The sequence below is a fragment of the Somniosus microcephalus genome, chromosome 29 (genome assembly GCF_052327205.1).
Source record: "Somniosus microcephalus isolate GS21.2 chromosome 29, FLI_Smic_1.0, whole genome shotgun sequence".
NCBI lineage: Eukaryota > Metazoa > Chordata > Chondrichthyes > Squaliformes > Somniosidae > Somniosus > Somniosus microcephalus.
The window spans coordinates 28,028,500-28,172,678 of record NC_141015.1 but is presented as its reverse complement, the minus strand read 5'-3'; the positions used below and the strand labels follow the sequence as shown (position 1 = coordinate 28,172,678).

Below are 144,179 nucleotides of genomic sequence, written 5' to 3'. Positions count from 1 at the left end.
CCAAATTCCCCAGATCCTCGGGCCTCTGCCCTCAGGTGCAGGGATCATTCCAAATGCCCGTTTGCTGCCTCAGAGCTGGCCTAAATGAATTTCTAGGTCTACATCCCGAAAGAACCTATCAGGGAAATACCACAAACCAAAAGAGCTGAGGTGTCCTGGCAAAAGTGAGCCTACCAAAGTTCAGACATTCGGATTTGCTTGGTTCACAATTCCCATCCCGTTTATCCCCCCCAAAAAAATCACAAGAATTGCCAATGTTTCAGTCCACAGTGACTGAAGTCAGTGGCTTGAATCCGACCATACACATTCGCCCCCTCAAATCTCTGAGAGCGTGCACTTTGGGGTAGTATTCATCTTTACATGCCTCCTTTGTGCTGTCACATCTGTTATAATTACGTTATAATGCCGCCTTTATTGGAATCAGCTGGACTAACCGCTCACTCAACCACAAACAAAAAAAAGTGATCATCTGTCTCTTTGACTGTGCACTACATGCTGAGCATACAGTCAATGCTGTTTAATAACATATAAAGCACACTCTGTTCTGGAGGACAGAGGTTGGAGTAAGTAACACAAGACAGACACAAAGAACCCTGTAATTATCTTTTTAAATTTCAAGGTTTGTTGTGTTTATATTTGATCTTATAATAAAATGAGTAAGATGGATAGTGGCATCAATGCAATGGATTCCCCAACTACAATATGTAACTAGTAAAAGTTCTGAAATCCCTGTGCTGAAACTACCCAATACCAGTTTTCAGAAGCTATGATTTTTAACTTTATCGAACATAATTCTTTGTGGGGAAGAGCATAACTAGAGGCCATCAATATAAGATCGTCACCAAGAAATCCAATAGGGAATTCAGAAGAAACTTCTTACCCAAAGAGTGGTGAGAATGTGGAACTCGCTGCCACAGGGAGTGGTTGAAGCTAAAAAGTATAGATGCATTTAAGGGGAGGCTAGGCAAGCATATGAGGGGGAAGGGAATAGAGGGTTGTGCTGATAGATTTTAATGAGGAAAGACAGGAGGAGGCTCGAGTGGAGCATAAACGCCGGCATGGACTGGTTGAACCGAATGGCCTGTTTCTGTGCCGTATATCCTATGTAATCCTATGTAAACATACAAGTAGGACTTAAAATGGTGGACACGATGACATGGAAGTTCAGTGCTTATATTTGACTTATTCCAATTATCACATTTTCCAATTCTTTTGATCCTGCAGAAACAACCAATTCTAACACACACAGTTCTATTAGATCACCACTAACATCTACAGTCTTCTAGTCCATATCTTCATCTCGCTTACTGGTGAGTCTAGTAATGTTTTTTTCTAAATAATGGGCATCAAATGGATTTGAACAGGATTATATTATTTGCTTATTTAGTCCAGATCAAGCAGTTTCACAAAAATCAATTCCTTTGTTTGACAGGCATGCTGTATACAGTAACTCCTAACTCAATCTGGCTCCAGGAAACCTGCGGCAAGGTCAGCACTACACTTGAAGGCTTTCATTTTTTTTTTTTTTTTAAAAACAGTAGACTGTTCACGCTAGAGTTATGCTGTAAATGAGTCAGATAAAAATACAAGGTTCGCTAGCCACCAGCTGATCCCTGCCAATGTTGTGGCATAATGACAAATTGACTTCAATGAGCAGAGTGTTTACAAGATCACAAGATAATTACAGATGAGGACGACCATTCAACCTATCTCAATTCATCCAATCAGAAAGACTTAAAGTCCCCCCCATTTCAACATCGAATTGTTTCTTGAATGATTTCAGGGTTTTCACCTATACTAGTCTATTTGGAAACACATTCCTCATGTTGAACGCTCTGTTCAGAAGAACATACGAATTAGGAGCAGGAGTTGGCCACTCGGCCCCTCGAGCCTGCTCCGCCATTCAATAAGATCATGGCCGATCTGATTACTCCACATTCCCGCCTACCCCAGATAACCTTTCACCCCCTTGCTTACCAAGAATCTATCTACCTCTGCCTTAAAAATATTCAAAGACTCTGCTTCCACCGCCCTCTGAGGAAGAGAGTTCCAAAGACTCACGACCCTCTGTGAGAAAAAATTTCTCCTCATCTCTGTCTTAAATGGGCGACCCCTTTATTTTTAAACAGTGACCCCTAGTTCTAGATTCTCCCACAAGAGGAAACATCCTCTCCGCATCCACCCTGTCAAGACCCCTCAGGATCTTATGTTTCAATCAAGTCACCTCTTACTCTTCTAAGAATCTCCTAGTATCAGCTTTAAATTTACCTTTTACCAGTTTCAACCCTTGTCTTAGTCCCACAATTTAATAAGAACATAAGAACATAAGAAACAGGAGCAGAAGTAGGCCAATTGGCCCCTCGAGCCTGCTCCGCCATTCAATAAGATCATGGCTGATCCAATCTTGGCCTCAACACCACTTTCCCGCTCTCTCCCCATAACCCTTGACTCCTTTGTAGTTCAAATGTCTGTCAATCTCCGTCTTGAATATATTCAATGACTCCGCCTCCACAGCTCTCTGGGGTAGAGAATTCCAAAGATTTACAACCCACTGAGAGAAGAAATTTCTCCTCATCTCCATCTTAAATGGACGACCCCTTGTTCTGAAACTATGCCCCCTAGTTCTAGATTCCCCCACGAGAGGAAACATCCTCTCAGCATCCACCCTGTCAATCCCCCTCAGAATCTTACATGTTTCAATAAGATCACCTTTCATTCTTCTAAACTCCAATGAGTATAGACCCAATCTGCTCAACCTTTCGTCATATGTCAACCCCTTCATCTCAGGAATCAACCTAGTGAACTTTCTCTGCACTGCCTCCAATGCAAGTATATCCTTCCTTAAATATGGAGACCAAAACTGTACGCAGACTCCAGGTGTGGTCTCACCAGCGCCCTGTAAAGTTGCATCAAAACTTCCCTACTTTTATACTCCATACCCCTTGCAATAAAGGCCAACATTCCATTAGCCTTCCTAATTACTTGCTGTACCTGCATGCTAACTTTTTGTGTTTCATGTACTCGGACCCCCCGATCCCTTTGTACCGCAGCATTTTGTAGTCTCACTCCGTTTAAATAATAATTTGCTTTTTCCATTCTTCCTTCCAAAGTGGATAATCTCACATTTTCCCACATTATACTCCATCTGCCAAATTTCTATATCCCTTTGCAGACTCTTTGGGCTGGATTTTCATTCAGGAGTCGGGTTGGAGGCGGGACTACAACTTTCGGGGTTGTAGTCCCGCCTCCATCGAGATGCGGCCAATCCACGTGATTTTAACTTGATTGACCTTGTTGAGCCTGCCCAGTGGGCTCAGCAGGCCAATTAAGGGCCACCTGGCAACAGGTGACGTCACAGACTGAAATTTCATCTGCCAAGAGGTTTTGACAGATGAAATATCAGCATTTCACAGCTGTTTGAAGCTGTCAAACACTGACAGTCTTACTTCTAACCTGAGTCCTTCTCCACAGACTCAGTTAGAAATCTCTCCTGCACAGAAAGCTGCAGGCTGTCACTTTTGACAGTTCGCAGCCATTCTGCTTTCTGTGCCGGTGAGATGAGGGACTCCCCGAACCTAAAGGAAGGAAGGCTGAAAAGGTAAGAAAAGGTCATTTACACTTCTTTAATCACTTTAGACACACCAAACCCACTTACCTTTGCACTCATGCACACATCACTCACCTGAACACCGACTTCTCAACCCCTCCAAGCCCTTCAACCCGACGGCCCGACTCCTCCAACTTGGCGTGGTTTGGAGCCATCGGGAATCCCACAGTTCAAGCTTAAAAATAGGGATTAGGCTAAAAGCTGCCTGTTAACTACCTGTTAACAGGCAGTTAATTGGCACTAATCCCTTCCCGCCTCGGATAGGCGGGTCCCAGTGCGGGGTGGGTACCCGCCTCCTTTGAAACTGGCATGGAGGCGGGTTGGGGGCAGGATGGTGTCGGGACCCCCGATTTGGGGAATTTAACCCCCCACACGCCTCCAATCCCAACTCCACGGCACACTGAAAATCGAGCCCATTGTGTCCTCCTCACAACTTGCTAACTTGCTAATCTAAAGTAATATTCTGGATTGAACTTTTCCATTTCCTTAACTATCTTAAATGCCTCTGTAAGATCACCTCACAGCTGCCTCCTTTCCAGGCTGAAAAGCCCAAGTTTCTCCAGTCGATCTTCATAACCGAGTCCTCCGACACTTGGGATCAACTTCATGGCTCTTCTCTGCATTGGCTCCAGCACTCGACTGTCTGTTTCTTGGTAACCAGAACTAGGCACAGAACCCAAGAAATAACAACAGAAAACGCTGGAAAATCTCAGCAGGCCAGGCAACATCCGTAGAGAGAAACAGAGTCAACGTTTCAGGTCGAAACTCTTCTTCAGAAGAAGAAGAGTTCTGAAGAAGGGTTGCGACCTGAAACGTTGACTCTGTTTCTCTCTCCACGGATGTTGCCTGGCCTGCTGAGTTTTTCCAGCGTTTTCTGTTGTTATTTCGGATTTCCAGCATCCACAGTATTTTGCTATCGCACAGAACCCAAGATGTGATCTGACCAGAGCACTACACAGTTTGATCATTGCTTCAACTATTTTGGCTACGTAGCTCAGCATCCTATTGGCCTCGTTGATTGCTACTTTGCATTGGTTGGACATGTTATACGTCGAGTATAATAAAACTCCTGAAGTGAAAATGTAGCCCCTTCTGCCTCTTTTGTGAGCCCGTCACCATTTTACATCTTTACCACTGCAGTGGTCCAATGAAAACAAAGCCTTTGGTCTGCTCTGGTGGTCATGTTGGGGTTGGTGCCAAAAAGTAAGCTGAATACAGAGTAAACTGGAGACAAAGCGCAGGGCAACCACCCAAACATTCATATTTTCCTTAAAGGAAAGGATCTCTTCCACCTAACTTGTAGTTGACATTAGCACAACTGGCCTTTTGATCCCTTGCAAAATACCAACAATTGTAGAACCCAACATAAAGTCCACGCTGCCCCCTTGCATAGCACAAATGCCAGCTTCCTCATGGAAGGCAATATTAGCATCCCAGCTAGAGCACGAGTAGAACTCCTGTTTTCTTCATTTCAAAATACACTGGTGCTGGCATAAGTCATGAGTGCTTCTATATCAAGGAGATAACATTGCACAATGTTCAAAAAACACTCCACACCCTTCAATAATGGCAATTTTAGTGGGAATACTCATTTGTTCACCTGTTTTCTTTCACATTAAATCTGATTATGGTGCGGTTACAAAAGCTGAAACTGAAATCCCATGGCCCAGATTCCCTGAACCATATTTGTAAATAGGACAATTTAGAACTTTGATACGTTAGGAGGGAGAGAGATATCTTTAATGGCATTGGGAACCTGGCATAATTTAGGTACAGTATACAACTTAAGAAATTTATACCGTATGGGTTGGTTTGTTCCTTTAGAAGAATTGAAACATAGATTGAGGTTAGGTAAAGATTATAGGGCAGATTTCCCTTTATGTCACAATGACAGTGGATCTTCAGCAGAGCAGACACCTGCCCACCCCTTGCCTGTGCCCCTGGCCCTGGGTGGGCACCAGACCGCGTGGGGGGTGGGGGGGAGGTGGAATTGCAGTGGCACTGTTGTGCCACAGTGTAGTGTGGTCACTGGTCTCATCTAAAGTTTTCTTTTAAAAGCTGAAACCTTTAAATTTTTACTCTGGAGAAGGCAATTGTGCTTTGGTCAAAGCAGGCATTTAGATTTAAACCTCCTCGTCCCATTGCAATACTGAATGCCAGAGATACACTGGCTTTTCTGGTGGCAACCATTAGAATCATAGAATCATTACAGCACGGAAGGCGGCCATTCGGCCCGTTGAGTCCATGCCGACTCTCAGCTAGTCCCACTCCCCGCCCTTTCCTCGTAGCCCTGCAAAATGTTTTCTTCCAGATACTTATCAACTCCTTTTTGAAAGATAAGATTGAGTCTGCCTCCACCACCCTTTCAGGCAGTGCATGCCAGATCCTAACCGCGCACTGCGTAAAAAAGTTTTTTCTTACGTCGCCTTTGGTTCTTTTGTCAGTCACCTTAAATCTGTGTCCCCTGGTTCTCGACAATTCTGCCAATGAGAACAGTTTCTCTCTATCTACTCTGTCCAGACCCCTCATGATTTTGAGCACCTCTGTCAAATCTCCTCTCAATCTTCTCTGCTCTGAGGAGAACAACCCCAGCTTCTCCAGTCTATCGATGTAACTGAAGTCCCTCATTCCTGGAATCATTCTCGTAAATCTTTTTTGCACCCTCTCCAAGGCCTTCATATCCTTCCTAAAGTGTGGTGCCCAGAATTGGACACAGTACTCCAGTTGGGGCCATGTATCATGGAAGATACATCACATGACAGCATCCCACCATTTGCCTCCTCGTATACTACATCCACCTACAATTTGGGCATCATTTTATATTTTTAACATTATTTCCAGCAGGAAATCCCAGAAGCAGCATCGGGTGGCAGGGAGCGGGTTCCGGTTTCTATTTTTCTCATCCACTCAAGTTATGCCAGCTGGTTTACCCGTGTGATTGCCCAGTAAATTCAGCCACTATATTTTTTAAAAACCTTGTTTGTCTTACGCTTTTATATCATGCCCTGGCTGCAAAATGGTGCATTGGGCACTTTGGATGAGAATTAGGGCTAAGACCTGCTCACCACTCTCTCAGTTATACAATTGACTTCACTTGGATGTAAGTTAAATTAACAAGGAGTTCTGCAATAACTTCAGAAATTTACCTCCCCCATTTGAAAGATCTCTACCATCATTCCCTTTAATTTATAGGTAATTTAATTTATCCATAATTACCAACCCTTTCTCCGATGTGCTCCTTACTTGCTTAAATAATTCCATATTAACTTCTTCTTTTTGTCTTGCTGGTGTTAGAGGTTTCCATCCAAATCCATACTCTCCTTGACCTATTCTAGCAGAAATTTTATATTTTTAACATTATTTCCAGCAGGAAATCCCAGAAGCAGCATCGGGTGGCAGGGAGCGGGTTCCATTTTCTATTTTTCTCATCCGATATAAAATTATCTAAATGCACATAGCATTCGCAACAAGGTGAATGAATTAATGGCACTAATAGAAGTAAATGGGCATGATGTAATTGCCATTACAGAGACACGGTTGCAGGGTAACCAAAGCTGGGAACTGAATGTTCCAGGGTACTCAACATTTAGGAAGGACAGACAAAAAGGAAAAGCATAGCGCTGTTAATAAGGGATGAGATCGGTCCGGTAGAGATAAAAGATCTTGGCTTGGCAGGTCGTGATGTAGAACTGGAATCAGTTTGGGTAGAGCTAAAAAAAACAGCAAAGAGCGGAAAACATTGGTGGGAGTTGTGTATAGGCCACCAAACAGTAGTGGTAATGTAGGGCACAGTATCAATCAAGAGATTAGAAGTGCATGTAACAAGGGCAATACGGTAATCATAGGGGACTTTAATCTACATATTGACTGGACAAATCAAATTACCACTAATGGTGTGGAGGATGAATTCTTGGAATGCATGCAAGATGGTTTCCTGGATCAGTATGTGGAGGAACCAACCAGGGAACAGGCTATTCTGGATCGGATATTGTGTAATGAGAAAGGGCTAATCAATAATCTTGTGGTAAAGGGGCCTTTAGGGACAAGTGACCATAATATGATTGAATTTTATATTAAGTTTGAGAGTGATGTAGTCCAATCTGAAACTAAGGTCTTCAATCTAAACAGAAGAAACTACAAGGGAATGAGGGACAAGTTGGCCATGGTAGATTGGGAGACTACACTAAAAGGTATGAAGGTGGACATACAATGGTTAACATTCAAGGAAATAATGCATAATTTGCAACAAGCATATATTCCTCTAGGGCATAAAAACCCAAAAGGAAAAGTGATCCAACCATGGCTAACAAAAGAAATTAAAGCTAGTATTAAGTCAAAGGAGGAAGCTTATAAAGTTGCCAGAAAAAGCAGTCAGCCTGAGGATTGGGATCTTTTTAGAAATCAGCAAAGGGGGACCAAGAAATTGATAAAGGGAAAATGGAATATGAGCACAAACTAGCGAAAAATATAAAAACAGATTGTAAAAGCTTCTATAGGTATATGAAAAGGAAAAGACTGGTGAAGGTAAATGTAGGTCCTTTACAGTCAGAGATGGGAGAATTTATAATGGGGAATGAGGAAATGGCAGAGAAATTAAATAAATACTTTGTTTCTGTCTTCACAGAGGAAGTCACAAAAAACCTCCCAGAAATATGAGAAAACCAAGGATGTGGCGAGAATGAGGAACTTAAAGAAATTATTATTAGTAGAAAAAAGCACTAGCAAAATTAATGGGACTAAAAGTCAATAAATCCCAAGGACCGGATGACCTACATCCTAGGGTTTTGAAAGAGGTGACGATTGGGATAGTGGACGCATTGGTTGTCATCTTCCAAAATTCTATAGATTTTGGAATGGTTCCTGCAGATTGGAGGATAGCAAATGTAACCCCGCTATTTAAGAAAGGAGGGAGAGAGAAAACGGGGAACTACAGACCTGTTAGCCTCACATCAGTAGTTGGGAAAATGCTGGAATCTATTATAAAGGATGCAATAACTGGGCACTTAGAAACTAATAGTAAGATTGGGCAGAGTCAACATGGATTTATGAAAGGGAAATCCTGTTTGACAAACCTATTGGAGTTCTTTGAGGATGTAACAAGTGGAGTAGGCAAAGGGGAACCGGTAGATGTGGTGTATTTGGATTTTCAGAAGGCCTTCGATAAGGTCCCAAACAAGAGGTTGTGAACAAAATTAGGGCACATGGAATTGGGGGTAATATACTAGCATGGATTAAGAATTGGTTAACAGACAGAAAACAAAGAGTAGGGATAAACGGGTCTTTTTCAGGATGGCAGGCTGTGACTAGTGGGGTACCACAAGGATCGGTGCTTGGGCCCCAGCTATTCACAACCTATATCAATGATTTGGATGAGGGGACTAAATGTAACATTTCCAAATTTGCTGATGACACAAAACTAGGTGGCAGTGTCAGTAGCAAAGAGGATGTGAAGAGGCTTCAAGGGGATCTCGACAGGCTCAGTGAGTGGGCGAGAACATGCCTGATGGAATATAATGTGGATAAATGTGAAGTTATCTACTTTGGTAGAAAAAACAGAAAGGTAGAGTATTTCCTAAATGGTGAAAGATTGGGGAATGCAGATGCTCAAAGGGACCTGGGTGTCCTTGTACATGAGTCACTGAAAGTGAATGTGCAGGTGCAGCAAGCCATTAGGAAGGCAAGTGGTATGCTGGCTTTCATTACAAGAGGATTTGAGTACAGGAGTAAAGAAGTCTTACTCCAATTACAGTATATAGGGCCTTGGTGAAACCACACCTGGAGTACCGTGTACAATTTTGGTCTCCTTACCTAAGGAAGGATATACTTGCCACAGAGGGAGTGCAACGAAGGTTCACGAGATTGATTCCTGGGATGGTGGGACTGTCGTATGAGAAGTGATTGAGTAAACTAGGCCTGTATTCTCTTGAATTCAGAAGAATGAGAGGGGATCTCATTGAAGCATACACAATTATAACAGGACTTGATAGGGTGGATGCTGGGAGAATGTTTCCCTTGGCTGGGGAGTCAGGGGCCACAGCCTCAGGGTAAAGGGTAGGCCATTCAGGATTGAGATGAGAAGAAATTTCTTCACACAGAGGGTGGTGAATCTTTGGAATTCTCCACCCCAGAGGGCTGTGGAGGCTCAGTCATTGGGTATATTCAAAACAGAAGTTGATAGATTTCTGACTAGTAAGGGCATCAAGGGATATGGCGATAGGGCCGGTGAATGGAGTTGACGCAGAAGATCAGCCATGATCTCACTGAATGGCGGAGCAGGCTCGAAGGGTCGAATGGCCTACTCCTGCTCCTATTTCTTATGTTCTTAAATTATACTCTTAAACTTATAGCTTGTCCTTTATATGTAGCTAAATTTTATATCGAGTTTCTACAAGCTTATAAAAGAGATAGAAGTGCCTTTTTCAAGGAGAAGAGACAAATCCTTCGGTCCAGAGCAATTAACATCAATTAGCCCATGTGGACACAAGCTGCAGCTGGCTATTAGCGAAATAACTGTGGCCTTAATTAAAGACTTCATTACATTTATTGCATGGGAGGACAGGTGAATGGGCTTTGAATTTCTAGCATCAGTGCTATTATTCATCAGGAGGAAATGCATTTATTATCAAATCAGATAAATGGTGCATTTGTGTTTTTTTTCTAATGTCAGATTTTCCAATCAGTCACCAAGTTGTAAACTAACAACTATGGTTGTATTTGTGTGTCAGCCATAATAAGGACTGAACTCTGTGTAATCAATGACATGAAACTATTTGTCCCTTACACACTCCCAAGAGGAGCATGCTTGGAGAACGATGGGTGATGTCTCAAAACAGCTGACACCCCCAATGGGGAGTCCATGTTCCACGTTTATATGGAGTGTGAGTGGCTGCAGCCCCTCTTCCATTATTTGAAGGGGCTGCTCCTCGATTTTTGGCTGCACTTCAGTCCCACGCTCCTGATCTTTGATCACCCGGTGCAGAGGGGAGCGGGCAGATCGGGGGACCTCCTCATGGGACTGCTCCTGGGCCTGGCCAAAGTGGCCATCAACTGGTCCAAGCAGCGGGTGGTCAAGGGGGTTGTTCGGCCCGACTGCCTGCCTCTCTTCCGCGGCCACGTTCGCGCCCGGTTGGCCCTGGAGATGGAGAGCGCGGTGTCCGCCGGCGCACTGGGGGCCTTCTGCGACCAGTGGGCACCGCGGGGTCTGGAGTGCATCATCACCCCTGGCAACCAAATTTTAATCTAATTTGTTACGTTTTATTTAATGTATTTTTGTTAAGTTACCGTTTATTTGTTTATTGATCGCACCAGAGTACACTCCCAATGGCCCATCTAAAATTGGCCAACTATGCCCATTGAAAATTCCCTGTTTACTGGTGGAGCAAACTGAAACATGCTTCTAATACAATGCATACCACCTAATAGACACCCAATTGATGTTAATATGCAGTTAAGGAAAATATTTGTTCAGACACTGATTCATGACCTTTTCATTCTAATAGGAAAACAGTTTATTTATAGGAACAATTTAGTAGAGGTTTGCACTTTACATAAAATTCATAGACTATTGATGTCATCATCCAGGGAAATGTCTAGGATAGGTTACCAAACCTGTGGCCATGTTAAGGTGTTGAAATTAGCAAACATTAATTTCACAAAGATTAGCAGGCTTGACATTAGGAAAAAACACAAATGCACCATTCACCTGATCTGGTCTTTCTCCTGCCCGTCAATTTTATATGTAACACAGATGAAATACTAGAATCACTAAGGCACCCTGGCATAATTGATGTATTAACTGAGATTCATCCATCTCCCTTACATTCTCAGTTGTCCAAGGCAGTTCTTTCGATGATACCATCATTACTCATTGCTTAAAGAAAAATGTTGAAGAGAAATAGAGAGAGACGTTTGGTACCCCATTTTAAATGTTTCATTTTTAAAAGAGGTTCTGACGCACATTGAGACCAGGTTGCGAGAGCTCTTTGGGTGGCATCTTATACCTTCCACCTGAATTGGGTTTTTCAATCTTTCTTCACCCTACAGTAAAAACCAGTGCTTCACCTCAGCAATATGTAGGTTATTTCTTGAACAGGATAATTGAGCTTTTTGGGTGTGGATTTCATTCTTGACAGCCTTCATATTGATAAGGGAGCACCTGTGGCATGTCAAGCAATTTTAAGTTCTAGATTTAAACTTATCCAGTTGAAGAATCCTGAATAAGGTTAATATGACCTCTGTAATAATCTTTAGAATGGGCTTTGAAGATGCGCCCTAATATTGGCACCTTGGATGTCATGAATATATTTTACAGAAATGCCCCATTATTTTTGAGTCAATTTGGTGGAACACTGATGATACTACATGACCTTTTAATAGTGATAAAAAGCCCTAATCTCTTCAGTAAAGTCCTTAAAGTTGACCCTAAGTTCCCCATCATAAAGATCCTCGGGCAATTGGTGGGTGCTGCTACAAGGATGTTTTAGGCTCCAGTGTCTATCTGCCCATTTGAAAATGAAGAACTGCTTGGTATTGAAGGTTTGGAAACTTGTTTGGGAATATAGGGCCCCTTGCCCTTCACTTTGACCGTACCCCATTCCCAGCAGATCAACCCTTGCGATTTACTACTTTTGTCACATTGGTCATTTGGCACAGTGGTATCTTGTGCAAAATGTGCACTGTCACTCAAATTCCCTGCAGCTGTGTGTGGCAGAGCATGACGTTTGGAATATCATAGTGTCATTTTCATTGTACAACATGTAACAATTTTATACATTTTTGTATGCCTGTTTTGATTTTTGTGGTAAAAATAATGGCCAGGCTAACAGCAGCACTCACTGTTATTAAAGAGTAAATCGGACAGCAACTCCTGGTAACCGTACGTGCACAGTTAAATGCGGAAATCAGGAAATTGCTGTCCAAGCTGCCCTGCCCCTCCAGAAGCTGCGCTCTAACAGTATCTCACTGAGACACTCGGCATTCAAATATATGCAACAGCGTGAAGTTGTGGTAACTACGTGATAGATACCCACTAAACATGCAAGAAAAAGTTAGGGCTTGTCCATTCAAGTGTAAGTGAATTTTTAACGGCGTGATAAGTCTTAATTACTGCCAAACAACCTCTCTGGCACTGAAAAATAACTTTTATAAGTGTGGTGCTTCATCCCTTCAGATTTTAATTATTATTGGAGATTTAAAAATTTTTTAATTTACTTTTTCTTTCTGTTTCTTTTATCTTTCTCTCTCTCTTAATCCTACCTTTCTTTCCCTCTCTATTACACTTTCTGTACCTGATTTGACATTGAATTAAATATTCTAACTGACACTTCCTGGTTCAGACTCTGCCTGGCTCAGTAAGGATTCTTCAATCTGATTGGTTAAGGAGCCACACCATTGCTTGCTCTGTTCACACTGGTCTTAGATTCCCTGTAGAGGACGCCAGGCAGTTTTGAATTGCTAATTACCGCAACTTCCAGTGCAAAAGCCCATAGTAAGTCTGTGGGCATGTATAAATGTAATGACCGGCAAGGGCCATTTGTTCACCACTGGCCGCAAAATCCAAGCCAATGTGTTTTTGTAGAGTAAATGAAAGTTTCAGTGAGTAACTTTGCACAGTCCATTGATAAACAAATATTCAACTTATTCACTGTGATGTGCTCTTAGGCTTTGGTCTTATTTATGACCTCATTGTATCCCCTTAATTCTTTACAGCCATTTGGTTATTTTACATTATGAGTATAATGCAACTCAAGTAAACATTTAGGTTTGGAAAATATTATGCAGAAAAATGTAATCCAATAAAGTCTTAACAAATTTAAATAAAGCAACGGAGGTTTAGAATTAGTACTATTGCATACTATACATCTTGCAAACAAAGTCAATGAGAATTGGAAATATGGTCAACAAGCTACACTAATTGCATACGCTGTATGCTGGCTGTGCTTTAGTTGCTGGCAAATTTATTGACACAGTAACTGCAAAATTTAAAATCATTAAGGTTTAATGATTTAGATACAAAAGCACTTTGCCCCTTAACTCATTTCCCCCTACATTAAATCAATTTTTGTACAAAAGCAACATAAATTAAGTAGTTATTTATAATACATTGCTACTGCTTTTCAATCATTCAAGGTGGTGATATCTATACTTACAGCCATGGGCTCTTTTCTTTTCTCTTTGGAGTGGGTGATATTGCTAATTTTAATGAATGATTAGGGAGGAAGGTAATGACTCAAATGATACATAAATTTTCACGATGGAGAACCCTATCTGGTTAGATTTTAACCGAAGGGAATAACCAGCAAAATGGGAATAAAAATACAATCAATATACTCTGCAGAGAGGGGAAATCATTTGCATATTTTGTTTGGCAATGAACTCTGCAAACGCTTTCAATCAAACTTCCCTTCACTCAAGAACTGAATTGTTAGATTTGAGCATTCAAGCAGCCAAATGCAGTGTTACCCTAACTGTTGTGTGTTTGTATGTTTTTGGTGTGGGTTGTGAGTGTGGCACCTTTGGTAAGGTTGACCTTTTGCAAAACCTTAGTAGCCAATTTTTAGCCCGTTGAAGAAAATTCAATTCATTCAGCAAAAAATGCCACTGAGGAAAGGTTCTGTGTGTCTAATTCTACAATTATAATACTCATTAGAAATTTATACGGAAATTCCAGGAAAGTAGATGTCAATCCAAGTAGCGAAAATTTGGTATGTGAGAAGTTGAAGTAATTTATTCAGTGAGTATTTTATTCATGACACTTGTGGAGAAATACAGTTTACCAACATAGTCAAAAAAAACTGATGGAAAGGAAATAGTGAAATGAGAGTGACAGAAACCCAGGTGGTAAGATGAACGAATGTCCATGTTAACATAAAAATAATGTATGTAAGAGTTACACTGCGTCTTTTATGACAAGGTAAGTATAAAACCAATACATTACAAGGGCCACGTGAAAAATCTATGGGTTTGCAAACATTCACACTTTGGAGACTAGGGCCGGAATTTTGCCGGTCCTCAGAGTGCGGGATTAGAGGCGGGACTGCTGTCAAAATGGCAAAGATTGACAGCGGGTCGGAAACCCTCTGTCAACCCACCTCCAATCAATCTTCCCAAGTGTCGGGTCCCCAATTTGCGCATGGACCCAACACCTAGCGGCGGGAAGAGGATTATAGCCACTTACCTGGCTGTTAACAGGTACTTGATACTTGTTAACAGGCTCTTTTTCAATTTTGCCGCTTCTGCCTCAGGTTCCCTGACGTCCGGACACCACGCCAGCTAAGTGTGGCGTGTTGTGAGCCTGCTGTAATGTTTCTGCATTGATGACGGCTGCAGAAGTGGTGTGAAGGATCCAATGGTGCACTGGTGAGTTTCAGAGGTAAGAAAATGTTGGGAAAATCATTTTTAATGCATTTACACTTTTCTGTAGGTAACAAGTTTTGAATTGGCTGTCTAGTCCCACCTCATTGGGAGAACCTCTCTCACCAGTGACAGATTGCTTCTGTAACCTCAGCTGCAGCTACCATCTGTTCTAGCCTAAGGAGGGGTGCAAGAGCTCACCTTTGTATAGTGATTGTCAGTGTTTGCAGCACCTCAATGCTGTCAAACACTGAGAAATGAGCTGTCAAAGAAAAATTGAGCCTGGTCCTTTAAGAAAACCGGCAGATGACGCATCATCAAATGACATCATCTGACCGGCTTCTTCTTAATTGGCTGGCAAGCCCACAGGGCGGGCTTAACAAGGCCAATCGACGTAAAATCACGTCCGTTGGCCGGATGCAGTTGGGGGCGGGACTGGAACCTGGAAACCAGCTGACCCGCTCCCAAGCCGCATCCATTTGCAAAATCGCGGCCTAAAACTTCAAGATACTGATAAAGAATGTGATAAATGGTCAAGTTCGAAAAATCCTTTTGATTCATTCTAACTTTCCTAATGACATCTTAAATCAATAAGTTATATCAAATTGTGACATGATGTATATTTCTATGGGCTGTAGACTTCACCGTTAATTAGATGGATTCCACAATGGATTAATTGCACAAATCTTGAGGGCTAAGATTTTATTTTGAAAAGTTGACTAAATTTAAGAACTTGCATGTTTCACTAGCAAAATCCCACAGTACTTTTATCGATTGACTTTCTCAGTTAAAGTTTTGTCTTTTATGTGTCTACCTTGTCTTGATTTTTTTAAACTGTGTTGGAAATTAGATGCAAAAAAAAAATCTTTGGTTGCTTCCTCGTGAGTGTCCTGTTTGTCCTATTACAAAGCATAATTTTGTTCGTCAGAAAATGGAGGTTTCTAAAGTTTGACATGTGGTACATCTACTTGGAAAATGTCCAAAGGAAGTGAAGGGCATTTAATATAATAAAACAATAATCTCAGACCTTCACTAACCTGTCATCATCAGAGCTCTATTCTAATAGTTGTCTCTAAGGCTGTTTTTCATTGTCAGCTTTTTTCTTCACTTCACAATTCAGTATTTGTGAATTATGATTCCTCTAACAGCAAAGACCTTGGGGACTTGCATGATATAACACTGGAAAGTCATGTGTGTTTTTCATAACTACAACACTCATCTGATCTCTTCTGTTTAATCTTCAGCTGTAAATTTGGATTTTGTCCTGAACTTGACATAGTTTCAAATAAAAATGCACAATGAAAACTGTTCAACTCTCCTTCCTTCTAGCAAAGAACAGCAATCATGCTCCAATTACAATCCCAACAACCAAAATATGGAAAGCTCCAAATCTGAAATGCGAATACAATTTGCGTTTTTGGAAGAGGTGGGGTAAGCTGTACTAAGAGGAATAATGTTCAATTTCCACAAAATTGATCCAAATCTGAGTTCAAACGGTGACATTCAAATTCACTCAATAAATGACAGACTTTAGATTGAAATGTGCATCTCAAGTTCATCACTTCTCGACATCTGGTTGGTAAATAAATTGATCTGAATCAGACCGCTAAAACAATCGAATTGGAATTGCTTCTTTCATTTTTATTTTGCTTGATCTGTGAGCGCAGGTATTGGAAGGGTAATTTGATGCTGTACCATGTATAGAGTAGTGGAAGCAGAGATGAGTGTAAATGCTAAAGCCATTAATTAAGTTCAAGTAACACATCCAAACTGAATTCTGTGTTCTGTTACAAAATGAGTTATTCAAGTCATCCCTGCTGAAATCTTAGATCACTGCCTTGTTTTTGAACTTACTCTGAATGCATTTGCTGAATACAAGCATCTGCTGACACTTCTATTCAACAAATTATGCTAGACACTCTACTATTGCCATACCTGTCCTTCTGGTTTCTGACCTTCCCTATTCCTGCTTTTGCCGTCGTCCCTCCCCCAAGCACCGCCCCCCCACTCCCACAAAAACAACAATACACACACAGACCACCCAGACTTTGTAATAAATAATGTATTTAATCATAGTATATGTATATAACAGAATATAATTTCGTCTTTCCTTGGAACATGTACTGCAACAGAAAGATAGAGCTTTAGCATGGATGTCATAGAGTCATAACAGCACAGAAGGAAGCCATTCGGCCCATCGAGTCCGTGCCGGCTCTCTGTAGAGCAATCCAGTCAGTCCCATTCCCCCACTCTATCCCCGTAGCCCTGCAAGTTTATTTCCCTCAAGTGCCTATCCAGTCTCCCCTTGAAAACACTGAAGGGGTGATTTTCATTCAGAAATTGGGAAGGAGGCAGGACTACAACTTTCAGGGTTGTAGTCCCGCCTCCATTGAGATGCGGCCAATCCACGCGATTTTAACTTGATTGACCTTGTTGAGCCTGCCCAGCAGGCTCAGCAGGCCATTTAAGGGCCACCCGGCAACAGGTGATGTCACAGACTGAAATTTCATCTGTCAAGACGTTTTGACAGATGAAATATCAGTGTTTCACAGCTGTTTGAAGCTGTCAAACACTGACAGTCTTACTTCTAACATGAGTCCTTCGTCACAGACTCAGTTAGAAATCTCACCGGCACAGAAAGCTGCAGGCTGTCACTTTTGACAGATTGCAGCCATTCTGCTTTCTGTGCCGGTTAGATGATAGACTCCCGAAACCTAGAGGAAGGAAGGCTGTAAAGGGAAGTACAGGTAATTTAAACTTCTTTACACACTTTACACACACCAAACACACTTACCTTTGCACTCATGCACCCATCACTCACCTGAACACTGACATCGCGACCCCTCCAAGTCCTTCAGCCCGACGGCCCGACTCCGCTAACTTGGCGTGGTTTGGAGCCGTCGGGAATCCCACACTTCAAGCTTTAAAATAGGGATTAGGCTAAAAAACTGCCTGTTAACTACCTGTTAACAGGCAGTTAATTGGCACTAATCCCTTCCCGCCTCGGGTAGGTGGGTCCCAGAGCGGGGCGGGTACCCGCCTTCTTTGAAACTTACATGGAGGCGGGTTGGGGGCGGGATAGTGTCGGGACCCCCGAATTCGGCTCCAATCCCGACTCCACGGGTCAATGAAAATCGACCCCTGAGTGTCTCCGCTTCCACCACTTCCGCCGACAGTGAGTTCCAGGTCCTCACCACTCGCTGTGTAAAAAAGGTTTTCCTCACATCGCCCCCTGTATCTCTTGCCCAAAACCTTAAATCTGTGTCCCCTAATCCTTGTACCATCAACTAGTGGGAACAGCCTTTCCCCGTCTAGCCTATCCAAACCCGTCATAATCTTGTACACCTCTATCAAATCACCCCACAACCTCCTTTGCTCTAATGAAAACAAATCCAGCTTCTCCCACCTGTCCTTGTAGCTAAGATCCCCCATCCCCGGAACCATTCTGGTAAATCTCCTCTGCACCCTCTCAAGGGCCTTTGTGCATTTTAAGAATCTTTGCCACAGAAAGGTATTCATCTTGACTGAGCATCTGATGAGAGTGTATTTAGCATATTGTTAACAAAATGATGACAGAAAACATGTCTTTAATTGGAGAGTCGATGTGATGTACATCATTTTGTGTTCAATGCTCAGTCTCAAGTCTGGGATGGGATGTTGATGGGCTGTGATCCACATACTGAGAAAAACCAAGGGCAACTTCCTAAATGCCAGTGAGATGAATTTAATGGGAAGTGCAACGTCTTTCAAAAATGTCACATGGAGCTGCTATAATATATTACTGCATGGTGTAAGTTTGATATATTTTTGTTCTTTAGATAGAGCACTGTAGCTACAATTTAATAGACAAGAAGTAGGAACAAGAGCAAAAAAAAAATTTAATACAGCATGATCAGCAAGGTTTCAACTATCACTAACCAACTGAAGTCTACCCTATATCTATAACTCATTTTGTTTTATAGGCCATTAGGATCTCCAGAGAAGGGCTGCATGGAGACTGCTGCTTTTTGTTGAAATTAAAATGTCAAAGAGAAAGAAATAGAACAAAACAGGGAATCTGCAATTAATTACAAGCCCATAAAAATTCAATAATCAGAAGCCTGTGCAGCTTCAGCGTCGGCACTATCTGATTCAGGCTAACAGGAACGGAATACATTAATCTTTTCAAATTAGTTTTTTAATCTAACTTGAATATACTGATAAGTCCCTTCACCATTTGTCCAATGTTCCTGTCTAACATGTTTAACACAAAGTGTTTAGAATCAGGGTATTCTCAGAGCTCAGCAACCTGACACTTCACTGTCGTTGGTGAGCAGAAGCGTTGTATTTTATGGAACTGAGGCACGTTTTTTTTTGCAAATCTGAAACTGGAAATTAAGACTTAAATTCATGAGAAGCATCAAATGAGTTCCAGCCCATCAACTGCGTTCTGCAGTTTGCTGCCAGGTAGTGACTATTCTATCCTGAAGAACTGCGCCATTTCATCCAATGAAAAAATCAAATGCCTGTTTCCACACTGAGAAAGATTGCCCCTCTTCACAAAGCTTTTGCAGATCAATCAAATTGTGGGTTTTTTTACATAAAAAATGTTCTCCGCCAAGTAAAGGAAAAGCCATTTGTGGGGCTTGTTAGGCTGTCATGATGTAGAAAATGACATATTTGCCGAGAATACTCTGAATACACATATTAAGCTTTAAATTAGATGCATGGACTTTTGAATTAGTATTCATGCATTCTCCAGTAAACTTTGCTAATCTGGAAATTTATAGTCTATGAACAAAAGAATTGCAGGAGCTTGAGGGAGTTGGCAGTTTTCTGCAAGAAGTCTAAAGTAATGCTGTGAGTTCCTTTCTGAGCATGGTTCAGTGTGTCTGCATATGCTGCAACTCCAACAGAGGAGCTTTTAAGAACACAGATTATTTTTTGGGATTGGCCGCGTACCAACTTGACACTGGTTAAAAAGTTCAAAAGTAGATTCCATTGGAACTTTATGAATATGTAAAGGTAACTTTAACAGTAGCACTACCAACAATCAGGCAATCCCAAAGCAAAAGTCAAACATGGACTAGGCTTTTATGTCAATAGTACTTTCCAAACTATGGCAAAATCAGGACTCTACCTCCCTGATTGCAAAATAGAAATAATTTCTCTGATCAAGAGATTAGGTTGTTAATTCTGCTTTCCGAGAACTACATGAAGTGCTTACATGAAGTTAATCATGAGTTATTCCAAACTGAAGATTTGTAAAGGAACTGGAGATAACTGATTTTATCCATTTAGCTCTCAAAGCACCCGGACATAATGAGACTTTTAAGATCTGAACTATGCAGGTGGTCTATAATCCAAATATGCAATCACAAATGTGTTTCTTAACTTTACTAGATGTGCAATTTTAAAGGGGGTTCAGAAACAGAGAGACCTGGGGGTGTATGTACAGGTGGCAGGACAAGTTGAGAAGGCTGTTAAAAAGGCATACGGGATCCTTGGCTTTATAAATAGAGGCCAAGGGCTGGATTTTGTCAATGGGGGAGCGTTGGGGGCGGAACTGCTGGCTGTCGGGTTTCAGTCTTGCCCCCAACGATGTCCGGCTAACCCACGCTATTTTCCCTTGATTGACCTTGTTAAGCCCGCCCAGCGGGATTAGCCGGCCAATTAAGGGAAAGGCGGTGACAGAGGACGTCAGCACACGACGTTTCATCTGACAATCTCTGTTCTAAGGTGAGCCCTTGTACTGAAGGCTCACCAAACCTCATTCCTCAGCAGAAATCAGATGGATGCTGCATCTGAGAATGCAGCAGCCATTCTGTCATCTCTGCCATTGAGATGAGGCACCTCCGGATCCCCAAGGGTTGAAGCCTGCAGGAAGAAGCAAAGGTGTGTAAACTTTTTCTAACACTTTACACTCACCTCTCATAATTATCTCTCCACACTTGCACCCATCACTCACTCCACAGTGGACTTTTCGATCCCTCTCACCCCCACAGACCCACTGCTCGCCTCGTTGACCCTGGCGAGGTTCGCGGCCGTCGGGAAGCCCGCACTTACAGGGGTAAAATGGGGATAAGCCTCTTAACTGCCTGTTAACTACCTGTTAATTGGCTGTAATCTCCTTCCCGCCTTGAGGAGATGGGTCCCTGTGCGAGGCGGGTTGGGAGCGGGTTCGTTACCCGTTCCCAGTTTCTGCCATTTTCCCGGCAGTCTCGCCTCCATACCCGCCTCCCCAGGGCTGGCAAAATTCCCCCCCTAGAGTACAAAAGCAAGGAAGTTATGCTAAACCTTTATAAAACACTGGTTAGGCCCCAGCTGGAATATTGTGTCCAATTCTGGGCACCACATTTTAGGAAGGATTTCAACGCCTTAGAGAAGGTGCAGAGGAGATTTACCAGAATGGTACCAGGGATGAAAGACTTCAGTTGCATGGCAGGAGTAGAGAAACTGGGGTTGTTCTCCTTAGAGCAGAAAGGTTAAGGGGAGATTTGATAGAGGCGTTCAAAATCATGATAGAGTAAATAAGGAGAAACTGTTTTCAGTGGCAGGAGGGTCAGTAGCCAGATTTAAGGTAATTGGTAAAAAAAAACAGTGAATTGTTATGACCTGGAATGCACTGCCTGAAAGGGTGATGGAAGCAGATTCAATAGTAACTTTCAAAAGGGAATTGAATAAATACTTGAAAAGGAAATATTTGCAGGTCTATGGGGAAAGAGCAAGAGAGTGGGACTAGTTGGATGGCTCTTTCAAAGAGCCGGCACAGGCATGATAGGCCGAAAGGCCTCCTTCTCTGCTATATCATTCTATGATTCAATGATTCTCAAGACTTATGCAGTCTGCCCAACCAAGTACTGGCGTGAAGATTCAACACACGTAAAATTACAGAGGAACAAGTGCTGAATAAATGTCAGACTGCATAGTTTTAATTTACAGGAGTGCGGCACACATTGTATCATTTTATTAATTTTTTTCCCCCCAAGAGGAAAATGGTTATAATCTTAAACTGTACTTCATGATCCTCACTGGCCACTTTCAGACCCCTGTCTAGCCATGGCTTAGTGGTAGCACTCTCGCCTCTGAGACAGAGGGTTGTGGGTTCAGCAGTCTCACTCCAGACACTTGAGCACAAAATCTAGGGGAACACACGCAATAGATTGGGAGAAGGGGAAGTGCAACGAGACCTGGGTGTCCTTGTGCACCAGTCACTGAAGGTAAGCATGCAGGTGCAGCAAGCGGTTAAGAAGGCAAATGGTATGTTGGCCTTCATGGCGAGAGGATTCGAGTACAGGAGCAAGGATGTCTTGCTGCAGTTGGACAGGGCCTTGGTGAGACAACACCTTGAGTATTGTGTGCAGTTTTGGTCACCTTATCCGAGGAAGGATGTTCTTGCCATGGAGAGAGTGCAGCGAAGATTCACCAGACTGATACCTAGGATGGCAGGAATGATGTATGAGGAGAGATTGGGTCGATTAGGCTTATATTCGCTAGAGTTCAGAAGAATGAGAGGGGATCTCATTGAAACTTATAGAATTCTAACAGGACTAGGCAGACTAGATGCAGGAAGGATGTTCCCAATGGCGGGGGAGTCCAGAATCAGGAGTCACAGTCTAAGGATAAGGGGTAAGCCATTTAGGACTAAGGTGAGAAAGAATTTCTTCACCCAGAGAGTGGTGAACCTGTGGAATTCTCTACCACAGAAGGCAGTTGAGGCCAATTCGTTAAATGTATTCAAGAAGGAGTTAGATACATTTCTTAAGGCTAAAGGGATCAAGGGATATGGGGAGAAAGCAGGGACAGGGTGACATAAGAAAACTACTAGGCGCTTGGTCTGAGTATTAAACAAGGCTTTAATCAACTGTTTTTCAACATGGAGATCTAGTTGTGTCCTTCACTAGTTCCTGTTAAAGAATGTCCTGAGCAAGCTGGGCCCATGCCCGAGTATTTATACTCTCCCTGGACAGCGCCACCAGCAGGCCACCCAGTATCATTTCATAAGTCATTTCCACATGAATGACAAGATTCATGTCATTCTTCCCGCCTGAAAGATTGGAAGTCCGGCAGCTTCCTTCTACCGAATTAATCGGACTAAGAATAGACGCAATCATTTGGATCTCCATTGGAGGCCGGAAGGCACGTCTCCTCGGACCGTGCTTTGGTCCCTGGGTCGCTTGGTTCGTACCGGCGGGCCGGCAGAGTCCATGTCGCCTTGATCGACCTGAGGGGGACCAGGGAGATCGTGGCTCCGGGTACGGGCCCCCACCGGCGCAGAGCTGGCTTCACCTTGCTCAGTAGTTGGTGACTGACCGGCGTCCTGGCTTCGGGTGGCCATCCCGCGGGGAGCGCTCTGTTCCCCGGGTTGATCCGGCAGAATAACTGGCAGATCCCTTGACGTCTCGGGTAGGGCATCATCTGCAGAGGAGTGCAGGGTATCGGCGTCATCAGTGAGGGCTTCGCCTGGGGCTTACCAGGGGAGTCACTAAAAGTGATAGCAGCAGTTCGTGTATATGGTAAAAAATAGGCATCTGAATTTTTTTGAGCTAAGTCCAGAGAATATGTCTGGCTATAGGCAGCTTGTAACCCAAGGGTTTTATTATCCAACAGACACTGGCATATGAGGGAAGAAGCAATTCCGTTAATAAAAGAGTCACGAATTAATTCCTCCCGGTACTGCTCAGCTGAGACAGCTTTGAGGTTACAATCTTTGCTGAGCCTGCGAAGCTCTTGAAGGAATTCGTCAAGTAATAGCCCGGGTTGTTGTCGAGTTGTGGCCAGTAGGTGCCGAGCAAAAATTTCGTTTGGGGCCTTAACATATAGTTGCTGTAGTGTTTGGATAGCAGAGTCATAGTCTACATAGTCTTCGATATAGTCAAACACATGAGGGGATACATAATTGGCAAGCATTCGTAACTTATTAGGGACATTCTCACCACACTCCTCGAGGAAGTTGCTGAAGGTACAATACCAGTGTTTCCATACCTTAGCAGCTGTAAGTGAATTCAGGTCCAGGTCGAGACGGGTGGGTCTGAGTAGTTTCTCCATGATGGATTGATTACTACATCCGAGTTCCCTTCTACAGTTTGAATCATAGCTGTCTGTTCCCAAATCACTCAGAGCGTGGAGCAGGTTGCAGTTGATTAAATTGACATAAGAAAACTACTAGGCACTTGGTCTGAGTATTAAACAAAGCTTTAATCAACTGTTTTTCAACATGGAGATCTAGTTGTGTCCTTCACCAGTTCCTGTTAAAGAATGTCCTGAGCAAGCTGGGCCCATGCCCGAGTATTTATACTCTCCCTGGACAGCGCCACCAGCAGGCCGCCCAGTATCATTTCATAAGTCATTTCCACATGAATGACAAGATTCATGTCACAGGGTACTGAATTTGGATGATCAGCCATGATCTCATTAAATGGCGGAGCAGGCTCGAGGGGCCGAATGGCCTACACCTGCTCCTATCTTCTATGTGTCTATGTATCTAATAAGTGATTGCTGCGCTGTCAGGGGTGCTGTCTTTCGGTGCTAACTGGAAGGAATGTGGCAAGGGAGACAGCATGGGGAGAAAGAGAAGAGGACAATTAAGAGAATGATCACTTTCTTCAAAAGTACATTAAATATTTGTTGTATCCATGATTCTTCTGCATTGTCAAGGTGATCACTATTCTATTTCTCACATTGAATAAAACAAGCACACAACCAACACATGACTGCTTGGGAGATTGTCACCTCAACCATTCATATGTTTGTGGTACACATAGACAACACTAAACTAACACTAACACTTCTAACACTTCCCTGGTATACATTACCTTGCTAAAAAGAATGCTTTAAGTTCACAGCAATCGTTTCCCCTTCCTTAAATGCAAGATAAGTAAACCCTTCAATTCTGTGGGAGCCTTATTTATTACTCCTTGCATGTGGTTCACCTGATAAACAGGGTTAGACACTCACTCTAGCAACCAATGTGCATTGTATTCTTCTTCATTGTATATAATGTATCATTCACACAATTCCGGTATAAAGATTAACTCATGGGAATAGGCAGGTGCTTTCAAAAATTTTAAGATATGTACCAACACACAGTAGAAAGGCTGACAATTCTTTGTGATAGTAAGATGAAATCAATGAGCAACCCTTCCTATTCAATTATTTATCTTGAAATGATATGAAATAGTTTCTTTGTGTAATAACTGAAAGTGACTGAACTTAATTAATGTTGCAGCTAGGAAGTTCCAAAACCCTAACCAGTACACTACCCTATGTTTCTGGGTACCATGATGTAGTGGTTATGGACTTGAACCCCATGGGGTCGTAAGTTCAAATCCCTCCATGGCAAGTTGTGAAATTATTTCAATAAATCTTATAATTTGTGGATTAGCAGCAGGGGAAAAAGTGACCATGAAAGCTGCGGGACTGTTGTAAAAAACCCAACTGGTTCACTACTGTGCTCCAGGGAAGGGAACCGGCCACCCCTACCTGACCTGGGCTACACATCACTCCATCCATGTTATGTGGTTGATTCTTAACAAAGTGGCCTAGCAAGCCACTCAATTGTGCAAGAAGGCAGCCCATCTCCACGATCTCAGGGCAATTAGCGATGGGCAATAAATACAGCCTTTGCAGCATCTCCCACATTCCAAGGACACGTGAGTAAAACAAGATCTTGTAAATATGATATGGACCTCTCCTTATTCCAGACATTTCTTCACAAATAGAGGCTCAGCAATGAGTAGCTCTTTATCATGGATCAGTGTGTTCTATCTCTGGTAACTCAGTCTAATGCAAACTGAAATAATGATATCATTTAATTCAGTCACTAACATCAGAATACCAAAGCTTGGTTGTTAGACTGATCAGTTTGAACATTTTCTGAAATGGTGATTAAAGTCTAACTTTGTCCTGGAAATAAAAAGTTTATGTTATGTGTTGTACGACAACAGAAAAGGGCAATGCTCTACTGACGGCGATGTTACATTATCCAATGTAACGATAATAGTTAGAAGTGAGTTTTGCATCAAACATGAACCAAATTGGACCACTTCTGCTGAAAACCAGAAGTTTGCCAATATCAATCACTTTGGTTTAGCATGTAACTTTAGAAAAATGGCAATGCAAGGTGTAGATGGACAAAACGTCCCTCTGCGCGTATGCATCACCATTCTGGCTAACCCTCACTAGTTTTCCAAAAACAAATGTTGCCACTTTTGTGAAAGTTAAGATGATGTATTTCAGTACTGGTGAATGGAACCTTTCTACTGTGACCACCCACTGACAATATTAAACATTCCCAGGTCAGGTATAGCACAGGCCAGATAAACAGTGCATCTTCCTCTGCTCTGTCCCAACAATGTGCCTCAAACCAAACATCAGAATGTTTTTTTCATATTCTACGCCAATTGTCTTTATGGATTCTCTACGTGAGGTTGCCAACTTATGTTTCATGGTCTGAATTGCTCAGTGAGCTACATACTCTGTTTCACCTCAGAACCCTACATTTGAATCCAGCCCAGAATTGTCAAATGAAAGTCTTCTTGCTTGGTCAGCTATGTGTCCTATGTAGGGCAGTCTCATACTAGTTGCAAATGAGCATGGACAAATTTACACTCAGTAGTTTTCAGTCATTGGGACTGTCTTCTGAAGCCACAGTAAGAACATATTTTTTAAAAGCATACTACGGGGCCGATTTTCTCACTGGAGGCGGAATGGAGGCGGGTTTCGGTTTGGGTGGGTTTGAAACCCGCCTCCACTGATAGTTTTGAAAAAATTGCGATTTTCCCCTGGTTGGCCACTTGATTTCAGAGGTGTGGGATGCCCTTGGTCAATGAGTGTTTTGGGACTGAAACTCATCTCTGCTGACATCACTATTCCAGCCTGATTTAAGGGCTGTTTGCTGCCATGGATCATTCCACTGGATTTCTGCCTATGCTGCACCACCTGCAACATATTCTGAGAAACCACTATGTCCAATTCCAAGGCAAGGGCCTCCCCAAGGTTCTCAGATGAGGCGCTGCAAATGTTGGTTGAGGGGTGACATCTAGCAGGGAGGTGCTTTTCCACTCATCTGGGAGAAAGAGGCCTCCCGAAGAAACCAAGGCTGTGTGGGTCCAGCTGGCAAGGGATATAACCTCCAGATCTGTGTGCAGATTGGGTGAATGTTTTTGTGTATTGATGAAATGCCATCCCTGTTGGAAAGCATTAAAATGATTTGATGCCAAAATGTTGGCGTGATGGCACCTGTTCTTTCGCCTTAGGCAGCTCCACATTGCGGGCTCCGCGACACTTGCATTGTCAGGTTGGTGGCTAGAGTGAAAGGAGGCCAGAGAGTCATGTCCATTGTCTATGATGTCTTAAGATGGAGCCAAGGACATGTGCCAACTTGGGCAACCTATGCAAATCTGGCCAGGATAAGTTCATCCCTTGTATCATGGGCAGCCATGTGCTCACGCCTTATGCAAAAAACTTTCAAAATTAAACTCATTATCTGCTACTTAGCATTGATTGACTGACGTCAAGGTTCGACCAATCCTGTGCCGTCACGATTGACCAATCCTACAGTACGGTCCCCTGATGGTTGGCCAATCGGTGTGTGGGCGGGACTAATCGTTTTCATCTCAGGGATCTGGCAGCCATTGTTTCACTGCCATTACTTCAGCTTCCAGCTCAAACTACTTTGATCATCCAGCTTTGAAAAAGTTAGTATCTCTTTTAAAAATAACATAAGATTTACCAAAAACGTTTTATAAGTACTTTCACTTTCATTTTTCAAGGTATTAAAAGGTAGAAATGTTGCCCGGCAGCAGATTCACAAAGGGACACAGACAGGGCCCAAAAGCCTGGGACTCAATTTAAAATGTTGGCCGGCACCAGATTCACAGAGGGACACAGAGAGGCCCCAAAGCCTGGCACTCGATTTAAACCGCCCGGCCCAAAACAGCCCTGGCAAAGCCAGGCTCCCCCAGCTAGTATATATATATATAAAAGAGTTTGTCTGTCTGTTTGCCTGTCCGGCTATACAATCAAAAGTTATAGAGCGTACCTACACATATGTTATATCAAAAGAAAGCTTATCATTAGGGGAGTCTAATAGGCATATTCACTTTTTGGTCAGACAAAAATTGTTTGGACAGTATACAAAAAAGTTTCAAAAAATGGCAAAATTCCGCTCATTAGCGTTGAGTGACGTGATGGTTGACCTATCGTACAGGGGATAGCATTGAGTGACGTGATGGTTCACCAATCGTACAGGGGATAGCGTTGAGTGACGTGATGGTTGACCAATCGGTGCATCATGGGGGGGGGTTCATTGTGTGTGGGCGGGCCATCCTACAGGGGATAGCGTTGAGTGACGTGATGGTTGACCAATCCTACAGTTGAGTGACCTGATGGTTGACCAATCGGTGCGTCACGGGGGGGCGTTTCATTGCGTGTGTGGGCGGGCCTAATCCTTCTGAGCTGAGGTGAGCGGCCGCCATCTTGATTCCTAACTATTGATTTATTTTTCCCACTTTCTGTGTGTTTATTTTGAAATATAGATTTCCAACAAAAAAAAAGTTGGTTTTAAAAGAAAAAAAAATCCTTTTGCAAAGGAGACTCGAGCTTCCCCGCCTCGGCGGTGGATGAGCTGCCTGCAGGCCTCAGGCCTTGAAGCCTCGGCCTCTCCTCACCAGCCACGCCCGAGCCGCTGGGCCCGATTTCAAACCAGCGGCCCGCGATCACCGCCATCTTGTTAAAGGCTGGCGCAGCGGCACTGAGCCGACCGTAGCCATCGCCACATCTTGGTAAAGGCTGGCGGGGCGGGAGACAGCGAGCGCGTGAACGTCGGTGGCGGCCCGGAGCGGGACCTGAGAGTCGGGCCGGGCCTCACGCGCTTGGCCGCGCACCGGCCGGCCCTGAGGCGCTGATCCGCACACGGGGGCTTCGGCTCACCGCGACCGGGCTCAGAGGAAAGGGAGAGAGAGAGGGGGAGGGGGGAGGGAGGGTCAGGAGAAGGGGAGGGAGGGTCAGGAGAAGGGGAGGGAGGGTCAGGAGAAGGGGAGGGAGGGAGAGGAGAGGGGGAGGGAGTAAGAGGAGAGGGGGAGGGAGTGAGAGGAGAGAGGGGAGGAGAGGGGGAGGGAGGGTGAGGAGGGGGAGGGAGGGAGAGGAGAGGGGCAGGGAGGGAGAGGAGAGTGGAGGGAGGGAGAGAGAGCAAAGCAGGGAGATTAAGGGGGAGGGAGAGAGCGAGGGGGTGGGAGAGCTCGCCTTCTTCCTTCCTTCGCAGGGGTCCATCGGGCCAGGCCTGAGGCACTCCTTCCCCCCCCTCTCTCTCCAGGCTAATCCCGAACTAAATCCAGCAGTCTCTCTCTCTCTCTCTCTCTCCATCCCGCTCTCTCTTTCCCTCTCTCTCTCCCCCCCAGTCTCTCTCTCTCTCTCTCTTCCCCCCAGTCGCTCTCTCCCCCCCAGTCTCCCTCTCCCCCCCAGTCGCTCTCTTCCCTCAGTCACTCTCTCCCCCCCCCCCTTCCCCCCAATCGCTTTCTCCCCTCCAGTCTCTCTCTCTCTCTTCCAACAACAACATGCCCTCAAAAAACCCTCGGCACCGCCGGGCACTCCAGCTAGTATAACATAAAGCTTTTATTGTTTAAAATCATCAGAAATCGCATTGGTGAAAAGACTTACAGGTTCTCTGTCCACCATCCCTCTGGATACTGATGGAGTCAGCAATTTGATTACATCATAAATTTTTGGCTTGCTCGCTAAAAACAATTCTGATGACAATGCTCCTTTTGACCATTTTATTGTGTGTGCCCAGCAAACTTCAGCGAACTGGGAAGCAAGTTATTTGCCATATTCAGTTTGGAGAAAATGCTGTTTTAATCATTTTTTTACTGAGCCTACTCAAATGGCCCTAGTGAAACATGGAAGTCTATTTCACTTTCCTGCTCAGTTTAGAGGACAAGGAGAAATATAGGATATTACAGTAGTGATGTAAACATTGATTCCCACTGCTATTTCGTGAAGGTAAAAGGCCCATAACTCATATGGGCTGCAAGCATAAGTGAGTTATGAAGGATTTTTTTTCATGAGTGACAGGACAATTGGAATATACCATCACTTAGTGCGGTGCTCTATAGGTACTTTGAGGCTGAAGTTTAAAATTACCCCAGACTGCACTACATGGCTCCAGCGAAAGATGCAGCGGAAGGTTTTATGCTGAAGCAGGGACAGAAAGGTCATTAAAGTGCAACTTGATAGATGAGGGCTTTAATTAGGTCAAGATCCTGGATCACTGTTCCAGCAGTCATTCCCACCGTGCTTCAACAGAAGCGATTTTTATATTTAAGGAAATATATTTTGTTGTCACTTAATAATGTAGAATGTTGAATTTGTATCTAGATTGTTACTTTTACTGTTTAGATTCTCTCTGCTAACTGATAGGAATGTAGGTTTTATCTGCAAAATTCGACTTTTCTGTTCTATGTTAACCGTTGAACAATTCTGTAATCCAAAGCTTTTACTGAGAGTCACAATGAGTGCTGCCCAGCCAGCTGATCAGATGCCAAATGATTATTCTGCTTCTGAATTAATAAAGCATATTTCACATGTCTGTTACACATATTTTTACTGATGTAACCACTGGGAGACTGAAAACTCCAACATCAGCACAGAGTTAGAGCTTTTTTAGCTTTTTATTTAGTTATTGTGCTGGGGATAAAGTCCCCATGATAGTCGGCAGTTAGATTTTGTAAAAAGCAACGAAAGAAAGATAAAGGACCTGATTTAGTGGAATTGCCCATCAGTGTTACAATTTTCCTTTGATTTACTTCAGCTCTTCAAAAAAAAATGGTTGCATTCTATAATTCAAAAGAGCAACCCTCTTTCTAACACAAGACGGCTTTCACTTACTCAGAGATTGGCTTGAAAGAATTGATTTGAAGCATCAAAGCTAGATCAAGGACTCTTAACTGCATCACAGAGCTGTAGGATATGAGTTTGTGGCTATGATCCCACACATGCTGAGTTCCCAGGCTAGGTATTTCTCACACAGAGGCAAAAAAAAACCTCAGGCAGTTGCCGCGCTCTTCTTGCAGTTAGCTTTGGAGCAGCAGTGGTGAGGGTGTGGAAGCACCAAGAATGGGCACCAGGGATAAATTCAAAATATCTGCAAAGAAATGTTTTTAATCAGACTGAGCTGTGTACAGTGATCAATACTGGCACAAGTACGTGTGAAGATCAAAGATGACAATTATACATAACATGTTAATAATAGATAACACAATTCAGTTTTAAGGAATGGGTGCAACTGACACGGAGACAGAACTGATTTATGAAACCTTTGTATTGCGACTATTTACTCTGGTTCAGTAAAGCTTCAAAATCATTTCCTGGAATATATAATACAATCCTTTTGATCCTTTGTTTCCATATTACTCCAGTACATTATTATGTTACAGTCCTCATCTTAACACTTCATTATTTTGCTTCACTGAAGTAGCTCAACCAACACTTAAGAGACCACACAGAGGCAGCACTGGTAAACCTTTGTTTAAAAAGTTTAAACCCATGTGTGACTCCTGAAACACAATTCCCCACTTGATGGCAGCACTGATTATTTTACAGCAAATGTTGCCGGTTTACAGTCTCAAGAGAGCACGTTAGGTGCTTACGGAATATTTTTGTCCCTGCAATAACAAATGCTATGGGACAAACAAATCGCAATCTTCACTCAAATGAACCTGATGGGTCTTTTTGACAGGCACTCCACAATTCTTTTTCTCCCACATTTCTGCCATCAAGAACAGTTTATATTAAGAAATAACAACAGAAAATGCTGGAAAAACTCAGCAGGCCAGGCAACATCCGTGGAGAGAAAATAGAGTCAACGTTGCGGGTGAACTCTTTGTCAAGACTAAAGACAAAGTCTAGTCTTGACAAAGGGTTTCGACCTGAAACGTTGACTCTATATTCTCTCCACGGATGTTGCCTGGCCTGCTGAGTTTTTCCAGCATTTTGTTGTTATTTCGGATTTCCAGCATCTGCAGTATTTTGCTATCGTACTAGTTTATATTAAGAATTTATATTGACAATATAACTGGAAAAAATAAATTCATGAATCACAGTTACTTCTACAGTAGGATACAGCTCATACAAATGTTTACAATTTAGAGAAACAAGTGTACAATATTAAAATTATCTTAATCTTTAATAGAAAGACTTGCATTTCTATAGCGCCTTTCACGACCTCCGGATGTCCCAAAGCGCTTTACAGCCAATGAAGTAATTTTGAAGTGTAGTCACTGTTGTAATGTGGGAAACGCGGCAGCAGATTTGCGCATAGCAAGCTCCCACAAACAGCAATGTGATAACAACCAGATAATCTGTTTTAGTGATGTTGGTTGAGGGATAAATATTGGCCAGGACACAGGGGAGAACTCCCCTGCTCTTCTTCAAAATAGTATCACAGGATCTTTTACACCCACCGGAGAGGGCAGACGGAGCTCCAGTTTAACATCTAATGTCTCATCGGAAAGACAGCCCAACCGTCCCTTACTCCCTTAGTACCACACTGGAGTGTCAGCCTGGATTATGTGCTACGTGTCTGGAGTGGGACCTGAACCCACCACCTTCTAGACCCAATGGTAAGAGTGCTATCAGCTGAACCACAGCTAACACTAGCTGTGATAGGTTTAATTCATGTAATATTAATATCAAATTGGTAATCGATAAATGCATTAAGAAACATTTGGCAGTTTTCAAAACTTTTACAGATCATGATGAGGTTGAAATAATTGCTGTGATTGGCTAACAGATAGTTAAAAAGTCACCAGCATAGCCATGGAGAATGTCACATTGCAACTTTTCATTCTTTCATCAGCTGGCCTCCATTTAGCCAGCCAACTCAATGATGCAGTTTGAAATGCCATTTAATGTTGTACTGCACTGTCAACATGTTGTCCAACACAGTAAAGACCTCAATAAAACAGTGTTTTTGTAAAATAGGAGCAATTATGAATTATGTAGTGCAGTTGTAAACCCTACCAATGATTGATTCAAACTTTGGCCATGTGCCATATCAAAATAATTATTGGTGTTATAAATGCGATGGGCTCCTGTTATTTTCTCAATTATCCACAAACCTTTGGCCTTTAATCCTACACCAGTTATGACAAGATTTAAATGCAGTTGAAACTTGTGGGGTCTGATTGCCATTACCAAAAACAGAAGTCAGCAAGATATGTATATGACCTTTTGGAGTCATGCTCCAGAAAAAAACAACTTAAAGTTTAACTCTCTCAGTGCCGCAATATAATTTTTTGGGGGCTGTAAAATGATATATGAACAAAATGGTTTACAATTGCTTTAGTTCATTCAGTAGATTGGTGGAGGAAGCTGCCCCAAGGACTCAATGGATTAGTGTACCAAGTGATGTGGCACTGACCCATACAAACCAGGAAGGTTCCATATTTGATCTGTGGTTTGTGCTGTTAGCTGATCTCAGCCAAGGTAGAGATGGAGTACCATGACTGAGCTCAGTATCCCTGGATTGGGGAGGGATGGGAGGGAAGAATGACCAGGGCACCACTCCCGATGACGATGGCCACTCTTTAATGGTGATCGAATAAATCAGATTCCAATTTTATTAGAAGGGATTGTGAAATCTTTTAACCAATGTTTTGGGATTGCCTTCCGCAATTTCACCCGTTTGTGGTTAGGCCAATGGTTACTGATGTAATAAAACTCACTACGCACTTGGTTCGAGTATAAAGCAAAGCTTTAATCAACTTGTTTCAAAACATGGAGGTCTAGTTATCTTTCACTAGTTCCTGTTTACAAAATGTCCTGGGAAAGCTGGGCCCACGCCCGAGTATTTATACTCCTTGGACGGCACCACCAGCTGGCCGTCCAGTGTTATTTCATGAGTCTTTCTTCATGGATCATAAGATTCATAACAGTTACGTTGACTGAGTCAAATCACGTTATTTTACGGGGTTACGGAATTGTATTTGAGATTTTGTTCATTGTTCTGTGTAATATGTTCATCAGTGGTCTCGCAGATGGGCATCCAGTGACCCTGACTGGAAAGTGTAATTGTACAGACGTGAATCGGGCTCATCTGCGATGCCTGCTTCCCTTCTCCACATGGTCAAACTTACTGTTGAGCCTCGATTGAAGACTAGCTATTTAGATGAGGTACCAAAAGGCTGTTGATGTCCGGACAACTATCCCTCTGCTTGAGTCACTGCTTTCAATGCAGAATAAGAGAAAAGAAAAACTGGGGGTGAGGGATAGAAAGAAAATAGGTAGAATAATGTTATAATATTTGTAGGATCTAATAATTCAACCTTTCAAAATTCAGCATTAAGTAATACAACTAAAATGTATTAATGTATATTTTAAGAGTACAATAGGAAATTCTAATATTCCCTCAAACCTAATTTACAACAATGTTATTCACACTTCAGAAGTCAGTCGACAGGAATATGTACAAAAATATGTTGTATTATAACAGCTAATTTGTATCAGAAATTTTTAATGTATGATAATCGGATAATTTGAACATCTTAAAGACCTTATATATAGCCTTTACACTGGATAGACTCCAGCAGATGGTGAATAATGAGGTGTTAGACTGACCCAATTAGTTGAACAATTGACAGGTTAGCATTTTGCAAAAGTCAGACTGGAGGTTTGAACTATGCACTTAATTGAAAAACTACTCTTAGATGTACTGAATAGATCATGCCTCCACAGAATGAAACAAGGGGAAATTTTGGCCTTTAAAGCACTCTACACTTTAGTAAGGTAGACTGTAGATTGCAGAGATGGTTAAGGTCCAATTCCAAACGGTGTGCAAAATACAAATCAACAAATCATATTTTATAAATAAGGTAGCCTCTGTTATTTTGACTAAAGACGCAAATTGACTGCACTTAAGTAAAATGCACCAAGTACTTGCATTCTATCATTTTGCCACAGGTTGGTGCTATACATTCCTTCCTTCCACATAGGTCAATCTGTGCTGTGTACAGAAGAATTACTTTTACGTTAATTAGCTGATTTTAACATATGTTCAGACAGCGACAGTTTTAAAATAATCTGTTATCCTGACAATATTCTCTTCAAGAATGCCTAAATCTATCAATATTTTTTGTCTTAGCTAATGCTTTTAAATTAGTACTAGCTGGGGGAGCCCGGCTTTGCCAGGGCTGTTTTGAGGCGGGCGGTTTAAATCGAGTGCCAGGCTTTGGGGCCCTGTCTGTGTCCCTTTGTGAATCTGCTGCCGGGCAACATTTCTACCTTTTAATACCTTGAAAGATGAAAGTGAAAGTACTTATAAAACGTTTTTGGTAAATCTTATGTTATTTTTAAAAGAGAAACTAACTTTTTCAAAGCTGGATAAGGAGAGTAGTTTGAGCTGCAAGCAGTGAAAGAATGGCTGGCAGATCCCTGAGATGAAAACGATTAGTCCCGCCCACACACACACTTAATACCTTGAAAGATGAAAGTGAAAGTACTTATAAAACGTTTCTGGTAAATCTTATGTTATTTTTAAAAGAGATACTAACTTTCAAAGTAGTTTGAGCTGGAAGCTGAAGTCATCATGGCACTGAAACAATGGCTGCCAGATCCCCGAGATGAAAATGATTAGTCCCGCCCACACACACACACACCGATTGGCCAACCATCAGGGGACCGTACTGTAGGATTGGTCAATCGTGACAGCACAGGATTGGTGGAACCTTGACGTCAGTCAATCAATGCTAGCAGATAATGAGTTTAATTTTGAAGGTTTTTTGCATAAGGCGCGAACAATTTTCGTCCGACCGAAAAGTAAATACGCTTACGACCGTCCCGGAACCGTAAGCTTTCTTCGGAGGTAACGCGCGCGTAGGTACGCGGTATAACTTTCGAGCGCATAGCCGGACAGACGCACACCCGAGGACAGACAGACAGAAGGACAGACAGATCGACCGCTTTATATATATAGATTAGTATTAAACAGTGAATAATCTTACAACAATCCACTTTTTTTCAGCTGAACCTTGATTTTTAATAATTTGCTTCATTAATGATAATTAGATTCAAACTACACATGACAATGGCATATATAATTTGATTCAGTGGTAACACTCTCACCTCTGAGTCAGAAGATTGTGGCTCCAGGACTTGAGCATATAATCTAGGCTGAGACATAGAATCATAGAAATTTACGGCACAGACACTCACTGCATTAGATGGCTGTAAAAGATCCCATGGCACTATTTGAGAAAGAGTAAGGAGTTTTTGCAGTGTTTTTTGCTGACATTCATCCCCCAATCAACACCACCAAAGCAAATTAACTGATCATTCATCTCATCTGCTGCTTGTGGGATCTTGCTGTGTGCAAAAATTGGCAGCTGCATTTAGTCTACATAACAACAGTGACTGCACTTCAAAAGCCATCCGTTGTCTCTGAAGTGCTTTGGAGGACCTGAAATCAACTATATAAATTCAATGTATTTATTTCTTTAAATAAACGAATGCTTCAACAATCACAGATCTGTCAAAACAGGATTTAAATAAAGATCAAACTCAACACCTCAACTAAGAAGAGCTCAGGCTCTTGAGTTGATCGGAAATGGGAACAGTACTGCTAGAAACATTAGCTGTTCTCGTCCTCACTGATGAGCTGGCCAGTGGTACACACTGGGAGTCAATGAAACAGCTGCCATTGTCATCTGTAGCCAACAAAGCACGTCAACAAGCTTTCTCATGGGAGGGGGTTTGCTAATAATACTTTCATCAGAAGACCAAGGAGGCAAGAAGAAGGAACTAAGACAAAATTAACCCCTGCAATTAATTTGATTGGCCTATGCTTCCATGCATTCCCAGTGAGCCTCTGCTAGAGGAAAGGTAACCCCTCCACTTGTCGAGCCGTTTAAAATATTGGACTCAATATCGAGTTCAACAATTTCAGATCATAACCTCAGCCCCTATTATATTTTTATATTTTTTTATCCACACTTTTGGTTTGTGCCTTTTCCTTTTTTTTGCTCTCTCTCCCACATGGCAGCTGTCTCTCACTCTGCCAGCGCATTTAACACTTCATCTAGAGCCATTGTCTGTTTCTTTACCTGTCCTATTACCATCTCGTCTCACCTTGAATATCTCTTAATGTCTCTTCTTTCATCCCCTCCCCCATTTCCCAGCCCCCAAACTGCCTTTTAATCTCTTTCATTTCCTGCCTTTTTTTCTCAGTTCTGTGGAAGGGTTTCGACCCGAAACATCGACTCTCCACGGATGTTGCCTGGCCTGCTGAGTTTTTCCAGCATTTTCTGTTGTTATAGCCGTTTTAAATGTTCGCTTTAAAGAGGGCAGATACTCAGTGTTTCCAATGGAAGATCTTCAGTTGACCCTCCCACAGTTAATTGCCTGTGGGGAATCTTGTAGGCTATGGAGCGGATGTCCTCTCACAAACTGGCTTATGAGTTTCTAGATATATGCATAAGAGTTTGAGTTAAAAAAAACAACTATCATTTTACTCCATTTGTGGAACAGAACGACCACCTGGCCACACAAAGAAAGTAAATAAATTGACCTTCAGTGGCATCTTCTGCTCCCAGATCCTCTTCCCGCTGTCTTCACCTGGTGGGAAAGCCACAACGCCTTCGCACTCGGGCCACAGTTAAACTTGCAGTCGGGGCCTGATGACATGATCGGACCCTGATCTGCATATTTAAAGAAGGTTTAAATTGAAGATGGTGGAATCTGTGCAGTGTGGCGACACGCCACCACTGGACATAATCCGCTCACGGCGGCACAGACAGTCTAAGCAGAAGCCTCCAGCCGGGGGCCCTTTCCTCCAGCAACTTGTTTCCCGCAGGGACAGGCTGCCGGGAGCACTTGCTGTCTGGGAAGTATTTAAGTGGATGTGCGGGCTTTTCTAGTTCCTGTTTGCCATGTGGTCAGAATAAAGCAGTTGTGTTTTCAATAGCTCTGTCTCGACTCCCACGTTTGCCGCGGTATCTCAACAGCAGGACAGTGGCGGGTAAGACAATTGCCACCCAGACAGTTTTAACTGCCTGCCTGCCCAGTTTATGCCAGGCAGGAGGTTTTAAAATCGCCCCTATTGTCTGCAAAAAGGTTCATATTAATCAACTGCTCCATCATTTATAATCAGGAATTACTATTTGAGGCCTTTGTTAAACAAGACCTGGCAACTTTCCGTTTTCCTACACTGGGGGATTAATTTGGTTAAGCCAAATCAGGAAGTAGCCAAAGATCTATGGGAATGGTGCAAGTGTGGCGTCCTTCCAAACAATCCCGTAAGACCTGACTACCAGGCAAACTATGCTGCTCGATATGAACTGAAGATTTGTGGCAGCATGGTGGCACAGTGCACTCTGTGAAATGGAATGAAGCCACAAAGGTTCACTTATTACTAATTTTGCAAAGTTCTGATTCTCAGCCACACAGAGGGAAGAAAAATATCAGGAGATTTGATGGTGTACTGCTGGCCCGTGCCTACGAGGCACTGGCTGAAGACCACCATCGGCTGAGGCCTGAGATCTGGTCGCTCCTCTACCGCCTAAGGACCTTTGTATTGAGAAAATATGGGAGGAGAGTTGATAGATTTCAAAGCTTAATTTAAAAAGGACATTTGTGATGTGCTTTGTGAAGCAGCATGCTCTCTCCGTGCCAATCCCCCACAGGAGAATTCCGTAAACATGCAGTTGTTAGAATAATTCGTCCTTTGATGAGCTAGGTCTGGAGGAAAGGCATGGAAGGGTTTTTGTTTTTAAAGAACATGCCAAGTGTCTGTTGCAGTGTCTTCAGTTCTAAAACGTGCCACATCCAACATCAAGAGAACCAGTTCAGGAGCTAACTTACAACAAAAGATGGGATAAAAATCTGGACCAAGGGCCTTACCAAGTGGCATCATTCTGATAACCTACAGTCTTCTTACAGGAAGACAAAATAATCCATGCCCAGCTTTACCAGCCTTGGCCAATTTGATTTCTGGAGTTGCAGTAGATTCAGATTTATTAATATCCATTACCGAGGGCGACCATACGTCTTCGTTTTCCAGGGACAGTCCCCGGATGAGGGACTGTGTCCCCGGGCGAACAATGTCCCCGGAAAAGCTCCCGGTTCAGGAAACTCTTCCCCGAATACCCGCAGGCTCAAATCAGGAGCATTTGACTGCAGTCGGTCAATATGTGGGCAAGGCTGTGCGACTGGGCGGGTTCTGATTGGTGGGAGGGGTGTGAATCTCATGTTTTCCACCAGTAAAAGGGGTGGACTCACTGAGGGACTTTAATTTATGCAGAGATCCCGCTCTGTGGCCGCAGTACGCATGCTCCACCCTCCCCCCACCCCCCCTGCCCACACACCCATCAGCTCTCCAACCCCCAGCACTCACCGAATCCTCGGATAGCCCTGCAAAATCTGGTTGAAGAGAAATCGACCCCGGTGCCAAAATGTCCGAGTAACGGAGGCCATCAGTGAGCGGCGGCTGGAGCTGGTCCGTGTGATTGTCCCGGGAGCCGGATCAGAGGGTGCTCCATGGCCTCGGATGGTGTGGGTAAGTGTCAGGCTGTGAGGAGGGAGAGGAGCAGGCGATTGCGGCCGGCCAGCGCTGTGAGCAGCGGCCGCATTATTCAGGCGGCAAGTTCTGGCGTTGCTTTTTGAAGATTCAGTTTGCATCAAAATAGCAACAACAAAACATTTGCCTTGCTACGCTGCGCAACCTACATTTTCCGTCCTGGCTACTTTACTGTGCTCCCGCCCTGTGTGTCCCCGGATTCGGTTTAGAAAATATGGTCACCCTATCATTACCTGAAACTCAGTGATTGCTGTGAGAATGCCAGTAAAGTTACCATTTCAGAGGTCCACTGTTGGAGTGGCTCTCTCTGTCATAGTATAAACCAGAAGCCAGGTATGTCTTCCTGTTCACAGTAATGAGTGTCTGCAAATCTAATCAGCACATTATGCACAGTGAGGAGTTTCCTCGGGCATGTATCAGAGCCCTAAGGGTGATCAGCCAGCAGTTACTTTTGTGCTGGCGTTCAAATTATTTAATTTTTACTTTCAGGATTTTTGAATAAGTTAAAGCCTTTATTTACCCCTGGAATCAAATGACTTACTAAGGCCCTCCTCAGCATAGCAGCAGCTCTACGAGGAGCAGAAATCCATCAATATCCAGAACATCCTGTAGTTATTACCAAATATAAGGGAGAAGGTGAGATTCTCTTAGTGTTATAAATCTCATCATCATGAAGAAACGACTCATGAAATAACACTGGACGGCCAGCTGGTGGCGCCGTCCAAGGAGTATAAATACTCGGGCGTGGGCCGAGCTCGCCCAGGGACATTTTGTAAGACAGGAACTAGTGAAGGACAACTAGACCTCCATTTTCTGAAACAAGTTGATTAAAGCCTTGCTTTATATTCGAACCAAGTGCGTAGTGAGTTTTATTACATCACTTAGTATGATTGGACCATTCCCCAGCAAAACTATGCATCTCAAGTGCATCAAAGTCAAATTGGTGGCGGCTAAATGGTTTCCTACTATCAACCCTATATGATAATCTGGGAAATCATAATAGTGAGGCAGTTTTGCTTCAGTCTAAGTACAACGTTTTTGGATTGCACTTCCACCTGACACCCGGCAGTCTAACATAGAGAGAATGGACAGTCTTCACCACACTCCGTGGTAGGAGCTGAAGTGAGAGTTTATCCACTTGAGGTGCATCAACACACTAAAGTTACCATCTTCAACGGTATTGGAAATAACAGAAGTTAGTCTAAGAAATATAATGACTAAAAGAAAGACTTGCATTTATACAGCGCCTTTCATGACCGGCGTACCGTGGCTGCAGTGTGTACCATCTACAAGATGCACTGCAGCAACTCGCCAAGGCTTCTTCGGCAGCACCTCCCAAACCCGCAACCTCTTCCACCTAGAAGGACAAGAGCAACAGACGCATGGGAACACCACCACCTCCAAGTTCCCCTCCAAGTCACACACCATCCTGACTTGGAAATATATCGCCGATCCTTCATCGTCACTGGGTCAAAATCCTGGAACTCCCTCCCTAACAGCACTGTGGGAGCACCTTCACGACATGGACTGCAGCGGTTCAAGAAGGCGGCTCACCACCACCTTATCAAGGGCAATTAGGGATGGGCAATAAATGCTGGCCTTGCCAGCGACGCCACATCCCATGAACGAATAATTTAAAAAAATAAACGACCACCGGATGTCTCAAGTATTGTACTTTCGATAAATGTCAAAAGCTATTATTTGTAGTAAGCTTAGCATTCAACTGGGTTCAAAAAACAATTATTCACTCGTGTTATGTTACAGAGTAAGGCGAGGAAGGGGACAAGCAAAGCAATCCTTTTTCTTTCAACTCAAAGTCACCATTTAACACCAATCAATTGCAATTAGTGTAATCCAAACATTAACCGGTTACGGAATTTTTACATTCCATTTTACAACTTTGAAACAGGTGTTGATGCAATTATGAGTAGTTAAAATTATGAAGATAGCTGACCTGTTACAATGGATTCTTTTGAACATGACCTCTCTTGTAACGTACTACTGTACTTTTATGAATCCCAAGTTCCTCTTTGAAGAAAATAATTTGTATAGTCAATTGGATATAAATACTGTTTTGAGGAATGGATCTATTTTGACCCACCAGAGAAACAAAACATTTTAAATATGGAAAGGAAGACTTGCATTTCTATAGCGCCTTTCACGACCTCAGGACGTCCCAAAGCGCTTTACAGCCAATGAAGTACTTCCGAAGTGTAGTCACTGTTGTAATGTAGGAAATATGTTCCAAGAACCTAATTTTCCATTTATTCTCCTCCCCCGGCTATTTATTTTTCTACCCTCAGTTTAAGTCCCTGGTCCTAGTTTAGTGGGGTGGCAGGAATCCCAGGCCTTTGATAATGCCACACTTAGGGGAAACTGGAGCATGCAAGCAGCGAAGCCTACCTCTCTTCTTCATTCTGCAGAAGCATCTCGCTCCTCCTTCAACAGTATTGGAAATAACAGAAGTCAGTCTAAGAAATATATTGACTAAAAGAAAGACTTGCATTTATATAGCGCCTTTCACGGCCGGCGTACCGTGGCTGCAGTGTGTACCATCCCTGTTGATGGTGCAACCAAAACCACAAACTTGGTATTTGGAGAAATGTGAATGCTAACCTGTATTCTACTACTCTGCAATGCAACACAATGGGGCAACAACAAGCTGACCTATTAAATCAGCCGAATTATCATATTTTCCATATAAAAACTGTTTCCCCCCACCAGCAAGTTCCTCCCTAATCACTATTCCTCTTCTGAAGGTATTAACTCCTTTCCCAGGATTTGGTTTCAGGGCACCACGACCTCACCCAAATGGTCATCCTTCATATGTGAACCTTGACACTAAGGCCAGGCTTTCAGAGGTAAGAACGGGTGGGTTGGAGGCGTGGGGGGAAGTGAAAGTTGAAAAAAATGTGACTCCCGACCCCAACCCGCCCACTTTCACCTTTCACTCAGGTGGGCCGGGGGAGGAGGGCGGACTGCCAACCTGCTGCCAAGAGGCGGGTTGGCAATTTACATATGATAATAAGGCCTGAAGCCTCTACTTTAACCTGCTTTGCAGGTTTTATTGCAGGCGGCCGGGGATCACGGGGCTCGGGATTCCCGGTGACTGCAACGAGGTGGCCTCAGCCTCGGGGAGCAATGCTTGTGGGTCGGGAGGAGCAGGAGTGCTTCCTCTTGGCCCCACCCCCACCAAGCTCCCCGACCATCAACCTGGCCCTCCATGAGGCCAGGGTTCGGACCCCTCCCGGGATCGGAACCACCACCACCCCGCCGTCCCCGGGCCTGGAACATCCCCCATCCCCCCCGGGGATCGTAACCTCCCCCACCACCATCCTGGGCCCAGCACTTACCTGTTGCTGCAGCCTCCTTCTCCGCGTTCCCCGCACGACCGGAAGCCAGCCTGTCAATCAGGCTGACTTTCGGGCAGGGAACCCGCTCCTTACATCGTGCCGGGAAACCCGACGTTCCAGGTTTCCCGCCGCCCCCCAGCAACGCGCGGGCGGGACCCGGGAAAATCCAACCCAAAGCGCAGTCAGGCCATTCAACCATGTTATCACTGCTGAGCTCAACTCTCTCCTCATGGGATACGCAGATACTTGCACTTCCAGTGAGATTTGCTGGCTAGCAATCAAGACTGGGAACCCTGCTCAATTTTCCCTTCCTTAACCCAGGGACGCTGCGGCTAATTGGAAAGATCAATAAACTGAAGTTTACATCGTCCCACTCAGCAACAAAGTCATAAGATGAAAAAAATCTGGTAGAGATAACAGTTCTATGAACTTGGGAGGAGTTGTTATATAATAATAGAGCAGGGAGTAATTACAAGGTTGTAATCTAATCAATGGGTTCAGATGACATTGTCAGCCACAAGAGTGAAGCTTTTAGTATTTATATCAGTGTTATAAACCCTGAGATTAGACTATCGCATGGAAATCCCTGTTTCTTTTACTATGTATAAAACTTTATATACACTACTGGGATCCTTGTTTATGTAAGTCTTTTTTCTTGCCTCAGTATTTCACACACAGATCTGTGTTTGATATCTGTGAACAAGTTTGTATTGTCAATCGGTTTATGTAAGATGCCTGTGTCATGATGGATCAAAATATCATAATAAAAAAAGTGAAACCAGCATGATTTTATTTTGATTAATTTTATTGAGATCAGTTCTGCTAAGTCTCTTGCAAGTTTCCATGGTAAACTGACAACATAGATTACTGCAGAATGGTCACGGAAGGGCAGGGGCAATTTTATTACTGGAAGTTCGCTGAAAAATAATCTGCAATTGATTACAGGAAGATTGTACGTCCAGTATATTTTATAAGCAATAAACTCACACACACGCAGAAGAAACAAACACAGTTTTTCACTCAGCCCATCACTAAATAAATCGGGACTGTAACTTATGTTTCCTAGCGGCTAAAATAACCGGTTTTCGGTCTATTTCAAAGTGCAACCATACAGGAAACTTTTGATTTACCGGCACCTAAATAACCGGAAATCTCGGTTAACCGGCAAAATTCAGGAGTAGGTTCAGGTAAGTTTTATTACTTGCCTTCCTCGATCTGTTGCTGTGCAAGGGTGTGGCTGCAGCTGTTGCTAAGCTACAGAGACGCTTGGAACTTGTGGCCATTGTTCTGAACCTGTTGCTAAGCAACGGGGTTTGTTGCTTTACACGGAGCTCTCAGCTCCGTAACTTTTACTATAGCATTCGGTTATCCGGAATTTTTGATGAACCGGCACCACGTAGGTCCCGTCGGTGCCGGATTAAAAAAAAAGTTTCTTGTACTAATTTTTCAGTCACCACTTCAGCAAGACTCCATCTCCTCATGTCCTTCCCACCACTGTCGCTTGCTGAGCTCTCCTTCAGAAACTTCTCCCAACAAATTGATTTTCCACGGCACTTTTGCCAAACATAATTTCCAGGTTTTAGTGTTTAACTTAAAGGTATTGCTGAAATAAACGTGTTTGAATTCAGCACCTTTGATCGGGACTTCCCTGCAAACTTGCATAATGCTGCACGCTTTTCAAAAAAAAAATCAAATCAACTTTTATTGTCATTGTTAGTGCACAAGTGCAGTACAACGAAATGTAGGCTTGCGGCTCCCGAGAGTGTACATTTAGATTAAGACATTTAAACATTCCACATACATTAACATAAACATAACCATAATAAAGTGCATTGGCAGATGTGCAGGCTTTAGAGTTTATTTGTGGAGTTCAGTAGGATGACAGCCCTGGGAAAGAAGCTGTTCCTATGTTCTGCCTGTATTTGTTTCTTCTGCTAATTGATTTGATTTCTCTCTCAAACACACACATAAATAAATAAATAAAAGAAATGCAGCGATTATGATCATTTAGAATATTACACAAAGCATAAATAAAAAACGGAAAATGGCAAATTTATCTGCAGTGGGTACTTTCAGGAAGCAATCAGTTTCAGTGGTTATAAAAACAGAAAATGCTGGAAATACTCAGCAGGTCAGACAGCATCTGTAGAGGGAAAAACAGAGTTAACGTTTCAGGTTGATCAGCCTTCGTCAGTTCATTTTTTAAATTTACTTATGGGATGTGGGCGTCGCTGGCAAGGCCAGCATTTATTGCCCATCCCTACTTGCCCTTGAGAAGGTGGTGGTGAGCCGCCGCCTTGAACCGCTGCAATCCGTGCGGTGCAGCTACTCCCACAGTGCTGTTAGGGAGGGAGTTCCAGGGTTTTGACCCAGCGACGATGAAGGATCGGTGATATACTTCTAAGTCAGGATGGTGTGTGACTTGGAGGGGAACTTGGAGGTGGTGATGTTCCCATGCGCCTGCTGTCCTTGTCCTTCTAGGTGGAAGAGGTCGCGGATTTGGGAGGTGCTGCTGAAGAAGCCTTGGCGAGTTGCTACAGTGCATCTTGTAGATGGTACACACTGCAGCCACGGTACGCCAGTGGTGGAGGGAGTGAATGTTTAAGGTGGTGGATGGGGTGCCAATCAAGCGGGCTGCTTTGTCCTGGATGGTGTTGAGCTTCTTGAGTGTTGTTGGAGCTGCACTCATCCAGGCAAGTGGAGAGTATTCCATCACACTCCTTACTTGTGCCTTGTAGATGGTGGAAAGGCTTTGGGGAGTCAGGAGGTCATCTAAGGGTCATCAACCTGAAACGTTAACTCTGTTTCTCTCTCTACAGATGCTGTCTGACCTCCTGAGTATGTCCAGCATTTTCTGTTTTTATTTCAGATTTCCAGCATCCGCAGTATTTTGCTTTAGTTTCAGTGGTTATGTGCAATGCCCCTCGGTCCCATAGTCGAATCTCCAACTGGCCTCGAGCAACACCATGGAAGATCCACCTGTACATATTAAAAGGCCTGAATTTTCCTATATTACAGAAGTCTTTTGAACAACTTGCCCTTTTCTTAATCAGTGCTTTGCTTACATCACCAATATACTTGGAGTGTAATTCCCAAAATGGTGTGATCGCCTTGGAATATTTGTACTTCAGCTCATATTCTACAAGACAATATAAATGAAAAGCAAAAAAAAAAAAATGCCTTATAACTAATATTAAACACAATTATTCTCTGCGAAACAAAGTTAATGTGCAAAGGATAAGATTTTTTTTCTGATGAATTTAGGTAATAAACCGAGATTGCTCAGTATATTTTTGCATTGAAACCTTGAATCTCAATCATTAGGGAAATTTGCTATACCTGGATCAGAATGATGCAAACGTTTATGTTCAGATCAGAAAATTTACATAATGAAAGTGAATAGAAATTGGGTTAGCTCTGCATTTATCTACAATTTGGAAGGTCAATTAATAATAAAAATAATAATAGCAATCAGCCATTGGTTGCACATTCCCATTTTGACATCACTTTATAAATACATAATATATTTAGACAACAGCCTGGCTTCACTCTCTGGTTATACCAATACAAGTTCAGCTGAAATCCAGAATATTAAAAATATATAATTTGTACATGTTTTGTGTTGCAATGCTTTGTGCTGGCTTGAGTCCATTTCGATCAGCCATTTTCAAACATGTAAATTTTAAATTGAGGTGATTTGGTGTCTCCAGGGAAATTCCATGTATACGCAAAATAAATACACTATTTGTCATCTTCCCAGGGCTAGAAACCAGAGAAGAAAGTATTGTACTGTTAGTGTAAATACATTACTTTAAGGAGCAAAGTACACAGGCAATGAGTGAATTGTAACCAATACCAACAGAAAATTGGGATGAAACTTTTCCGTAGATACATAAAAAATTTAACTGTTTCCATGTAACTCACCGAACTCTCCACTTTCGAATTATAAAAAGCAAACTATTGGATTTTTCAGTGAATGCTGCATCCATCTACAAGGCACAAGTCAGGAGCGTGATGGAATACTTGCCTGGATGAGTGCAGCTCCAACAGCACTCAAGAAGCTCGACACCATCCAGGACAAAGCAGCCGCTTGATTGGCGCCCCCTCCATCACCAGTGTACCGTGGCTGCAGTGTGTACCATCTACAAGATGCACTGCAGCAACTCGCCAAGGCTTCTTCGGCAGCACCTCCCAAACCCGCGACCTCTTCCACCTAGAAGGACAAGGGCAGCAGGCGCATGGGAACACCACCACCTCCAAGTTCCCCTCCAAGTCACACACCATCCTGACTTAGAGGTATATCACCGATCCTTCATCGTCGCTGGGTCAAATTCCTGGAACTCCCTCCCTAACAGCACTGTGGGAGTATCTTCACCACATGGACTGCAGCGGTTCAAGGAGGCGGCTCACCACCACCTTCTCAAGGGCAATTAGGGATAGGCAATAAATGCTGGCCTTGCCAGCGATGCCCACATCCCATAAAATGATTTTTTTTTAAAATCCAAATAGAGTTTTTTTTTAAACCCTTCACACCACAGGGGAGATGGTCATTAGCTCCACCCTTGAAAATAAACTCGCGAGAAAAAGCTTCCAGCAATCTAAATAGCCGTTTAGCTTGTCTGTGGAAACCAAAAGCGAAAGTTTTTTAAAAATGTTACAAGTCAAAAACATTTCTACTGTTGCAAACACTCCAGAACATGCATTGATGCCAGTCCACTATTCTGACCCTTTGGTCAATCAGGCTGGCATGCATCAACGAAAACTCAATCCATCACTACGAAGTGCAGATTAGGGAAATGTTTGGCCCATCTCGCACTTTTCTCCACAGAAACTATAGGGCCGATTTTAACTTAGGCGGATATTGTACATTCGGGGGAGACCAGGCGAGTGGCAAGTTGCCATGATGTTGTGGGCGTAAAACCTGGGCCGTTTCAATTCTCGGGTCTCATGAACATTTGAAGGACTGGCTACTCTAAAGCCTGCACATCTGCCAATGCACTTTATTATGGTTATGTTTATGTTAATGTATTACAAGCCAAATGTATGTTGAATGTTTAAATGTCTTAATCTAAATGTACACTCTCGGGAGCCGCAAGCCTACATTTCGTTGTCCTGCACTTGTGCACTAACAATGACAATAAAAGTTGATTTGATTTGATTTGAATTCAGGCCCACGTGACCGGTGTAATTTTCGGCACCTTCCACGGCTCTACTTGAAGCGGGGATGCACCTCTTAAAGCGAGACTGCATCCCCCTGCTCACATTTTGCAGCTAACTAGTCTGGAAGAACCTGCTGGCTGTAGAGGTGAGTCTAAGGGCTGCCCACCGCTTCCCTGATGCATCCCTGGAGGTCGTAATGGAGGAAGAGGGCCAGAAGGGAAGTGCTGTTCCCCAGAGATGGCTGAGAGGGTCAGTTCCAACAGCACCACCCCCAGGACCTGGGTTCAATGTAGAAAGAGGTTCCAAGTACATGACAAGAGCAGCAAGGGTGAGTACAGCTCTTCATCTCTCTACCTCTCCCAACACCTCACAACAAATCTCTCAGCTTCTCCTCCATCACACTTGGTTATCACCTCCTTCAATATACAACTACACAGACACACGAAGACACTTCCCTTGCTCATTGCAAACACACTCACCTCTTACTTTCCTCTCTTCACACCACACACTTGCACCATTCTCTTCTCACAACCTAACATTTGCACAACCACCAACTGCACCCACCCCTCCTTCCTTACTTCACATCAGACACACTTCCTTTTATGCTCAACACCTCCCCATCATCGTTCCATCTTGCACCTTCTACACCTCTCAACACGTCCACTATATGCTCGAGCCCCTCACACATGCCCACTCACCTCAACACACGCTCACTCTCACCCGCTCTTTCTGCAGGACAGGACGACACATAATGCCAGGGATGGGTGGAGGAGTCCCCAACATCATCACCCTCACACAGGCCAGAGCAGGAAGCACTGGAGATCATTGGCCCAGGCAGTGTCACGAGCATCGGGCCAGGAGAAGCTGGTGGTGTACCCAAGCAGGGTGTCTGCATATTATTTGATCCCTTCATTCAACTCAGCACACATGCGGCAAGCTTAGCAACTTCAACCTGCAATCTCCTGACCATGTGCAGCTTCTCTCTGACATCATAACTCTTCTCTCTTTCTTTTAGAGCCTTCTCAACAACAAGAACAGATCTTGGAGGAGGTCAATCCCTCTGAGGATGCACCATCAGGCGTTCCACCCCTCCAAGGCATCAGCTCAGGCAATAGCACTCCATGTGGTATAGATAGCAAATTAGAGGGATCTGCACCTGGAAAAACACCCACCACCAGTGGGCAGCAGCAGCAACCGGTGGCAGAGACAGCACAGAGGAGACCTTGCCCGAGGGCAAAGCCGTCTCCCAGGTCTGCTGAGGGCGACAGAGATTGTGACTTCTAGGGTCCAGCCATGAGAAGAAATTTGCTGGCCGCACACAGACAGATGCATGAGGTATTGGACGCCGTGCCAAGGAGACTCACCACTATGGCTGAGAGCGTGGAGGGGGTCTGCATTCAGCCTATGTGGTGCCATCTCGCTTGGCATCACCACCCTGCAGTCTACCCTGGAGAGTGTGCCAACCTCCAGGGACGCATCCAGCGAAGGTCTCACAGCAGGAGTCCATGCGAACACAATTTGCAGCTTTGGTGGAAGCTCAAATGGCTGCCTTGCAGACTTTGGGCTCCACAAAGGAGAGAATGGTGGATCGATGGATAGGGGCTTTGGACAGGTCAGTCATCTTCTGCAAACTTCTCTCCTGCAGATGACTGGAAGTGATGAGCCCCAGCACTAAGGGAATATCAGTGGCGTGATGGGAGGAGTACGTAATGACCTTTCTCAGGATGTCAGCACATCTGCACAATGCTTTCCACCACCCCAACCAGAACCTGCCATGGAGCCAGCAAGTCAGCTGGGCCAGGCTGTGGCTGGGCCATCACAGGTTTGAGGACCCAGAAGCCGCTGGCCACAAACATCTCGAGGGTCCGCACATGAAGAACAGCATCCTTCCACCAGCTCTGCTGAGGCCACCAGGGGAAGTACCTCATAGGTGTAGTAGAGTTAGGAAATCTCCTTTAAAGAAAGGCACTAAGCACCGCTCCTCAGTTAGGTCCAGAAAGGTGATCCTTGGCCTGTCGACCCTGTGTGCTGGGTATGGTCTGCTACACGCAGTCGCCACCACTCACCTGATGTATTCTGAAACGCCCAGCTACTGGAGCGCGTGCCAACCTTCACGGATGCTGCAGTCATCCTCCAAGTCTTTCTCCATCCAAAAGAAAGAAGCAGGAATGGCTCCACGTGGTCCTCGCGTACCTGACTTAAAGGTTTGTACTGTAACTAAAGTGTAGGGGCCGGGATCTGGAAGCTGAAAAAAACACTCCTGGCAAACCAGATAGCGAAAGATCCTGTGAACCAGTGAGCTGTATCTGAGACCTGCCTTTTATAGTGCTCCAGGACGTCTCAGACACCGATAGGTCACCCGGGTCTTGCTGGCATGTCCGAGAATGGGCAGAGAATCGGAAAATTCGAGTTAAAATGCCATCGCTGGGTTGAGTTGAGTTACCTCCTGTGGCATTCTAACACAATAGGTCAGAAAGCATTTACCAGCTCAGATTCTGGACTACTTGGGCATTGCCAGTGATTGGGTTGATTAAACCCCTCCCATTAGAAAGGTCATTCAGTTTGCACATACCTGTATCTTCCTTATCGCTTCATAAACCAAGCAAGAAAATTCTCTTAGTTGCTTTTGCACGACATACTTCCATCCAATTAACTTGTTGGAAAACTTCTCCTGGACCATTGGGTTTAATTCCCAGCTGTCCTTTCCTGCGTGGTAGGCAGGAACACTCTAAACCCTTGTATATTTTATTTATCTCCATTATTAACAGTTAACCTCTTACATTCTAATTCCCAGTTGTCATAACAGCCTCGAGTTCAGTTGTTGTGACTGCTACTGCCATTCGTTTATATGCGCCTTACTAGATTAAGCCTATCTGTAACAGCATTGCTTTTCTGATTTAATCTTTCTGCTATTAATTTCCTTTCTTTTTGGTCTATTTTGTTCCTCCTCCACTTTACTGATTTAAATCCTCCCCACTGCCCTGTTTCCCCTCCCTGCAAGGATATTGGGACCAATCTGATTGAGGTGAAGACCATCATGTCTGAACAACTTCCCCAGACACAGAACTTTTCCCAATGTCCTAAGATCTAAACCTCCCTTCGAGTCTGTACTGACAGATCTAAGTTTTGCACTTCAATCTAAAACCTAATTCCTCAATTTTCTTCTGTGAGACCTCCACCTCATCTTTTCTAGGGTACTAGTTCCAATGAGCCTCGAGAGCAGCCTGAATCTCATCTACTGGAGCTCATCCAAGTTTGTAATCGATGCTAACAATTGGGTCCAATCACATCATTGACAGTAGAGATAGTCAGTTACTTGGAAGTTTCAAGTTCCAACAAGGAGTTAAATCCAAGCCTAGACTAAGGGACTGGAGGGTACAGAACTATGTATAACTTTGTAATGTGTAAGGTTGTATAATATTCTATGAAATAACCTCTACTAGAGTATATGAAGAGCACAATCTCCAACTGTAATGTGCAACAAGGTGATTCAGACCTACTTATAGTCCACGAGTTATGAAAGTTATTATTTCTTAAGGCTAAAGGGATCAAGGGATATGGGGAGAAGGCAGGGACAGGGTACTGAATTTGGATGATCAGCCATGATCTCATTGAATGGTGGAGCAGGCTCGAGGGGCCGAATGGCCTACTCCTGCTCCTATCTTCTATGTTTCTATGTTTCTATTCACCAACATTATCACCATGAGGATCTAGACCAGTAGGTATTTAGAAGTATTCATAGCCTCAGGACAGGTGATTGGTTACACTAGTTTCCAATTTGAAACATGAAAGTGTATCTGTTGCAGTGTGCGCAATGTTTAATTTTTATATTAGAATAACATATTACCTGGAAATTTCGTAGGGTTTCTCCCGGTCTCCCGCCCTAACTTCAGCAGAAGACCGTCAGAACTCCCAGAGAAACAGCATAAATTACAATTTTTAGCCTTTTACGCTATTTCTCCAGGAAGTCTCAAGTTCCTGCTAATGTTGCTCTGGAACCAGCTGCAGAGAGGTGCATAAAATCAGCCTTGAGCGACTCACACTTCAGGTTTTCCCACCCTTACTATTGGGAAGTATCTGCTCTTTGGCCCGCTGGAGGAGATTACAGAGACAGGGAGGGGAACGAGGCCATGGAGGGATTTGAAAACAAGGATAAGAATTTTGAAATCGAGACGCGGCTTAACCGGGAGCCAGCATTGGTCAGCGAGCACAGGGGTGATGGGCGACTGGGACTTGGTGCGAGTCAGGACACCAAGGCCTGAGCTCATCTGATGGAGAATCCCTGATGCCAGTTTGTGTTTTATCATTTTAACAACTTAGGCATAAAGTGCAGCCAGGCTATCCCAGCCAGATAAACTTTTTTTTTAAAATATAAAGTAGCAGTAACAGCAACAGGAAAGGACAAAACAAACTATCCAAATTAGTGAGTGAAGACTCACACCAAAATACAAACAGGTATTGTATATATTCACAAACATTTTATTTGTTGGAATCGCACCAAATTATATCTGCTTTGTGTCCCTAGATTGAACGGTTAAATTTTAAAAACAATATTTACACTGTGTTAGACTATGAATCCAGCTCAATTAATTACAGGAAAGGAAAATAATGTTCAATTCAAACTTCTGAATTACAGGTACAGTACATTTAGGTAACTTTTTTGGAATTAAAAGCTTTGCAATAAAAGTTTAAGAACAGACCCAGCATTGTCAAACCATACATGATACTGTAAATACAATATCCATGAAAGAGATACCCCCATGTTGCAAGAACCAAGTCCAAAAGAAACTGTAAGATTTGTAACTGGGTCATTCTTTTCTTCCACGCAGGTCGCTGGACAGGATTCAATGCACTTTGCCCATAGTAGAAATACAGGAAGACGTGAATTAATGAATTGAATGCGAGGAAAGGAGCGATGGCTGGCCACGGGTAGTAATGATAGGTCAGGTCACTCAGGACCAGCATGCTGCAGTGGTGGTAGACGTGTAGGAAGGAGATCTGGCGCTTTCGGTGTCTTAAGATCATGAAGACTGTATCAAGCAGTTCCACATTTTTTATCACCCAGTACACGAAGTAGGCATGCTGCAGTTCTGAAAATGACTCCTTTTGAAAAATGGAAGCTGCATTGCAAAGCCCGTGCAGAAAGAGGAGAGTGGTGTACAAGCTCATGGTGCTACAGGCCATGTTATAGACTAATAGGATCTGCAGAATTTAACAAACACAGACATTTACATGGACTTGTAAGCAGCAACTATTCAAATCATATTCTGTTCAACTTAACAAATGACAGTGCCGAAGAAAATCGAATTAATCTGGCTTCCAGCAACGTAATTATGAAAATACATTTTAGGTTGAAGACAAACTAGATGACTTTCAGATTTAAACCTATAAATTATTTAACCAGAGGCTTTTATCTGTTATTTTATTTCCTTAGCATTGAATGTAACTGTCCTTCCCAGCACAACTCACTCACTTTCTGCTGCAGTGTAAGTGTAATTTTTAATGTGACATGACTAGGTGTCACCCAGGGCTATAACTGGAATCTCAGTGTTTACAGGTGTGTGGATTATTCTGCGACTGGGCTACATCCTGTAGCTCACGGCTAGCACACAGCACTGTTGGAACACGATCCTGGCTGCCGCGCCAACCTGCGCAGTCTCATGATTCAAGCACAAAAAGTAACTGTGCTCCAAACAAGTGATTACCTCATTATTGTTCTCTCCCCATAGGTTGTTTTTTTACTGAAACTTCTGCACTGTTGCAAGGCATGGGGCAGGATTTTCATTGGGCCGTGGAGGCGGGATTGGAGGCGTGTGGGGGGTTAAAATCCCGAAATCGGGGGGCACGAACCCATCCCGCCCCCAACCCGCCTCCATGCCAGTTTCAAAGGAGGCGGGTACCCGCCCCGCACTGGGACCCACCTCCCCGAGGCGGGAAGGGGATTAGTGCCAATTAACTGCCTGTTAACAGGCAGTTTTTAGGCTAATCTCTGTTTTCATTGGTGAAATGTGGGATTCCCGACGGCTCCAAACCACGCCGTTAGCGAGGCGGGCTGTCGGGATGAAGGGCTTGGAGGGTTCGAGATGTCCGGTGAGTGATGGGTGCAGGAGTGCAAAGGTAAGTGTGTTTGGTGTGTGTAAAGTGTTTAAAGAAGTTTTACTTACATGTACTTACCTTTACAGCCTTCCTTCCTTCAGGTCTCAGGAGTCCCTCATCTCACCGGCACAGAAAGCAGAATGACCGCGAGTTGTCAAAAATTGCAGCCTCTGCTTTCTGTTCCGGGGAGATCTCTAAATCATCCCGAGAGGAAGGAATTAACCAGATTGTCAGTGTTTGACAGCTTCAAACAGCTGTGAAATGCTGATATTTCATCTGTCAAAAGGTCTTGACAGATGAAATATCAATCTGTGATGGCCCCTGTTGTCGGGTGGCCCTTAATTGGCCTGCTGAGCCCACTAGGTTCATGAAACCTAGGATCCTGTAAGCTTTTTTAACTGCTTTCTCAACCTGCCCTGCCACCTTCAACCATTTGTGCACATATACCCCCAGGTCTCTCTATTCATGCACCCCTTTTAGGATTGTACCCTTTAATTTATATTTCCTCTCCTCATTCTTTCTACCAAAATGTATCACTTCACACTATTCTGCATTAAATTTCATCTGCCACGTGTCCGCCCATTCTACCAGCCTGTCTGTCTTCTTGAAGTCTATCACTATCCTCCTCACTGTTCACTATACTTCCAAGTTTTATGCCATCTGCAAATTTTGAAATTGTCCCCTGTACACCCACGTCCAAGTCATTAATATATACCAAGAAAAGCAATGGCCCTAGAACCGACCCCTGGAACACCACTGTATACCTTCCTCTGGTCCGAAAAACAACTGTTCACCACTACTCTCTGTTTCCTGTCACTTAGCTAATTTCGTATCCATGCTGCCACTGTCCCTTTATTCCATGGGCTTCAACTTTGCTGGCAAGCCTATTATGTGGCGCTTTGTCAAACGCCTTTTGGAAACACATGTACACATCAACCGCATTGCCCTCATCAACCCTCTGTTACCTCATCAAAAAACTCAATCAAGCTGGTTAAACACGATTTGCCTTTAACAAATCCGTGCTGGCTTTCCTTAATTAATCCACACTTGTCCAGGTGACTGTTAATTTTGTCCCTGATTATTGTTTCTAAAAGCTTCCCCACTACCGAGGTTAAACTGACTGACCTGTAGTTGCTGGGTTTATCTTTACACCCTTTTTTGAACAAGGGTGTAACATTTGCAATTCTCCAGTCCTCTGGCACCACCCCCGTATCTAAGGAGGATTGGAAGATTATGGTCTGTACCTCCGCGATTTCTTCCTTCACTTCCCTCAGAATCCTAGGATGCATCCCATCCGGTCCTGGTAACTTATCTACTTTAAGTACAGCCAGCCTTTCTAATACCTCGTCTTTATCAATTCTTATCCCATCCAGTATCTCCTCTACCTCCTCCTTTACTATGTCTATGGCAGCATCCTCTTCCTTGGTGAAGACAGACGCAAAGTACTCATTTAGTACCTCAACCATACCCTCTGCCTCCATGTGTAGGTCTCCTTTTTGGTCCCAAATCGCTCCCCCCCCCCGTCCTCCCTCTTACTACCCGTTTACTATTTATATACCTCTGGAAGACTTTTGGATTACCTTTTATGTTAGCGGCCATTCTATTCTCATACTCTCTCTATGCCCCTCTTATTTTCTTTTTCACTTCTCCTCTGAACTTTCTATATTTAGCCTGATTCTCAGACGTATTCTCGACCTGACATCTGTCATACGCCCCCTTTTACTGCTTCATCTTACTCTCTATCTCTTTTGTCACCAGGGAGCCCTGACTTTAGTTGCCCTGCCTTTCCCCCTAGTGGGAATGTACCTCGACTGTACCCGAACTATTTCCTCTTTAAAGGCAGTTCCACTACAGTTTTGCCTACCAATCTTTGATTCCAATTTACCCGGGCCAGATCTGTTCTCATCCCACTGAAAATTGCCTTCCTCCAATTAAGTATTTTTACTCTAGATTGCTCCCTGTCCTTTTCCATAGCTAATCTAAACCTTATGATCCTATGATTACTGTTCCCTAAATGTTCACCTACTGACACTTGCTCCTCTTGACCCACTTCATTCCCCAGAACCAGATCCAGCAATGCCTCCTTCCTCGTTGGGCCGGAAACATACTGATCAAGAAAGTTCTCCCGAACACATTTCAGAAATCCTTCCCCCTCTCTGCCCTTTACACTATTACAATCCCAGTCTATATTAGGATAGTTGAAGTCCCCCATTATCATTACTCTATAGTTCTTGCATCTTTCTGTAATTTCCCTGCAAATTTGCTCCTCCATATTTTTCCCACTAGTTGGTGGCCTATAGAATACAGCTAGTAGTGTAATGGCTCCTCTATTATTTCTTATTATCTCAATGTGTCAGCTGTGGCTCAGTTGATAGCACACTTGTCTCTGAGTCAGAAGGTTGTGGGTTCAAAGTCCCACTCCAGGGACTTAAGCACATAAATCTAGGCTGACACTCCAGTGCAGTGCTGAGGAAGTGCTGTCTTTCGGATAAGACGTTAAAACTGAGGCCCCGTCTGCTCTCTCAGGTGGATATAAAAGATCCCATGGCACTATTTCAAAGAGCAGGGGAGTTATCCCCGGTGTCCTGGCTAATATTTATCCCTCAACCAACATAACAAAAATAGATTATCTGGTCATCATCACATTGCTGTTTGTGGGAGCTTGCTGTGCGCAAATTGGCTGCCGCATTTCCCACATTATAACAGTGACTCCACTTCAAAAAGTACTTAATTGGCTGTAAAGCGCTTTGAGATGTCCGGTGGTCGTGAAAGGCGCTATATAAATGCAAGTATTTCTTTCTTTACTCCATATAGATAAAAATAATGCATGCCTATGTTGACTGTGAATTATTTACACTTGACGACTCCCTTTGGATAAGCTACCACTACCAGTCATTTATCCTATATGCATTTAATTAATGTTTTAGATAAATTCAAAAATGGCAAATTTCAAACACTCCTTCCACTGTAATAACATAAACCACGGAGGAAGCAACTCGATAATGCAGTGCGCTCGTCCACAAAGAGGCCAGAGTTTAAGGAGATACGTTCACTCAGCAATTCCACCCATGACAAATTCCAGTCCCAGTTCAGCGATCTGGGGAGGAATAAGCTGAACTCACGCATTTTCTGCGAGAAATGGAGGCCGAGATAATCCGCCCTTGCAGTTGCTGTAATGTTAGGCTACAGAGTGGCATAACCAGCAGTTTGAGAGCTTGTTACGTCTCAGTTGGGGAATGATTGTGACATGGAGAAGACCAATAAAGGAGGAATGAAAAATAAGATAAATGAGTGCAGAGTGAATTCTGAAAATTGTATATCATCTCTCCAGCAAATCCTGTGATGGTCTGTATCTTTGTTTAAATTTGACATTATTTCCCCCCCCCCCACAATTTAGGTGTACTCCCTCAAAACGCACTGGTTTCTCACAGCTTCTCTTCCAACAGACAGAAAAGGCAGGGAGGGTACGGCATACCAACATGAAACAAACATGTAACACACTGCCTGTTCCCACTGCGCTCCACAATAATCAGGATTATGTTCTTGGAGGAACACTATATTAGAGGTGGTGGGGGGGTGGGGGGGGGAGAAATGTGCATTTCTTTAAAGCTGCAAATGTCTTTTAAGTGCTTCAGGAGTAAGAGATACTTTTTTTTCTGCCCAGGCTCAGGATGCAATCAGCAGCTCTCACCTCCGTGTGACAGCAACACTAAATGCAAGATGCTGAGCTTGCCCCTGGGGTCACATCACATGTGCTGTCTGCTCACGGGTGCCTGAATTGAAGGACAGGTATTACGATGACACGGCGGCTGCGCTGCAGTACAATATGCAACTTTCAGCTGATAATTGTTCAGCTGGCACATAAAGTTGATTTTTTTTTTTTTTTAAAGCAGTAATGTGCTCTCACTGATTGCTGCTGCTGGAGTCAAGTCAAGTCAAGCAGTTTGAGAGCTTGTTACGTCTCAGTTGGGGAATGATTGTGACATGGAGAAGACCAATACAGGAGGAATGAAAAACAAGATAAATTAGTGCAGAGTGAATTCTGCTGCTGGAGTCAAGTCAAGCTGCAAAGTACTGAAATGAACTGAGCAAGACATCGGTGTGGAAGGCGTCCATAATTAATACTTCATAATTAATACTTAGTTAAGTCGACAATCTACCCCTCATCAAAAATATATGCCATTGCTCTTTAATGTTCATGAATATCTAGCACAGGATGTCATTCAATTAGTTTTGGGTGTTCCATCATTCCCATATCTGACTTGAAAGCCAGTGTGGAGAAGGCTGGGTTTAATTTTGTTTTCTTACCTTGAGACAAAGTCACAGTGACCTCCAAACAACGACAATAATGCAACCTCCTGTAATACCATATCCATTACAGAGGAAGAGAACATCAGGGTAATAAATTAGGCCTCTCCTGGGAGCACAGCAGCTGTCAGGAAGCAATATCCAGAAAGCAGCCACGGACATTTTAAAACATCAAAGTTCCTGGCTATGATGCGGGCACGGGAAGGATTTGCGTGGCCTCTCCCTTACATGTGCTTGAACTAACTTCCCATGCAAAAAATTAGTAAGCTTCCAGGACGCACATTTGGAAACTTGCAATCACCGAGTCCCATCCGACACGCTTCCCTTGCTGTTCTGTGAAACCAGCATCCGCTAGTGTACAACACTCTTACTGCCAGCGAGCCCTGCCCAGTTCGACAAAAACTACCTCCGAAAGGCACTGTCAGAGATTAGAATTAAGATTAGAGACAGAAGTATGCAGTCCCACGTTGCTTTTGACCCACATTGTTTATGAGTGGCTAAAAAGCAAGAGACGCCATAACCAAGGTAATTACATCTGTAACTCATACCCTTGCCATTTCTGATAACATACAGGGTCATTTTTTGTTTCTGCCCTCGTTTCCTTTTGTGAAAGGATCAGTAGCACTGCATCAAAGTGCGATGATTGGCCCAGTGAAGAGGTCATTGTTAAATGAGAACAATGGAAATCGGATATCTCAAACGCAATAGCTTCAGATGTCACCGGTGCAACACTGCAAAAATAAACATCAACTTTTTAGGGATATCATTCTCAGAAAGTACAGGACGATAAAGTGCTTTATATGGAATAATAGTAGGATTACAGTTAACTAGCTATATTTCATTAGGAATCAAAGCACCACCGCCTAGAAATTGTGTACAAACCCTTAACACATTCATATAACATTCTTTTGTGCACTATTTAACAGAGGCATTAACCTATTTTTATTTGAAATAAGCTGTTAAAATGGATAAAGCAATGCCACATTAAGTGTTCATATGCTAATATCGTGCACAATAATTTCTAGACTCAGAATCCAAAATGTAATATTTGCTTTTCAAAATTAGGGTTCATAACATAGTAAAATTTGTGGGGGATACACATTCAAATTAACACTGTTACAGCTAATAGTGTCTAATTAAAAGCTGCAATTAATGTTGGAAATTGACATATTGAATTATTAATGGTTTCATATTAATTATTAATCCCTAAATGGCTGATATATTGGCTATGGTTCGCATTGGGAAACTCCAGTCTCCTAGTTTCCTGGGTGCTTCCTCTGTCATTCTATGACACTGGAATTCCCTGTAGTTTGACACATATATGAACGAAGGAGCCTGCTCCTGAAGTCCCTGGCTTTAGAAGGCAAGACCCACTAACGCCCACCTGAGTCTTCGGGTGAAGTGGGGTTTAGAGGGCGGGGAATAATTGGACCAGGGCAGGCAGACATAATTCAGTCACCACTTTAAAGTCGTACATTTTGTCCTTTTGTGTTTCCAATATAAATTCCCATGCCCACACAATGGCTGCGATTTCGCCAACCATGGCGAGTCCGGTGCGGCCACAGTAGGTGATGATTCAAACCCTGCTCCCGCCTTCATCCTGCCTCCTCCAAATGATTTTGCCCTGATTGGGCTTGTTAAGCCCACCCTGCAAGGTTCCCAGCCAATTAAAGTGTCTGGTGATGTCATCTGATGACGCGTCATCAGCCGATTTCCTTAAAGGGGCCATGTCCACATTTATTTTGACAGTTGTGCTGTCAGTGTTCTACAGCATTGAGGTGCTGCAAACACTGACGAGCACTGCACAAAGGTGCACGGCTGCACCCAGGATCTCCCATGACTCCCTCCATATGCTTATGGAGGTAGTCACAAGATGCAGGGAGGTTCTCTTCCCTTCCAATGGGCAGAGGAGACCTCCTCAGGACACCAACGCAGCCTGGTTGCACATTGCACAGGAGAGCAGTGATGTTGTCAGGAGGACCTGGCTGCAGTGGCACAAACCTTTCAAAGATCTCAGTAGATCACGAAATGTTACTGCTAAGTCACACCCAACCTCATCCTGCTGTGCCACTCATCACATCCCCATCACTCTGCCTTCCCTACCCTACTCCTGCACATCCTTACTCACACCAACTTAACTTGGACCTCCACCCATCCCTCTCTCTCTACATCATCACTTCCCCATCTCACTAGCCACCCCTCAAACTCACCCTCATCCTTGTCCAATCATACCAACTGACAACACACAAGGGTAGGCACTTGGGTGTTTTATGCAATGTTCATGTAACATTTCTGTTAATGTGTTGTCAAACATTGAAACCTTTATTTACAACACTTTGCCTTCTTGGACAGGTTTGTGTGCACCTTTGGAAGTGTCTTAGTGAGTTGCAGTGAATGGTGAGACATAACGGTATCCCCCGCAATGCTGATGAGTGCAAAAGGAATGGCTTGGACATTGTAGGGTTGCTTTATGGTGCTGGTGTGGGGTGGTGCCAACCTGGCGCATCATGTGGTAGCCAGGGTGTACGGCGTCAAGAAGTAAATCTGGCCATGGTAAGGCCATCGCTGGTGTCCCGGGCAGCAATGTGGTCGGGTGCTGATGCCCTGTGTCCTGTGCAGCATCAGTTGATTGCAGAGAAGGTTGGTGTTGTAGTTGGTGCTGCTGGTGTGCCTGGTGATGTTTGTGCTGGGGCTGATCGTGGTGGTATTCTGAGGAACAAGGTGAGATTTTCTCAAGGGCACCGATGCTGATGGAATAGATGGCAGCTGAAGTGGAGATGACAGAAGCGATCTGTCAATGGTGAGAGAGCTTGCTCCAAGGAGGTGACACTGGAGAGAAAGTTTGCTCCAAACACTTCCAAACTGCATACAGCTGAAAAGTGTCTTCCAAATCCTGAAGGCTCCAGCTTCTGACATTGGAAAGTGAACAGCTGTGAAATGGTAGCTTTCATACCACTTTTGCAGCTGTCACCTATTCACAGCAATGGAGAGATAGAGATAGACACACTTACCTGACATGATTCCCGAGTGACGGGAACCTCGTGGAAAAGTTGAAAAAATGGCTAGAAGGTGGTAAAATGCTGTTCAACTACCTTTACAGACCCGCTTAACTATCTCAATTGGCTGACCCGTCGCTTAGTGCCAGGTCTGCAAAGCGCAGGCAGACCCCACACTTGGGAAACTGACAGGGAGGCGGGATCCCGACCTGCTGTCAATCTTTTAGATTTTGACAGCGGACCCGCCTCTGAACCTGCCCTCTGAGCGCCGGCAAAACTCTGGCCCTATAGTGGAAACTGCCCTGGTAAACTTATCACGCTGTAATTACACCCTCCCACCAGTGGTGATACTGCATCATCTCTCCTGGGCAAAGGGTGTAATTTCAGCCTGACCAATTTTACAGAGGCATTTTTCATTCTGAATGTGGACATCGGAATTTATCAGGGTTCGAAGTTGACAGGATGTGCATGCAGATGTAATCGTTTCAATACATTATAGAACACAGTGGCGCAATTAGGGTTGTCAGTATGGCTACGCACACACTGGGGACGATGCACTGTTTGAGGATTGAGATAGTTTGACAACAGTACCTGGGATTTGCCTGGGTCAGGGTGTTGCCCACCTGTCAGGTTAGATCATTGATCTTTGTGGGGCACTGGGAGGGGGGTTACTAGCTTCTGGTCCCATCCTGACTTTCTTGGGGGGCGGCCTGCGTGTGTATGGGAGGTGTCCGAGCTGTGTTTGTAGCAGAAACGGACCCCAGATGATCTGATGCCTCTTGAGTTCCAGGTGCAGTCTATATATTACCCACTTTGGTACTAAAATAAGGCTCATGATTGTTAGGCATGACTGCTACAAGATGCCGCTGAACAGCCTGTCTGATACTTCTCCATTCTGATGGTAAGCCTCATTATAAATAGATATCCGTATGGTTTTTTTGAGCTTGCTACATATACTTGATGAAAAGTCAGATAATACCACTACCTCTTTAATGCTAACAGCCACATAGCAATGTGCCTAATTAAGCCTGAAACTCAAGAAAATCTGATCGAAGGAAATTAATATTCACTTAGTAATCTACAGCTAATAGTAATTCAAACTACAAACTATGAATAAATATTATCAATTAAATAAAGGAATATTAAGTCCTGCTATAAGCATAAAATCATTGTAAATTATACAAACCATAATACTCAGCACACTAAACATTGCTAACCCATCACTAGATTATACTGAAAAATAACAACAGTTTAGAAATGTAAACACTTTTGTGTGAAATGCGGAACACCTCAGTTCAGTCCGTAAGGGTGACCCCGAGCCTGTCACTTTAATTAAGTTCTGATGAAGGGTCCCTGACCTGAAACGTTAACTCTGTTTCTCTCTCCGCGGATGCTGCCTGGCCTGCTGAGTGTTTCCAACATTTTCTGTTGTTACTTTAATTCTCCGCTCCACTCCCACTCTGACCTCTCGGTCCTCGGCCTCTTGCACTGTTCCAACGAAGCTCAGCGTAAGCTCGAGGAACAGCACCTCATCTTCCGATTAGGCACTTTACAGCCTTCTGGACTCAACATCGAGTTCAACAATTTCAGCCCATAACCTCGGGCCCAATTTATTTTTTTGTCTCTCTCTCATGTGGCAGCTGTTGATGATTCTGTCATTGCCATTGACACTTCATCTAGAGTCCTCTATTTGTTTCTTAACTTGTCCCATTACATCTCCTTTTGTCTTGCACCATCATCCCTTTTGTCATTTAATCTCTCCTGCCTTCCAGCCTATCACAGACCTTCCCCTTTGTTCTTTCCTCCCCTCCCCCCTTTCCCTGCCCCTACACTTGCTTAAAAACCTGTTCCAGCTCCAACTTTTTCCAGTTCTGACGAAGGGTCATTGACCCGAAACGTTAACTCGGTTTCTTTCTCTACAGATGATACCTGGCCTGCTGAGTATTTCCAGCATTTTCTGTTTTTATTTCAGATTTCCAGCATCCGCAGTATTTTGCTTTTGTATTTGTCTGAAATGTGCTTTCGATCAGCATTTTTCTTAAATTGTGTTTGTTCAGAAATACTGCGAATTGACCAAATGGTCTATGTAGCAAAAACAAAATGCAAATTGATTAATCTTACTTCCAGTTTATAGAAATCTTGATCCAAACAGAATATTTCTTGGGGGGTGGGGGGGGGGCACTGGTTAGGGACCAGCGATGTCAATTTAACAGGGTTCAGCCGCTCAGTTAATAGGTATTCCAGGAATGATTTGAAATAACTAGTACGAATGGCAGAAGTTCCTAATAGTGCACAAGTTGGTGCAGAATTTTAAAGTAGTAAATTTCAGAGATACAATTTTCTCTGAATTTTATGAAGAGGAGGTCATAGAGTCATAGGGCTGGATTGTGTGAATGGAGGCGGGACTGCTGCTTGTCGTGTCAATGTCCCGCCTCCATCCTCACCTGACCAACCAGAGGGATTTTTCCCTGATTGAGCTTGTTAAGCCCGCCCTGCGGGTTCAGCAGGCCAATTAGGGAGGAAGTCACTGACAGAGCACGTCAACGTCAGATGTGCTATCTGTCAAGACTTCTTCAAAGAAAAAATGTCAGCGTTTGACAGCTCTGTGAAGCTGTCAAACACTGACTTTCTCTGTAGTTTGAGGAGTCCTTGTGTTCAGGACTCATCAAACCTTTCAACTTTGTAAATTTCACATGGTTATTGGAATGGAGGTTCCAACAGCCATGCTGTGAAATTGACAAGCAGGATGTCGGCTCTCCTGATCCAGCAGGGCTAAAGGCTGTATGAAGAAAACAAGGTAAGTGAACATTTTTTAAAACTTATCACTCATCTTGCATACTTACCACTCCACACTTGCACCCATCACTCACCTCTACATCTTACTTCCAGGTGCCTCCGACCGCCGCCACGTCTCCTCCAACCCGGCGGGGTTCTCCGAGGTCGGGAAGCCTTCACCTGTGAAGGTAAAATGGCACTAATCCTTTTTTCTGCCTGTTAACTACCTGTTAACAGGCAGTTAAAAGGATTAAATGCCTTTCCCATCTCCAGGAGACGGGACCTGAAGCTGCACATCTTCCCACCTCCTGGCAAAAGGGCACGGAGGCGGGATGGGGGTGGCTTTGTCATCCGCCCCCACTTTCTCCGAGTTTACCGGCTGTCCCGCCTCCTCGGGGCTTGGAAAATCCAGCCCTCAAGAGTCATACGGCACAGAAGGAGGCCATTCGGCCCATCGAGTCCGTGCCAGCTCTCTGTAGAGCAACCCAGTCAGTCTCATTCCCCCCCCCCTCCCCCCGCTCTATCCCCGTAACGGTATTCGAGTCCCCTCACAAACATCGATTTGTGGAGATCGCCTTAGATTCAAATTCCGGTATCTTTCCCTCAGGTGAAATGAACACCAGACGTTTGGTAACTATTCGTCTGATCCAAACAGCACACTGCAGCTGTACATCAGGCTTCCAGACCTGCATGTGAACTGCAGCGCCAGTCTGACAATCGGACTCAGGCTTCCTCAGGTGGCAAGTTGCCGATCTTTGCTGCTCGTCAGGTGGAGACAAAGGGCCCGAGAGGGTGGAGAGAAGATTGTGAAGAACCTACCACCATCACACTTCTACTGTGGCCATTCTCTTAGCAGGAGAGCAGAGTGTCCATACACTAACAGAGTGAGGTACACCAACACATTTTTAATTCAAGAAAGATATGGAATCATGATATTTATTAAGCATTTCTGAATAATAAATATGTTTGCTTCTAATCTAAGAAAGAGCTGATAATATATTACCAACAACAATATCTTGCATTTATATAGCGCCTTTAACGTTGTAAAAGATTCCAAGGTGCTTCACAGGAGCCTGATCAGACAAAAATTGAGATGGAGCCAAAGGAGGAGATATTAGGACAGGTGACCAAAAGCTTGGTTTTAAGGAGCGCCTTAAAGGAGGAGAGGTAGAGCGGCGGAGGTTTAGGGAGGGAGTTCCAGGGCTTAGGGCCTAGGCAGCTGAAGGCACGGCCACCAATGGTGGGGCAAAAGAAGTGGGGGATGCACAAGAGGCCAGCATTGGAGGAATGCAGAGTTCTCAGAGGGTTGTAGAGCTGGAGGAGGTTACAGCGAAAGAGAGGGGCAGTTACATGATGCCAGACACCTTCCCTCAGCTCACGTATCAATATTTTCAATAGCCTCTGACTTACATGATGCCATTATGAATTGATCAAAATAAAACATGAAATAGTGCTCTGAAAATAAATCATACATTATCAAAATCCCTCCATGGCCGGCCTCCCACATTCTACCCTCTGTAAACTTGAAGTCATCCAAAAACTCTGCTGCCCGTGTCCTAACTTGCACCAAGTCCTGTTCACCCATCACCTCTGTACTCACTGACCTACATTGGCTCCCGGTTAAGTAACGCGTCAATTTTAAAATTCTCATCCTTGTTTTCAAATCCCTCCAAGGCCTCACCCCTCCCCATTTCTCCAGCCCCACAACCCGCCGAGATCTCTGCGCTCCACTAATTCTGCCCTCTTGAGCATCTCTGATTTTAATCACTTCACCACTGGCGGCCGTGCCTTCTGTTGCCTAGGCCCTAAGCTCTGGAATTCCCTGCCTAAACCTCTCCGCCTCTCTACCTCTGTTTCCTCCTTTAAGACGCTCCTTAAAACCTGCCTCTTTGACCTGTCCTAATATCTCTTTATGTTGGTCGGTGTCAAATTTTGTTTGATAATGCTACTGTGACATTTTACTACGTTAAAGTTGCTGTATAAATACAAGTTGTTGTTGTTGTATAATTAATAGTTTTGCACCCGACTTGGGATAGCGCCACGCCTGCTCAACCAGCAGAAAGTAAAATGGGATCTTTGATCTCATCAAAAGTCAAAACATGTTGAAAGAAAAATCAGCCGACCAATCAACAGCCACTGTCTATAAAATAAAATCAACAACTACTAAATGTAACAAAAACATCACTATTTTCACTAACCATTTACAAACCAAAGAACAATCACCAACTGCCACAAAACAAGCAGTCAAATCCCTGAAAAAATTCAAAGCTCCTTGAGTTGTCAATTCTGGTCTCCAACCACCCCACTAAACACTCCTAAAAATATTGCATAAAGTAAAAACATTCAAGAATTCTATTAAAAACTCACAAAAATTACCATTAATTTCACATATCCCATCGCCCAATACCTTTCAGGCACGCATGCCTCCCCTCTCTATTCCAGAGCTTGGATATTATAATGGAGCTTGCTTCTCTGATATTTTCCTGGTCTTCGTGCATCCACTACGCCAATGCCTCTCAATCTCCTGCTCTTCCTTGTACATACGCCAACACCCTCTGTATCATACTGGCTTCCTTCCTTGGCAAGACTGGGTCCTGGCTCCGTGCTCTCTGCTCCTGGTAGCTGTGCTGTGTTGTGAGCCCCCAATAAAATGCTCAGAGCACGAGACTCCATCCTTCCAACTCTGAACTCCATCCTGCCCAATGTACTCTAAATTATCACTCCAATCACCCAGAAAACTCAAATGCTGTTACCTCTGCCTCTCCCCCCACCCCCCGCTATCCCCAGCATTCCTAAGGCTCATCTCTCCTCTGCCCGCCCACACCCCCTCGCCACATTGCTCCTTGGGCTCAACTCCCCACTCCAGGCACTTGGAAAGTCCTAGGTCTCCCAGACCCCATTATTCCCCAACCCTAACCCCCCGCCACAAGTTGCACCCCATGTAACAATCTGAGTACCCTTCCTCCCACATCCCCCACTCTCTCTCTCTCACTGGCACATGTAAGAGATAGAGACTGAGGACATTGGTAAAAGAACACGTCTTCAAAGATTTGGAGACAACTAGAAGAGAGAAACTTACACAAAGAGGAAGAAAAAGGTGAGAAAAATAGTCAGTGACAAATAGAGAGACAGACACCTCAATGAGAAAAGTGTGGGAGAAGTATTAAAAAAAACAGAAGCTAGAGAAAGCAGAGGAGAGTCGGAAAGAATAAGAGACAGTTGCAAGAAAAGAGAGACTTTCTATTTTATTTTTCTTGAGCAATGACCCCAGAAGATCAATATGTTAGAAAGAACAATTAGCTAGCAATGAGTTTATGGCAGTAATTCAATATGGGGGGTTAGCTGGCATTAGCAGAGTGACTGAGCTTTGTTCTCTGTTTATGGCATCGCCAAAAAAGGCTCAACTGAATTACTGCCTTGTAACTCAACGCCAGCCAAACAGGGACTGTAGCTAACGTCATCCTCACCCCACCCCACCTCCCCCCGCAAAAAATCCCAACCGCTATATGGTTCAGCCTACTGCAGCTCCACCCTGCCCAACATGCTGAACTGCAGAGTAGCATGCCGTGAGTTTGTGCCTGCACTTCTATCTGACAGCGAGTTTCCAATACGGGCTGATGACTTGCCATTAGCGAGAGGAGGTGGGGGGGCGCGGGGGGGGAAACTTGAAAGGAGAGTCAGCAGAGGCTTACTTATGCAGTCAGTTATTGAGCGACAGTGACAGAGTCTACAAGGAGGTTGCCTCCTGCCTCCTCTCTCCAGTGTGACACAGGGACAGCAGTTGAGAGGGTGAAGAAAAAAATGATATTGTCTCTTTGTTGGTGTAGATATGCTACTTCAGGCCTTGAAGTGTTATCGTTCCCATATATGCTTGATGGTACTTTGGCACAATATTACAGTATTTGAATTTCAAATTATTCAAAGCACAATCTGAGAACACTGAGCCCCTTTATGTTTTATTCTCAATCTTCCCCTTTTTTTTTTTTACACATGTAATATTCAACATTCTAATTTTCTGAAAACAACATTTATTACAGTGAGGAAAACAAATGCTCACAATGCAAGCTGCAGCTCAAATTCTGTATAAAATGGGCGATATTATTCTAAACAGCACATTAGAAATAAATCAAATGTGACTATTGCTTAGAAAGGAAACAGAAGAAACACATTGCGACAACATTACTAAAGTCTAAAATTAAACTATTTTTTTAAGTGTATGGGAAGCAAGGGAGCCATTAGCAATATAAGTATGTAACAGTGCGTCCAATACTAACTCAGTAAATGTATCATATTCTGGTACGCTATTGAAATCAATAGCCCCAGGAAAAAAAGAGATTTCAGACCCAGGCTGAATTTATCAAACAGATTTAGACAAGATGGCCAGTGTCAAATGTTTATTCCTCTCTATCTGACGATGTAACATTTTTTCCGTAGTTTACGACTGTCTCCCAGCCATTCATAAACATGTAACGTCTTTGCCTAGGAAATGACACCAGATTTACTGCTTTATTACTCGGCGTCTGAAACCATATAAAAGGAAAAAAAGACAGAAATGGGGTGAGAGAGAGAGAGGCAGGAAAGGACACCCGTGAGTCAAGTGTTACTGCCAGAGAACGCAGAAAGGAGCCATCAGTTTAATAGTTTGTATTGTGAACAGAGCATTTTTTTATTATTATTTTTATTATGTAGTATCTGGCTCCTTCATGTTCAGTTAAAAATAAAATGGATATCAAAGCCTTAGACAACCACAGTCCAGCCAAATGGAAAAGCATCAGATCAACATTGAGCATTAATTTTCCCCTTTTTATAAAGGAGTGTTGCCCCACCGATGAATATATGCTACTTCCATATAAAAACATTTCAACTCAATATTACTTGATAAAATTATAATCCAAATTAATGATTGGGTTTTTGATATGAACTCAGTCTGTTTGATAATGTCAATCATAGAGATATCAATATCACCAGCATATAATAGGACAGATTGTTTCATGGGAGTGCTCCAGAAATTCGGTATCGCCCCGTTTGGGGCGCAATTATCGGCTGGACGCAAAGTTTAGCGCCTGGCACTAATTATTGCCTCCAACTGCAAACTTGGCCTCTAATCGCCCCAGAGGTGATTTGAGCGCTAAATCAGGCGCTACACACCTGTCTTAAGGCGCGAACGCCGAGGAGTGAGGCGCTACCTCAGAGCGCGGGCGCAGCGTAGGTGATGTCAGTCAGCAATGGAACACAGACGCACTGGCGCCAGCCAGTTCTTAAAGGGGAGGGTCGATCTTGCTCTCCAGCCACAACCTGCTCATTGCAGCCTTGAATCTCGGCCTGGAGAGACCTGTACATGAATTCTGCTGGAAGGAACAATGGAGAGGCCCAGGGAAAGAGCTCAGAGTGCAGCCCCCATAGTCTCTTCTAAATTGATGCAAGGTCAAATCAAAATGAACCTGCAAAGTGCTGCTCAGTACCCAAAACTCCTTCACACAGCATTGAATCTCTCCAGAAGTCTCTCTCTCTCTCTCTCTCTCTCTCTCAGAATGCGTGGTGCAAAAATGTCGCCGACAAAAAAAGGCAGGAAGCGGCCGCCTTTAAATAGCGCTCCCCTAGTCCCTTCCCGACTGCAAAACGTTCCCCTCAACCTGTCATTGCTAGCGGCAGGTGGTAAGACAGGGGGCGCCACTCAATATCCGGTCCGGGCGCTACCGGGGTGTTGCACGCTCAACTGACGTCACGATCTGCAGGTGCAGGAGATCGTGGCGGTAGTGTTTAGCGCCGCCGCAAAATGTTTGGTCAATTTCGTGAGTGGCGCAAACATCGCCGTGCCCGGGCGCTAGTTGCTTTGCGCCCTGCTAGCGCCCTTTTAGGGAGCTAATGGGAGGTGCTAATCAACCGAATTTCCCCCCCCCCCCCCCAAGTATTGTGCAGCTGCCAAAAATCCCTATACATTTTGCTGGATCTATGTCTCCTACAAATCAAATGCGTGGGATTAAACCTCACCTTTTATTAAAAAAAACTATATGTGTTGTATTTTTACAATGGCTAGGGTTAAAATGTATTTATTAGCATAATGCGGGATGAGTAATGTAAATAATTATCTATACATATGTTAGTACTATCAGCTGTTTGAATGTGTATGTAATATTAATACTGAAATAGTTAGTACACTTACACAGGAAGCATTGCTACAATTCCCAGAAAAATCCACCTCTACCTTTCGTATTTCAGAATATATTGCACTGCAGTTTTAACCAGAATTTTTTTGTTTTGTTTTTGCTCCAGAGTGTGCAGACTTTTGCTGGGACCAGTTCCACTCTGGTACCTTACACAAGATGCCGTTCGCCACATCTGAACCTATACGAGCATCAGAAGGCATTGTGACCAGGTAGGACATTATGACCGAGCCCCCACCCTGTCGGCACCTGATGTTCACACTTTCCAGCAACATCTGGATGTCAATCATGAATGGAAACCTTGGCCAGTTTTTCTTGTCCTCACTTTGGGCTTAGAGGCTAATTGTAGCACACCAACCTCATGCACTGCCCCCTGGCTAAGGCCAGTTAACTCCGCACTGACCTGTAGCCTTTCTGGCCTATACAGGAAACTCTCGTTTAAACAGCACCTAAATATCCGGAATTCTCTATCAACCGGCAAAATTCATACTCCGAAAACAACACCTCAATAACCGGAAATGTTGCCGAGTCCGAGTCTCCCGCGGTGGCCAAGTTAGTCAATGGGGGGGTAGTTCTCCAAACTGCCACTACTCGGCTTCTTGGCGCTGTCCGAAGTCCGAACACCTCAATAACAGGAGTCTGACTCTCCCGCGCTGCTGGGAGTACCCAATTACTGTATACTGCACATTTCTTGATTTTTTAATTTTTGTTTGTTAAAAATAGCCTTGGTAGATAACCCTCTCCGTCATCCGGAATTTTTAATCAACCGGCACCATCCCGGTCCCGTCGGTACCGGATACCAAAGAGTTTCCTGTATTACACAGTGCCACATTGGGTGGCGCAATTACACACTCAGCCACTGGGGGCATCCGGCACCCATTTTAATGCAGCCACTCTCGGGTTTTTCCTTCTCCTGAAATGATCTCAGACACACACATACACAAGAGCGTTTCCACTTCATAGTACATGATTCCACAAAACAAAACCATAACTGACAAAGCAGTCGCTCTCTGGCACTCGCCCGTCCTGAAAGTGACTGCCATGTGTTACGTGGAAGGTTCGAATTTAAAATACAAGTTCGTCAGGCTGCTGAGAGCAGAATAAAAAGGGTTTTAATTGATATTAATGTTTCCATTTTCACTCACATTGTTAGCACAAAGCGTTATTTATAATCTACACGAGCTCCGTGGCACAATCTGCAATCCATCAACCTCATTAATCCATCAGAATTTGGTTGTGACAGCCAAGGACAACTGATCGCTATTACTGTAATTAACATGGTTACTTTTCTTAAAAAAAAAGCATATTGCACCAATCTGTATATTAACACGCCCTGTCTGTATTTAGCATGTTCTTGCAGATAATTTGTTGTAACAATGTGCAACTGCTACTTAGTAACTCAACACAGCAGCTGATTACAGCTGAGTGAGCAATGTAGCAATAAAAACTATAGAAATAAATTAGTGTATTACAGAAACACATGTGTCTTCACAATTAATAAATTCCACTCCATCAAATTGTGATTTAATTATGCATTATGTATGTTAGGCATGAATCATTCATGTACATTATTACCCAAGTGGGAAAATAGCAAATAGACATATCAACAGGATTCAGAACTGCTTTTTGTCAAATAGAACAGCAGGAATAATAATTTTTTTAAAACACTCAGTCGCCAAAACCGATATAAAGTTTAATATAAAACTGGTCAAGTTTCACTGGCACAGCTGTGATAGATAATGCAGCAGTGACATGTCTTATTTAGCACTGGTAGAGAGAGAAAAAAAGAGACTGCATTTATATAGCATTTTTCACACCTTCAGGATGTCCCAAATCGCTCTATAGCCAATGAAGTACTTTAAAAAAGTGTAGTCACTGTTGTAATGTAGGAAACGCGACAGCCAATTTCAACACAGCAAGCTCCTACAAACAGCAATGAGATAGTGACCAGATAATCTGGTTTTATTAGTGATGTTGGTTGAGGGATAAATATTGTCCAGGACACCGGGGAGAACTCCCCTGCTCTTCTTCAAATAGTGCCGTGGGATCTTTTACATCCACCTCAGCGAGCAGACGGGGCCTCGGTTTAACGTCGTATCCAAAAGACGGCACCTCCAACAGAGCAGCACTCCCTCAGCACTGCACTGGAGCGCCAGCCTAGATTTTGTGCTCAAGTCTCTGGAGTGGGACTTGAACCTACGACCTTCTGGCGAGGGTGCTGCCCGCTGAGCCACGGCTGACACCTGAATATACTGTACATGTCCCATTTTAAAATATTGCCAACTGAATCTGTTAACTATAAAAACAAATATTAGAGAGATGCAATTTTAAATCATAACCGTGGTTGAAATTCAAAATGCATCTTCCCTCATTAGTCAGACACTGGCAGTTCAAAGATGGAGAAGCCACTCCCTAGGAACATACCCATGCTGATATATCAGCTCCTTGCAACCAAATCAGGCGCTGTACTGATGGTGCTACAGAAAAAAACGTGCTAACAGCCATCCCAGTAAGGATCAACTCCCTCAATGTAGGGTGCAAAGTTTGGGACATGGAGTATTAAAAAACATTTTTCTTAAAACTTAATAATACAACACACTTTTTGTTAAATGAACAAAATTAAATAAAAAATGAATAGTCTATTAAATACTGAAGCCAGGGTAAAAAATGTGCTAATCTACTGTTTCAACAGTACAGCACCAAATGGGCAGATAAACCAGTACTACAGCACACATTTACAGCACGTTTCGCCCTTCTGCTCTAGAAGGTACTTACTCACACTAAGTTCTATATCTGCAGTTGGTGCCCCCAGTCGCTGAAGGTAAGCATGCAGGTGCAGCAGGCGGTTAAGAAGGCAAATGGTATGTTGGCCTTTGTAGCAAGAGTGTTTGAGTACAGGAACAAGGATGTCTTGCTGCAGTTGTACAGGGCCTTGGTGAGACCACACATTGAGTATTGTGTGCAGTTTTGGTCGCCTTATCTAAGGAAGGATGTTCTTGCCATGGAGAGTGTGCAGTGAAGATTCACCAGGCTGATACCTGGGATGGCAGGAATGACGTATGAGGAGAGATTGGGTCGATTAGGCTTGTACTCGCTGGAGTTTAGAAGAATGAGAGGGGATCTCATTGAAACTTATAAAATTCTAACAGGACTAGACAGACTAGATGCAGGAAGGATGTTCCCGATGGCGGGGGAGTCCAGAACCAGGGGATAAGGGGTAAGCCATTTAGGACTGAGATGAGGAGAAATTTCTTCACCCAGAGAGTGGTGAACCTGTGGAATTCTCTACCAAAGAAGGCAGTAGAGGCCAATTCATTAAATATATTCAAGAAGGAGTTAGATATATTTCTTAAGGCTAAAGGGATCAAGGGATATGGAGAGAAGGCAGGGACAGGGTACTGAATTTGGATGGTTAGCCATGATCTCATTGAATGGCGGAGCAGGCTCAAGGGGCCGAATGGCCTACTCCTGCTCCTATCTTCTATGTTTCTATGATGTGTCATTCAAATGGTCATTCTTCATTAGTGAGTGTTTGCAGGCTGTGCAACCATGGGGAGGTTCACAGCTGAACCGGATCCAGTGTTCAGCTCCCAACACACACAGAGACACACACACACACGCACACACAGATACACGCACACACAGATACACGCACACACCCACAGAAACACAGACACAGACACACACAGAAAGACACACAGACACACACAAAGACAGACACACAGAAAGACAGACACACAGAAAGACACAGAAACACACACAGCCACACACACACAGCAACACACAATAAGAACAACTTGTATTTATATAGCGCCTTTAACATAGTAAAACCTCCCAAGGTGCTGCATAGGAGTATTATAAGACAAAACATTTGACACCGATGCCACATATGGATAAATTAGGGCAGATGACCAAATGCTTGGTCAAAGAGGTAGGTTTTAAGGAGCGTCTTCAAGGAGGAAAGAGAGGTAGCGAGGCGGAGAGGTTTAGGCAGGGAATTCCAGAGCTTAGGGCCCAGGCAACAGAAGGCACGGCCGCCAATGGTTGAGCAATTATAATCAGGGATGCTCAAGACACACACACGCACACACACACACACACACACACAAACAGACAAGGCCTACTTTCTAGCGGGAGGTTTCTGGATAGTAAATCAGAGATAATAACCCTGGATGATTCCCCTCTTGCCCCCAGCCAGGTAGCTGAGGTCAGTTGGAGAGCCCCTATCACTCCACTGGCTGAGAGCACCTAAGTCAGCACAGACGCAGGTTCGACCCTGGGCCCTTTCGGGTTTCCATGACTCAATTCCATACAGCCCCGAGCACTCACCAACTGACTTATCGGGAAAGATCTGCAGCCGATGTTTTAAACTTAATGTTTTAAGAAAAGCCTTAGGCGGCTCCCTTTGAAATTTTAATGATAGAAAAGAGCTGACTATCCCATTTATTAACTTAGATTATTAACTGTGCCTGTGCACAGCTGTATTCCTCCTCCCCCACTGGAGTAGTGGGAGTAGGCAGTATAACTACAGCTTTAGGGCTACAGGAACCTGGTGATTGTGGGACTGGACATCCTCGAAATATAAACACGGCACCAGAATTCTTATTTGATGTTCTGCAATTGCTTCATCGTGATATTTATTCTAGGTTAAATTTTATCCCAACAGCACACGGACTGGCCATTCGGTTTCTAAACCATCTGCGGCATACAGGACTGGCAAATACAAGCCAGTTAATGAGATTGGTCGGCACTTCTGAAGCTGATTAACTCTGCTTGAAACACTTGTCAGAAATGTGGAATTCTGGTTGTTTTAATGCGTTTGGCAATAATTGTGATGGAAGCAAGTGGAACTGTTAGCTAAGCGCGTCACACCGACTCAGAGGGTGAAAAGCGCTTTGCAATCTGATGTTTTGGAACGGCTGCAGAGAGATGAACTAATCAAAGGCAAAATGGGACCTCCTGGATTCGGAGCAAAGTTCAGTTTATGAACCGAGTTCAAGGAGCGAGAGTGTAAATATATTCGATCAATTTTTCCTGCGACTATAAAAGAATTGCTTTTTTTATATATCACATTCCTAGCTGTCACAGTGACTTTATTGCATTGAGAATACCAGACAACAAAAACATGACATCAGAAAGCAATCAAACTAATTTACAGTAACTTGCTTTTCAGCGGACACGAGTGAACTTGACGTGGCTACTGCAAGCGAGATAATGAGCAAGCAACATTCTCACCTTCTTCAACTCCAGAGGTTTTGTAAACTTCTGCCAGTAGGTGGAGAGGAAGATCATTGCAATGTAGAGGCAAGCCATTGGGATTGACGGCAAACTCAGAAACCGGCTAAAAAAGCTCCCTCTGGTGGTCAGCTCCGGATTAACAGGCTGCAAATTCTCCATGGCAAGATGCTGAAAATCAACAGGAACACTGATTTATTGAGATTTAGCTGCCACATAGAAGCTGCTTTTATGTACACTTTGTGTTCAAATAATTCTAACGCTCAAAAGGGCTGTCATCTCTTCACCCATACATTTTTAACTGTTATTCTTAGAAATGTCCCCCTGTACATAATCAAACTTACCTCTGACCCAATAAAGACTTGCATTTCTGTAGCGCCTTTCACGACCTTAGGATGTCCCAAAGCGCTTCACAGCCAATGAAGTACTTTTGGAGTGTAGTCACTGTTGTAATGTAGGGAAACATGGCAACCAATTTGCGCACAGCAAGCTCCCACAAACAGCAATGAGATAATGACCATTAACTCGTTGGGTTTGAGACGGTTCAGCCATTTGAATGTGACGGGGCCTGCTAGTTTAGGTCTGTTACCATTATGCATAAAATGAATCAATAACAATCAGATGTTAAGCAACGTACAAGAGTTACCGTTAAAATAAACCATCCCAAAAGTACACAGGACATGTATAATAACAGCTGAACATAAATAAATGTGATAGTAGCACTTGTTATATCCATGGGGGAAATGGGGTACAGGGCAAGGTCACATGTCTTTCATTAAGTATATCTAAATGCAATAAAAAAAATATAAATTCGATTTCAAAAAGCACAATATACTGGAAATATATTCTGTACTTAGTTTGGCCAGCTGGTTGAATTTTCAAGTATGATCACATCTCAATCTCCTCCTATTTCACCAGGCTTTTAAGTGATTTTATTGTTTAAATAGAATTATAGAATCATAGAATGGTTACAGCACAGGAGGCCGCCATTTGGCCCGTCGAACACGTGCCGGCTGCTGCGAGTTTTTGTTTTCAGTATCACTTACTAATGTAGCATTAATAAATGTTTTCCATTCCAACTCTCTTTTTCCTTCTTTGCAACTCCTCCCACCTCCTCCCACCCCACCAGTGTTAATGTTTTAGTGAAACAAAATATCGTTTTTAGCTATGTCTCACGCACATGTTGCCTCTTCCTCCTTTTTCCACAAGTCTTATCAAGTATTTCCAAGGCCCAAGAAACAAAGCTTCATCCGTTTGTTCCAGTATTAGGTCTGAAAGCACGTTAGCACTGCGCGTTTGTGCTGTGGAGATAAGGGAAATATGCTGCATGCATTTTGAATTATCAGTGCGTTACTAATGGGTTGGGTTTAGCTAACAAGCTCTCTGTCCAAAAATAATACATGGTTGGCTAAGTACATATAGTACCAGTGAAATACACAAAGCGGTTGTGTGATTTAATTTCCATTTTAGACTTACACAGATGTAAGAATTATTGGAAGATAATTAAGCTCACTGGACTGGTACATTATAATGACTTTTTAAAGATTTTCCCAGAGGCTTTTGTGCATGCCTTTTTATTACAGTCATAGGTCATGCTACGTTTGATGAGGCCCATAATAAGGTGCCAGCAAAAGTCACCAGTTCATATAAGTCACAGGTAAAGAAACAGGTTAACATCTAACCTTTCTTTGCTCAAAATGTACCTGAGGAATTCAGATCATTTGCTAAAGAATGTATGGACTCTAGATGTAGAAGATTTATGATAGCAAAATACTGCAGATGCTGGAAATCCGAAATAACAACAGAAAATGCTGGAAAAGCTCAGCAGGCCAGGCAACATCCGTGGAGAGAAAATAGAGTCAACGTTTCGGGTCGAAACCCTTTGTCATTTCCTGTGCTTCTTTAGTCTTGACAAAGGGTTTTGACCCGAAACGTTGACTCTATTTTCTCTCCACGGATGTTGCCTGGCCTGCTGAGCTTTTCCAGCATTTTCTGTTGTTATTTGTAGAAGATTTATGTTCCCTTACAATCCTGTTTGAGGTGGCGCACTGTGCTGTGGCTTGCAAGATGTGTGAAGGAGTGAACGAAGATGACTGAAATTCTCCAGTATGGCAACTAATTGAGAGGAGGAAAACGAGTGGGTAAAATGTTTGCCTTTATCACCCAAAAAGTTAACTAAAGTTACTAATTATGATAAAAGAACAACTTTAAAGTCATGCTTGGGAAAAATGGGATGGGTGGGGGGGGGGGGCACGACATGTGGACATGTATTCTTCTCCTTGGTTCTCCTTAATGTTCTGGCACTATCCCCCCAGTGCTCTTGATGGGCCTTTCAGTATCACAGCACAATGTGCTTTTATTGGAATTTTGCAGCACTGAGGGGCACCTGGGGTTTAGCAGCACTATGTTAGGGGTCCCGAGGATTAGCAACATGGGGGTGATGTGCCATCGATAACTCAAAAGACAAGGAGTTTAAAGGATTCAACTAAAGGCATTTAATCACTAAGAACATTGCAGGTCTTTACACATCGGGTTCGTCTGATAGAATGACTCATACAGCTCTTGAGACCTTTATATGACAAAAGACAGGGGCGTAGCCAATACACACAATAGGAAAAAGGGGGCGGTACACACAATACAAAGCAGGTAAAACACAAGGGCTGATGAAGGCATATATTTCTTCACATTCACCCCTTCTACAGATTTAGTCTGTCCGGGGGTGTGATAGTCCTTCCTGAACGTCGCAACAGTACCTCGGGTTCCGACCAGGAGTCCGTGGTGCCCTCCTGGGCATACCCATGTGTTGGGGGTGTTGCGGGTACTTCTGGGGGTGGTGAGCCTGGGGATAGTGGAGGTTCTTCTGGGGGTGGTGGTGATGGGTCGTCGTCGCTTCCTGCCGAGGCGAGGTCCTTTATGGACACGGTGTCCTCACGCCCGTCGGCATGCTTGACGTACGCGTACTGTGGGTTTGCGTGGAGTAGGTGTACTGCCTCCACGAGGGGATCCGTTTTGTGGCCCCTCACATGCTTTCGTAATAGGACTGTCCCTGGGGTGGAGAGCCACGAGGGTAGGGACACTCCTGAGGTTGATTTGCGGGGAAAAACAAACATCTTCTCGTGAGGAGTGGCGTTAGTAGCAGTACACAGTAGCGACCTTATCGAGTGGAGTACATCTGGGAGGACCTCTTGCCAGCGGGAGGTGGGGAGGCCTTTAGACCTTAGTGCTAAGGTGACCGCCTTCCACACTGTCGCGTTCTCCCTCTCCACTTGCCCATTACCCCGGGGGTTATAACTAGTGGTCCGACTCATGGCTATCCCCTTCGACAGCAGTTCGTCGCTCATGAACGACGCCCCCGTCAGTGTGGATGTAGTTAGGCATGCCGAACGTGCAAAACAGGTTGCCGAGGCACTTGATGACCGCGGCGCTGGTCATGTCTGGGCAGGGGTAGGTGAATGGGAAGCGGGAGTACTCGTCCACAATGTTGAGAAAGTACACATTGCGGTCGGTGGAGGGGAGTGGTCCCTTGAAATCTAAGCTCAGGCGCTCGAATGGCCGTGTAGCTTTGATCAGGTGGGCTCGGTCGGGCCTGAAAAAACGGGGCTTGCATTCCGCACAGGTGCGGCAGTCCCTGGTCATAGACCGGACCTCCTCGATGGAATAGGGCAGGTTACGGGATTTTATAAAGTGGAATAGCCGGGTGATCCCCGGGTGGCAGAGGCCATTGTGGAGGCCCTGTAGCCTGTCCCCCTGGATGGTGGCACACATCCCTCGTGATAGGGCGTCGGGGGATTCGTTGAGGGCCCCCGGCCTATATATTATGTCGTACTCAAACGTGGAGAGTTCGATCCGCCACCTGAGAATTTTGTCGTTCTTGATCTTCCCCCTCTGTTTGTTGTTAAACATGAAGGCTACCGACCGCTGGTCGGTAAGCAGGGTGAAGCGTTTGCCGGCTAGGTAGTGCCTCCAGTGCCGCACTGCCTCCACTATGGCCTGGGCCTCCTTCTCTACCGAGGAGTGCCTGATCTCGGGCCCTTGGAGGGTTCTTGAGAAAAAGGCTACGGGCCGCCCATCCTGGTTGAGGGTGGCTGCTAAAGCGAAGTCGGACGCATCGCTTTCGACCTGGAAAGGGATGTTTTCGTCCACTGCCCGCAGCGCGGCCTTCTCAATGTCGTGTTTAATGCTGTTGAAGGCGGCGTGGGCCTCGGCCGTGAGCGGGAAGGACATTGATTTCAGGAGGGGACGGGCCTTGTCGGAATAATTGGGGACCCATTGGGCCTAATAGGAGAAGAACCCCAGGCACCTTTTCAGGGCCTTGGAAGTGTTTGGTAGGGGTAGCTCCCATAGGGGGCGCAATCGGTCGGGGTCCGGACCGATTTCCCTGTTTTCCACCATGCAGCCCAAGATACAGAGGCGCGTGGTGCTAAAGACACACTTATCCTCGTTGTAGGTGAGATGGAGTCTGAGGGCGGTTTTCAGAAATCTCGCGAGGTTCGAGTCGTGGTCTTGTTGGTCATGGCCGCAGATGGTGACGTTGTTTAGGTATGGGTAGGTGGCTGTTAACTGGTTCTCATCGACCATGCGGTCCATCTCCCGCTGGAAGACCGAGACCCCGTTCGTTACCCCAAAGAGGACTCTGAGGAAGTGGTAGAGGCGTCCGTTCGCCTCGAAGGCGGTGTATGGACGGTCCTCTGGCCTAATGGGGAGCTGGTGGTATGCCGATTTTAGGTCGATGGTGGAAAACACCCGGTATTGCGCGATTTGGTTAACCATATCCGCTATGCGGGGCAGAGGGTAGGCGTCTAGCTGGGTGTATAGATTAACCGTCTGGCTATAACCTATCACCATCCGCTTCTTTTCGCTACCCTTAACTACTACTACCTGGGCGTGCCACGGGCTGGTACTGCATTCGATGATACCCTCCCGCTTGAGTCTTTCTACTTCCGACGCAATGAACCGTCTATCCTCCCAGCTGTACCGCCTACTCTTGGTCGCTATGGATCGACAGTTGGGTGCGAGGTTGGCGAACAGAGAGGGCGGCTTGACCTTCAGGGTAGCCAGACCGCACACTGTGAGGGGCGGCTGGGACCCACCGTAGGTAAGCGTGATACTTTGGTGGTGGCACTGGAAGTCCAGACCCAAGATCACGCTCACACAGAGATCTGGCATTATCAATAGTTTAAAATCTCTGTAATCAGTGCCTTTTACCGACAACATAACCGCGCAGAAACCTGTAATTTTTGAGGTATGAGTCTTATCAGCCATGGCGATTTTGCCCTGTGTGGGGACTATCGTTAGCGAAAGTTGTTTTACCAGGCTAGGATGAATAAAGCTCTCGGTGCTCCCGCAGTCAATCAAGCATTTAACCTTGTTCCCGTTTACCTCTATGTCCATCATCGATTTAGACAACGGATGCGGCCTGGATTGATCCGCTGTGATCGAGGCCACCAGTGGGTCCTGGAGGTCCGTGTAGTCGGGGCAAGATGGTGGATTCCATGAGGGTGGACAAGATGGCATCCAAGATGGCCGCTCCCACGGCGCGCACGCGGCGGTGGTGGAGTTGGAGGCGGGGTTCCCTCTGCAGACTTTGCTGAAATGTCCTTTCTTCCCGCATTTAAAACAGGTGGTGCCCTTCGCTAGCCACAGATGCCTGGAGTGTTTGTCCTGGCCGCAGAAGTAGCATTTCGGGCCCTGATGCATCGCGGCAGTAGTGGGGCTCCTGGGTGGGGGCTGGGGCTCCGATGGTGCTGGGCTGGCCTGAGACCTGGGAGGTGAAGATGGCTTCCAAGATGGCGGCCCCCACGGCGCGCACGAGGCGGAGTGGGCCGCGTGGCCTGAGGAACAGGATTCAGAGTTCCTCTGGGCCATATCCAGCGATCGCGCTATACCCATAGCCTGTTTTAAGTCCAGTCCCTCCTTTTCAAACAGTTTCTGCTGAATGTAATTTGAACTGAGGCCCGCAATAAAGGAGTCTCGGATCAGCTCCTCCGTGTACATGATGGCAGACACGGCCTTACAGTTACAGTCTCTGCCCAGTACTTTTAGGCTTAGTATAAAGTCCTCTAGTGACTCACCATGCCGTTGCGTGCGAGTAGTCAGAAGATGCCTGGCGTACACCTCGTTTATTGGCCGCACGTAGTGGGCCTTCAGAATGGTGCAGGCATCCCCGTAGCTGGTGGCATCTTGGATGAGAGGGGAGACCCGATGGCTCACCCAGTTTCGCAGGATTCCCAGTTTCACGTCTCCGGTGGCGGTTGCGGCTGCTATGGCGGTGGATGAGTTTGCAATGAAAAATTCGAAGCATTGGAACCAGTGTCCGAACTGTGTGGCTGCGTCTGAGGCATGGGGGTCCAGATCCAAGCGCTCTGGTTTCAGGAGTCGATCCATCTTGGTGTTTTAGTGATTAAAATTGATGTGCCATCGATAACTCAAAAGACAAGGAGTTTAAAGGATTCAACTAAAGGCTTTTAATCACTAAGAACATTGCAGGTCTTTACACATCGGGTTCGTCTGATATAAAGGTCTCAAGAGCTGTATGAGTCATTCTATGACAAAAGACAGGGGTGTAGCCAATACACACAATAGGAAAAAGGGGGCGGTACACACAATACAAAGCAGGTAAAACACAAGGGCTGATGAAGGCATATATTTCATCACAGGGGGAATCCAGGTCGTTACCACTGAGGGATGCTCCTGAGGTTTAATAGCACTGAGGAGAGATGTCCTGAGATTTGGCAGCACTACAGTAGAGGTCCTGGGGTTATCAGCACAGGAGTAATCCCAGTACCACTAAGGGGATGTTCCTCTGGCTGTAGCTGCATGGGGGAGGTATCCTGGGGTCTAGGAGCATTGGAAGGAGTTACTAGGGTCTGTTAGCACTGAAGAGGGTCCAAGGAAAGGGTGACATGGTCTGGAGCACTATGGGAGGAATCCTACGGCATATTAGAACTACATGATGTTTCTTGGGAGGGGGGAGGGTGACGGAATCCCACATTCTGCTAGTACTGGGAAAGGGAGGCCTGCTCTTTGCTAGTACACGGATCTGGAAGCACGACGGAAGGTAGTCCTCAAATCTAAGAGCACTGGAGAGTGGGGTCCTGGATCACCTGGGAATTACAGGGCTGACATCAGTGAGGGTTGGGGGAATTTCAGGGTTTAGGCCATTGGGAAAAGGTTTCGGGGCAGAGGATCCCAGTGTGGCTGCACTGGGATCTGACGATGCCTGGTATTATTTGGGATGGGCTTCCCAACTTCTAAGAGCACTGGAAGGGGCAGCGGGGGTTGGGGGGGGGGGGTTCTAGGAGTCGTGGTGCACTGAGGAGGGAGACCCCGGGGTATAATAGCATTGGGGGTCAGCCAGCATGGGGGAGAAGAACATAAGACATAAGACGTAGGAGCAGGAGTCGGCCATTCGGCCCATCAAGCCTGCTCCGCCATTCAATAAGATCATGGCTGATCTGATCTTGGCCTCAACTCCACTTCCCTGCCCGCTCCCCATAACCCTCGACTCCCTTACCATTCAACAATCTGTCTATCTAGGGCGAGAAGGAGACGGTGACTTCGGAGAATCTGGCACAATCCTATTTGACCTGTGGGTGATCCCTCAACAAAATCCTCCCCCATCTTCAGCCTGTTTCCAGAGTTTCAGGCCCAATTCGACGTACAGCTGAAGATACAGTGCAAACTGATGCTAGAACAGGCCTAAGTGAGGGTCGGGAGTTGCTGCGTCGGAACAAAAATGCATCAAGCGCAGGGTGGGCCACAGGAGATTGGCGGGTCGGAAGGTGCGGCATTTCGGGCAGGGGCTCAAGTGAGAAAGGACTTGGGTGGGCAGTGGATTATTGCAGCAACAGAGCAACAGACAGGAGCAGACATGTTTTTTTTTAAATAATAGCAGACCTCCCATTGTATTACTCGATGTGCACTAGGGGGCAGAAAGCAGCCACTTCAGCACCAGAATAAAACTCAAGGTTAGGATTTGGGAGTTAAACTCAATAGTCACACTTGCTGAACAATTTAACAGATACATTATAATACTCTCTGCAACATGTTTACTTCAGTTACATTATGTTTTACTCATGTAGCGATCAAGTGGGAGGTTTTTATTCCAAAAAGTATTTTGAGCAATTTAATTTGTTCAATTTCCAGTTGGTAGATGTTGCTACTCCTGTAGTTACTGCGTTCTGATTGGGCGTCTCCCGTCTTTTTTGGAGTGATCTGACTGGCTCGGGTTCTGCTTCACTTCATTGGTAGATTTTGGTTGCATTTCTTAGCCATTGAACTGTAATTTATTGAATCTGATATTTGAGTGAATCAAAAAGTGTAATACCAAAGTGGGAGCAATTTTTTAAAAAAACCTGTGACTCCCGAGTGACAGCAAATCAGAAGGTGTGATGATAAAGTCTGACAGAGAAAGTATGAGTGGACAAAGAGGAAGTGTGAGCTATCACACAGTTTTAGAATATAACCAGCAGAACTCCCGTCACACTGCTCATGGTGACTCAGAGAGTGTTTTATAACAATAGGGGTTAACTGCCTCCTAGCCAACCGACCCCCAGTGAATGCTAGGCGAAGAACTTACACAACCCCCCAATGCATGGCAGACTGAGAACTTGAACATAACAGACCCCTCGACCACTAACCCCCAGTACATGCTAGACTGAGAACCTGCATTTAACTCTGTTTCTCGCCACAGATACTGCCTGACCTGCTGAGTATTCCCAGCATTTTCTGTTTTTATAACTGAATGAAACATAGAAAAATAAGGAGTAGGCCATTCGGCCCTTCGAGCCTGCTCCGCCATTCAATACGATCTTGGCTGATCCTCTATCTCAATACCATATTCCCGCTCTCTCCCCATACCCCTTGATGCCTTGCGTCTAGAAATCTATCTATCTCCTTCTTAAATATATTCAGTGACTTGGCCTACACAGCCTTCTGTGGTAGAGAATTCCACAGGTTCACCACCCTCGGAGTGAAGAAATGTCTCCTCATCTCAGTCCTAAATGTCCTACCCCGTATCCTGAGACTGTGACCCCTCGTTCTAAACCCCCCCAACCAGCCAGGGGAAATATCCTCCCTGCATCCAGTCTGTCTAGCCCTGTCAGAATTCTATACGTTTCAATGAGATCCCCTCTCATTCTTCTAAACTCTAGTGAATACAGGTCTAGTCGACCCAATCTCTCCTCATACGACAGTCCTGCCATCCCAGGAATCAGTCTGGTGAACCTTCGCTGCACTCCCTCTATGGCAAATATATCCTTTCTTAAGTAAGGAGACCAAAACTGCACACAGTACTCTAGGTGTGGTCTCACCAAGGCCCTGTACAACTAAAGTAAGACATCCTTGCTCCTGTACTCAAATCCTCTTGCAATGAAGGCCAACATACCATTTGCCTTCCTAACTGCTTGCTGCACCTGCATGTTTGCTTTCAGTGACTGGTGTACAAGGACACCCAGGTCCCTTTGTACTACCTGTTTAACAATATATAACAATTCTCGGGCTCACAGCTGGCAACTTGCTCGGCACGGCTAATGAGGACTATCAGCACTTAATATAAAACAAGTCTGGAACTGAGCATAAAAAGTATTTTTTTTCCTCCCTACATTTTAGGGCCATTTTTCTCATCCCTTTCCTATTTATCCTTTGTCAGTCTTTTTGGAGATGTTCTACACATTCCTGATTGTAAAAAAAATAAATTAAATTGTGACATTTCTGAGGAGTCAACTGAATGATCGAAATCAACCCACTGTGTAAATATGCTGCACATCTGCTATGGTCAATATTTGTTAACTAAATGCAGTTAAAGCTCATCCTTTGATCACGACAATAAAAAAAAATGCATTCACCTCTTGGCCTCGTTAGTTCGCTGTGATTTTTTTCAAACAGCAGATACATTTCCTGAAAGAATTTGATGTCTCTTTTTTCTCTACAGCTGTGCTGGAAAATGCCTGCCTGCTCTCCAATGTAGGTGAAGTGAAGTGGAAGTTCAGCACTGGCTGCCAATCACAGAGGAAAGCCAAATATGATGCAAATCAATGCCCTGACAAGACCGTGCTCTGCAGCACTAAAAATAGACCTTTGCTTTCATAGGTCGGTTGACATTTAGTATTTACTCGCTGCTGCTGAAATTTAACAAGTGGAACGCTGACTTGGCTGGGCGAACCAGGTGAAATTCAAACCTCCTTTTGGAGTGCAATCTATGAGCTCATATTCATGTTTGTAACAATCGCCAGTACTGGAAGGGGGTATGTAGGGGGACCAGCTCCTGCAGACCCAGCACCCCCATAGAATGCAACGATTTCTCTTACAGCACTTCCACAGGAACAAATGTTGGTGGCAAGAACAGTATTTCAGAGGAGGGCTGCACCTCCTAACAACATAAGAACATAAGAAATAGGAGCAGGAGTAGGCCATTCCGCCCTTCGAGCCTGCTCTGCCATTCGATGCGATCATGGCTGATCTTCTGCCTCAACTCCATTCACCGGCCCTATCGCCATATCCCTTGGTGCCCTTACTAGTCAGAAATCTATCGACTTCGGTTTTGAATATACCCAATGACTGAACCTCCACAGCCCTCTGGGGTACAGAATTCCAAAGATTCACACCCCTCTGTGTGAAGAAATTTCTTCTCATCTCAGTCCTGAATGGCCTACCCTTTATCTTGAGGCGGTGGCCCCTGGTTCTAGGCTCCCCAGCCAAGGGGAACATTCTCCCAGCATCCATCCTATCAAGCCCTGTAATAATTTTGTATGCTTCAATGAGATTCCCTCTCATTTTTCTGAATTCAAGAGAATACAAGCCTAGTTTACTCAATCTCTTCAAATACGACAGTCCCACCATCCCAGGTATCAATCTCGTGAACCTTTGTTGCACTCCCTCTATGGCAAGTATATCCTTCCTTAGGTAAGGAGACCAAAATTGTACACAGTACTCCAGGTGTGGTCTCACCAAGGCCCTATATAATTGAAGTAAGACTTCTTTACTCTTATACTCAAATCTTCTTGTAATGAAGGCCAACATACCATTTGCCTTCCTAATGGCTTGCTGCACCCGTACATTCACTTTCAGTGACTCATGTACAAAGACATCCAGGTCCCTTTGAGCAGCTGCATTCCCCAATCTTTCACCATTTAGGAAATACTCTGCCTTTCTGTTTTTTCTACCAAAGTGGATAACTTCACATTTATCCACATTATATTCCATCTGCCATGTTCTTGCCCACCTAATTCCATGTACGATATATGTAGGGCTCTATGGTTTTGCTTTTTTTGGTGTGTTTACAACTCTAGGAATATTTTCACTTTTTATTTAAATCCTGGTCGAAAATTTTGAGGCAATTCAATATTGTAAAAAAACTCAGCAAAAAGCTTCCACACATATTCAATAATGAATCAGATTAACTTTCTTTTCCCAATATTATTTTTATGTGAATAACATGTCCAAAAGTATAAAGCCTAAAAAGTTTATTTAACTCGAGGTTTATTTAGGTTCTAACCATTAAGAAAATTGCCATTTTACTGATTTTGTAAAACTCCCCAAATGGTGGGCAGAGTTTTCAAACCCTAGAGTGTTGCGAGATGGAGATCAGCAGGACAGAAAAGGGGTGGGGGGAGGGTGTGGCTGGCTGTGAATCTAAGCCCTCTAAGAGATAGTCATCACACAAGCCACTGAGAAATAGAACAGTATTTATGTGATGCCTTTCATGCCCTTGAGGCAATCCCAAAGCCCTTCATAGCCAGTGAATTACTTTTGAAGTGCAGTCACTGTTGTTATGTAGACAGATGTACAAATATAGTAATTAGATAAATTATTTTGATGTGCTGAAGAGAGAAGGAAAGACTCTGCAGCCTACACCAGACCTGAAAGAATCACTTTATGTGACATTCACATAACTGCAAGAATTGAGAAACCTCAAGTTCACACATCTACCATTAAGGAAAATGAGCAATGATACATAATGATTAGTGTAAAAATATGTTAAGATGGGGGAATAAAAAGAGTCAGGAGTCTTTATTATGCCATCTCGCAAACCTTTTGATTCCCTCTAACTGTCATGTTCATTTCCAAAAGCTTTTAGGTTCCTCTCTGTAACGCCAAGTATATCATTAACAACCAATGGTGAACTAACTAGAGTAGATGATGGAGTGGGGATTAAAAAGATGGAGTGGGGATTAAAAAGAATCAGTTAAGACTGATACTGAAGAAAATATCTTTAGCAAGTAAATTTACTTTCCTATTCGTGCTCATGCTACACTAATCCTCCTATTCTCTCTTGTTAGATAAACAGGTTCTTGAAAATGAATGGCAGTGGGTAGTTGCTCTGTATGTGGAAAATAACAATTTGTAGCACTGTGCTCCCAAATCCTGCAACTGCTGGTGAAGAGAGACCCAACATGTGAGGTTTTGAGAAAATGCAAAAAAAAAAGCTGCTTCCCACACATATTTAATTACACGGGTGCCTCACATCTCATTCCCCATGAACTCACTCAGGAGTCACCTTTTATTTGTTGACATGTAGGTCAAACATGTACAAACTTCTCTGTTTGGAGATTGTAAGTTTTGACCTCGTGCCATTCATCAGATCTTCTCCAGAGGGAATGAATTAATCATTTTTGCACCGACTTTGTTCTCAAGTGGATGTAGTTTTAAGACTCTGGCCAAGACTAACATGGCATTTTTCATTGTAAATTGTCCTGAGTTTGGAGGACGAGGGAGGCAAAAATACATGCCACATTAACGGTTGTGGTAGTGGTGCCATCTATCTGCAATATTAAAAGTCTTTTATATATCACACATCACACTTTAAGTGACATACTTAATGATTTTCTCAAATAATCTGCTCAATGAACCATTCTAATTTGCTCAAGTATCCAGTTGATGCCATTGCCAATCAGGAACAAGGAACCGAAGGTCACAGATCCAACCAAGCTGTTTATCAAAATACTTTCGGGCACCATTTTCCTGCTTCAATCAGCACATCAGGGAAAGTGGTGTTGAGTCCAAGATCAGATCAACCATGATCTTATTGAATGGCAGGGCAGGCTCGAGGGGCCAAATGCTCCTGCTTCTATTTCTTATGTTTTTATACAAAATTCTACAGGGAAAGATAATCATTAAACTTTGCCATAAAATGAATCATTTCATGTTTGAAGTGCCTACATGAAGCTTCCCTTTGCCGCTCTGGTTAAACTTGAACCGTTCTGACCCTCTCTCTGGGGCATGGGTGATGCTCGAGTCTCACAGTTTGAGGTTCCACCTGAACTGGAGTAACGGCTCCAGTCAACCAATTCTGTGTGTGTAAGAGAGGTACACCATGGTGATCAGTATTGAACTTGCATATTGTTAACTGAACATTAGATGGCTCCCTGGTGGGAGTAAGTGCATTGTAGCAATTACAAAAGAAGACTTTGGAGTGTATTACTTTGGTTATTCTTTGACAGGAATATTCTAGAAGGTCTGGAAATAAAAGCAGTTAGTTATTACCACTAATCTGAGTGTTTATTCAGATAAGGATAAAGGACAGCGCGTTGTTAAAAGGATTGAGTATTGGACATCTTTGTTACTTAGGTTTTGGTCTACTGTGTCACTGAAATTTTGTTGATCGTGTTGGCATTAGTTGGAACAAATGGAGAGTATCAAATGGGGTCAAGGGGGAGTGAGTATGTAGGAAGACTTCAGTTTCATTTTGTGGCAAATTCACTTGCAATAGATGCCAAGAGAGTATTTTTGCTTACTATCGACGGACCTGCAACATACATATTGATTAAGAGTCTGATTTCTCCTGCCCAGCCTAAAGACAAAACGCATGAGGAGTTGGTCGAAGCGAGCAATGAGCATCTGAGCTCGAAGTCACTCGTCAGTGCGGAACAGTTCAAGTTTAAGCAGAGGAGGCAAAGCGAGGATGAATATATTTCTCAGTTTGTGACAGAACTGGGGAAACTGTCCAAAACATGTGACATTGGAGGGTGTAATGAAATCTGTTTGTCTTGATCCTGTATTTGTTTTGCACTCATGTATATTACCCTCCCCCACTGTGTACAGTTTCACTTCCTCTTTCCCGACTAACCTGGGAGGTTCCAGGTCTTGGCTCTTGGCTCCGCCCCTGACTTCTCTTACATAAAGATCCCAGGATCTGTATGACTCATTCCTGTGAACCAGTCGGTGTGTTGAGATGTTAGCTCTGATCTTAGTGATTAAAAGCCAACTTGTTTAAATCTATAACTTCTAGTTTTGTGGTTATTGAAGGCCCATCAGAGGGTTTCTCGATGATGTAATAAGAGACCGCTTTGTCTGCAGTTTGAAGGAAACGTCGATACAGAGGAAAGCACTGGTCGAAATCAAACGCGAGTCTACTAGAGCTCTCAAAGTAACACCTGGAATGGAGACCGTCGCCAGGCATACTCGCGAGTTACAGGCCACAGGGTCCATTCACTCCGGAGTAAACAGTCACTTAACCATGTTGGAAATGTGCATGAAAGTAATCATTATTGCATCTTGACCGAACAGTAATGAATAGAGGAGACGGAATGTACCTTTTACTATTTACTGAGTAAATGGGTGGACATTACAGCACATTGTCTTTCACTTTCAGTTTCAGGTTCTGCCATGCAGACAAAGTAAAACCGAGCCCCCCAGCAACCCCTTCAGGTAACACCCGGGAACTGGGACAAACTTAATTGAAGCAAAACTCAAAACACAACTCTCCTTTCCCCCAGATAAAACCCCTTAGTCCTCCAGGCATCTGGGACGGAATCTAACCCGACTTGAGCGCCGCTGGACAGGCATAGTCGGGGTGCCACTGCTAGCCGCAGGAAAACCTTCCTCCGTGGCTGATGACTCCGTGACACCGTGACACCTTCTGTCGATGTGGCTTCCGTCGTTGTTGCAGGAAGCAGGCCGTCACTGCCTGGCAGAGGTGGCGGAGACAATGGCCTAGCCTGTGACGTCTCTGTTACTCTCACCGGAGTACGACCCCGTAGCTGGTCTACGTGGCGTCTGTGTAGCTGGCCATCAGGTGTACGGACGCTGTACGACAGGGGACCCGTGGCCTGCTCCATCACGGCAGGCATCCATTTGTCTCCTCCTGCATAGCAATGGGCAAACACAGTCTCTGACGGCTCGAACTGCCTGGCGGTGCCCTGGTGCTTCTTAGCCAGCTCCTCTTGCTTTGTGCGCATCTCATCCCTGTAGTCCGGGTGTAGCCGGTCCAGTGCAGTCGCCAGCCAGCGACCCATCGGCATCTCGGCAGGACTCTTCCCCGTTGCGGAGTTTGGTGTGGCATGCTGTGATAACAGGAACCTGGCCAATCTGGTTTGCCAGTCCCCCACCGATATCCTCACCAGTGCCTCTTTTGTGGTTTGCACCATCCTCTCTGCCTGCCCGTTAGAGGAGGGGTGATAGGGCGCTGTGGTCACGTGGCGGATCCAGTTTCTGCCTGCAAAAGCCTTGAACTCCGCTGATGTGAAGGCTGCTCCATTGTCCGAAACCAGCACGTCGGGGACCCCATGTGTGGCAAACAGCAAATGCAACGCGCGTTGATCACTGCACTGGATGTCATGGAGCTCATGATAGCCACCTCCAGCCATTTTGAATGAGAATCCACCACTATCAAAAAGACCTTCCCCTGAAATGGCCCTGCAAAGTCAATGTGGAGTCTTGACCATTTACGAGTGGTCCACTCCCAGGGCTGAAGGGAAGCCTTGGATGGGCTATGGCGAGTCAGCTGACATGTCTCACAGTTCTTTACCACCTCCTCCACGTCTCGGTCCAACCCCGGCCACCAGATGTAGCTTCTCGCCAACGCCTTCATGTGCACAATCCCAGGGTGTGAGTCATGCAGCATTTTCAGCACCTCCTCTCTTGCGGCGGCAGGAACCACCACACGGCTTCCCCAGAGCACGCAGTTCTTGTGTACAGACATTTCATGGCGCCTCTGAACGAAGGGCTTGAAATGCTCCTCCTGGACCTCGGAGGGCCAGCCATGCAGCAGCCAGTGTAGCACCCGTGATAAGACTGGATCTTTCTGTGTGAGGCTGCCAATCCGCTGGGCATGGAGTGGGGCCTCCGGAACCTCCTCCAGTAGCAGCACCTCCAGGGGTGGTGGCATCTCAGCCATCGGCCGGTTCAAAGGCAAGCGACTCAGAGCATCAGCATTACCCAGCATCTTCCCAGGCCTGTAGCAAAGTTCATAACTGTAGGCCCCCAACATCAGACTCCACCGAAGCATACGCGGTGATATGATCTGGGGCATGGGCTTGGAGTGATGCAGGAGCCCCAAGAGTGGCTTGTGGTCTGTGTAGATGACGAACTGTCTCCCTAACAGGTACTGGCTGAACTTCTTTACCCCAAATATGATGGCTAGGGCCTCCTTGTCAATCTGGGCGTAATTACGTTCTGTTGTTGAGAGTGTTCTTGAGGCAAAACTGATGGGCGCTTCCCGGTCATCTGGCTCTATGTGACCCAACAGAGCTCCCAGCCCGTATGGTGAGGCATCACACACCAACACCAATGGCTTGTTTTCATCATAGTCTGCCAGAACCTTATCTGCTTGTAGCAGTTCCTTTGCCTGTCTGTAGGCTGTTTCATGAGCTGAGGTCCAGTTCCACACTGTTGCTTGGTCTAACAGCCTGTGCAGTGGCTCTAAGATTGTGGCTTTGCCCTTGAGAAAACAACTGTAGAAGTTTAACAGTCCGAGGAATGCCTGCAGTTCGGTCTTGTTCTTGGGGGTGGGAGCGCTCCTGATAGCCTCCACCTTCTCCGTAGTCGGATGCACACCGTCTTTGTCCACTCGGAATCCCAAGAACTCCACCCCATTGGCAGCGAACACACATTTCTCCTTCTGAAGGCGTAGTCCTACCTCAGCCAGCCGGCGTAGTACTTCCTGCAGCTGCTCATCATGGGCTTCCTGTGTCTTGCCTGTAATCAGTATGTCATCCAAGTAAGGCTGAACTCCCGGAACACCAGCCAACAGGGTGTCCATGAACCTCTGAAAGATTGCCACAGCCGTAGACACCCCAAACTGCAGCCTTGTGGCTCGGAAAAGTCCTCTGTGGGTGTTGATTGTCAACAGCTCGGCTGACTCTTCATCCAGGACCAGTTGCTGGTATGCTTGCTTGAGATCCAGCTTGGTGAATAGAGTGCCTCCAGCCAGTGTTGAAAACAGCTCTGTAACTGTTGGTAAGGGATACACATCTGGTAACACAGCAGTATTAACCGTACACCTGTAATCTCCACAGATTCGCAGGCCCCCATCCTTCTTTGCAATGGGCACGATAGGGGTGGCCCAACGGGAGTTCTTCACTGGCAAGAGAACCCCTTGGTTCACCAGCTTATCCAGGGCCTCATCCACCTTCTTGCGCAACGCAAAAGGAACTGGTCGCGCCTTGAAGAACTTAGGCGCTACCCCTGGGTCCACTTCGATTGAGACTGGCGGTCCCTGACAGGCCCCGAACTCACCAAAAACCTCTTCATAGTTCTCCAACATAGGCATTATGGGCTGTCACTGTACCGTGTGTACTCCTGTCACTTTAATACCGAGGGGCTCAAACCAATCTCTGCCCCGCCACCACATAAAGTGGAAGTGTGTCCTTGACTGCCCGATACTTAACTTCCACATGAATCATACCCAGCACCTGGAGTTGAGCTTGGGACCACTGCCGTAGCACGCCACTGACCTGAGCCATCGCCGGGGGTTCACTTGGCCACAGCCTATTGTAAGTGTCTTCACTTATCAATGAACACGCTGAGCCTGAATCCACCTCCATGCAGAGTGGTGCCTCATTCATGATCACATTTGCCGTGTATCCCCACCGTCCGTGGGGTAGCTGCTCAGCTTCCGTGGTATATACTGGATACTCATCGTTGTCCTCCAGTGTCAGGGTGTGTGTCTGCGATGCTTGTGTTGGCTCTGCTGCAGCAGCCTGAGCTTTCTTCATGCAGACACAAGCTATGTGTCCTCTTTTCTTACAAAAATGACATACCGCTGACACAAATTTGCATGTAGTGGAACCATGGAGAGCCCCACAGCGGAAACATTTTCTTCCTGTCTCTTTAGTTGCCTCCATGTCTCTCGCAGCAGCAGCTGCGTGTGTGGTCTTGTGCACCTCCTCGGCGGCCTGAGATGGTGCTGCCTCTGTACGGAGCATACGTGTGTTCAGCGATGCAGCCTCTGCTGCTAAAGCCTTCTCCTTGGCCAGTCGGAACATCAGGGCCTTCTCCGCTAACAGCCGTCTCTGCAATGCCGAGTCTAGCACTCCACACACAATCCGATCATGGAGCATATTGTCTAAATGGTCACCAAAATTACAATGTAATGAGCGTTTCCTCAACTCAGCATTGTAACTTGAAATAGATTGTCCAGGCTGTTGTTTACAATTGTGAAAATGGAAACACTGCACAATCTCTGAGGGTTTGGGTTAAAATGTTTCTGCAGCTTCTCAATCAAATCAGCATAATCCACCTCACTAGGTTTACGAGGAGCCACCAATGAACGCAGGACGGAGTAAGTAGCAGCTCCGCATACACTTAGCAACACTGAGCGCTTCTTCTCTTCGTCAATATTCTTGGCCTCAAAGAAACACCCCAGTCTTTCTGCGTATTCCTCCCATGAACTGTCCTTATCCCCAGAGAACTCTTCAATACATCCCAAGGTCGTCATAGTTTTAATGTGCACTGTCCCTTTAAGATCCACGGACTTTTTTCTCTTTTTTAAAAAATTCTTTTTCTCCTCCGGCCAGAGTTACGGTAGCTACACTCACGGTAGTTGCCTGACCCGCACAATACTTTGTCCGCTGTCTACGTCACAGCTAGCCAACTATCAAAATGCCGTTGATGCTGCTAGCTGAGTGGCCCGCTCATCGCAATTTCCAATATCACGGCTGTAGGTTCGCATGTCTATCTCCATCCTTCTAGAGAGTTCAACAGCTGCCTCGTCGCCAGTATTGCATCTTGACCGAACAGTAATGAATAGAGGAGATGGAATGTACCTTTTACTATTTACTGAGTAAATGGGTGGACATTACAGCACATTGTCTTTCACTTTCAGTTTCGGGTTCTGCCATGCAGACAAAGTAAAACCGAGCCCCCCAGCACCCCCTTCAGGTAACACCCGGGAACTGGGACAAACTTAATTGAAGCAAAACTCAAAACACAACAATCATCATCCAGACCGATGTGTTGGTAAGAAGGATAAATGTCATAACTGCACACAATTGGGCCAGTTAGCTAAGTGTTGCCTGAAGTCAGTAGGTGCTGCTAGATTGGAGGCAGGGAAAGCTAAAGAAGTCACCAAGTCATATCTTAGCACTGTGACGAATCGACAGAAGAGATAATTCCAGTGTCCATTATGTTGCTTCTGACGAGGAACCTCAGGCAGAAACCGTACCACAAGGTGAGATGGATGAAGAAGAGACACCTTTTCTTGTATATTCCATGACAGGAAAGGGGCAAATGGGAGATTGTGGTCCCTGTCTAGCTAGAAGGTATTAAATATAAATTTGAATTGGAAACTGGGGCTGTGGTAACTATTATGTCATCAAAATTACTCGAGGACAAGCATCCGAAAATTGCCCTACAAAAATCAATATAAAACGGAAATCAGACAAAACAATTGTCTGTAATTGTAGTTATGGGAAAAGGTCCCTAATTGTTGGTCAAATATTGGTTTTGTAGGCTGAAGTTAAACTGGGTCAATATTAAGATCATCACTCAAAGACCCATGGACGTACTCATGGAAGAGAACAAGTCCCAATCAGTCCAAAACTTGATCGCTAAAGATATCCAAGTACAGCTTAATGTGAAGGAGAGTATGAAGCCAAAATGTTTTAAGCCCAGAGCGGTCCACACACTTTAAAGGAAAGGATAGCAGCAGAATTAGATCGCATGGAGCGTGAGGGCAGAATTGAGAAAATCGACCAGTGACTGGGCAAGCCTGATTGTGCTTGTCGTAAAACCTGATGTTGGTAGAAGAGTTTGTGGTGACTAATGAATAAGTCTGAACCCTAGTTTGGATCTTCATGAATATCCTCTGCCCAGGGCTGAAGAGCTGTTCGTCAATCTCACCGGTGGCCAACAATTTTCTAAATTAGATCTTTCCTAGGCTTACTTGCAATTGAAGCTTGCTGATAAAAGCCGGAATTTGGCAACGATAAATACGTATCAAGGACTTTATCGTTCGAAAAGGCTGAATCTTGTTATTGCATCTGCTCCAGCCGTATTTCAGAAAACCGTGGAGACAATTTTCTCCAAGGAACTCAGTGCATCTTGGATGATTGCGTGGTTACTGGAAGGTCAGAGGAAGAACATCTACAAATTCTCGAAGCATTTTTCAAGCGTTTACACGAATATGATCTGACTAAAAAAAGTCCAAATGCTCGCTTATACAAGACTCCGTAGCACATTTTTCTTTCATTTCTAACAAGTCTGGCATTCTAACATCAATGAAGAAGGCTGAAGCAATGACTTCTGCATCTACTCGAATGAATGTAGAAAAGTTAGTTATTTCTGGGTCTAGTCAATTATTACCGTAACTTTGTTCCAAACATGTCAATGATTACATACCCGTTGAGTAGACTCCTTCATAAGAACGTAAAGTGGGACTGGTCAAAAGACTGTCAGAGTAGTACTGAACAGCATGGCCAATGACTGTTCAAGATGCTGGTTGTCGGAGACGTGTTAGTCGGAACAAGATCTCTTGTGCAAAGCTACATCAATGATAATTTCAGCAAGAACTAGAAACCCATTATGGAAAGTGAAAGGGGACAAAAATATATTTTATAACTATGTATGTAACTTAGAAAAAGAATACTGGTTTTGGAAGGAAGGAGGAAAATAAATTAAGTACTTGCACTGTCGGAGGTGCCGTCTTTCAGATGAGACGTTAAACCGAAGCCCCGTCTACTCACTCAGGTGGATGTGAAAGATCGCATGGCACTATCTCGAAGGAGAGCAGGGGAGTTAGCCCCGGTGTCCTGGCCAATATTTAACCCTCAACCAATATGACAAAAACAGATTATCTGGTCATTATCACATTGCTGTTTGTGGGAATTTGCTGTGCGCAAATTGGCTGCCGTGTTTCCTACATTACAACAGCAACTCCACTTCAAAAGTACTTCATTGGCTGTAAAGCGCTTTGAGACGTCCGGTGGTCGTGAAAGACGTTATATAAATACAAGTCTTTTTTTCTTTTCTTTAATTAAATACTGCAAATCCATTGTGGAAGGTAAAACAAAAAATTATATTTTTATTATGTAATTAACCAAGGGCTTGGGAAAGAAGAACCATGTTATATATTTTTAAGTAAGCTTTGAGAGGAAATTTCATAATAAATATATCTTTAAGCCACTGTATCTTTCAGTTTCAATCAGGTGAGTAATATCTTACCTTGTGTCAGCCATGTGATATATTGCTTCAGTAAATTTGATTACTGCAGCACTGGGGAAACAAAGTCACATTTAGGTTACAGGTTCCATAGTAAACCTCAAAATTACACTCAAGGGCCTGGACTACCTGTGTGGAACATCACAAGACAACGTAAGCTCGAGGAACTGCACCTCGTCTTTCGATTAGGCACTTTACGGCCTTCTGGACTCAACATTGAGTCAACAATTTCAGACTATAACCTCGGCCCCTATTTTTTCACATGGCGGCTGTTGATGATTCTACCATCCCCATTTGCAACATTAAACCACTCCTGCTTTCCACCCTAGCACCGACTATTCCTTTTGTTCTTTCTTCCCCTCCCCCTTTCCCTGCCTCTCCACCTGCTTGAAACCTGTAACATCTCTAACTTTTTCCAGTTCTGACGAAGGGTCACAGACCCGAAATGTTAACTCTGTTTCTCTCTCCACGGATGCTGCCTGGCCTGCGGAGTATTTCCAGCATTTTCTGTTGTTATCACAAGACAGCTACTACTTTGAGTAAAAACTCCAAGGGGGCGTGTGTAATAACCGTACCCCTAAATGTCTGCGGGTTGGGATGTTCCATAAAAAGAGTATTTACTTCCAGTGTACCTCTTGCCAAAATTATTTATCTTACTAACAGAAGTAATTATACACTGGTGCAGTTATACTTTTTTATAAACAAACTCAGCATTTGCAGCCTACATTTATAGATTCTGACAGCATAATTACACAAATTGGTGTTTTACACATTTTAGGGTCAGGGTGCATAGGGAGTTCTGCTACATTTTTAGGGCACTGGGTCACTGTGCTTGTAGTTCCACTGCAGGTTCCTCCCAACTCCCTGATCAATGGATAACCAGAAAATGTGTAAACCAGCACTTTAATAAGAGCGAGATGTTCTTGTTATACAGCAAGAGCATGACTAAGCTAATTCCAGCCCTATTATATAACTGCAAGTCTCTTTAAAGAAAGAATGGCTTGACTCTTGTAAAGGTCTGGCTTAACCATTTGGATGAGTTTTCAAAAACAACTCGTTTTACCGCTTCGGTCATACTCCCCAGTTGCGGGGGGCACTCAACCTACCTCCTTGCTGTTGAGAGTGGCCTTGAGATTAGGCACCACATTACCACACTGAAATTCTGCACGAAATAATGATTGACGGGTTCTGGCTCGCTGGAAAAGTGTTCAACGATCACCGATTTACAAGCAGCAGTGCAGCAAGAGAAGCGTCGCTTGTCCCAACTACTATGTTACAAACAAAAAGTGCCCTGGAAATGTACACTGTAGCAAGGTGGGGTGTGTTGCGGAATGGTAGAGGAAACTCGCTGCACAAATGCCACGCAAACCCATTCAACTCCAGTACTGAGTAATCCACCCCCTCCGTTACATGTTACAATGGTCACACAGCCTACCTGACTGCTGCATGGCCAGACTGAAGATGATCCTTTTTTTTTGGAAAGGGTAACTTTAATTTCAATAATTATCCAAATATTCGAATGAAGCTAAATTTTCCAGCTCGTTTATAAATAAATGTTTTTGCAAATCTGTGTTTGCCTCCCACTGCAAACTTTAAACTGAATCTGAGCACTTTTTTTTGTTTGTTTTGCTGGGGTCTGCAATTCATTTTTTTTTAAAAACCATCCGCAGAATGTGGCTGATTCTCGTGTTGTATATACACGCAGCGCCCCGGGAAAACAGAAAATGTAAAAGATTCCTGTACTTGCCTTTTAAAAACACACCATGCTCTACAAAAGTTACAAAATAACAAGAGCAGGACACTTCATGTGTAACGAATTGCCGATTCTGTACCTTCAATTGACGACACGCAGCTTCCAAACTGCACCAAGTGATTTTTTTCCCCGGAAGAAACTTGTTGCCAAGCGTGACGTTTGGCCATTTTTTTTGAGTGAACCTATCAGGACGTGAAATAGAATGAAACTAACTGAAGAAAGGAACGCCAGGACATCTCAACCAACGTATAAAACCGTCACTGAAGGCTTACGGTGATGGTAAAACGGGTATTTTAAAACCCCACATAAACCTCAAACTATAATTTAAAGCATACATCATTGTATCTAGCTTTCCTATTAATATTCACAGAAAAATATGCTCTTCAGTTTTTAAACGTGTATCTTTCAAACTAACGATTTGCAGTTATACTGCAGCTAATGACTTAAAACTGGTGTCTCTGCTGACTGTGATGGGCAGTGGTCAGTGCTTTAACGACCTCAAGCTGACTGGTATCACGGTACAGCAACAGCTTTGCACGTCATTCTACAGAGAACCACGTTTCTCTGGCGGCTGGAGGGCAGGTTTTAACATGTACACCAAGCTACATTGCAGGCTCAGGGATCCAGTCTACCTCAAACCACCCTTCCCCCAAGCAGTCTGAAGTTCCAAGGTGGCCGCTTAGGCTTTCTTCTGAGAGCTGTTAAGGTAGGGCAAATTTTCAACCACGTGTCAGCTGCATGCCCAAGGATAAGTGGCTGTTTTCCACTTGTGAGCCTGAAGAGCCAATGTTGGCGGGTAATTCCTCCACAGAGGAGATTACAGCTGGCGGGAATATTAACAGAATGCCTCTGCATCGCCCAGGGAAACTGAGGCTAACTCTACAAAGACTGGGGATCAAATTGAGAACGCCTCTGGACTGCAAAGCCCAGTGACGCACTCATTGTAACAACAGGGCCATTAAAAGCGCAGGAGGTGCAACACATGCCCTTATACCTCCCCCCCCCCCCCCGCCCCCCACTGTCCAGGGCCCCAAACACCCCTTCCAGGTGAAACAGCGATTTACTTGTACTTCTTGCAATTTAGTATACTGTATTCGCTGCCCTACATTGGGGAGACCAAACGTAGATTGGGTGACCGTAAGGGGGACCCCGAGCTTCTGTCACTTTAATTCACCGTCCTTGGCCTCTTGCATTGTTCCACGGAAGCTCAGCGTAAGCTCGAGGAACAGCACCTCATCTTTCGATTAGGCACTTTACAGCCTTCTGGACTCAACATCGAGTTCAACAATTTCAGATCATAACCTCGGCCCCTATCATATATATCTTTTTTATCCACACTTTTTGTTTGTGCCTTCTGTTCTTCCCTCCCACATGGCAGCTGTTTTTCATTCTGCCAGCGCAATTTACACTTCATCTAGAGCCATTCTTTGTTTCTTAACCTGTCCCATTACCATCTCCTCTCGCCTTGAATATCTCTTAATGTCTCTTAACCTCTCCCGCCTTCTATCCTATCACAGACCTTCCCTTTTGTTCTTTCATCCCCTGCCCCATTTCCCAGCCTCTTCACTTGCTTAAAAATCTGTTCCATTTCCTGCCTTTTTCCAGTTCATCGACCTGAAACGTTAACTCTGTTTCTCTCTTCACAGATGCTGCCTGACCTGCTGAGTATCTCCAGCATTTTCTGTTTTTATTTCATTAAAAGAGCTCCCTTTTTTGCGTTCTCTCTGGAAAGTGAGGGGTGGAAAAAAAACTAGGAATACACTGGACTGAAGCCCAGAAAATTAAGAAACTGAAAATCACAATCTCACATGAAAATGTTGATAGGCCTGTTTCGTGTTAATGACCATCCAGTTTTCTCCCTCAGTGTCGATTACCTACCCACAGTGCTGCTATCTCTACAATACTTTAGCACTCAACCTGCAGCAAGATAGGGAGCTGGAACCCATATCTGACAAACTATAATGCTGCTCTTCTTCTGTGGAACAGGGAGACACTGCCTTTAAGATTTCCTGGCTTGAAGTTGGTAAATTGGAATAAATTTCTTTTAGGATTGTGGAATATGAATAGGCAGAGCCCTCCAAATGCAGTTTTTTGTACTTTTGTTCCTTCTGAGGGCATAGCTTTTATAAGAAATTAATCTGCAAAATCTAGCCTGCCCCAAGTCACCTCAATCCCTAAACAGAGTTAATCCCATCTCGGCTTCAATTCCTAAATGAAACTGGTTCCACTTGTAATGTATGTACCTTTAAGGGGAGAACTACTTTTTACAGCTCCTGTATACTGTAGTACCGGCAGTGACCACACCTGTATATAAACCCTGAGTAGTGATCTGTACAGATAGTTCTAGAGTAACCCTCATTCAGTAAACACCTGTTGATTGTTCCCTGCAGTCTCGTGTCTAGTTATTGAAGGACACACAGCATTAAGATACACGGATCTAACATTGGCGATGACGCAGATTCGAACCTACCTGCAACTCTGCATCACCTCCCAGGGATTCGCTCCTGGAGAACAGCGGAAGGAGGTCGAGTCCAGAAGCACGGGCGTCGACCACGGGCAACCGCCCAGTCATCCAGCGGAGATTTGAGCATCGCAGGGGAGGCTGTCGAGAGCCAGGCTTGGCTTTCCAGTCATGGTGGTCCAGCGAAATGGGCTGGCAACAGGTACTGCGCAGACCCTTCCCGGACAGCGGCGGCTAGAGCCCGACCGAACGGCACAGAAAAAGGCTGAGCAGCGTCGACGGGGGAGAGAGAGAGGGCAGAGCGCACAGGGTGCAGCCGGTGTTCAGGACCGAGCAGCGTCAACAGGGAGAGAGATGAGAGAGAGCAGAGCGCAGCCGGTGTTCAAGGGCCGAGCAGCGTCAACGGGGGAGAGAGGCGTGCAGGAAAACGCGAGGCGCAGGGCAGCGCACGAAACCCACAGGGCGTCGCCATTTGCCACGAGGACCGCCGAGAGCGGCGTTGGCAGCGGCGCGGGAGACGCCATTTTAAGCCGCAGTGGGGAAGAAAGGAAAGCGCGGGAGACGCCATTTTAAGCCGCAGCGGGGAAGAAAGGAAAGCGCAGGAGACGCCATTTTAAGCCAGTCTAAACACACCCAAAAATGCCAAAGAGTGGCAGTATCACAACGTTCCTAGAGAGCAAATAATAAAAATGACAACAGAGAAGGTCATAGACTTAGGTAGCAGTGGGGAAATTAAAAACCAGAGTGTGTCAGGAAGGGGCAGAAGGTATGTAGTAAAAAGTAAAGTAATAAAAAGGGCAAAAGCAGGAACTAAGTGTCACAAAACATATTTGAAAGTTCTCTATCTGAATGCACGTAGCATTCGTAACAAAATAGACGAGTTAATGGCACAAATAACTACCTATGGGTATGATCTTGTGGCCATTACAGAAACATGGCTGCAGGGTGACAATGCCTGGGAATTAAATATACATGATCAGTGGTGTACATTTAAGGAGTTATTTTACAACTTCCAAAAAAAATATATTCCACTGAGAAGAAAAGGGTGTAAAAGAAAAGACAGCCATCCGTGGCTAAGTAAAGAAATTAAGGATAGTATTCGACTAAAAACAAGGGCATATAAGGTAGCCAAATCTAGTGGGAGGATAGAGGATTGGGAAAACTTTAAAAGACAGCAAAAAGTAACAAAAAGATTGATTAAGAAAGGGAAGATAGATTATGAAAGTAAATTAGCAAAAAATATAAAAACAGATAGTAAGAGTTTTTATAGTTATATAAAAAGAAAAAGGGTGGCTAAAGTAAATGTTGGTCCCTTAGAGGATGAGACCGGGAAATTAATGGTGGGAAATATGGAGATGGCAAAAACACTGAATGAATATTTTGTGTCAGTCTTTACAGTAGAAGACACTAAGAATATCCCAACACTGGACAAACAGGGGGCTATAGGGGGGTGAGGAGCTAAACACGATCAAAATCACTAAGGAAGTGGTACTCGGTAAAATAATGGGACTCAAGGCGGATAAATCACCTGGACCTGATGGCTTACATCCTAGGGTCTTGAGGGAAGTGGTGGTAGGGATTGTGGATGCATTGGTAATAATTTTCCAAAACTCCCTGGAATCAGCAAAGGTCCCGGCAGACTGGAAAACTGCTAATGTAACGCCCTTATTTAAAAAGGGCAGTAGACAGAAGGCTGGAAACTATAGACCGGTTAGCCTAGCATCTGTGGTAGGTAAAATATTGGAGTCCATTATTAAGGAGACAGTAACAGGACATTTGGATAATCATAATTTAATAGGACAAAGTCAGCATGGTTTTATGAAGGGGAAGTCATGTTTGACAAATTTGCTGGAGTTCTTTGAGGAAGTAACATATAGGGTGGATAAAGGGGAACCAGTGGACGTAGTGTATTTAGACTTCCAAAAGGCATTTGACAAGGTGCCACACAAAAGATTATTGCTTAAGATAAAAAATCCCGGGATTGGGGGTAATATTCTGGCATGGATAGATGATTGGCTATCTAACAGAAAGCAGAGAGTTGGGATAAATGGTTCATTCTCGGATTGGCAATCAGTAACTAGTGGTGTTCCACAGGGGTCAGTGCTGGGTCCCCAACACTTTACAATCTATATTAACGATTTGGAGGAGGGGACCGAGTGTAACATATCAAAGTTTGCAGATGATACTAAGATGGGAGGGAAAGTAGTGAGTGAGGAGGACATAAAAAACCTGCAAGGGGACATAGACAGGCTAAGTAAGTGGGCAGAGATTTGGCAGATGGAATACAATACTGGAAAGTGTGAGGTTATGCACTTTGGCAGGAAAAATCGTAGAGCAAGTTATTATCTTAATGGCAAGAAACTGGAAAGTACTGAAGTACAAAGGGATCTGGGGGTCCTGGTGCACGAAACTCAAAAGGTTAGTATGCAGGTGCAGCAAGTGATTAAGAAGGCCAATGGAATGTTGGCTTTCATTGTTAGGGGGATAGAATATAAAAATAGGGAGGTATTGCTTCAGTTGTACAAGGTATTGGTGAGACCGCACCTGGAATACTGCATACAGTTTTGGTGTCCATACTTAAGAAAAGACATACTTGCTCTCGAGTCAGTACAAAGAAGGTTCACTTGGTTAATCCTGGGGATGAGGGGATGGACATATGAGGAGAGGTTGAGTAGATTGGGACTCTACTCATTGGAGTTCAGAAGAATGAGAGGCGATCTTATTGAAACATATAAGATTGTGAAGGGGTTGGATCGGGTGGATGCGGGGAGGATGTTCCCGATGATGGGTGAAACTAGAACGAGGGGGCATAGTCTTAGAATAAGGGGCTGCTCTTTCAAAACTGAGATGAGGAGGAACTACTTCACTCAGAGGGTGGTAGGTCCATGGAATATGCTGCCCCAAAAAGCTGTAGAAGCTATATCATTACATAAATTTAAAACAGAAATAGACAGTTTCCTAGAAGTAAAGGGAATAAAGGGTTATGGGGAACGGGCAGGAATTTGGACATGAGCCTAGGTTCGGATCGGTCATGGCCCTGTGGGTAGCGCAGTGGGCCCAGGGGCCATGTAGCCTGATCCTGCTCCTATTTCGTGTGTCTAATTCTGTTAGCTTCAGGAGATGGTTCAGTGATCGTAGATTGGCGGTTAGGATCAGATCAGCCATGATCTTATTGAATGGCGGAGCAGGCTCAAGGGGCCGATTGGCCTACTCCTCCCCCTATTCTTATGTTATGTTATGTTATGTTCGACAATGAAGTCGAAGATTGGACGACATATGTCGAATGCATAGAAGTATACTGCAAGGCGAATGAAGTGCCAGATGACAAGAAAGCACTGGTATTGTTGAATTCAATGGGTGCAAAAACGTATGGCTTACTACGAAACCTAGTAACCCCAGAGAAGCCAGTAGAAAAGGAGTTTGAAAACATAATGTCAATCCTACAGGACCACTTAAACCCCACACCGCTGCTGATAGCAGAAAGATTTAAGTTTCACAAAAGGAACCAGCATAAAGATGAAAGTAATGCTGAGTATTTAACGGAACTGCGCAAGCTATCGAAACACTGCCAGTTTGGAACGGGACTAGCAGATACTTTAAGGGACAAGTTTGTGTGTGGGCTTCAAAGTGAAGGAACCCAGAAACGGCTTCTATCAGAAAAGAATCTTACGCTGGACAAGGCTTTCAGCATTGCAGTACCAGACGAAGCAGCCGCACGGGGTGCTGCAGAGATACAACGGAGACTGCAAGAATATGGCACAAATCAAATGTCATACGGAACAGTGAAGTGCTATCGCTGCGGCAGAACAACACACGACCATAATGATTGCTGGTTCAAGGACAAAGTGTGCAGACAGTGTGGAAAAGTAGGACACATAGCAAGAGTCTGCAGGTCGGGAAAGAAAACCAGCAGCAAGAAATCTCCACAGGAGAAGTACAAGAAGGTACATAAGGTGACGGAGAGTAGTTCAGACGAACAGAAAAGTGATACAGACTCCGGAAGCAAGGAGCTGGGTTGTCTGAAACTACATAATGTGATCAAAACGGAGGATCACCAAACTATCTGGGTCACGCTCAAGATAGCAGGAGTCCAAGTGAAAATGGAATTGGACACAGGATCAGCCCTAACAATCATAAACCGAAGGGACTACAAGCGGCTATTCTCACATATACCCTTGAGAGATACAAAGATTGTCTTGAAGACGTACACGGGGCAAAAAGTCTACCCCAAAGGAAAAATAAGGGTGAACGTTATATATAACGGCAAGGAAACACCAAAAATAGACCTATATGTATTGCCAGATGGAGGACCGCCACTACTAGGACGTGAATGGATCCGGAAGATAAAGCTAGATTGGCATTCCATACAAGCACTGACTAGATGCCAAAAAGGATGACGACATCACACCTGGACGACTGTCAAAAATGCTAACTGACGCACAAGAAGTGTTCCAGCAGGGACTCGGAACACTAAAAGGCATAACTGCGATGATCGAAATAGAGGAAAATGCAAGCCCAAAGTTTTTTAAGGCCAGACCGGTACCTTATGCGATCCGCCCAGCCGTCGAAGCAGAGCTAGAAGGTTTGGAACGTTCAGGAGTACTGTCCAAAGTGGACTGGAGCGAGTGGGCTACACCCATCGTTCCTGTAATGAAGAGGTCGTTGAGTAATACGCCTGGGGAACCAAAGAAGGTTCGCATCTGTGGGGACTTTAAGGTGACAGTGAACCCAGTCCTTCACATTGTACAATATCCGCTTCCGCGGATTGAAGATATTTTTGCCTCGCTATCTGGAGGGAAACGCTTCACTAAGATTGATCTGGCCCAGGCGTACCTGCAAATGGAGGTAGAAGAAGCCTCGAAACAGTACCTCACGATCAACACTCATAAAGGTCTCTACCAATACAACCGGCTGGTGTTCGGGGTAGCATCAGCTCCGGCTACTTGGCAAAGGGCAATGGAACAAGTCCTGCAAGGGATTCCAGGGACCCAGTGTTATTTGGACGACATCCTGGTCACGAAGGTCATCTGGGAGAGGTGAAAATGAAAAGCCTTGCTAGGGCTTATGTGTGGTGGCCGGGGATCGATCAGCAAATCGAGGACCTGACAAAGAGCTGCTCAGGATGCCAGAAGGTCCAAAATGCACCGCCACATGCCCCTCTACACCCATGGGAGTGGCCCTCATCTCCATGGCAATGGGTGCATATTGACTTTGCTGGTCCATTCATGGACTCAATGTTTTTAATAGCCGTGGATGCGCACTCGAAATGGCCTGAGGTGATCAAAATGTCCTCCACCACCACGGAGAAAACTATTGCAGTCCTACGGACCATTTTTGCCAGGAACGGCTTGCCAGAGCAGATTTGCTCTGATAACAGACCACAGTTTGTGTCCGAAGAGTTTCGAAGATTTATGAAAAGGAATGGGGTAAGGCATTACACATCCGCCCCGTATCATCCAGCCACAAATGGATTGGCTGAGAGGTTCGTACAAACCTTTAAAAAAGCAGTAAAGGCCATGTGCGATGACGACATTCCACTGCAGCATAAGGTGGACAATTTCCTGTTAGCCTACAGAAATGCGACACATGCAGTCACCAACCAGGCCCCGGCCATGATGTTCTTTGACCGAAGGTTGAGATCTCGTCTGGATTTGCTCAGACCAAATGTACGAAGAGATGTTGAGAGTAAGCAATTCCAGCACATCAATGAGAAGCCGACAAGGGGCTTCAATGTAGGGCAACCAGTCTTGGCCCGCGACTACCGAACAGAGAAATGGCAACCAGGAACGATATGCACACGGCAGGGGCCACTAATGTACACAGTGGATGTTGGGGAGAACATTGTGAGATGCCATGCTGACCAGATCCTAGAGTCACAGGAACGAGTCAACCCCATGTCTCGCCCATACGTACCTGGTGATGAACCCAACGTACAGGTAGCATCTACCCCAGAAACAGTAGCATCGGAAGCGGATGAACCAACCGACAACAGGGGGCCAGAATCGCCTCCGCACCAAGTGCAAGACACTCGGGAAAGGCGCTATCCAGAAAGGATCAGGAAGCCTCCCCAAAGACTGAATTTATAAATAGACTATTTTCAGCTAATGTTGCATGTTAAAAGTGTTAATTGTAATTAGTTTGATATTTAATTGTTAAATGAGTGTTATGGTACTGTTAATCTAAAAGGGGAGGAATTGTAATGTATGTACCTTTAAGGGGAGAACTACTTTTTACAGCTACTGTATACTGTAGTACCGGTAGTGACCACACCTGTATATAAACCCTGAGTAGTGATCTGTACAGTTAGTTCTAGAGTAACCCTCATTCAGTAAACACCTGTTGATCGTTCCCTGCAGTCTTTTGTCTGATTATTGAAGGACACAACATTAAGATACACGGATCTAACACCACTCACTCCCTCGACATCTGGAGTGACACGTGTGATTGCAGGAACAGCATCGATCACCTTACCACACCCTGCCTAGAAAGCACGATTACCCTGCACAGGGTGTGGAAACACACACCTGCAGTCCGCTCATCCTACATTCAAGTAGAGTGACAACCAAAGTCAAGAAGCAATTAATTTGAAACATACAAAATTCATGCAGGACTTGGCAGGGTAGATGCAGGGAGGATGTTTCCCCCTGGCTGGGGAGTCTAGAACCAGTGGTCACAGTCTCAGAATAAGGGGTCGGCCATTCAGGACTGAGATGAGTAGAAATTTCCTCACACAGATGTAATGATCAGTAACATGTCATTCTAGAATGGTACACTAGGTGGAGCTGTATGTTTAAGAGTGGGCTACCCACAAGGCAGTAGTCAAGATGGATGCCTGTACACTAGTCCACATGGCTGAATAAATGACTAGCTCAAGCTAGCTGTTCATAATGAAAACGTCTATTTATTTATGAACATAACATGGTACCAGGATTGGTAATATCTGCTGAATATTGTGAAACATGACATGGAGAATTTGAAGCCACCGGAGGGTTTGAAACTCACGGGCAATGTCGACTGCAATTGGCGGACTTTCAAACAATAATTCGAACTCTACATTGCCGCCATCGGGTTTGGTACGATGCCAGACGCAAGGAAAATAGCGTTACTGCTCATGGTTGCAGGCCCGCAGGCGATAGAGGTATTTAATACGTTTGTATTTGATCAAGAGGAGGACAGAGAAAAAATGGACGATGTGCTAAAGAAGTTTGATACACATTGTTCTCCCAAAAAGAACGAGACCTATGAGAGGTACGTGTTCCGTTCACGGACACAGCAGCAAAATGAGACTTTTGATAGCTTTGTGACCGATCTGAAACTGAAAGCACAGACATGTAATTTCTCTGAACTGAAATCATCCATGGCTCGTGACCAGATTGTGTTTGGTATTCATGATAAAAAGGTCAGGGAACGTTTGTTGAGAGAAACCGAACTAACATTGGAGGATGCTGTGAAAATATACCATGCCAGTGAGCTAGCTCAACAGCACGCAAAGACTTTCAGTGAAATTAATAATAATGCAACTGTAGTGAATGACAGTGCTGCTGTCGGTGCTGTGTCCTACAAAGGGAAGAAACCTGGGCAGAACAGAAATGCAAAGCAATCGGAGGATGGAATTTTTAATTGTAAAGGCTGTGGTTACCAGCACCAGACAAGACAATGCCCAGCGTTTGGGAAAACGTGCACAAAATGTAATGGAAAGAATCACTTTGCCAAACAATGCTTTTCAAAAGTAAAAACAAAGAAAGGGCAACAAGTCAATGTGATTGAGGACACTGATTTAAGTGAGACATTTTTTGTAGGAATGGTGTCATGTGACAATATCGAAAAGGATACAGAAAATGTGCAGCCCTCAGGAATGGACAATGCTGAACATAAAGTTAATGCAGTAAAAGAGGACAAATGGATAATGTCACTGCAGGTAAATTGAGCATTAGTTACATTGAAACTAGACACTGCGGCAAAAGCAAACTTAATCAGTATGAGTGACATTAAAAATATGAAAGAAAGGCCCAAAATACAGAAAAAGTCAGTACTACTGAAGAACTATAATGGACAGAAAATAGATAGCTTAGGTGTATGCAGACTTAAAGTGACAGTCAAAGACAAAGTGCATCATCTCATGTTTTCTGTTGTGGCTGAAGGACTTGATTCACTACTAGGTGACAAAGCTTGTGAGGACTTAGAACTGGTCAAGAGAGTCTACTGTATAAACTGTGCCATGAGCAGACCAGATGACTCAGTGGATTCTGTAGTGAGTAATTTCCAGGATGTGTTCAAAGGATTTGGAGTTCTACCATTCACTTACAAGATCCAGCTAAAGGAGGATGCTCAGCCAGTGGTACATGCTCCACGGAGAGTTCCAGCACCCCTGCGTGACCGGCTCAAGAAAGAACTGGACAGAATGACCACACTAGGAGTCATCAGGAAAGTCGAAGAGCCAACAGACTGGGTTAACTCCATGGTATGTGTAAAGAAAAAGAACAATGATCTAAGAGTATGCATGGATCCAAAGGACTTAAATATAAACATAAAACGTGAACACTACCAGATTCCCAAGCAAGAAGAAATCACTAGTGAAATGTCAGGTGCCAGATACTTCACAAAGCTCGATGCCTCACAAGGATTTTGGCAACTAAAACTGGATGAAGAGAGCACCAAATACTATACCTTCAACACACCATTTGGCAGGTATTGTTTCCTCAGAATGCCTTTTGGGATAATATCTGCATCTGAAATCTTTCATAGAGCGATGGAACACATAATTGAAGGTCTGGAAGGAGTTCGGGTCTATGTTGATGACATCATCATCTGGGGCTCCACACTGAAAGAACACAATGAGAGACTGACTAAAGTGCTACAGAGCATACGCCGGAATGGACTGAAGCTCAACAAAGCCAAGTGTCAGTTTGGCATCCAGGAAGTCACTTTCCTAGGAGATAATCTATCTGGTAAAGGAATAGAGCCAGAGATGGAAAAAGTAAACGCCATACTCAACATGCCCCAACCCACTGACAAAAAAGGAGTGCTACGCATCATGGGGATGATAAACTTCATTGGAAAGTTCATTCCTAACTTGTCAGCCAAGACAGCCTGTCTGCGAGACCTGCTACATAAAATAAATGAGTTCGCATGGACAGAAAGACATGAACAAGAGTGGATGAACCTTAAAACAGTGCTGACAACCACACCTGTACTCACCTTCTTTGACCCAACAAAGAGAATCAAAGTGTCAATGGATGCATCAAAAGATGGCCTAGGCGCGGTCTTGCTACAAGCAGAGGGTGAAGATTGGAAGCCTGTTGCCTATGCCTCCAGGTCTATGACTGATTCTGAGTGTCAATACGCCCAGATTGAAAAGGAATGTCTAGGCTTGGTAGTTGGACTAGAAAAGTTCCATGGCTACATATATGGACTTCCCACCTTCACAGTTGAGACAGACCACTGCCCACTGGTTGCCATCATAAAAAAGAACCTGAATGAGATGTCTCCAAGGATTCAATGACTCATGATAAAGCTGCAAAGATATGACTTTGAACTGATCTACACACCAGTCAAACACATAGGCCTAGAAATTCAGTTGTTTGCGCCAGCCGCTAGCGCCTTAGGAGGAGGAGATGTGGGGCGCTAGGCGGCTAGCGGCCGGGCGCAGCGCGATCTGCGCCTCTCCCCAACTTCAGTAAAGATTTAGCGGCGGCGCAAAGCCTTTGCGCGCGCTCAGCTGCGCGTGCAGATCCTGACGTCATTTCATCGTGCAACGCCCTTTGTGCGCCCCGTACCGGAAATTCAGTGGCGCCGCCCTTTGCGCCTGGCGCCCCCAGCGACTGGTAGAGGGGAATGGTTCCCAGTCGCTGCGGGGCGCGGGGGGCGCTATTTAAAGGGGACTCCTCCTGCAGTATAAGTGGCAGCCATTTTGTGCCAATCCCTCTGTGTGAGAGACGGATATTTGGAGAGAGACAAAGGCAGAGAGCTTTCTGCTTTGACTCAGTGCTTGCACAGGTACTTGTGGCTTCAGGCCAGAGCTTTGCACTTGGATTTCACTTTCAGTGCCATAGCCTTGAGTTGCCACATATAATGGGGGCAGCAATGGGTGGAAACGTTGGCTTTCTGCATTGCATTCAAAGGGATCAGAGACGCCGTGAGAGAGTGCCAGTCATGGTCAGACGGAGATTGGCCAACAGGCGTCGGCACAGGAGGTCTTACCCACCCAGGGTATACCGCCAGCAGTTCTCATATCTGAACATGTCTGAGGAGCAGTGTGTTCGGAGGATGCGATTCAGAAGGGAGGTGGTCACTGAGATCTGCCACCTGCTTCGCAGATATCTGCAGCCACAGCTGAGGAGCAGGACGTCTCTGTCAGTGGCAGTGAAGGTGACGGTGGCTCTCAACTTCGATGCCACTGGCTCCTTCCAATCCGCTACTGGGGACATTGCCAACATCTCCCAGTTCGCGGTACATTGCTGCATCCGCCAGGTGAACAATGCCCTTTTCAGAAGGAGACGTCAGTACATCTCCTTCCCCATGACCCTGGACAAGCAGCAAGAGCGTGCAATTGGCTTTGGAAGAATAGCGGGCTTCCCCATGGTTGAGGGCGTAGAACTGATGAACCAGCATTGGTCAGGCCTTGCTTCAGGGCTGCAGTGTGCAGGGCATGGCAGCCAAACAAGTCGACCCTTCCCCTTTAAGAGCTGACCAGCGCCAGCGTGTCTGCCTTCATTGAGCAACTCGCCGCAACTGCGCTGCGCCCGTCCTCGGTGTTAGTGCCCCAGATCGCTGGCTTAGCGCCTAATGATAGTCGTGCATCGCCTGCTTTAGTGCAGCAGCAACCTCTTGGGGCGATGCCACTGAATATCGGCGAAGGTGGCGCGAAGTTGCGCCGGGTGCAAACTTTAGCGGCCGCCCGGCTGTAGCGCCCCAAACGTGGCTATACTGAATTTCTAGGCCATAGTGTTAGCAGATGCACTATCCCGAGCACCCACAATGAGTCATGTGAGCTCTACTGAGGAAGACGTGGATGTTCATGTGAGTATGGTCACTGCTGCGCTGCCCATGTCAGACACAAAATCAAAGCAAATAATAGAAGAAACAGTAAAAGATACAGTGTTACAAACAGTAATAGAGAACATTCATCATAGTTAGCCAAAAGGTTCCTGTCCAAAGTACTTTCACATCAGGTCAGAGTTGAGTGTCGCAAGTGGACTATTACTAAAACAGAACAGAATAGTCATTCCACAGTCTCTACGTCGAGACATGCTCGAAAGGATTCATGAGGGACACCTCGGAATTGAAAAATGCAAAAGGAGAGCAAGAGACACTGTTTATTGGCCTGGCATAAATAAGGACATTGAGAACATGATAGGCATATGTGAGACACGTCAGAAACACCAAAACAAACAAGCAAAGGAACCAATGATAGTAGCTGATTTACCAACAGCACCATGGCAAAAGGTTGGTATGGCCCTCTTTCATTTGAATGGTAAAGACTATCTTTTAGTGATTGACTACTATTCTAACTATCCTGAGATGGCGCTGCTCTCAAGCACATCAGCAAGCAGTGTCATAATGCATGTTAAATCCATCTTCGTCAGACATGGAATTCCCAGGATTGCCGTTAGCGACAATGGTCCGTGCTTCAACTGTAAGGAGTGGCAACAGTTTGCAGCACATTATGACTTTCAACACATCACATCCAGTCCTCTGTCTGCTCAGTCGAATGGTAAGGCAGAGAAAGGTGTTCAAGTTCTCAAACAGCTACTGAAGAAAGCAACAGAAAGCAAGTCTGCTCCTTATCTCACCCTGCTGAGCTACCGAGCCTCCCCTTTAGACTGTGGTTCTTCACCTGCTGAAATCCTAATGGGTCGCAAGTTGCGCACCACGCTACCCTGCTGTGCAAAAGAAAAGCAGAGTAAGGAACTGAGACAGAGACTTCAACTGTTAAAGCTGAAACAGAAATCACACTATGACAAGTCATCCAAAACTCTGAAACCATTGACAAGGGATGATGTTGTCAGGATTGAGGATCCAGATGCATGGAACAGGAAAGCTACAGTTCTTGAGGAAGTAGGACCAAGGTCATACACTGTTAGAACTGAGGAAGGACAGATTCTCAGGAGGAACCGCCGTTCCCTCCTGAAAACACAAGAAACTATCCAAGAGCAAATCGGTGACAATGCCGCAACTGAATCTTGTCACTCACCACCAGAACAATCTAACACAACCACACATGAAAACACATCAGACTTACCTGTGCTGAGAAAATCCACGTGAAGTAAAAAAGCCTGATAGACTTAATCTTTGAGTACAAAGAAAACTATAATAAAAGAATGAAAAGCTTAGAGTTCATAAAGTAAAGCTTTGAAAATGTGTTGACTGTTGTGAAGATGTTTATGTCGTTATGATTGATTGATATTGATGGATATTGATTTTGTTTAACCTCTAAGGAAGGGGGATGTAATGATCAGTAACATGTCATTCTAGAATGGTACACTAGGTGGAGCTGTATGTTTAAGAGTGGGCTACCCACAAGGCAGTAGTCAAGATGGATGCCTGTACACTAGTCCACATGGCTGAATAAATGACTAGCTCAAGCTAGCTGTTCATAATGAAAACATCTATTTATTTATGAACATAACAACAGAGGGTAGTGAATCTTTGGAATTCTCTACCCCAGAGGGCTGTGGAGGCTCAGTCATTGAGTATATTCAAGACAGAGATCGCTAGATTTTTGAATATTAATGGAATCAAGGGATATGGGGATAGTGCAGGAAAGTGGAGATGAGGTAAAAGATTAGCCATGATCTTATTAAATGGTGGAGCAGGCTCGATGGGCCAAATGGCCGACTCCTGCTTCTACTTCTTATGTTCTTATGAAGACAATGAAATTAACTGCTGGCAGAATTGTCAATTCTAAACAACAAATTAAAGACTACAACTCCATTGACAGGTCATTAGATAGTTTAATTTACATTCCATTGTGACACCGCGGCTTGTTTTACACCCTGCGGACTTTGAAATGTGGAGAGACTCCCTCTAAAATAAGGTAATACAGGTATTTCTTTCAGTACCTTCCCGTCATCTGTCACCACCACTCCCTTCCTTTGATTCTCACATTCCAAACTCATTTTCTGTCTAATTGTCCACTGTCTTACACTGACATACCTATCACTTACACTCGCTCACATTCTCCACCCACCCCTCCTTTCTTTCTTCTGTATGATTCCATACAATCTCTGCTTTGTTGACACTTCCTCTCATCTCCAGTTGAACCAATCTCTTAAAAAACATTGGGGCCTGGGTGAGAAGAGATCTAGTCAAACGAGGAAAGGAAGAGGAGCAGGGTATTCAGCAAAATCAAATGAACAAACATCAATACAATCAGGTGATACAATGCAGCACAAGCACAAGTAGGAGCAACAAACAGAAAACACAGGAAGTACTCAGCAAGTCAGGCAGCTTCTGTGGAGAGAAGAGACGGTTCAATTGTTCAGGAAAGATAGGGAAGGGAAAAGTATGGAGGAGTACATTTTCAGAGAAATTAAAAAGAGATGTAAGAACTATAGAGTAGTGATAATGGGGGACTTCAACTATCTGAATATAGACTGGGATCATAATAGTCTAAAGGGCAGTGAGGGGGAAGAATTTCTGAAATGTGTTCTGGAGAACTTTCTTGATCAGTATGTTTCCAGCCCAACGAGGAAAGAGGCATTGCTGGATCCGGTTCTGGGGAATGAAGTAGGTCAAGTGGAGCAAGCGTTAGTAGGTGAACATTTAGGGAAATAGTAATCATAGGATCATAAGGTTTAGATTTTCTATGGAAAAGGACAGGGAGCAAACTAGAGTAAAAATAGTTAATTGGAGGAAGGCCAATTTCAGTGGGATGAGAACGGATCTGGCCCGGGTAAATTGGAATCAAAGATTGGCAGGCAAAACGGTAATCAAACAATGGGCTGCCTTTAAAGAGGAAATAGTTGGGGTACAGTCATGGTACATTCCCACTAGTGGAAAGGTAGGGCAACTAAAGTCAGGGCTCCCTGGATGAAGAAAGAGATAGAGCGTAAGATGAAGCAGAAAAAGAGTGCATATGACAGATTTCAGGTCAAGAATACATCTAAAAATCAGGCAGGTTGAGAAAGCAGTTAAAAAAGCTTACGGGGTCCTGGGCTTCATGAATAGAGGTATAGAGTAGCAAGGAAGTTATGATGAACCTTTAAAAAGCATTGGTTCGGCCTCAACTGGAGTATTGTGTCCAATTTTGGGCACTGCACTTTAGGAATGATGTGAAGGCCTTAGAGAGGGTGCAGTATTCCAGGGTTGAGGGACTTCAGTTAGATGGATAGACTGGAGAAGCTGGGTTATTCTCCTTAGAGCAGAGAAGATTGAGAGGAGATTTGATAGAGGTGTTCAAAATCATGAGGGGTTTAGACAGAGTAGATAAGAGAGAAACTGATTCCATCAGCAGAAGGTTCGAGAACCAGAGGACGCAGATTTAAGGTGATTGGCAGAAGATCCAAAGGCGACATGAGGAAAAACTTTTTTACTCAGCGAGTGGTTAGGATCTGGAATGCAGTGCCTGAAAGTGTGGTGGAGGTAGACTCAATCATGGCTTTCAAAAGGGAGTTGGATAAGCACCTGAAGGGAAAAAGTTTGCAGGGCTACGGGGAAAGGGTGGGGGAGTGGGACTAGCTGAAGTGCTCTTGCAGAGAGCCAGCACGGGCTCGACGGGCCGAATAGCCTTCTTCCGTGCTGTAACCATTCTATGATTCTAAGTGTGGACTCTTCTGCTGAACTTAGAGTAGATTCAGTTGGACTCCCAGGACACAGCAAAGGGTTGGGATATCCCTTATAGGTTATTGCTGCACACAATCCCTTTCCGGTTTCTGGCCAGCCATATTGCCAGCCAGTCCGGCAGGAGCAAGGATACCCAATGGAAAACCTCATATTCGGGCATTCTCTCCTGCATTATTGTGGACCTGGAGTGGCTTCTAATGCCCCAATGAGCCACGTCACAGTTAGCCAGGCTGTGAGTAGTGTCACAGATTGCAGTCCCTCTTCCCCAATTTAAAAAGGGCTGCTTCTCAACTTGGGGGATTGTTAGCTCAGCGTTCCTGATCTTCAGTCATCCGGTATGTAGTTTGGGGGGGGTGGGGGGGGGGGGAGGAATGAGAAGCAGATCGGGGGACCTTCTCGTGGGCTGCTCGATGGGACAACAGAGAAGGGGAAACATAGGGGTTTCCATCCACTGAACCGACGTAGCCACACCCACTGAGTCAGATTCTGACCCTCTACCCGCTCCTGCGCAAAATATTAGCCCCTTCCCCTTGATGAATGGGATTCTGTGCCTCTTCCTTCCCTCCCTCCGGCTGTATTTCCTGTTCCCCCACCCCAATCCATTGACTGCAGCTGTCCCTCAAGGTAGCTCTACACGCTTCATTTTGTCTACAGTAACTCCGCAATTGCATTTGCATTTGCAATCCACAGAACCCACATTCCATTGGTTGCATTTTTCCTCCGCAGTTGGCTGGCTCAATCACCCTAATGCTACTGATATGAATTCCCTTTCCCCTCCCATCTTCTCCCTCCCCTCTTCACTACACCTTCACCATCACTCCTGCTTACCCCACTTCCTCTATTTTGCTTATTCCTCCTTACCCACTCCCCCACATTTGTTCCATGAACCCCCACCCTCTAACCCCGTTTGACCCAAAACATTAAAATTGATCTCGACTACTCATATGCAATGCCATGGGAAATCAACTAGTAACCAATACAAGTCAGACAGCAAAACCGTAACACTTTAATACATTTCTAAACCCACTGTCAACTGGGCAACACTTGATTTTTAATGAATTTTGAATATGTTTCACTGCAGGATTAACAGGGCAGCAAGGAGACAGGTTCAAGCCTCATTACCTCAATTTCAGATAGCTCATTGGGGCTTAGGGGGAAGTCAGATGCTCAGTTTTAAGAGGGGAGTCATCATCATCAAGGCTACTGGTTTGTGGCTTTCACAGGGAAATGGTTGGAATCATACAATGCTTTCCCCAAAATCAGCAGCAAAAAATCCTATGTAATCAAGACCTATTCATTCACTGAACCAGTGGAGCTGGGTCATCACCAGATCCTCTCCAAGCAGTCGGCTCAGGTCAGTGTTGACAAATACCCATGAGCTGACTGCCTGGCCCAGCCCTCCAATGCAGAGGTGTAAATATTACAAGGAAACAATTAAGAAGCAAGTTGTCCAAACTTTGATTGTTCTCGCAGCTGACAGGCGACTGCACTTTGGTCCAAGTGACGAGCAGCATCAACTGAGACTAGTGAAGGAATTTTAATGATGTGCACAACTCAGCAGTTAGGATATATACCGTGGGGATGGCCATCAACTTGACAATGCAACTTTTAAAAATAAACTTTGCAGACAGACACTTTGTCAATATATCTTTCAAGGGAAGGGGTGTTCAGTGTGAGGGAATCATAATATACCCATCAAAGGCACTCTATGCCAGTGTCTTTCGGATGAGACGCTAAACCGAGGCCCCGTCTGCCCTCTCAGGTGGACGTAGAAGATCCCATGGCACTATTTTGAAGAGCAGGGGAGTTACCCCCCTGGTGACCTGGCCAATATTTACCTCAATCAACATCACTAAAACAGATCATCACATTGCCATTTGTGGGAGCTTGTGGAGTGTACATTGGGTGCTGCGTTTCCTACATTACAACAGTGACTACACTGCAAAAAGTACTTCATTGGCTGTAAAGCGCTTTGGGACGTCCAGTGGTTGTGAAAGGTGCGATATAAAATGCAAATCTTTCTTTCTTCTCCCAGTTCAGGTATAGCAGTCAGATAAGTAAAGCTCTCTGTAATCTGCCTTAATGGGTGTCCAAGCACCTCTGCTGTAGCAGTAAAACTTTTTTTTTTTTTTGTGCCTTATTTCCAAACCAGACTCTAAGATTGCCAGTCTAGTGTCAGTTTTGTGCTGTGGGCCCCTGTTGACCGAGAACAAGGAAGGGCACTTTTACAAAGTTATGCTGTCTACTCCGGCTCAGTGGTCAAGAAGTCTCCCACCCAGAAGACCATCACCCCATCAGTCTGGACTGGATTTGAAGCCAGTTCTCAGATTAAAGGCCAGCATCTCAAACCACTGCACCACTAGAATTTAAAGAGCAAGCCACATTTCTTGGTATGTTTTAAAATTAAGACAGATAACTTGCATGAAATGTGAGCAAATGGTGGCAGTATTTACTCGAAAACATAAATGTAAAACACACACAAAACTATCCCTTTCAAATAATGTAAAAAGTCAGACAATATGGTATCAAAATAAGTTTATTTTTGTGACAGATATCGGAAAAAAATCCATTTTGTGCCTTTTTAGATTCACTTTTACAAAATTTGTTTTAGACATAGCCTACATAAATTCTTTATATACGCCAAACCCTTTCTCCAGATATTTGAACTTGGCCATTTTTTAAAACATAAAATTAAATTCCAGACTGCTGCCCAAAGCATTTAAGACACCTTGCATACCAATCAGTATCGTACAGATTGTTTCAAAAAGTAATTGTAAACTTAAACTCTACTGATTACCACCATTTCCCAGATAGAGGGAGAGAAAACAATCTTAAGATGCTTAACAACTGAGAAAAGAGGCAAGCCATCAGAATTTTGGAATTATACAAGTGCAAACTATTTTGTACGGTCCACATCAAGAATACCAATCTGAAACACAAATTTGCATTTATAGTTAGTGCCAAAAGGAGGCATATTAAAAACCCAAACTCCCAAGAATATAATGAAATTAAATTTAAATCAATCCAAAAAGTGTTGCTTATATAGATGTATTTTTTTCTGCCACCAAGATTTTTTTTGGTACATCATTTGAGACAGGCACTGCTTTATACGGTGAGAAATACGTCAGACCCATTGGAACCGATATTCAATTTTCACATCAAAATCTTAAGAAATCTTGGAGGGGGGGGGGGGGAAACAAAATCAGCATTAGCTCAATACAAACGTTGCATATAAAAGCTCGAACACTACAAGAGGATATCAACTACACAGCATGATGTAAAATGTTTCCATTGTACAATGAATTATCAAAAATAAACATCAGTATCTGCATATACCAATTGCCCAGAGATCAGAGTGGGGCTCTTGGCAAGGAAAAGTACCTTTAATATTTGCCTGCAATTCAGCCAACACATTAAAGTTTAATATTTATTTTAAACTCATTTTGTTTTTCCAACAATTAAGCAATGCATGTCTGGGAGAGCTCAATTAAAAAGGCTATTAATAGAATACAAGCAATTTTGCATCATTGCCTAGAGTTATGAGTCAGTCTTGGATGGTTACAGCAAATTTTAAGGGTGAATCTTTGACCCTGGCTCGGTTGGTTCCCACAATTGGAACTGCAACTTGCATTTTAAGAGTTAAAAGGGACACGAGTGCCTGAAGCCTTCAAAAGCGTTTGTATTCCTGCAATGGATGATTTGTAGTCTGTGAGAAAAATGTTTCATAAATTGAAAAAAACCTACATTTTCAAATTTCACACTGCAGGAAATATGGCGACTCCAAAACTACCAGCACCAGGACCCAACCCCCCCCTGAAATGGCAATGATGCACCGTCAACAGAAATAAGCACTTCCTTTTACCAAAACTATCTAAAAGATGCCTGCTGTACTTAAACAGTCTACAGGCCAACATATTTTTGCTGCTGTCCAGTAATAGTCGTAGAGCACGACTGCCAATGTATTTTCAGGAGACAGTAAAAAGTTAAGTACCCTCTCAGAAATAAAACGTATCCAATACAGATTGTAGCATTAGCGGACAGGTGACTGGGGAGGTTTCCGATAACAAATGTGATTGGGGACATGCATATTGTTGAAATACAATGGCATCTTGATAATTCTAAAATGTATTTTCCAATTCCACTGATCTATTTTCAAAAGTATTGTAGTTTGTCTAAGTTAAAAAAGATTTTCACAGTTGTCAATCATTTTCCTGTTGATTTGATCATAACCAAAAATCACTATCAAAATACCTGATCACAGCATTTATTGCGCGTTTTAGGTATTCCAATCATAATGCTGTGACAACCCTACAAGTACACAAGTAACCCTTATTACATGTTTTTGTAAATTCACAGAGTGCCACAATCAGCTTTCAGATATTCAGTTAGGCGCAATATTTTGTCTCAGACATACAGCAGCTTTTGACGTGGAATAAGTGTTCAGGAACACAGTCTTAGTCATCAGTAACGTGTCAAAATTTCCTCCTGTTGACATTCCAGCATTGTTGTATAAAATCACTGAGTACCCCCTTGGTATAATGCTGCACCCAATTCGATGGTCGTCATACCAGAATCCATGCCAGCACACTCCAACAACGTTGTATAAATCGGTGTTCTGCAATATTTAACAAAGCAGTGTCTTTCATCTACGCTCAGACTAAGTTGCGGTCTCTGTGGAGTCCTTTATTGCATCTTTTTGTTTCTTGCTTGATGTTGCTTTAGGTGCAGACATCACCCGGTCCTTATCCTTACTGGAGGAAGCTTCCTCAGTCCTCGTTTCAGTGTTTTGGTGAAAAGCATTAGTATCCAGAAACATGTCCGGTATGTCACTGCCAAAATAAATCTTGCTGTTTGCTGAAATTGCTTGGTATTTAACTAGCTCCAAATACTCTTTAGTCAATTTCATCTGTTGTTAGGAAGGGTGGAAAAAAACAGAAATCATCAATTCGCATCCGAAACATGAATAATCCCTTAACCACTAATCTTCATAAATGATGTATAATTAATGGCTGCAAAGAATCCCATGGTCCTTACCCAGATTCACTTTCTATGAAAACAAACTGAATACCTTTCCTTTTTTTTTTGCTGTGTTCTCACTAAGAATCTTAGAACGTATTCAATAGATGATTTTTTTTTTTTTTAAAAAGACACGAAATTACAAATGTGCATTTTTTACCGAGTAACATTTGCCAATGTCAACAGGTATTTTCTATTGTACAACATGTGCACACACATCCCAAGAATCTTACTGATAAGAGATACTTACTTAAAACTCTTCACTATTCTAGCACAACAGATGTGCACTGCATATGCTGGAATAGATAACTGTATTTCACATCTTAAAATGTAAATTGAATGGGCCTGAATTTGCAGTCGGAGGCTTCCCGTGGGCGGATGCCTCTGAACTGTAATAAATCTACACACCTACCCGATGGTCCAGGACCCACGGAGTCTTGCGCTCCTGGGCCTTTATGCGGAGGCTTGCGTAGAGGCCCACGTATCCCAGGGGTGCACGTGGATCGCAAGCGCCCCTGGGATCACGTGGGCCAGCTCTACCGATCAGAAAGAGGATTCCATTTATGTACAGAATCCACATAAGCTCAATAGGAATCACCCAAAACCCATATGTAATTTTTATTTCAAGGTTGCGTACATGTTTAAAAATGAAATAAAATACAATTTCATTAAACATTTAAAACAAAAATTTACTTTTTTGAAAAATAAGTTGAAACATTCAAGGGGCCAAAAACTCTTATTTTACAGGTTTTTGAATGTTAAAATTATTTTTTAAATTTTATTTTAATATTTATTTTCACCTTAACACCTGCTTTTACCAGATGTAAGAGTTTCATGGGCATTCGCTGGGCAGTAGTTGGCAAATAGCCCGACTCTCCGCCAGCAAATGTCCATTTCCCGGGGATGCGGAGGATCTGTCAAGAAGATTTCCTCCTGTACGCGGTCATAGGCCATGGAAAATCCGGGCCATTAGGTTGGATCCTATAAATTATCTGGTAAGTGTCTATCATTGGTGCCGTTATTTCAATGCACACTTCTATCTTGTAAATTCTCTTGTATTTAAGATTTACATACTTCTCATATCAAGCCATATATGCTGGTGGTTTATGACTCCAAATATTTGCCCGATAAACAATACACGGTTAGTAAAATGGAGTTGAAGCAGAGAACACTCCTTTAATGAAGTGAAATGTGAACAATTTCTACATTGTGGTTCAAAAACCATTGCTGTCATACTCAAAAAGGTAACTTGGTAGGTGATAAAATAAACAATGACGCCGTCTAAACATAATTTCCAGTGTCACAGCACTTAGCAACTAATAGCCATTTAAAAAAAAAATTCAGATGATCAATTAAAATCGCACACTAGAATGGCATTGCCCTAGGCTTCTTTAACCAGCCAGTTCTGATTAGAATGGAGACATACTGATGAATGTCCATAACATGTCAGGGGACATGGGAGAATGTTTGCAAAGCAAGGTCTATAGACTGATAAAAGTGGAAAACCGGGGACCCTTTCTATACACAGCCGTGGCTCAGTGGGTAGCCCCCTCGCCTCTGCGTCAGAAGGTTGTGGGTTCAAGCCCCACTCCAGGGACTTTGAACACAAATCTAGGCTGAAACTCCAGTGCAGTGCTGAGGGAGTGGTGCACTGTCGGAGGTGACGTTAAAACCGAGGCTCTCTCGGATCCCATGGCACTATTTCGAAGAAGAGCAGGGGAATTATCCCTGGTGTCTTGGCCAATATTTATCCCTCAATCAACATCACCAAAACAGATTATCTGGTCAGTAACACACATTGCTGTTTGTGGGACCTTGCTGTGAGCAAATTGGCTGCCACGTTTCCCACATTACAAGTGATTACACTCCAAAAGTACTTCATTGGCTGTAAAGCGCTGCGAGACATCCGGTGGCCGTGAAAGGCGCTATAAAAAAATGCAAGTCTTTCTTTCTTATTGGCGAGTAGCATATGGTTCCTGTGTATCCATACATGTGGAATCTCCTCTTTCATTACAACTATTCTACAATGGAACATGTATAACACGGTTGTTTGTATTTAGCAATTATCTAGGGAAATCAAGTGCACAGAGAAAGTGTTCCATACCTTGTTGGCTTGTGCAGTTCTCTGAATAGTGTAGAATTCTGCATCTGCTTTAGCTTTTTCTCTGGCTGAATAAGCAACATCTACAACCAAACCAAAACAATTAAATCTCTACAGCTAGACCACAGCTGGAGCACTGTGAGCAGTTCTGGGCACCACACTGTAGGAAGGATATATTGGCCTTGGAGGGAGTGCAGCCTAGGTTTACCAGAATGATACCCGGACTCCAAGGGTTAAATTAAGAGTGTAGGAATTGCCAAATTCCTATCTGAAGTACTGAGACCAGGCAACTCTGGTAATTAAACGATGTTGAATACAAACTGGTGGAAGTAACAGTTAAAACGCAAGAGAACTAAACAACAGGTGTTTGCTTAAGGCTGACTCCACGAGGACTGATTCTGGAAGCTTCCCCGCTGACGTCATGACATCATCACGTTTCCCGCCGTTGGGAACGTCACGTGACCTGCGTGATGACGTCATTGCGTTCGGTCTACATCTTAAAGGGACCGCATTATTTACATACAGCAAACAAATACAGGTACCGATTCACTCTGTTGAAGGCAATTATGTACATACATATAAGAGTCCCTTGGTGGCTCTGCCACAAGAGGACAGATTACACAAACTAGGGTTGTATTCCCTGAAATTTAGAAGGGGAAGGAGTGATTTGATCAATGTTTTCAAGATATTAAGGGGAATGGATAGGGGAGAGAGAGAAACTATTTCCACTGGTTGGCGAGTCTAGGAGGAGGGGCCATAGTCTAAAAATTAGAGCCAGACCTTTCAGGAGTGAAGTTAGGAAACACTTCTACACAAAAGATGGTAGAAGTTTGGAGCTCTCTTCACCAAATGGCAATTGATGCTAGATCAATTGTTAATTTTAAATCGGAGAATGATAGCTTTTTGTTAACCAAAGGTATTAAGGGATATGGGCCAAAGGCGGGTATATGGAGTTAGGTCGCAGATCAGCCATGGGGCTCGAGGGGCTAAATGGCCTACTCTGTTCTTATGTTCCTCTACTTCTCACTTTAAACATGGGATGCCAGCTGACAATTACATTAAATGTTAAAATACTTGGATTTTTGCTGTATGTAGTGACTACTGACTGCCACTGATTCACCAATGCATAGTACAGTGAACTACAGGAAACTTTGTGCTATCCGGCACCGACGGGACCGAGCTGTTGCCATCCCATCAAAACTGTCGGACAAACCAGCGCTAATGTTAAAACATACGGAAGCTTTTGAGCTCCGTATCTAGCAACAAACCCTGTTGCTTAGCAACAGCTTCTAAATAGTCGGCCGTAGCTTGCAAGCGTCTCTGTAGCTAAGCAACAGCTTTAGCTAGACCTTGCAGAGCCTGACTGGTGGGGGAAAAAAATACTTATTGAACCGACTCCTGAATTTTGCCGGTGGCTCGAGCATTCCGGACAGTTAACCTCCGGATAAACCAAAGTTTCCTGTAGTCAGATTTGGCTAGTTAATATTTGTTAAAACCAAATACAGTATCACATCTCTTTCCAGTGCTTGGTTTTGAAAATGCCATAAAGAAAAAAAAGTTTGTGCCAATAATCAAGGGTTATGTAAAGAATTGAAGTTAGTTATTTTGTTTGGAAATCCCAAATCCATAGCATTTCAGGGAACCCAGCCAAGACCTCTTCAGTGTACATGAACATTTCCTTTTGACTCTCCTCCCATCAACTAAAATATCAATGCAATAATTAGGATGAAATAGCCAAAGTTGTTGGGACATCAGCTAATGATTTGTTTAAAAACAAAATGCAAAGCCTATAAAAAAAATTTTTACAAGGTTTCTACAGAATCAAATGGGAAGGAAGATTATTCACATTTAGATTTAGTAGTCACCTTTTGAATGAAAGCAATACTACTCCAAGTAGTGAAAGTAATTCAAGAGATAGCAGTAGTGGGGAAATGGGTGGTCAGAGATACCGGTTCAATGAAGTGCTTGGTTTTGTCATTCAACTTATCCAATGAAAATCTGCCCCAGTGGCTGGAATTCACGCTCTTATTCTTCCACTTCGGGAGGTTCCCTCATATTCTGGGGGAGGGGCTGCTGTTGTACAATTCCAGGATGGGTGCCGAGAAGCCCCAATAAAAACTGTTTATTGACAGGAAATGCTGAGATGGCATGGAGGAAAATCTTAATCCATGAGCCCCTATAATGGCAGATCTTTGGACATCAAATTTCCAGAGACTAGAATCATTAATACTGTCCCACGTGGGGACTTCAAGAGGATGCTGTCCTCCTTTGATGGTCATCATGTGAGGCAGTTCTCCCAAGATTTTGAGTGGGCCGTATCCCTGCCTTGTTGCCTTACAGAATGCACTTGGAGCTCCCCAATGATGCACGGTGAAGAGCTGAGCCACACAGACTGAAGGTCCCAGGTTCTATATGCGGGTTAACGTTAGACTGTTAAAATTGACTAAACCAGTGGGGTGGGGTAAATGTCAGGGTTCCAGCTCGTGATCACTATTCAGCAACAATGGCTGAGAAATGATTGTGATCAATGGCCCTGGTGGTCAAATAGCCTGCTGGCACTCAGTGCAAGGACTATGGCCCATTTGGGTGAGATATTGGAGGGCGATTGATACTCATGGAATTGTACCCCAGGAGGAAGCCAACGTCTTTAAGAGGAGAGAAATTGTTAAGAAAAAAAAAATGAATGAAGATTGGTAGTTAGATATTTTGTGGCCTAGTAACAAGGGTATGGGCATCCAGTCATATGACTAGTATGTTAAAATACAAGCTATTAGGGTTAAGATATAGAGCGTGCCATCTCCCAGGTTAAACTAATTTGAATGTGTATGTAACACTTCACTTAAAAGTTTAGAACGAGGATCAGATGTTGCTAAAACACTCACCTTCAATTTCTGATATCTTCTTCTGTGTTTCCTTTTCCATAACCTTCTGCTGGAATTGAATCTGTGCTACTTGTGCAAATTTCTCTGCCTCTATATATTAAAAACACCACATCTAAATGTACTGCAATGCACAAGACACGCTACAGTATTTGCAAAACCCAAGCACAATTTTTTTTTTTTTTAAAGGTTTAAACAGTCAATATTTCCTAATGGTCCTAGATAATCATAGACTTGACAACAATTATACAAAAGTTGTGTCTCGGATAAGCCAAAAAACAATGCCTTTTGTGCCATTGATATTAACTACATTCTTAAATGGATTCTCATTTAAGGCACCCAAGCTCCAGCATCAGATACACAATATGGTGGAACATCAGGTTTTCCAAGCATCTCCTGTACCACTTTGTTTTGCAAGCTTTCATACCTAAAGGTTACAGGACAAATTTCACATCTCTCAAGCATGCAAGGGGACTTACAATCATGGTAATTCTTTGCAATGGTTTGTATTGAATTCAAAATATTCACGCCAGAGAAAAAGGCCAAGAAATGTTCACCGTACTTAATTGCATGTTAAGTTGTGCGCAGTTAATTAAACAGTAACCGTCAATAACAGTCAGATGCCTGCAGGATTTGGCAGCAAAGCAACAGGTCAGCACTAAAATTTTAAACTGGCAATATGGTTTGAAGTTAATTAAATTTATTCTATCATCACAAATGATTATTTCAATGTTATAGCTTATAATTTAATCATTGTAAGGAAACTGAAATCATTCACTGGAGTGAACATGGACTCCAGCTACTGCATTCAAGGTCTTGCAAAAACAAACCAACATTGCCCCTAGAAAAAGCAGCATAATTTAGTCATTCTTTCACTCAAACCTTTCATTACTCACTTGTGCCTGTAAGGCTCGGGAGCTCGAAGTCTTATGAGAGACAAGTCCCCTATCTATACAACTAAAACAAGGTGACCTGTGTTAAGCAACTTCGCTATATTGAGGTTGCCAGAGAATAAAACCAACAGGATTATTTTCAGATCTATGTTGCAGGAGATAAATGGTTGATTGTTGCAGTATAAATTTGTTGCATGCCTTCTTTTTACAACCCCATATAAAATGTTCCATTGTGGGTGTTGCCACCATCACCAAAACTCCCGTTCCTGCATTAGCTTCCTTACAGACTTAAAAATTGTATTTAATAAAGCCAGCAACAATTTCACCAAAGAAAACACAGCTGAAAAAAGGATTACAGATCTCACCAAGAGGCAACGAGCGCACGATATTTGAAAAGAAAAGGTGCAGGGCCATGGGGAAAGAGCAGGGGGAAGTTGGACTAATTGGATAGCGCTTTCAAAGAGCCGGCACAGGCACGATGGGCCCTATGGCCTCCTTCTGTGCTATAAGATTCTATGACTGCGCTACAGCAGGACAATAAAAGCAGCTTGGTGCTTTTTCCCCCCCCAGAGTCATAGCTCTTGTAGTCCCACACAAGAGAAGCTGCTGCTGAAGTACAACTCCATTCCTCCTTCTTAGGCAGTCCCTCGGAGCCGAGGATGACTCGCCTCCACACCAAAAATGAGTTCGCAGGTGACCGATGAGTCCAATGCGGGACCTACAGTCTCATATAATGTGATCCTTGAACATGGAAAACAATTCAAACATGAATAAAACTTATCACAGAATGGCCACTGAACTTAAAAAAAATCCACCTTTTATATCGTCAGCAACCGATGAGATCTAAAATCAAGTACGTATCTGGAAGGACTGAAATCTCAGGACAAGCTGAATATTGCGCATTAATAAACCTTGTGTGAGAAGTTTGGTATTTCTCACTTTGACTTGAACCAATTTCCATTTGAAATTATCTTTTGTTCAACCTCCCAGAGTAGATTTTCAGTATGTGGAGATCCAAGTACTTAGTTTCTTATCTCTCCAAAATCTCAATTCATTTTCAGAGTTATTTGCACGATTGAAAGATTTCCTCCTTAAATCAGGTGCTCATTCAGCAAGGTCTGGGCCCACCAGGCCAGCTGTCTGACTGTGGCTACGCTGTCCCAGCTCATCAAAGCACCTTAAAGGGATCCCCATCTGGCCCATAGCAGCATCAGTCCCCTTCAGCAACACAAAAAACTTCATCCCAACACCACCACAAGCTCAGAGCTTGCATTTAATGAACCAAACTTCATTTAAAAAACTGAAAGTTATTATTTTTCCTGCCACTCAACTCAAGGTTGTGCTTGGGTCAGACTACACTTCAAATATTGCAATTACACAAAAGTAGGGTGAATCTGCAATTCCCATGATACATCACTACACACACACACAGTTGCTCCACAGGGACTACAATGCTCTGGTCTATGTTACCTGGCTGTAATGACATAGGTGCTCGTGTACTCTGGGTATTGTAGTTCCACAGGATCAAAACAAAAGCAACGCCACGATGCATCACACACAATGTCAAAAAGAGCACACAGGCCCAAGTTAAATTGTCAACTCAAGCAAGAGGTTCTCTAAAATGGAGAGACATACCAATAATAGCTCGTTTTCTTTCAGTTTCAGCCTCTTGTTCTACAACTTTTTGCCTCTGTGCAGAAATAAGCAACTTTGTCTTCTCTCCTTCCCTGAAACAAACAATTTGCAAACAATGTAGAAAAAACAAATCTAAGATGTCTACCAATAAGCCGCAAACATGGTGTGCTGTAATATTGCTTCGGTCTACCGGGTGAAAACCTGAGAAGTTTAAGGGGGTCAATATACCTGAGAAGTTTAAGGGGGTCAATATTTGCACTCCAGGCGAGGAATTTCAGGGGTCAAAAACTATGATTTCTAAACCCAGTGGTGTGTGTGTGCGTATTGATTATAAATATATATATCACCCCAAGGTTAAAAACCTGCAGAACTTTGCTGACTTCAGAGGTCACAAACAGCCTGATTTTTGAGGTTAAACACATTGATTACGCTCTTGCAACTCATATATGTTTAACGACTCGCTTATCTGTAGTCCAGCCGTAATGGGTACATTCTGTGCTTTGCTTCATCTAAACTGCAGTAGCCCCAGCTGGGCCATGGACTCGATTGATGAAAGCTGGCACGAGCTTGTGTAAAGATTATGGAATGTAGTTGGAAAGATAGAAAGAGAGAGACTGTAACGAGAGTTGGATGAAGATGATTTAGAAAGTTGAGCTCAACAACTACATGTGATCATCGACAGCAAAGCATCGTGGTGTGTTCCAGGGAGTATGTTCATGTAACCATTAATAAACTTGTAAGTGTTGGACTTCTGCATCTCATTCCCGGTACATTGACATTGATTGTTTCACAAAAAAAATTGTTTATGGCTTTGATACAGCTACTAATGCACGTCATTTATGACGCAACCAACTTACATAAGTTCAAAATTTCTTCTAATTGCCTCTGGAATTTTAGGTTTTGTAACTCGAACTGCCTGTTGGTTCGCAAGGAAAGTACAACAATTACTAAAAAAAATAAAACTTTTCAACAGAGACTCATATAGCTCCAATGGTACATAAAATTCCCCAAGACTTCAGCATGTTAAATTGACCAATTCTCCTGAACTTAAAATATCAAAAGTTCCATAAATCTCATTACACTGCAAGGGACAAAACTCTCCAAAAGTTGTCTTTCAAAAAAACTGAACATTTAAAATACCACACTGCCCAATATGCTTCCCCCATATTTTCTTTATGAAACCATTTGACAGCATAAAAAACTTTGGATATGGAAATAATCACATCAAGTTCAGCTGGAATTCAATTAGGAGTAGAGGAAGTGAATCACAACTAAATTTTCATAGACACTCTACAGTTGTCGAGTATATACAAAGTGCACATCCAGTAGACCCTGACGAGGTATTTCAAAATCAAGGAATGTTTTATTTACCTGTATTGTAAGGCCTGGTGCCATAGTATTCAAGTCTTTTTGTAAAGCCAACTTCAGGTTTTCATCTATTTGATCTGGAGCATAAATAAGACAAAACGCAAGGTTGGAACATGTTTTCATGTACCACATCAAAACATGTATTGTTCAAAATGCCAATGACCCTACCAAGATAAAACTTCTCATCTTAACTATCATTGGCCCACAGTTGGTGCTTCCACGTACTGCGCGACAGCAGAGGCTCAGTATTCCACGTGTGGTCAGAGGGAAATTTGCAGCCGAGTCACACTAGCTGCTCTCGCACCGTGTGACCAGTTCACTAGCAGAGGTGCAAGATCAGGTCCCCAACCTGCCCCCTCCGCAAAAGGATGTGCAGGTTAGATGAAAACCAAAATGCTGAGTAAAATTTAACATTTGCCACACTACCATCGGTTCTTCCAATCTAAAGCATTTTGTTTGAAATTAAAAGAAACTTATCAAAAGCAATTCCTCAAACCGATGTTCCTCTTCATGCCAACAGAAACTGACATGTCTTTTTCATCTACAACTCTTCTCAGGCAGTCCCTTGGAACCGAGGATGACTTGCTTCCACATTAAAAATGAGTTCTCAGGTGACTGATGAGTCCAATGCAGGACCTACAGTCTCTGTCACAGGTGGGGCAGACGGTAGTTGAAGGGGCGGGTGGGTGGGGTGCTTGGGTTGACATGCGCTCCTTCTGCTGCCTGCGCTTGGCTAACGCTTGCTCCCGGCGAAGAGACTCGAGGTGTTCGGCGCCTTCCCGGATGCTTCTCCTCCACTTTGTGCGGTCTTGGGCCAGGGATTCCCAGGTGTCGGTGGGGATGTTACACTTTTCCAAGGAGGCTTTGAGGGTGTCCTCGAAGCGTTTCCTCTGCCCACCTGGGACTCTCTTGCCGTGCCGGAGCTCCGAGCAGAGCGCTTGTTTTGGGAGTCTCGTATCGGGCATGCGGACAATGTGACCCGTCCATCGGAGCTGATCGAGCGTGGTCAAAGCTTTGATGTTGGCCTGAGCAAGAACACAGACGTTGGTGCGCCCATCCTGCCATCTACAACTAATATAGTTACGGTTAACTGAATAATTTTAGTTTTTCACCTTTTAAAAAGTGAATATATTCAGTTTTTTAAATACGGCTTGAGTGGACACATTTTCACCTAGATTTACACATTACTAGGTTTTATAGCCCATATTTACAACTTTTGGCTGACTTCAACAATGTCAGTAATCAGAACTCATGGCCTGAAATCGTGTTTCATACTCCAGCAACAATCTCCCACTACAATTAAAGGTCTCTTCAAATTAAGATTAAACAACCCTCACCAAAGTAGTCAATGTAGACCTCCTGCAAGGTGTGCACACTGCAAAACTGGTTCAACTCATGATGAATTTTGTTGAAAATCAATGTCTTGTCATAGTCTGCCGTGTAGTTCTTAGCGATATCATACACTAAAGGAAGCAAGAGAAAGCTTTACACATTTGTTCAATACATCCTGATTTTGCAGGTTAGAAACATGAAGTCCGTATATTTGAGTCATTTGGACGTTGGTACAAGAGGAATGATAGAAATTTTTTGAATGCCAAAATAGGGGGCATGACAAATATAAAAGGCAGCATAAGACAGGTTAGCAGAGTAGATCAATAGGTGGCAGATGAGTTCAATGCAGAGAAGTGTGAAGTACAGTTTACTCTTGATAATTCAAAGTTGTTTTTTGCATTAATAATTGCAATGCTTTAAGCAAAGACCGTCACAGTTAAAAAGTCAGATAAATATTTGTAAGGGAAGAAGATAAAAGGAAGCAGAGAAATGGGAATTGAGTAGGTATCTCAAGTTGAAGAGCTAGCACGAACACCATGGGCTGAACTTATTTGATTCTAGGTCACTAAATTTTCTCGTCATTCTTCAAATGTTCCCAACATTTGCTTTACCTTAATCCATCTTCCTCACTTTATCCAACATGCGTCACTTCTCTATCCCAACAAATAAGATTCAACTTGCATCCTTAGGGTTTTTTTTTTTTTTTAAATAAACCAGTAACGAGTGATGCATTTTAGCCTTAAATAAATTGTGCAAATGGGCAGTCAAACTTTATATACAGTACTTCAACGAAAACTGTAAATAGTAATGGCACAGGTGCCATTTGACGTCTCTCCCACCACCGCCCACTAAAAGATTTTATGTAGGAGGTGGGGGTGATAAATACCTAAAACATAGAAACAAAGAAGATAGGAGCAGGAGTAGGCCATTCGGCCCCTCAAGCCTGCTCAGCCATTCAATGCGATCATGGCTGATCATCCAAATTCAGTACCCGGTCCCTGCTTTCTCCCCATACCCCTTGATCCCTTTAGCCTTAAGAAATATATCCAACTCCTTCTTGAATATATTTAATGAACTGGCCTCCACCGCCTTCTGTGGTAGAGAGTTCCACAGGTTCACCACTCTCTGGGTGAAGAAATTCCTCCTCATTTCTGTCCTAAATGGCTTACCCCTTATCCTTAGACTGTGTCCCCTGGTTCTGGACTCCCTGACCATCAGGAACATCCTTCCTGCATCTAGTCTGTCCAGTCCTGTCAGAATTTTATAAGTTTCAAAGAGATCACCTCTCATTCTTCTAAACTCCAGCGAGTACAAGCCCAATCGACCCAATCTCTCCTCGTACGTCATTCCTGCCATCCCAGGTATCAGCCTGGTGGATCTTCGCTGAACTCCTTCCATGGCAAGAACATCCTTCCTCAGATAAGGCGACCAAAACTGCACACAATACTCAAGATGTGGTCTCAACAAGGCCCCGTCCAACTGCAGCAAGACATCCTTGTTCCTGTACTCAAACCCTTGCTACGAAGGCCAACATACCATTTGCCTTCTTAACCGCCTGCTGCACCTGCATGCTTACCTTCAGCGACTGGTGCACAAGGACACCCAGGTCTCATTGCACTTCCCCTTCTCCCAATCTATTGCCATTTAGATAATAATCTGCCTTCCTGTTTTTGCCACCAAAGTGGACAACCTGACATTTATCCACATTATATTGCATCTGCCATGTTTCTGCCCAATCACCCAACATGCCCAAATCATCCTGGAGTTTCTCGGCATCCTCCTCACAGCACACACGCCCACCCAGCTTTGTCGTCTGCAAATTTGGAGATATTACATCTAGTTCCCTTGTCTAGATCATTAATATATAGTGAATAGTTGGGGTCCAAGGACCGATCCCTGCGATACCCCACTAGTCACTGCCTGCCACTCGGAAAACTGCCAACCAGTTCTCTATCCAAGTCAGTACCTTGTCCCCAATGCCATGTGCCTTAACTTTACACGCTAATCTCTTATGCGGGGTCTTATCGAAGGCCTTCTGAAAGTCCAGATACAACACATCCACTGGTTCTCCCTTATCTATTTTACCAGTTACATCCTCAAAAAATTCCAGTAGATTAGTCAAGCACGATTTACCTTTTGTGAATCCATGTTGACTTTGTCCGATCCTGTCACGGTTTTTCAAGTACTCTGCTATTACATCTTTCATAATGGACTCTAGCATTTTCCCCACTACCGATGTCAGGCTTACCGGTCTGTAATTCCCCGTTTTCTCTCTACCACCTTTTTTGAATAGTGGGGTAACATTAGCTACCCTCCAATCCATGGGTACTGTTCCAGATTCCATCGAATGTTGGAAGATGATCAGCAGTGCATCTACTATTTCTAGGGCCACTTCCTTAAGTACCCTAGGATGTAGATCATCAGGCCCTGGGGATTTATCAGCCTTCAATCCCATCAATTTCCCCATCACCATTTCCCTACAAATACTGATTTCTTTCAGTTCCTCCCTTTCATCAGACCCTATGTTCCCCAGCATCTCTGGGAGGTTATTTGTGTCCTCCTTTGTGAAGACAGAACCAAAATATGTATTTAATTGGTCTGCCATTTCTTTGTTCCCCATTATAAATTCCCCTGATTCTGACTGCAAGGGACCTACGCTTGACTTCACCAATCTTTTTCTCTTCACATATCTATAAAAGCTTTTACAGTCTGTTTTTATGTTCCCTGCAAGCTTACTCTCATATTCTATTTTCCCCTTCTTAATTAATCCCTTTGTCCTCCTTTGTTGAATCCTAAATTGCTCCCAATCCTCAGGATTATTGCTTTTTCTGGCCAATTTATATGTCCTCTCCTTGAATCTTATGCTATTCCTAATTTCCCTTGTTAGCCACAGTAAAGAAAAATCACCCCCACTCAAAACACACACCATACAAAAGGAAGAGTGTGCTACATGCAGGAAGTGCTGCAGGATAATTCAGCATTTATTCAGACTCACATTTTTCCACATCCTCCATTGCAGCATGCTGGAGAACTTACTTTGCTCTTTGCGATGCAGTTCAAAAACAGCCAATTACCTCACCCGACTGAAGGTAGGGAGTGCCTGAATATTGTTCAGGACTTCTATCTAATGGCACAAAGACTGGGCATCTCACCATGCGTGAACGACAGGAACAAGGCCTCTGGTTTATCATTCCATGGTTCAGCAAATAGAAGATCCAATGTAAAGATTACTGTGCCACACTGTATTTGTTATTCACTCGATTTCCAATGAGCCGCAACTTGTATTGTTAAAGCCTGCATTCTAATTTAGTGCTAAGACCCACTAGTTAACAAACCAACAGATACGTGTGCATGAAGGAGGTCCTGAATTTGGAAGAGTGGCAGAACCACTGGGGTCGTTAAATGGTTGGACCTTGTACTAGTAGCATTTTGTCATCGTGCATTTTTAACCAGATATACACCAGACAAGAAACTTCGAGTCCAGAGGCTAAAAGTGAGGAGATATGATTGAGTCATATCAACTTGCTGGTTTCCCTCTTACCAAAGAAATTTGGCAAAAGGCTATAGACCCACCAGCAGTACCAAACAAATACTTGCACTCTGCACCACTCCTTCAACATGGCAATATTTTATGGCAACATTCCCTTCCAATTCAAGTCCGAACTCCCACTACAGATTTAAAGAACAGACCACCCAGTAGAACAGATATAGGGAGAAAGTATATATTTTTTTTTATTTTTTAAAAAGGATCTTGGAAAGAGAATTGCTGTGTAAACGTCACAACACTGAAGGAGGGGAGCAGCAGTGAGCAGGAATAAGCAGGTTGAAATAAGAAACCAGTGAAAAACATATTTGTAAACGCCAGCTAAATGAAGGCAAGAATTTTGCGGGGGAGGTTCTTTATTATATTGACTTAATGGATATACATTAATGGATTGTCTCATTTTGGGGACGTCTTATGCACTGGATATCTTGTACGCAAGTATAAAAATACAGAAACCATATGTATTATTGCCAGTGCTTCCAATAGCTTCATAGAAGTAGGCACTTTTCCAGCCGAGAACAGCCAGCAGCCTACGGGATGTGCAGTCTGTCAGATTTTGAGTAGGGGAATGACAAAGAATTTCTCTTTCCTGAGGAACTTGTTCAGATTTCAGAGAACAAAACATAGTTACAGTAAACTTTGGTTTATCCGGAGGTTAACTGTCCGGAATGCTCGAGCCACTGGCAAAAATCAGGAGCCATTTCATTCGGTTTTTTTTCTTTTTGTTGCTTTTTTTTCCCCCCACCAGTCAGGCTCTGCAAGGTCTCGCTGAAGCTGTTGCTAAGCTACAGAGACGCTTGCAAGGTACGGCCGACTGTTTAGAAGCTGTTGCTAAGCAGCAGGGTTTGTTGCCAGATACGGAGCTCAAAATCTCCGTATGTTTCAACATTAGCGCTGGTTTGTCCGGCAGTTTTGATGGGATGGCAACAGCTCGGTCCCGTCGGTGCCGGATAGCAGAGTTTCCTGTATAAACATCCTAGTCCCTTTGGGAGTGATTACAGTCCCTCCTCTTTTGGCTTTAGGGTCACCTTTTCTCCTTTACAATTTAGTTTAATCAAGGAAAAGGACATTAGCGCTGCAGGAATGGAACATTTGCCATCAATAGATCACACTCACGGTTCAGATCAAGGGTAAATCAGCACCGTGCACTTCAACCCCCATCTCAACAAACCCCCCACCAGTTTAATGTGTCACTTCAGAACCTTGTATACACCCTGAAAAGGGAGAACGCAACAAAAATAAATCTGAAGCCACTATTACTTGTTTAAAAATATTGGAAATAAATAGGCAATCATTTTATGCTGCTGCCCTAGATTTTAAAATGAGACTTCAATTCCATTTTTTGTTCAATCATTTGAAATAACTTGTTCCAGACAACAGGTTGTGCCTTAACGTTGTTGCTCACTGCTTTTAAAAGAAAAAAAGTTCTGTGAAAGTAAGCGAATTAACCATTGTGGCTGAAGTCTCAAAAACCATAAGGCTCACCAAATGCTGACCTGCACTTGGAGCAAGGCTGTTCACCACTTCTATCCTGTCAAAATAGATCATGACACCACCACTATTAAAAGGAGAAAGCAAAAATGTTAAATATTTCTGTATAACATGAAGAATTAAACAGCTCAGCCATCAAAACAACCCAAAGTTATGGTCTGCGCACAAAATAACTAAAAGAACCTCTCGTTGACTGAGAATAACAATTTTTTTTTTTTTTTTTTTTTTTTAAAAACACCTACATGAAAAACTCCTCAGGTAAACCACACAGGAGGGGAAAAAGACACTGTTCATTACACCGAATACAGTCCCATCCACAAGCTGGATCAGCTGCAACAACAAACAAGGTGAGCACATCACATTTCTCAATGTACCATACACTACCTGGGTAGCATGCCTAGGAGGAGAACTCAGCTGTAGTCTGTTCAGTGTGCCCATATGATGAAAATCTCTACCACTTGAAAATTAAATGAAATATTCAGTGCATTTTTAAATTGGCAAATTGGTAGAATTCAGTTGTCTTATTGGTTCCACCAAAGCCACGCCACTTAAAAGTTACATTAACTCTTCGGTAAAGCGCGCTGGCAATCATTTACATGACTGCACATTGGAGAAACAAGTCTTGGGTTCACACCTGAGAATCCTCACGTGGCAAGTTGCCAGTCACGGTGGAAGCAATTTCCAGGCAAAACGAACACTCCAAAGGGAAAGGTGACAAACTCTCCTCTGCCCAATTTATCCAAACCCAAACTCCCATAGCAAGTTACACAGTGGCACGTGCAGAACAGAAGATCACTAACGTGGCCTCTTGATCAGATGTGAATGCATACCTTGGGTTCTTACATGTACAAATTGCTTTTTCTCCCTCATAAAAAGTGAAATATTACAATTTCAGTCAATGTACCAAGGGCAAAATGTGAACAAGATTGCCAAGTGATATAAAATTAATTAACTCAATTTGTTGAAAGAATTTATTTAAAGAATTTTTGCTCGCTCTTTCCCATAAAGTTTATAAAAACTAAAGCAAAATAGTCACAAAAGGACTCCATCCATAAAACAAAAATGTTAACATACCTTGTTCCACAAGGCACATTTTTAACCTCATCGGTTTGCAAAGTTGTCTGAAATAAAAACAAGAAATGCCTTTTTTTTTTTTAAAAAGTCTATTGCAAACTTCAAAATTCATGTATGCACTGGGGAGAGAAAATACATGGTTCAGTGGGCAAAGACTTAAGTCTTGGATTTGTATAGCACCTCATCCTACGGATACAACTTTGACCTCCAGCACCTTTCCTGTGCTTACGGCTAGACTAGTTTCTATAAGCAACCAAGTTTTATATGAACTGAAAGCTGTGTCTTTATTGTCCAACGTGTATGGATTAGCATCACCCAGGTTGAGGTTAAACCTCCTTTCTCCCCAACCCAAATTTGACCTTTCTGGGTAATACATGAGCTTCCCATCACTTCAGAAAAATCACAGCTTTAAACCACTGCATGCGGACTAAACCTACTTGTACATATTAATATAAAATACACAGGCATAATAATCAGATTTATATTTCATACAAGTTGAATTGTCTTTTTTAAACCACATTTTTAAAGCACCTCTCAAGTAATTATTTAAGATGGGCCAGAAATTCGTGACCAAATGCGTGAGTATGGTCTGGGTACTCACGCATCTGGCCATTGGAAATGCCGGCGTTCAGCATGCACAGCGCATGCGGGGAGCGCCGGCATTTCCAGACCTCGGAACGAAGGGGTTCATAGGCACAGCGCGTGCGACTGCACAGGCAGCGCTTGCGCAGTGAACTTCGTCGATTTCATTCATGGATTCAGTGAGGGCAAGTCCTTACAAGTTACGCTTGAAAAAAGCATGTGTAAAGTTGTTCCAAGGCTGCGGAGGAAGATATATTTTATCGTGGAGCTTCTGAAAGGCAATATTTTTGTCTGGGAAAGGGAGGGAAGTTATTTTAAGAAATTTTAAGTAAGTTTTAAAGTTTAAATTTTTTTTTTTTGTTTTTTTTTTTTTGTTTAAACGGGTTTTCAGAACGGTAGGTAGAAGGAGCAATTGTGGCTGTGTGAATTGAATGTGAAAATGAGTGTTCTAAAATGAGTAATGTAACATTTCCAGCACTTTTAAGAAAGAAACTTTTCATCAGTAATAAGTAATTATGTATGTATGTCTGCATATATTTCTTTACGTATATGTATGTATGTTTTATATTCCTTTACTTATGTGTATGAATGTATGTTTTTAATTATGATTTTCCAATAAGTTACTTTCTCTGAAAGTCATAATTAAATAATACATTCATACACATAAGTAAAGGAATATATACATAACACGCAAAGGAATATATACAGACATACATACTTTCAGAAGCTCCACGATAAGAAATATCTTCCTCCGCAGCCTCTGGAGCAACTGTACCCATGCTTTTTTCATGTGTAAGTTGTAATGACTTGACCTCACTGAAAGCATTAATGAAAGCGACGAATTTTACTGCACACGCATTCTGCCTCTGAACCCCTTCGTTCAGAGGACAGGAAATGCCGGTTTTCCCCGCATGCGCTGTGCATGCTGAAAACCGTCATTTCCTCCGGCCAGACGCGCAAGTACCCCGACCGTACTCGCGCATTTGGAAGGGAATTACTGGGCCAACATTTTACATGTCAATAAAATGAAAAATTTAACAATTGCACGATTTGCCCCCTCGCATCTGCGACTGAGGGTCCAAGGAGGTGCATTGCGCAAGAGGTCATCGTCGTACGTATCCTCACACTGTTCCCTTTCGGGAACTGTATGAAGTGGTGGAAGGATTTATGGCCGTGATTAACGCTCATTCCGTGACCGTAACCATCTTTGAACCAGCCATTAGGGTGGTTAGTCCTATGGCGTGAGGGTTTTACGGGCTCCCACAACCCATCTGAGGGGGGGGCCACCCACACCCACAAGTATCCCGCTGGATGTCCACCCAGAATTTATAGTTGGAGCTCCGACTCCACTTGCCGGGACTGTCTGGAGTGGGGTTCGAAACCCTACTCCTTCTGGCCCAGCGGCGGGGATGCTTACTGCTACGCATAAGGCCCACTCCGCACAAAAGGTGACACCCATACGTTTCCTGCGCCTTTTCCCTCCCTGTGACTGGAGCCCTATGTTGCCACTTGAAAGACCAAGCTATCATCTGCCCTTTTTGCGGCGCCTTTGACTTCTCATTACCAATGATGAGCAGGCGCTGCGCCTCCACCTCGAGGAGATTGCTGAGGTCATCATCAGTTCAATTGTGAGTTCTTTTAATGCCGTGAATTGTGCTCGTTCCAGCCATTTCACGTTGCTAACCGGATTGGGCCTTTGGCATAGCGGTAGGATCCCCGCCGCTGGGCCAGATCAGGGTAGGGTTTCGAACCCCGCTCCAGACAGTCCCGGCAAGTGGAGTCGGAGCTCCGGCTCTAAATTCTGGGTTGACATCCAGTGGGATATTTGCGTCCGTGGGTGTGGGTGGCCCCCCCTCCTTGTATAGCTTGTGGGAGCCCGTAAAACCCTCCCGCCATAGGACTAACCGCCCGAATGGCTGGTTCAAAGATGGTTACGGTCACGGAATGAGCGTTAATCATGGCCATAAATCCTTCCACCACTTCATACAGTTCCCCAAAGGGAACAGTGTGAAGACACGTATGACGACGACATTGCGAAATAAATAAATGGAATTAAAAAAAATCTTTTAGGGCTTTTAAAAGTCTTTAAATTGCTTTAATTCTGTTTAAAACTACTTCAGATTCTTCAAAATAATGTAAACGTTTTTAAAAGTTTATAAAAGTTACCAAAAGCTTCAAAAAACTTCCAAAAACCTATTTAAACTGCTGCTTTGCATGTAAAAATGCTTAGCAGCTTGGCAGAAACATTGGGGGCGTGTCCTGTTAAACTGAGACCTCAAGGGGCGTGTCTCAGTTGCACAGCGCGCTACAGGCTTCGCGCTGGCTGCACTCCAGGCTTCGCGCTGGCTGCACTCCTGGGCGGCGTGACGTCAAATGCTGCCCGGGATTCTTCAGATTCAAAATGGAATTCCAGGCATCCCTGGAGGTGATCGGCAGGCGCGTCGGGCAAGTGCAAATCGGGACCTTGCACGCGCGGCAAGCCCCGTTCACAAATTTCTGGCCCGATGTCTTCAAGCTCCAAATGAGAAAATGTGTGTTTGGATAGAGTGCCCAAAAGCACAAATAAACAGGCCCAGATATCAATTCCCCCCCCCCCACCGACCCTACACACCAACAGCTCACTGTCCAGACACATGAATAAATGGCCACTTGGGTGACGTACCAGAGGATAACCAACAGCCACGAAGACCCATGCTCAGCTGTAACTTCAACAGCAGCATACTTTTCATCATCTGACTCCTCGCTCCCACCAGCCGCCAACTCCGCAGCCACCTTTTGGAATTCCCTCCTTCAGTATCTCATCTCCCTCCCTATCTATCTTCAAAAGACCGCTTCAAGACTCTCCTCTTGACTATCATTTTGACACACTTTCTTTCTCTCACTTCCCTCAGTGTCCACTTGCTATCCACTGCCACATTAAGTGCTCCTAGCTGTCACTTTGAAAACAAAGAGCGTTACAGAAATGCAAGAAGCGGTGGTCACTACCTTCAGGAGTGATGGCAAGAAAACCTGTGGCAATGGTGACAATGCATTTTGACTAATCATTACAGTTTCTACACCGTCAATGATCTTCTAACCTCATTTCCGATAACAATGAAGGACAATTCATAATTCTTTATCATACCGAAAAAGGTTTAGGAAAAAAAGCATTCCACAGCACTACAATTCTAGAAGTTGGATTACAGAATGTCAATCAGGCAAGTCACAACATCCACCTCGCATCTATTGGAAATTGGAATAAGGGTTGCTAACCTGAACAGATCTGAAGGATGTAATGAATGGTATCATAATGTGGTATCCTGGGCAACCTTGATTGGCCAACAAAGCACCACCTCTAAAAGAAAAGAAAAATGATTAAATACATTTATACCAGAAATTAAACTCAAACAGCGTCCTTCAAAAAAAACCATAACGCAAATTATGCTGATATGAGCAGTGTATGTAGTATACAACAGGTTGTCATTTTAATTTCAGTTAAACATTGTACTTTCTCCCAAGTCCAGCACAAAGAATTTACAGCACAGAAACAGGCCATTCGGCCCAACAGGTCTATGCCAGGGTTTATGCTCCACACGAGCCTCCTCCCACCTTACTTCATCTCACCCCATCAACATATTTTGATGCTACAGGAAACTCGATTTACCGGCACCCAAACAACCGGAAATCTCGGTTAACCGGCAAAATTCAGGAGTAGGTTCAGTTAAGTTTTTCTTCATATTAGTGGCAGTTTCTTGATTCTTGGCTGTGTAATGGGGTGTTTCTGCACTTGTTGCTAAGCAACAGGGACGCTTGGTCTGTGGCCGGGTTCTTGCAGCTGTTGCTAAGCAACAGGGAAACCTTGTTATTGTTGCTGTGTACGGAGCTCTCGTACCTTTTAACAGTAACTCTGTAATCCGGACTTTTTGATAAACCGGCACCACGCCGGTCCCGGATAAAAGAGAGTTTCCTGTATTTCTTTCTTTCTCTATTATCTACTTCAACTGCAAGAAAAGGCAGAAGTAAAATGGTGCATTTTGTCCTTGGGTTGGGTTTAGGAGCTATTTTACATCAAAGGAACATACCAGTAGTTATAGTTAAATTAATAGGGGCAGAAATTTCAAACCGTACACAGCACAACACTGATGCCCATCAGCTTGTGTAATTTTCCCCTATAGTGCTGGGGTGGGCAACCATTCAAAGCAAGTGCCAGAGAAAGAAATTGTAAACTGATAAAGGGCCACAAGTTTTACATATATATTATCTTGCTTCGCAATATTCCCACTGTTAGCAGTTGTACAATGCAACAAATTGAGATTCTCGGTTTCAAAATATTTTTGAAATGTGGATTGTACGGATTAGCACACATCATCACTTGCCATCTCCTTCTCCCAATCCCTCTTTCATTACCTCACTTTTCCTGCTCCCTTGCATTTTTACTTCTCTAACTCCTTCACTTTTTCTTCAGTTCCTCCTCTTCCCCATTACTTCTCCTCTCATCTGCTTTCAACTTTCTCTTGTTCCTCCTCTTTTGCCTTCGAACTGCATCTTCCCTCACATTTCCTCCTCTGCTTCCTTTTTTCTAACTCGCATTTTTCCCCTTCTCTCTCTCTCTCACACAAAGTTACCAGGAGCAGATCTTTGCCTCTCAAACCAGAGCTGCATCTTCACGAAGCAACATTATTCTTTGAGGCTCCAGACCAGTCAACGGTTTCAGGGCTGCGTTCGTGTGACAGCCAACACACTGGATTTGGTGGCACATTCAGGCTAATAATTAGATGAATTGAGAAAAAATTCCAGAAACACATCAAGACATACATTTATGCTATGGAACGTGCCCTTGAGAATCAATTAAATAAAATCACGGCCCATGTGTACACATTTCCCAATGGTCCTTATTCATGGTAAGCAAATGTCAGGATTCAAACACATTTGGAATTGATGGTGCCTAGTTTAAAAAAAAAAAAAAAAAAAACTTTTTCCTATCATAACCTGAAGAGCCCAACATGCTACAATTTTCAGTTTTGACAAAGCAGAGACAACCATTCACAAAATAAAGGAAGGCCATTTGGTCCAACTGGCAGCAGAGAAAGCGTTAGATCAGCTTCAATGCAATTCCAAGCCAGCAATGCTACATAAGGCAGTGTGTCTGGAGGTACCAATCATTCTTATGGCAAATGTAATTACTCGGGTCATCCAAGATGCTCCAGTCTGTACAAGCTGTGCATGGCCGGTTACACGGACAGCTTCTGAAACTTGAAACACAACAGTGCACGTGCAGCAGTGTTTCTCAAAATTTCAGAGGAAGCCAGCACTACTGGGCGAGCACTTTGCAAGAACAGTGTTCCATAAATACAGCACATGTGGACACTGGTTGTGTATAACTGATGATAAAGGTGCGGTGACAAAATATCCAAGTCATCAACCCACAGGGACATCGGGCGAACAAGCAAAAGGGTGAACCTGAAGAGCGGAGATAAAAAAAAAAAAAAATCTGAACAGCAAACACCGGAAAAGTAGAAAGTTTCAAAAGCTCCCCCTTCAGATCAATTTGTGGTTACCATTTTATTTTTGTGCTTCAAGGAAGCCGAGCTTTGTGAAAGCTTTATGGCAGGTCAATAAAACTTCTTGATTTTTTTTTTGGATTCCATTGCAAAACTTAGTATCCAAAATAGGATACTAGATCAATGATTAAATCCATGCATTAAGCGTATGGATTGACGAATGAACCAATTCACAATAAAATGTACGCCTGAAAAAAAAAAACGATGTCCCTCTGTCCAATCAATTGAGTTACATTTTCTAAATGTCCTAAATTGACTTCTGGGCTGGAGTGAACAACATTTTAAATGTGTGTTTAAAGGCCATGCAAGGCATGAGTGATTTATACAACAGCTCACACCACTGCCATCTGCAGGATAGAACATGCTGGCCATCATTATAGTCAACACTCGTCAGTTAATAAGCCAGGCATATCATGCAATGGTAAAGAACTTTTTTTATTTTAAGAAAGAGGAAGAGCAGGTCAGAAAGAGAAGTTGAAACAAAATGAAACGGCGCTGTGTTCCTCAGGGAACAATACATTTTCCACACACGTGCACTTAAGCAGTCTGAATGATACTTTGCAATGTTAAAAAAAAATCTAAACACACAAGTAATAATTTATGATTTAAGTGCTTGCACGGTGGCATAGTGGTTAGCACTGTTGCCTCACAGCGCCAGGGACCCGGGTTCGAATCCGGCCTCGGGTGACTGTCTGTGTGGAGTTTGCACATTCTCCCCGTGTTTGCATGGGTTTCCTCCGGGTGCTCCGGTTTCCTCCCCC

The 144,179-nt window shown here is 44.0% G+C and overlaps 2 protein-coding genes and 1 long non-coding RNA gene across 11 annotated transcripts in view; all 3 read right to left on the bottom strand.

Annotated features, from left to right (window-relative positions):
* Positions 1-33,671: 33,671 nt before the first annotated feature.
* Positions 33,672-43,147, bottom strand: LOC147098598 (uncharacterized). Of its 2 annotated transcripts, XR_015074201.1 has the most exons (3): positions 42,857-43,134; positions 41,907-41,942; positions 33,672-34,190 (listed from the first exon to the last, which is right to left on the bottom strand). It is a non-coding gene; the product is annotated as an uncharacterized LOC147098598 (long non-coding RNA). The 2 variants fall into 2 exon arrangements; XR_015074202.1 differs by lacking the exon at positions 41,907-41,942 and having other exon boundaries at positions 42,857-43,147.
* Positions 43,148-52,474: 9,327 nt separating this feature from the next.
* LOC147098597 (very long chain fatty acid elongase 4-like) lies at positions 52,475-99,405 on the bottom strand. 8 transcript variants are annotated; one of them, XM_085970473.1, is made up of 5 exons: positions 99,351-99,405; positions 98,798-98,900; positions 96,969-97,019; positions 75,591-75,761; positions 52,475-53,218 (listed from the first exon to the last, which is right to left on the bottom strand). In XM_085970473.1, exons 4-5 carry the CDS (start codon positions 75,750-75,752, stop codon positions 52,664-52,666), a joined length of 717 nt encoding a protein of 238 aa, XP_085826599.1. In that variant the 5' UTR covers positions 75,753-75,761; positions 96,969-97,019; positions 98,798-98,900; positions 99,351-99,405; the 3' UTR covers positions 52,475-52,663. The 8 variants fall into 8 exon arrangements, with proteins under 8 accessions (XP_085826599.1, XP_085826600.1, XP_085826598.1 ...); XM_085970474.1 differs by lacking the exon at positions 99,351-99,405 and having other exon boundaries at positions 98,713-99,306; XM_085970472.1 differs by lacking the exon at positions 99,351-99,405 and having other exon boundaries at positions 98,798-99,306.
* Positions 99,406-118,481: 19,076 nt separating this feature from the next.
* The window catches only part of LOC147098596 (erlin-1-like), a 36,692-nt gene continuing 10,994 nt past the window's right edge, over positions 118,482-144,179 (bottom strand). Inside the window, exons 4-13 of the mRNA XM_085970471.1 lie at positions 141,131-141,212; positions 137,297-137,343; positions 136,228-136,289; positions 131,193-131,318; positions 129,859-129,932; positions 129,345-129,403; positions 128,488-128,579; positions 125,963-126,052; positions 123,084-123,163; positions 118,482-120,869 (exon numbers count right to left, since the gene is read on the bottom strand). Of these exons, the coding sequence (XP_085826597.1) occupies positions 120,621-120,869; positions 123,084-123,163; positions 125,963-126,052; positions 128,488-128,579; positions 129,345-129,403; positions 129,859-129,932; positions 131,193-131,318; positions 136,228-136,289; positions 137,297-137,343; positions 141,131-141,212 (961 nt within the window). The 3' untranslated portion in view covers positions 118,482-120,620. The remainder of the gene's footprint in view (positions 120,870-123,083; positions 123,164-125,962; positions 126,053-128,487; positions 128,580-129,344; positions 129,404-129,858; positions 129,933-131,192; positions 131,319-136,227; positions 136,290-137,296; positions 137,344-141,130; positions 141,213-144,179) is intronic.

Bases quoted from the DNA above. Each gene is read 5' to 3' on its own strand.
- LOC147098597 (XM_085970473.1), bottom strand. From the start codon at position 75,752: ATGGAGAATTTGCAGCCTGTTAATCCGGAGCTGACCACCAGAGGGAGC. The intron at 53,219-75,590 runs GTGAGAATGTTG...TAAATTCTGCAG, and splicing joins AACCTCTGGAGTTGAAGAAG to ATCCTATTAGTCTATAACAT.